General features: G+C 33.5%; 3 protein-coding genes across 5 annotated transcripts; 2 read left to right on the plus strand and 1 right to left on the minus strand.

The window, feature by feature from the left end:
- The first annotated feature begins 220 nt into the window (after positions 1-220).
- On the plus strand, positions 221-30105 carry LOC127719923 (endoglucanase 4-like). Its single transcript, XM_052226296.1, has 9 exons — positions 221-380; positions 2084-2271; positions 11656-11815; positions 12205-12316; positions 12725-12875; positions 22652-22796; positions 27125-27296; positions 29159-29331; positions 29923-30105. Exons 1-9 carry the CDS (start codon positions 221-223, stop codon positions 29979-29981), a joined length of 1320 nt encoding a protein of 439 aa, XP_052082256.1. The 3' UTR covers positions 29982-30105.
- A 1311-nt stretch (positions 30106-31416) lies between these two features.
- Positions 31417-50978, minus strand: LOC127719929 (urease accessory protein UreG-like). Of its 2 annotated transcripts, none has more exons than XM_052226303.1 (7): positions 50857-50978; positions 49086-49206; positions 48085-48236; positions 36762-36886; positions 35654-35750; positions 34400-34651; positions 31417-31920 (listed from the first exon to the last, which is right to left on the minus strand). In XM_052226303.1, the coding sequence occupies exons 2-7, from the start codon at positions 49117-49119 to the stop codon at positions 31783-31785; spliced, it is 798 nt and encodes a 265-aa protein (XP_052082263.1). In that variant the 5' UTR covers positions 49120-49206; positions 50857-50978; the 3' UTR covers positions 31417-31782. The 2 variants fall into 2 exon arrangements, with proteins under 2 accessions (XP_052082263.1, XP_052082264.1); XM_052226304.1 differs by having other exon boundaries at positions 50862-50938.
- Positions 50915-102080, plus strand: LOC127719909 (urease subunit alpha-like). 2 transcript variants are annotated; one of them, XM_052226275.1, is made up of 22 exons: positions 50915-50964; positions 64470-64599; positions 67017-67083; positions 68402-68484; positions 69040-69159; positions 74439-74570; positions 75897-75974; positions 77801-77880; positions 81241-81346; positions 83685-83768; positions 84328-84414; positions 84923-85117; positions 85539-85747; positions 87279-87401; positions 87585-87666; positions 91507-91751; positions 92131-92245; positions 94650-94739; positions 96300-96498; positions 96702-96808; positions 98156-98279; positions 99153-102080. In XM_052226275.1, the coding sequence occupies exons 2-22, from the start codon at positions 64474-64476 to the stop codon at positions 99269-99271; spliced, it is 2571 nt and encodes an 856-aa protein (XP_052082235.1). In that variant the 5' UTR covers positions 50915-50964; positions 64470-64473; the 3' UTR covers positions 99272-102080. The 2 variants fall into 2 exon arrangements, with proteins under 2 accessions (XP_052082235.1, XP_052082234.1); XM_052226274.1 differs by having other exon boundaries at positions 50932-51080.
- Positions 102081-109921: the final 7841 nt, after the last annotated feature.

Below are 109921 nucleotides of genomic sequence, written 5' to 3' on the forward strand. Positions count from 1 at the left end.
ATGGGTTTTGCTCATTGTTGACGGACGCGTATATATGATTTGAGGTAAGTTGGGGTGCGATCCTAACAGTTTTGTCGAGCAGAACGCAACGGATTGTTTTACTTGTTTTATGCCAAAAAGTGATAGTTTCCAAATATTTGCCGGGAAGGGACTAGGAGTATGCACCCCGCCTAAATCTCCCTCTACATTTAACGATATTTGTATATTAGATAGATCTAAGATGAAACATGATTATGGTAAAGCTATGGCACTTTCCATTCTGTTTTATGATGCCCAGAGATCCGGAAAACTTCCTTCTAATAATCCAATCTCATGGAGGAGTGATTCCGCAATGCAGGATAATGGTGATGGTCATGATCTCACGGGAGGATGGTATGATGGTAAATATTTTTTACATTGGAAAAGTAAATGGTTTTCATCCTCATATAAGGTATAAAACAAAGGTAAACAGTGACTCTTCCTTGTGAAATATGATATGATACAAATAGACTTGTTTGATACATTCAAAGTTTACGACTAAGAGTGCCCAAATAAGCTTATGGCATGATCAAACGTTGCAACGATAGGATAGTCCTAATAATTTCGTGTAGAGAACAGGCATGGGGTAATGCAAATTTGTAATTGTAATGCATGGTAATGCATTACATTTTTCCAAGTAATTGCATGTAATGTGTAATGCAGCAATTTGTGCATTACATGTAATTGTAATATAATGCATTACTTTAGCAAAGTTGTGTAATTTCATGCATTACATGGCATTACATGTCATTACTTTTTTCACATACTACATCTTTAACATATTGTTGGAGTTTTAACTAAACCAAATTTAAGATTTCTTGATTAACTAAGAATATATTAATCATTAGAATATATTCTTTATTTCATCTTATTTCATACATTTTCTTGCATAAAAAGATTGATATATGAAAAGCATAGCTGTATTGGTGTCATAAGATCAAAGAATATCTTTGTTTTGCTTAAATAAAAGATAATTAAACTTTGTTATAAAACACTAATTAGTTTGTTTAGACAATTGTTCATTAATTAAGGTCTATGTTTATTTTATAATTAGGGAAGTAATTCACAGTAATTAAATATTTCGTTTAAAATTAAAAAAAAAACATCAACAAATATATTTATAAAAGTAAAGTCAACATTAAGTTAAAATAATTAAAAATTGTAAAAGTCAAATTAAATAGACTTTTTACATGTATACTTATATTCAATTCATGGAACAGTTACTGCATATGCTAGAATCTTTTGTGACTTCTAGTTGTTTTTCAAAATGTTTAATTTTTCTATTCACTAATAAAATTTTCAAATGTAATGTGTAATTCAAGGCATTACTTTGCAAAAGTAATTGTAATATAATGCATTACTTTGATAAATGCATGTAATTGTAATTGTAATATAATGCATGGTTTGGTCAAAGTAATTGTAATATAATGCATTACATTGCAATGTAATTCGCCCCATGCCTGGTAGAGAAAGACGAGTCTAGTGGTTCTTACTAAGCCTTCCACTGTGTAGCTCACATAACATTTATATTTTGGTCTCGTATTCTTCCATACATCGCTTTTTCGATTTCAAATAGATGAATTAATTAAAACAATAATAGCACCTCCAAGTCCTACGTCTATATCGGATATCGTGCTTTTATGCAATAATCAGATTAGTTGATTCTTGTTGCAGCGAAAAGACTTTTAATTGAAAAAATGAACAGATAAATGTATCAACATGATTATGATACCGTTGTTTGAACACCTCAATGCAACACCACAACTACAAGGGTTTGTATTAAATATCTATTTTTACATAAAAAATATCAGTTTAAATGGTCGTTTATGTATCATAGTGTTTCTATTCTTACAATAATCCAGACGATAAATCCTTTCTTTTGTATTCCTCGTCAGTTAAAATCTTTTCTAATGAGAGACAGATCGTCTTTTTTCTTCGTGAATAAACATGTGTCCACTTTCTTATTTTGAACGGTAGCAGATTTACTATCGCCGATTACACTATAGTCATATCTAAAATTACTGATCACTGTAGTGTATAAGTTAATAGTATACATTTTCCACAGCTGCAGATCACGTAAAATTCAATCTTCCCATGGCCGAAGCAGCACATGTTCTCGGATGGGGATTAGAAAAATTCAAAGACGCTTATGAACACGATGGAAAACTGAACGATATGTACGATTGTCTGAGAACTCCACTCGACTATTTTCTCAAGTGTTGGGTTCCTGACCAAAAGACCTATTGGGTGCAGGTAATGAACATTATCCCTTTGTTTGTAGTTGATTTTATAAATAACACATGAGGCAAAGGAACATTTCCATATACCCAAAATAAAAGGCTCCCCAAAAAATAAAGTAAAGCCTCATGCAATATAACGCAAAAAGTCATAGACAGGTGGTAACAAACGTGTTATACCTAGACACATCTCAGTGGTTCGTGCAGTCGGTAGATTTCTGTCGTAATTATTTTAGGTTCATGTTACCAGCTTAATTTAGTCCGTTGATTTTCTCTCTTAAAATTCCGAACATTTTGCAATCATTTGACCTTGTATAGCTAACTATACCGCGAATATATACGGAATGAGGTTTGCTTTTTTTTGAAGGCCGAACGGTGATACGTAGTACACTGTTGTTTACATATTTATGTTTTGGTCTTTGTTGAAGGCCGTCTGGTGACCCGTAGTTGTTAACATCCATATGTTTTGGTCTTTGTCGAAGACCGTCCGGTGATCTGTAGTTGTTTACATCCATATGTTTTGGTCTTTGTCGAAGGCCGTCCGGTGACCCGTAGTTGTTGTCATCCATATGTTTTGGTCTTTGTCGAAGGCCGTCCGGACACTGTAGTTGTTTACGTCAATATGTTTTGGTCTTTATTGAAGGCCGTCCGGTGACCTGTAGTTGTTAACGACCATATGTTTTGGTCTTTGTTGAAGGCCGTCCGGTGACCCGTAGTTGTATACGTCCATATGTTTTGGTCTTTGTTGAAGGCCGTCCGGTGACCAGTAGTTGTTATCATCCTTATGTTTTGCTCTTTAAGGAAGGCCGTCCGGTGACCTGTAGTTGTTTACATCCGCATGTTTTGGTCTTTGTCGAAGGCCGTCCGGTGACTTGTAGTTGTTAACATCCTTATGTTTAGGTCATTGTCGAAGGCCGTCCGGTGACTTGTAGTTGTTAACATCCTTATGTTTTGTTCTTTGTTGAAGGCCGTCCGGTGACCTGTAGTTGTTTCCATCCTTATGTTTTGCTCTTTGTTGAAGGCCGTCCGGTGACTTGTAGTTGTTTCCATCCATATGTTTTGGTCTTTGTTGAAGACCGTATCCGGTGACCAGTAGTTGTTTACATCCTTATGTTTTGGTCTTTGTTAAAGGTCGTCCGGTGACCCGTAGATGTTTACATCCTTATGTTTTGCTCTTTGTTGAAGGCCGTCCGGTGACCCGTAGTTGTTATCATCCTTATGTTTTGGTCTTTGTTGAAGGCCGTCCGGTGACCTGTAGTTGTTAACATCCTTATGTTTAGGTCATTGTCGAAGGCCGTCCGGTGACCTGTAGTTGTTTACGTCCATATGTTTTGGTCTTTGTTGAAGGCCGTCCGGTAACCCGTAGTTGTTATCATCCTTATGTTTTGCTTTTTAATGAAGGACGTCCGGTGACCTGTAGTTGTCTACATCCACATGTTTTGGTCTTTGTCGAAGGCCGTCCGGTGACCCGTAATTGTTTACATCCATATGTTTTGGTCTTTGTCGAAGGCCGTCGGGTGACCCGTAGTTGTTTACATCTATATGTTTTGTTCTTTAATGAAGGACGTCCGGTGACCTGTAGCTGTTTACATCCTTATGTTTTGGTCTTTGTTGAAGGCCATTCGGTGACCCGCAGTTGTTAACATCCTTATACTTTGGTCTTTGTTGAAGGCCGTTCAGTGACCCGCAGTTGTAAACATCCTTATGCTTTGGTCTTTGTTGAAGGCCGTCCGGTGACCCGTAGTTATTAACATCCTTATGCTTTGGTCTTTGTTGAAGGCCATCCGGTGACCCGTAGTTGTTAACATCCTTATGTTTAGGTCTTTATCGAAGGCCGTCCGGTGACCCGTGGTTTTTAACATCCTTATGCTTTGGTCTTTGTTGAAGGCCATCCGGTGACCCGTAGTTGTTAACAGCCTTATGCTTTGGCCTTTGTTGAAAGCCATCCGATGACCCGTAGTTGTTAACATCCTTATATTTAGGTCTTTGTTGAAGGCCATCCGGTGACCTTTAGTTGTTTACATCCATATGTTTTGCTCTTTGTTGAAGGCCTTCCGGTGACCTGTGGTTATTTGCATCCTTATAATTTGGTCTTTGTTGAAGGCCATCCGGTGATCCGTAATTGTTATCATCCTTATGTTTTGGTCTTTGTTGAAGGTCGTCCGGTGACCTGTAGTTGTTAACATCCTTATGTTTAGGTCATTGTCGAAGGCCGTCCGGTGACTTGTAGTTGTTAACATCCTTATGTTTTGCTCTTTGTTGAAGGCCGTCAAGTGACCCGTAGTTGTTTACATCCTTATGTTTTGGTCTTTGTTGAAGGCCGTCCGGTGACCCGTAGTTGTTAACATCCTTATGTTTTGTTCTTTGTTGAAGGTCATCCGGTGACCTGTAATTGTTTACATCCTTATGTTTTGTTCTTTGTTGAAGTCCGTCCGGTGACCTGTAGATGTTTACATCCTTATGTTTTGGTCTTTGTCGAAGGCCGTCCGGTGACCCGTAGTTGTTGTCATCCTTATGTTTTGGTCTTTGTTGAAGGCCGTCCGGTGACCCGTAGTTGTTTACATCTATATGTTTTGGTCTTTAATGAAGCCGTCCGGTGACCCGTAGTTGTTTACATCCATATGTTTTGGCCTTTTATGAAGGCCGTCCGGTGACCCGTAGTTGTTGTCATCCTTATGTTTTGGTCTTTGTTGAAGGCCGTTCGCTGACCCGTAGTTGTTTACATCTATATGTTTTGTTCTTTTATGAAGGCCGTCCGGTGACCCGTAGTTGTTGTCATCCTTATGTTTTGGTCTTTGTCGAAGGCCGTCCGGTGATCCGTAGTTGTTAACATCCTTATGTTTTGGTCTTTGTTGAAGGCCGTCCGGTGACCCGTAGATGTTTACATCCTTATGTTTTGGTCTTTGTCGAAGGCCGTCCGGTGACCCGTAGTTGTTGTCATCCTTATGTTTTGGTCTTTGTTGAAGGCCGTTCGGTGACCCGTAGTTGTTAACATTCTTATGGTTTGTTCTTTGTTGAAGGCCGTCCGGTGACCCGTAGTTGTTTACCTCCATATGTTTTGGTCTTTGTTGAAGGCCGTTCGGTGACCCGTAGTTGTTAACATCCTTATGTTTTGCTGTTTGTTGAAGGCCGTCCGGTGACCCGTAGTTGTTTACATCCATATGTTTTGGTCTTTGTTGAAGGCCGTTCGGTGACCCGTAGTTGTTGTCATCCTTATGTTTTGGTCTTTGTTGAAGGCCGTTCGGTGACCCGTAGTTGTTTACATCCATATGTTTCGGTCTTTGTTGAAGGCCGTCCGGTGACCTGTAGTTGTTAACGACCATATGTTTTGGTCTTTGTTGAAGGCCGTCCGGTGACCCGTAGTTGTATACGTCCATATGTTTTGGTCTTTGTTGAAGGCCGTCCGGTGACCAGTAGTTGTTATCATCCTTATGTTTTGCTCTTTAAGGAAGGCCGTCCGGTGACCTGTAGTTGTTTACATCCGCATGTTTTGGTCTTTGTCGAAGGCCGTCCGGTGACTTGTAGTTGTTAACATCCTTATGTTTAGGTCATTGTCGAAGGCCGTCCGGTGACTTGTAGTTGTTAACATCCTTATGTTTTGTTCTTTGTTGAAGGCCGTCCGGTGACCTGTAGTTGTTTCCATCCTTATGTTTTGCTCTTTGTTGAAGGCCGTCCGGTGACTTGTAGTTGTTTCCATCCATATGTTTTGGTCTTTGTTGAAGACCGTATCCGGTGACCCGTAGTTGTTTACATCCTTATGTTTTGGTCTTTGTTAAAGGTCGTCCGGTGACCCGTAGATGTTTACATCCTTATGTTTTGCTCTTTGTTGAAGGCCGTCCGGTGACCCGTAGTTGTTATCATCCTTATGTTTTGGTCTTTGTTGAAGGCCGTCCGGTGACCTGTAGTTGTTAACATCCTTATGTTTAGGTCATTGTCGAAGGCCGTCCGGTGACCTGTAGTTGTTTACGTCCATATGTTTTGGTCTTTGTTGAAGGCCGTCCGGTAACCCGTAGTTGTTATCATCCTTATGTTTTGCTTTTTAATGAAGGACGTCCGGTGACCTGTAGTTGTCTACATCCACATGTTTTGGTCTTTGTCGAAGGCCGTCCGGTGACCCGTAATTGTTTACATCCATATGTTTTGGTCTTTGTCGAAGGCCGTCGGGTGACCCGTAGTTGTTTACATCTATATGTTTTGTTCTTTAATGAAGGACGTCCGGTGACCTGTAGCTGTTTACATCCTTATGTTTTGGTCTTTGTTGAAGGCCATTCGGTGACCCGCAGTTGTTAACATCCTTATACTTTGGTCTTTGTTGAAGGCCGTTCAGTGACCCGCAGTTGTAAACATCCTTATGCTTTGGTCTTTGTTGAAGGCCGTCCGGTGACCCGTAATTGTTATCATCCTTATGTTTTGGTCTTTGTTGAAGGTCGTCCGGTGACCTGTAGTTGTTAACATCCTTATGTTTAGGTCATTGTCGAAGGCCGTCCGGTGACTTGTAGTTGTTAACATCCTTATGTTTTGCTCTTTGTTGAAGGTCGTCAAGTGACCCGTAGTTGTTTACATCCTTATGTTTTGGTCTTTGTTGAAGGCCGTCCGGTGACCCGTAGTTGTTAACATCCTTATGTTTTGTTCTTTGTTGAAGGTCATCCGGTGACCTGTAATTGTTTACATCCTTATGTTTTGTTCTTTGTTGAAGTCCGTCCGGTGACCTGTAGATGTTTACATCCTTATGTTTTGGTCTTTGTCGAAGGCCGTCCGGTGACCCGTAGTTGTTGTCATCCTTATGCTTTGGTCTTTGTTGAAGGCCGTCCGGTGACCCGTAATTGTTATCATCCTTATGTTTTGGTCTTTGTTGAAGGTCGTCCGGTGACCTGTAGTTGTTAACATCCTTATGTTTAGGTCATTGTCGAAGGCCGTCCGGTGACTTGTAGTTGTTAACATCCTTATGTTTTGCTCTTTGTTGAAGGTCGTCAAGTGACCCGTAGTTGTTTACATCCTTATGTTTTGTTCTTTGTTGAAGGTCATCCGGTGACCTGTAATTGTTTACATCCTTATGTTTTGTTCTTTGTTGAAGTCCGTCCGGTGACCTGTAGATGTTTACATCCTTATGTTTTGGTCTTTGTCGAAGGCCGTCCGGTGACCCGTAGTTGTTGTCATCCTTATGTTTTGGTCTTTGTTGAAGGCCGTCCGGTGACCCGTAGTTGTTTACATCTATATGTTTTGGTCTTTAATGAAGCCGTCTGGTGACCCGTAGTTGTTTACATCCATATGTTTTGGCCTTTTATGAAGGCCGTCCGGTGACCCGTAGTTGTTGTCATCCTTATGTTTTGGTCTTTGTTGAAGGCCGTTCGCTGACCCGTAGTTGTTTACATCTATATGTTTTGGTCTTTTATGAAGGCCGTCCGGTGACCCGTAGTTGTTGTCATCCTTATGTTTTGGTCTTTGTCGAAGGCCGTCCGGTGATCCGTAGTTGTTAACATCCTTATGTTTTGGTCTTTGTTGAAGGCCGTCCGGTGACCCGTAGATGTTTACATCCTTATGTTTTGGTCTTTGTCGAAGGCCGTCCGGTGACCCGTAGTTGTTGTCATCCTTATGTTTTGGTCTTTGTTGAAGGCCGTTCGGTGACCCGTAGTTGTTAACATTCTTATGGTTTGTTCTTTGTTGAAGGCCGTCCGGTGACCCGTAGTTGTTGTCATCCTTATGTTTTGGTCTTTGTTGAAGGCCGTTCGGTGACCCGTAGTTGTTAACATCCTTATGTTTTGCTGTTTGTTGAAGGCCGTCCGGTGACCCGTAGTTGTTTACATCCATATGTTTTGGTCTTTGTTGAAGGCCGTTCGGTGACCCGTAGTTGTTGTCATCCTTATGTTTTGGTCTTTGTTGAAGGCCGTTCGGTGACCCGTAGTTGTTTACATCCATATGTTTTGGTCTTTGTTGAAGGCCGTCCGGTGACCCGTAGTTGTTTACGTCCATATGTTTTGGTCTTTGTTGAAGGACGTCCGCTGACCTGTAGTTGTTTACATCCTTATGTTTGCTCTTTGTTGAAGGCCGTCCGGTGACCTGTAGTTGTTAACATGCATATGTTTTGTTCTTTGTTGAAGGCCGTCCGGTGACCTGTAGTTGTTTCCATCCTTATGTTTTGCTCTTTGTTGAAGGCCGTCCGGTGACTTGTAGTTGTTTCCATCCATATGTTTTGGTCTTTGTTGAAGACCGTATCCGGTGACCCGTAGTTGTTTACATCCTTATGTTTTGGTCTTTGTTAAAGGTCGTCCGGTGACCCGTAGATGTTTACATCCTTATGTTTTGCTCTTTGTTGAAGGCCGTCCGGTGACCCGTAGTTGTTATCATCCTTATGTTTTGGTCTTTGTTGAAGGCCGTCCGGTGACCTGTAGTTGTTAACATCCTTATGTTTAGGTCATTGTCGAAGGCCGTCCGGTGACCTGTAGTTGTTTACGTCCATATGTTTTGGTCTTTGTTGAAGGCCGTCCGGTAACCCGTAGTTGTTATCATCCTTATGTTTTGCTTTTTAATGAAGGACGTCCGGTGACCTGTAGTTGTCTACATCCACATGTTTTGGTCTTTGTCGAAGGCCGTCCGGTGACCCGTAATTGTTTACATCCATATGTTTTGGTCTTTGTCGAAGGCCGTCGGGTGACCCGTAGTTGTTTACATCTATATGTTTTGTTCTTTAATGAAGGACGTCCGGTGACCTGTAGCTGTTTACATCCTTATGTTTTGGTCTTTGTTGAAGGCCATTCGGTGACCCGCAGTTGTTAACATCCTTATACTTTGGTCTTTGTTGAAGGCCGTTCAGTGACCCGCAGTTGTAAACATCCTTATGCTTTGGTCTTTGTTGAAGGCCGTCCGGTGACCCGTAATTGTTATCATCCTTATGTTTTGGTCTTTGTTGAAGGTCGTCCGGTGACCTGTAGTTGTTAACATCCTTATGTTTAGGTCATTGTCGAAGGCCGTCCGGTGACTTGTAGTTGTTAACATCCTTATGTTTTGCTCTTTGTTGAAGGTCGTCAAGTGACCCGTAGTTGTTTACATCCTTATGTTTTGGTCTTTGTTGAAGGCCGTCCGGTGACCCGTAGTTGTTAACATCCTTATGTTTTGTTCTTTGTTGAAGGTCATCCGGTGACCTGTAATTGTTTACATCCTTATGTTTTGTTCTTTGTTGAAGTCCGTCCGGTGACCTGTAGATGTTTACATCCTTATGTTTTGGTCTTTGTCGAAGGCCGTCCGGTGACCCGTAGTTGTTGTCATCCTTATGCTTTGGTCTTTGTTGAAGGCCGTCCGGTGACCCGTAATTGTTATCATCCTTATGTTTTGGTCTTTGTTGAAGGTCGTCCGGTGACCTGTAGTTGTTAACATCCTTATGTTTAGGTCATTGTCGAAGGCCGTCCGGTGACTTGTAGTTGTTAACATCCTTATGTTTTGCTCTTTGTTGAAGGTCGTCAAGTGACCCGTAGTTGTTTACATCCTTATGTTTTGTTCTTTGTTGAAGGTCATCCGGTGACCTGTAATTGTTTACATCCTTATGTTTTGTTCTTTGTTGAAGTCCGTCCGGTGACCTGTAGATGTTTACATCCTTATGTTTTGGTCTTTGTCGAAGGCCGTCCGGTGACCCGTAGTTGTTGTCATCCTTATGTTTTGGTCTTTGTTGAAGGCCGTCCGGTGACCCGTAGTTGTTTACATCTATATGTTTTGGTCTTTAATGAAGCCGTCTGGTGACCCGTAGTTGTTTACATCCATATGTTTTGGCCTTTTATGAAGGCCGTCCGGTGACCCGTAGTTGTTGTCATCCTTATGTTTTGGTCTTTGTTGAAGGCCGTTCGCTGACCCGTAGTTGTTTACATCTATATGTTTTGGTCTTTTATGAAGGCCGTCCGGTGACCCGTAGTTGTTGTCATCCTTATGTTTTGGTCTTTGTCGAAGGCCGTCCGGTGATCCGTAGTTGTTAACATCCTTATGTTTTGGTCTTTGTTGAAGGCCGTCCGGTGACCCGTAGATGTTTACATCCTTATGTTTTGGTCTTTGTCGAAGGCCGTCCGGTGACCCGTAGTTGTTGTCATCCTTATGTTTTGGTCTTTGTTGAAGGCCGTTCGGTGACCCGTAGTTGTTAACATTCTTATGGTTTGTTCTTTGTTGAAGGCCGTCCGGTGACCCGTAGTTGTTGTCATCCTTATGTTTTGGTCTTTGTTGAAGGCCGTTCGGTGACCCGTAGTTGTTAACATCCTTATGTTTTGCTGTTTGTTGAAGGCCGTCCGGTGACCCGTAGTTGTTTACATCCATATGTTTTGGTCTTTGTTGAAGGCCGTTCGGTGACCCGTAGTTGTTGTCATCCTTATGTTTTGGTCTTTGTTGAAGGCCGTTCGGTGACCCGTAGTTGTTTACATCCATATGTTTTGGTCTTTGTTGAAGGCCGTCCGGTGACCCGTAGTTGTTTACGTCCATATGTTTTGGTCTTTGTTGAAGGACGTCCGCTGACCTGTAGTTGTTTACATCCTTATGTTTGCTCTTTGTTGAAGGCCGTCCGGTGACCTGTAGTTGTTAACATGCATATGTTTTGTTCTTTGTTGAAGGCCGTCCGGTGACCCGTAGTTGTTTACATCCACATGTTTTGGTCTTTGTTGAAGGCCGTCCGGTGACCCGTAGTTGTTTACATCTGTATGTTTTGGTCTTTAATGAAGGCCGGCCGGTGAACCGTAGTTGTTAACATCCTTATGTTTTGGTCTCTGTCGAAGGCCGTCCGGTGACCTGTAGTTGTTAACATCCTTATGTTTTGTTCTTTGTTGAAGGCCGTCCGGTGACCCGTAGTTGTTTACATCCTTATGTTTTGGTCTTTGTTGAAGGCCGTCTGTTGACCCGTAGTTGTTTATATCCTTATGTTTTGGTCTTTGTTGAAGGCCGTCCGGTGACCTGTAGTTGTTAACATCCTTATATTTAGGTCATTGTCGAAGGCCGTCCGGTGACCCGTAGTTGTTTACATCCATATGTTTGGTCTTTGTCGAAGGCCGTCCTGTGACCTGAATTTTTTTTTACATCCATATGTTTTGGTCTTTGTTGAAGGCCGTCCGGTGACCCGTAGTTGTTTACATCCTAATGTTTAGATCATTGTTGAAGACCGTATGTGGTGACCTGTAGATGTTGACATCTTTATTTAGTCTTTAATGGATAGCTGTCTCAATAGCAATTATACACCATCTTTCTTTTTATATGTGGAGTGTCTTGTTTTGTATTTTTGCATCAGTTGCATAATGACTACGATTCTTAAAATAACCTCTACTTGATATGATGCAGAGCAAACAAGGAAAACACTCTTGCATTGCATATACTAAAATAAAACTATAATGATAAAATGTACATAATTACTATAGTATGCGTTATCCACTAACACAAGGTTGGTGATGTCGGTGCAGATCATAGTTACTGGGGAAGAGCAGAAGACATGCAGATGACAAGACCCGCATATAAGATTCGTCCTGGAGCACCAGGAAGTGACGTTGCAGGGAATACTGTCGCTGCTTTAGCAGTAGGATCGATTGTTTTCAGACAAAAAGGTATTGCTTTAAAGGTTCTTATTTGATGTTCTGCATATATAAGAATTTGAATTATTAAAAAATTTAAAATTTATAGTTTATTGATTTAAAAAAAAAAATACTATCCAAATAATAAGTCATTTTGTTAAGTTAATATTTGCTCAAATTTGAAAACTGGTTTATTTCGATTGTTATGTGTTCTGTTGTTGCATAGTGAACTGTATTACATCTTGTTTTATTTAATATCAATTTTCAGAATTGACGTATTTCAATCATCAAAGTTGGAGCACTTTTGTAACACCAATAGACCATAAATTTGGAAATTTTTAACAAACACTCCAATTTAAGTGCGTTGGATATTTTTTTTTTCAAGATAGTAATTGTTTTTAAGTTGCATGCGCTTATTTCAGATGGACAATACAGTACAAGGCTATTGGAAGCAGCAAAAACCTTATATGATTTTGCCAAAGCAAATCCTGGTTTATATTCAGATAGCGTACCCCAAGCAAAAGCATTTTACGGGTAATGTCCCCTTTATGAAATTTAAACATTATCTGATTGAATGAGCAACATGAAAAGACTTCATGACTCCACCACATCCTATATGTGCATGTCCAAAGTCAGGAGCCTGTAATTAAGTGCATGTCGTTTAATTGTATATAATACATTTTGTATTTGTTTTTCGTTAATTGTTTTATTCATGGATAAGGTCGTTAGTTTTCTCATTTTCAATTGTTTTACATTTGGGTTTTACTCCTTGGCGAAGGCCGTACGGTGACCTATATTTGCTAACTTCTACGTTCTCTCTAATGGAGAGTTGTCTCATTGGTAATCATTCCACATCTTCTTATTTTTACATAAGCTTGGTATTCTTTAGTATATCAGAATGGAAAGGCGAAATGTTATAATACATATGCTTATTTTCTTTAGTTCCTCAGGATGGAAAGACGAAATGTGTGAAGCAGCTGCTGAAATGTATAAGGCAACGACTGAAAACAAATACTTAGAAGACGCAAAAACATATTACGAGTCAGCAACAGCCTGGGGATATTCTTGGGATGTCAAACAACCAGGCTGCCAGGTAGTTATTCATCCTGTCTTTCGCTCTATACTATTTATGTACGTTTCCTTTGGAAGGAACATACGCATCGAGATAAAAGACACACGAATAGAGGGAGCAAAAACACAAATCCAATCTGGATAAAATTAGATATGTCACTTCGCCCTGTAAGATTTGTTCGTCGCGGCAAAAATTCTATTAAAAGACATCTAATAAGGGGTCATGTTCAATGATCTTTTACTATGCAATTGAATCATTACTATGGACTATCAAATTTTTTCGAGTTAACCTCGAAGTATTTCCAAATATAGTCCGGAAATTATATGTTCTTAGTTAAACCAGTCAAAACACCGTTCCGATAGTATGCAACCATTTGATTGTAAGCATTTCTCGATTCAGCTAAACAGTTGCATTATATTTAAATTAATTAAATTAATAGAACGTTGCAATTTTGATTGAATTTGTCAATTTATGTTTGAGGGAAATATTTTCTATCAAAGTGCAAACGTTTTGCCGGAAATAATTGGTTGATAGCAAATCATAAATGGTTACTACTAGTAGTATCTCAATTATTTGTTTTCAGATAGAAAGTTATATTTCTCTACAGTTAACTGAATGATGTTTATTTGTTGTTTTGTTGAAATTGGCATAGCACTTCGGTTTGCTCTATTTTGTCTGGGCGTATTGCATTTCCGCTAATTTTTCAAAGTTCCAATACTACGTTTCCGGAAACTTAAAGTATACGTTTCCAGAAATTGTATTTATTACTTTTCCGGAAATTTACCTGGTAGTAAATTATTAATATTTGAATATATGTTAGATAAATTATTTATTTCATATTTTTATACAAAAAAGGTTCTGATCTTATATCTACAATATGTGACAATATGATAGGCTTCAAAATATATATATTTATATATTCTTTTAATATGTTTAATAAAATTCATTGAATAAAATAACACAGGGAAATATCTATCAAGAAAATTATACAAATAAGTTTTAGACTCATTGTTTTAATTCAAGGTTAACATTACATGTAAATATAAGAACATGTACACATTTAGGCCATTTGCTGACAAGTTATAATAACAATTAGTTAATGAACTGGACATACGCAAGATTCACAACTATAAATTGTCCAGATTGGCAAAAACATGTCAATTAAAGTCAGCTTGATAGATATTCATCTGTGTATCCTTAGAATGAAAACTATTATTGTCAAAGTAATAGAAGGTTTGATAAACTGTTATATTCAAATGAAATGTATATAAACTATTTGCACGCACTGTTATGAGGAGACCGTCCGTTATGGACCTTGTCCGTTATGGACTCCGTTCCAGACCGGCTTAAATAAATTGTTGTTCCAAATAACCTTGTGTTGTGTTACACATATACTAGATATAAAAAAAATGAAAGTTTCACCTTAGTGAAAGATGATGATGTTGGAATTGTTATATTTTTATGTTTCACCAACTTAAAATGTCTATGATCGTCTATGCAATGAAATAACTAATATTTTCATAGATGGCAGAGTTAAATATTCAATACATGGGTGTAAAATGGTAACTACATTCCTCTTGTGTTTGCGTTACTTCCACTTTTATCAAAATTTGGGATCTGCTTATTGATGTGTGCATTTCCCGAAGACTAACTCTCCAGTCCGAGGTAGATCATATTGACTTTGAATGTGCAATGCATACTGCTGTTACAAAAATTTCATGCTGCTACAATCAGTTGTTGCAGGTTTCATTTAGGACAAAGTTCAAGGTACTCCTTTGATTGATACTTCGTTCGTTTGTGTAGATAAGATTGAAACAACAGCAGGGGTCCAGATAAGGTCCTCCTTAATTATTTTCTCGAAAAAGTAATAATTTATTTTTTCCGGTATCGTTACTATTTTCTCGGAAAAGTAAGGTATTTATTTCCGGAAACGTAGACTTTTTTGGCGGAAACGTCATCTTTTTTTCCCGGAAAAGTAATGCCAATATGCGGAAACGTAAAACGCCGGTCTGGCAAGTACATAAATGGTGAAGAAATTTCACGTTTTTGTATGAATTATTTGAACGGAAACAAATCTTATACGAACACCATTTCAACAAGTTTAAATAACATTTTATGAAAAAACAGTTTGTATTATATACGACTGAGACTACCATAACACATGTGTTATAATAGTATCAGTATAAGTTAAAGTACTATCTTTGAAATATGTGTTAAAATAAGCTGTTTGAGCTTATTCGGCGCCAATGAAATGTACATGTTCTTCATAAATTAATGCGTTCGTAAGTAAAAAAGTCGCTATTGCATACTCATTATGCCATAACACAAAAAGACCCATAACACTGTTATTTCAACAAATCTGTCAGAATGATTTACCAGTGTGATACCTTCATGTAAACATTAGATAAAAAGTCAAAAAACATATTTTATGCCAAGCATCCCCATCATGAAGCCTTGAACATTTCTTTGCTAGTCACATTTATTAATTTATTATAAATTATCACACAAAACTACTGGGTCTCGTTCTTTATTCCAGTTTACACACTGTGTACGTCTCTGGGTTTACTTACAAATTACATTTTAAACGCACCCCTACATGACATATGTTATAAGAAATTCAATTTCAAAATTCCTTTCATACATCAACGGTGTCTCAAATTTCCAAAGATTCTACAGTAAATGAATTTAAATTTACTCAGTATTAGCCTTAAGCATGTTAAGTTTTATCTGCTTTTATTTCTTACCAACTCATCAACTTACATTTGTATATGTATATGCATATTACTAAAGGACCAAATTACATACTAGTATATATACAAACACGTGTATATATCCGTTATTTTTATGATAGCTTGGACACCAGGGCGCAAAGGAATGGTAAACCTCGGTCTAAAAAAACTGCACTGAGTTTACCATCGTAAATAAATCAGACAAACATTGAAATTTACCTTTGTAGCAGCATCTATATATATAACTATATGCAAATATAATTATAAGGTTGAAAAATATTTGCAGTATCAATTAATGACTACAAAGAAAAGGTTTCTATTCACCAAAACATTGCACAGATTTGGTTTATATGCAAATTAAAACTATATTTGATATTTACACACGTATGTATGTAAACATATGAGGCAACAAAGGGCTTATTTTATCAAATATTTCAAAAAGTTTGCAAATAAATGAAAATTGGCCTTTTCAAGCAGTGTTTATGGATTTTTTTTTGCTCATAATTCTAAACCATTACACCTTAAACTACTTTTTGTTACTTTAAAAGATAGGAAAAAGTCATAAATACAAAACTATTGTGTGGGAAAATTTTTCGCTCATAGCTTTCTAACCTCTCTATATTACCCTCTAAAGAAACAAATATTATGCTTTTTATCTAATAAACTTAGCTCATTGATGCATATAAATGATCCTTATATAAATGTCATGATTTTTGCATAATTTGTTTTATCAGCATCCAATTGTAAAAACTGATAAAGCTATGTTAAAACAGAAAAAAACGATACTATTGTTGGTGGACTACAATATCCCGAGGGAATTATTAGATATGTAACCTGTGATTCGGTAGTGGCATGAAATCACTTCGATAACGATTCTTGCGGAAAAAGCACAGTTTTCTAAAAGATAAAATTGAGAATGGAAATGGGGAATGTGTCAAAGAGACAACAACCCGACCATAGAGAAGACAACAGCCGATATGTATACTTTGAATATTTGAATTCTATATGGTTTGTTTCCTCATTTTTCACATTTCCAACCCCCTTTGGCAAGTTTATCTAAGACAACCTTGAAAACTTTTTTAAGGGTTTTTCTGTTCTTTAGCTCTTTTTATATTTCAAAAAGTTTGTTTTGATCAATTTCCGAGGTTCCTAAATCCTTTTACAAAGTTGCTCTGAGATAGCTTTGCCAATTGTGTTGTGTTGTCTTTTTTTAAAAATTCTAAAATGATTAAAATAGTTAGCGTTCTTCATTGTCATTCAGCTTAAAACTCCTTTGTGCTTTTCTAGCATTGGCGCTGTTTAAGGTCCATTTTGGTTAACTAGATCTATTTATATTGAAAAAAGTTTGATTTTCTACGTTTTTCTAAATAGCAGAAAAAAAGAAGACAAAAGTTATCCAAACAGGACAAAATGTGTTCAAAACCGGCACTTGGATTAGAAATATAATACATGATGGCAATAGTTCTCTGTTTCTACAAATGAATTTTCCAAATTTGTTTCTTTAAGCAAACAATAATAATTTTCGTATCTTCATGCCAGAACGAAAGTGTAGAGTTACCTGCATGAATACTCATTGGGACAAACAATCTACCGACGGAAGTGACTATCAACAACTATCAGGACAAAAAATCTACCAACAGAAGTGACTATCAACAACTATCAGGACAAACAATCTATCGACAGAAGTGACTATCAACAACTATCAGGACAAACAATCTACCGACAGAAGTGACTATCAACAACTATCAGGACAAACAATCTACCAACAAAAGTGACTATCAACAACTATCAGGACAAACAATCTACCGACAGAAGTGACTATCAACAACTATCAGGACAAACAATCTACCGACAGAAGTGACTATCAACAACTATCAGGACAAACAATCTACCAACAGAAGTGACTATCAACAACTATCAGGACAAACAATCTACCGATAGAAGTGACTATCAACTACTATCAGGACAAACAATCTACCGACAGAAGTGACTATCAACAACTATCAGGACAAACAATCTACCAACAGAAGTGACTATCAACAACTATCAGGACAAACAATCTACCGATAGAAGTGACTATCAACAACTATCAACACAATCTACCGACAGAAGTGACTATAAACAACTATCAGGACAAACAATCTACCGACAGAAGTGACTATCAACAACTATCAGGACAAACAATCTACCGACAGAGGTGACTATCAACAACTATCAGCACAAACAATCTACCGACAGAAGTGACTATCAACAGCTATCAGGACAAACAATCTACCGACAGAAGTGACTATCAACAACTATCAACTATTTACAGTAATGACTCTTCAGTAATGCTCGAAAAGAAAAAAATAATTGAAATCCGGAATTCCGATTCATTTTCTGAATCGTGTGACTTGCTATTTCACAGCTATACCAAGTAGTACGTTTCGAGACCTGGAACATGACAAAACTGGGTCTTGTTATTTAGAGAATTGGTGTTGGTGACCGATCTTTAATAGTTTCTGTTTAGTTAATTCACAATTGTTTTTTCTTTAATCGGGAGGTTGACATATTGTTAGTTTTCTTCATTGCCCTTGTTTATTGTCCATTGTTTACACACCTGTCTATAATGTTTAAGACTATATGTTGACCTATAGATGGTTTTTATGTGTGTCGTTTGGTTGCTGTCTCATTGTTGTATACACAACTCTTTGTTTAATCATACCTTTAATACGCTTAGACACTAGAATATTGACACAATCCACCATCTCATGATGTCAATCAAAGACCTATCTGTGTGATGACTTCCACATATAAATAAATCTGATAGAGCAGTGTATGTGTTATAGCTACACCTTTGTTTATCATGCTTTGGTATGTGGTTTAAACTGAAAACGTTAAGGTTGGGGCTATTAGTATGTATTAAATCAAGAATGCAAAACTGACAAAAGCAAATATGAAATTCTGTTATCCACATATCTTTTTAGTTATCGGTCCTCAGGTTGTCAATTTATAGAAAGCGATCAATAATATTTGAAGAAATACACCTTTTCCTTTGCAACATTCTTAATTTCAAGCACTTGAAGATGAACGTGCATGATAAATGATATTTAAAGAGAGGCGAAAGATACCAAAGGGACATTCAAACTCATATGTAGAAAATAAACTGACAACGCCACGGCAAAAAAAGAAAGAGATCAAAAGACAAACAACATTATACAAAACACAACATAGAAAACTAAATACTTAGCAACACGAACCCCACCAAAACTGGGGGTGATCTCAGATGCTCCGCAAGGGTAAGCAGATACTGCTCCACGTGTGGTACCCGTCGTCTTGCTCATATAATTGCAAACCTGGTGATAAGTCAAATTCGGTAGGTCACATTCGGGGAAAAGGAGGTCGGGATAGTAATTACGACGATTGGAACATATCCGTTGTCATCTGTGAAAAAATGTATTCCATAACGGTCAACCAACTCGTGATTGCGTCTGTAACATATTCGAAGGGATGATTTCATCTTAACAGCTTGGAACTCTTGGTTTTATAGCTTCCTTGTGAGCAGCAATTTTCTATCAAGGAAATAATGATAGGAAACGAAAGCCCTGGAATATCGTATCATCTGGGAGATGTATACTACATATGCAGGCGCTGCTGGAATGTTGCTACATAGGAATGGAAAGTTCACAATTGGAAACTGAAGTCATCTCTTTTGGCGTAAAGCTTTGTTCTTAACAGACACTCGTTGTCAATTTCTAGATGCAAGTCATGATATGAGACATGCTGAAAATATCTGTTGTATCATTTATTTCAAGTTCTATGGAATAGATGCGTTCAACATAGTCACCAAACTTTGAATTATTTAGTGAGAGGACACCATCTTTATAGCGGAAAGTGAAGTTAAAGGATAATGCTAGTTTCTTTTCATTCTCCCTATGACGCTCCTGTATGAAGTCAGCCTCATATGAATAAAAGGACAAGAAGAGGAGCACAGTTGGTCCCCATGGGAATGCCAATTCTTTGTTGAAATAACACCACCTCCAAACGTAGCAAATATGTTGTCAATCAAGAAATCACGTGATAATGTCAGTTTCAGAGTGATTTTCTACAAAGTACGATTTATCCGTCACTTAGAAAAGATACTTGTATCTACGTTGGCCATTCTTTATTTATGAAACAAAGCAGGACCAACTCTTTCAATTTGTCTGGAAGTTTAGAAAGGGGAATACTTGTGCAAAGTTGTAGAAAAGTCAAATGTTTAATACTATTGCAAGATGAAAGACTCTTAGATTTTATGTACTCTAACAGATCTTTTGAATATTTTAGTATCCACATCTGATTCACGCCGCCTCTAGAACAGGTAGTTTCACAATAACTTTAAAGCCCGGTTTTCTAATAAATTGATGTTAATGATTTAGAAAGAGGTTTCGTGATTACTTGGAAGACCCAGCAAGCAATATAACGTTGTTTGTAAGGACACTTATGTAATTTAGGTATCCAATACAGTGAAGGGAGATCCAGTTTGAAATTCCAAAGGAACATAGAACAGACCTATGATTATCCAGGATTTCCTCCTTGGTAAGTGTCGTGGGGGTATATGTTGATTTTCCAAGTAAATTATCAATACCTAATTCATTTAACAAGCAGTTTATGTAATGTGATTTTAAACACAAAAAGATGTTGTTTGGGTATTTATATGGGGGGGGGGGGGGGGGGGGGGGAATGACATATTTGTCATGGAGGTAGGACAGGTGCTTTGCAACATTTGGGTCTTTGAAGATTGATGTAGCATGTGTTTTCATAGACCCATTCAGTTTTATTAATTCTGATCTGTATCAACGACCACACAGCTTTAATCCATTCGGAAAGAGTATCTACGTCTTCTTTCTCGCGTTTAACCCATTGCCTGGTATAATCCTCGACTGAATCCATCAGTATTTTGAAGTTGTGTAAGTAATCATACAGCATTTATCTTAATTTTACGTTAAAAAGTCTAGATATGCTCATACATTTGTTGAAAAATGACAAAAAGACTTTCTTAAAAGGATTCCTCATTTCGAGTTGATCGTTTGACAACCCGTGGAATATACATATACATGTATGGTTGAAGTTTGATAATCAAGGGAAAAAGACTAATTCGTTATAAATCAAAAATAGTTTTTCCTTTTTATTTTCCTTCATGTATTCCGACAAAATAATCATTCTCGCATATTTTATTATCATTTTTGTAAAAGATTGTAATTTGATTATAACAGAGCAAAAACTTGATAAACTGTTAGGATAAAATTGAGAATGGAAATGGGGAATATTTCAAAGAGACAACAACCCGATCAAAGAGCAGATAACAGCAGAAGGCCACCAATGGGTCTTCAACACAGCGAGAAAAACCCGCACCCGGAGGCGGGCCTCAGCTGGCCCCTAAATAAAAATGTGTACTAGTTCAGTGAAAATGGACGTCATACTAAACCCCAAAACATATAAATGAACTAAAATTAAAAAACATACAAGACTAACAAAGGCCAGAGGCTCCTGACTTGGGACAGGCGCAAAAATGCGGCGGGGTTAAACATGTTTTGTGAGATCTCAACCCTCCCCCTATACCTCTAGCCAATGTAGAATAAAGAAACACACAGCAATACGCACAGTAAAACTCAGTTTAAAAGAAGTCCGAGTCCGATGTCAGAATAGTTAACAAAAGAAACTAAGCAAAATGACAATGATACATAATATATATTTAAATGGTATGATTTGTTTGTCTTTTCGTCTATAAAGATAATCCTATGTTTTTAAAGAAAGAAATGAAGAACAATGACACTTATAAATACTATATATATATATAACTAGACTAATTTAAAATATGACCCTTTTTGAGATTTTATGGGAAGTCTTTCCATCTTACACGCTCCGACCACAAAATTTAATGGAGAAAAGACAAAGTTCTGAATTCAAACACATTTTTTGACTAGCTATAACAAGTAAACAAATTAAGATAACGAATTACCCAATCGAAATGACAAACTAGTAAAGCGTGCTAACAGACAAAAAGACAAAATGAAGCGTATCCTTCAGGGCTTCCGTATAAAAAAGAATAGGATCATTTTATTTCATTATTTTGTTTTATTATGTCGCTATGCTTAGTACCACGCGGATGAAGAATGTTCATTTTAATGCGGATGTTTTACGTTTTTGCTGAGCATTTACGTCCGTTTGATAACAAATTGATGCTTTTCATGTGTTTTACTTCTATAGTTTGTATAAGTTATATATATATATATATATATATATGTATTGATGTCAAATCGAGTGGATTGTCCGTAATCGACTATAATCGGGCATGTGTGGTGATTCCAGTGACTGTCTATCAAGAAAAGAAAATTTAACTGCTTCGTTGTTTTTTGTTTGTTTTCTTTTTCTTTTTGGTATTTATTACAATTTATTATATGTTACCTTTAACTGAATATACTGTTGGCACGTTATATTGTTTGTTAAATAAATGTATTTTTTTTTGGGAGACGGATTTATAAAAGTTTTTCCAATCTTGTTTCCGAATCCCATATCTGAATTTCATGTAAAATTGTACTACTTCATTGTTATAATTTTTCATTGATAAATAGTGTTTCAACTAACATATGCGTAGGAGGTGATGGGGTTAAGGGAATAAAGCGCAAAAGTTTTTTTAAAAAGTTGCAAAATAGGGGAAAATATAAAAAAATACTGAGAATAATGGAGTGCTTAAATATGAAGAATAGAGAAAATGACATAACAATAAAAGAATACCGAACTAAAGACCCTCAGCCATATATAGAAGGCTGCTCGTTATTGCGTAATATTTTGGATACTACAGCTTATATAAAGTATCAACTTCTTAAAAGAATTCAATGAAACAAAATGCATGCATAGACAAACCTCAAGAAACTATGGAAATGTATGTATTCGCACATATGACTGGGTGTTTTCGGATGTTCTCTAGATTAGAGCAACCAGTATTATGACATTTATAAGCAATGTTTCATTCAAATTATCATTTTATAAAAAAATCATCATATTGATTCTCTAATATTTTATGTAATTTACTCTTTTTACATGTAGCTTCTTCTATGGGAAATAACTAAAGATGATAAATATAAAGCAAATATAGAAGCCTTCATAGATTCCTATTTACCTGGTGGGTCTGTTCCAATTACACCTTGTGGACTGTCATGGAGAGACCAGTGGGGACCTAACAGATATGCTGGTGAGATGTTAAAAAAAGGATAGGTTTTTCCGATTATCTGCCTTAGTTTGTGACGCGACTCCTAGGCGTCGTCGTAGAAGCGGTTGCATTTACAACCGTGAAAAAAATATAAACAAGATATACATCTATTTACCAGACCGCATATGATTAACGTAAACAAGAATGTGAAGGCGTACTTGACCTCGGCAAAATTATAAATGCTGTAAATAATAAAGTAACAAGATAAGGACTGGACATTAAAATTATAAGTGTATTGCAGGCCAGCAGTCGTGTCCTTAAAGGCCGGATCTGAACTATAAAATTTACCAGGTGGTAAGCAATTAAGCATATTTGGAATGAGGGGTGGAGCTAAGTTATAAATATCACATACAGCATCTGTTGACAATAACAACACATGGCTAAACTCACGTTTATCAGTGGCAATAATACTGTATTTCATACGTTACACCCGGGGACATACTATATACGAATACTAATCCCAGGTTACATATCGATTATAATCATTTGGTAATCATAATATTGATTATTATAACACATACATAAATAAAAATAAATTGTCTCGCCGGATTGAATGTGATATATCAGAAAAACCAGGTGCAATTTTATCAAATTATAGAAATTTCTGTGATCAGACCTATAATGAGACAGTCCTTAAATTCAACAATCCTCTAATCCGACGGTCCAATAATTCGACAGCCCGTTTTCTCCGACGCGCGGTTACTTGTCTCTGCTGAAAAAATATACCTATAGACATGTACCGTTTGATGATAAACTTTTTCACAGAGACGAGAGTTTTGTGCTTGTGGTTCGACTCACGTAAACTGCTCAAAATTGAGTGACGTTTTCGTATTACTTTTGTCTCCGCATGAATTGCGCTATATGCTATCGATGCGTCGGGCCATATGAAGACTTAACTTTGCGATTAAAATGGGCTGAAGAAGTTTTGAACTTTCACGGCCAATGTAATCATATTTTTATTAGGTGTTCGATTCCAATTTCTTTTGCCGTGAGAAAATTACTCTACATAAAACTACTATTATGCATATTATAACATCATGCTACGGCCCATGCTTAAAATAAATGAATGTCATTTAACCACAAAAGACTCCAACGTGTAAATTCAAAGCGATGATTAGTTGTTTTACAATCGTCATTTAGTGTTTAGCCAACTCCCCTCCCCGCCACCCCAAAACAGTGGTCTCGTATATTTACTTCCTGAATCTGTATTAGACTCTCTTATCCGATGTACATGTATATAATACAGTAAAATACAGTGTTACAGTATTACATTAGGGATGTATATCGGACCGTCGGACTACTGAACTGTCGGAATTTCGGGTTGTCGAATTATAGCTACGCTTCCGTAGGTTCTAGTAAACTATATTTGATTACCAAGCCCTTTGAAAAATCCTTTCTAATGTGTAAAATTTCATAATTAATGCACAGAATAATCTACTGACAGAGGAAAGTTCAAATCAAGTTACTGTATACGTCGTATAAAGGAAAGTTCAAATCAAGTTACTGTATACGTCGTATAGAGGAAAGTTCAAATCAAGTTACTGTATACGTCGTATAGAGGAAAGTTCAAATCAAGTTACTGTATACGTCGTATAGAGGAAAGTTCAAATCAAGTTACTGTATACGTCGTATAGAAGAAAGTTCAAATCAAGTTACTGTATACGTCGTATAAAGGAAAGTTCAAATCAAGTTACTGTATACGTCGTATAGAGGAAAGTTCAAATCAAGTTACTGTATACGTCGTATAGAGGAAAGTTCAAATCAAGTTACTGTATACGTCGTATAGAGGAAAGTTCAAATCAAGTTACTGTATACGTCGTATAGAGGAAAGTTCAAATCAAGTTACTGTATACGTCGTATAGGGGAAAGTTCAAATCAAGTTACTGTATACGTCGTATAGAGGAAAGTTCAAATCAAGTTACTGTATACGTCGTATAGAGGAAAGTTCAAATCAAGTTACTGTATACGTCGTATAGAGGAAAGTTCAAATCAAGTTACTGTATACGTCGTATAAAGAAAGTAAAATGAATATATACTTTAAGCACACAGGGCTACATATATGGACCATTAAGACGAGACTTATAGGGAAGGGCCCTTAATAGTAAGTTTTGCTGGGATTTGTCTGTGGATGCAGCTGTTTGTAAAACCCTTAAGGTTTTCAGCAAGAACTGGGACCCAGGAATAAAATATTTTACAAGCCTTACTTTTCGAAATATGAAAGCGCCGTCCAAAATAACCAAATATCAAACTAGGTGTTAACCTCATCAGTACGATCGAGCAACAGCTGATCTGTAGTATCTGCTGATGGGCCCCCCTTATGGAGATTCATTTATGGTTAATCCAGACTTTTTACCGCTTCCATTACAAATTTTGTCTAGTTTGGGGGACCGCGCCCCCTCCCCCTTTTTTCAAAATCCTGGATCCGCATCTGATGTGTGGATCTTCTATACAAAAAGAGGCAGATGCACTGTAGTCATCGGATTAATTTTCATAGATTTATTCAAGTTTTTTCACAGTCGTTTCACTACGTGTCCACATTCGTCTGCCAGTGTAATTTTACTTTCATAACAAGTTTTATTTTAAAAAAAAACGGATTGTGTGCAGTCGACGTACCATCCAGAAAAAAAATATCCGGACCATACAAACACCTGTTTATTCAAAGTTTTTCTGTTTATAACTTTGATCCACTCAAGTTTTTTTTTTGGTTCGTCAGAAGGCATCAAACGTACGAAAGCCTATTAGGGTCACAAAAAAAAATATTTATTTATGAGAAAACTATCGCGTAATTACGAGATAATCATTTTTTATCTCGTAATTACGAGATAATTATCGCGTAATTACGAGATAATTATCGCGTAATTACGAGATAACTATCGCGTAATTACGAGAAAATTATCTCGTAATTACGAGATAAAATTACATACATATAAATATATATATATATAGATATACAGATCATGATAACCCTTCCGGGGCACATGATAAAACGCCCGTTTTTATTAGCTCAACTGACCCAAAGGGTCAAGTGATCTTTTCCCATCACATAGCGTCCGTCGTCCGTCGTCGTCCGTTAACTTTTACAAAAATCTTCTCTGAAACCACTTGGCCAAATTGAACCAAACTTGGCCTTAATCATCCTTAGGGTTTCTAGTTTTAAAAAATGTATCCAAAGACCCCGCCCACCAACCAAGATAGCCACCATGGCTAAAAATCGAACATGGGGGGGGGGGGGGGGGGGGGGGGGTAAAATGTAGTTTACGGTTTATATCTCTGAAACTAAAGCATTTAGAGCAAATACGACAGGGTAAAAATTTTCAGACGAACAAGACTTCCCGTTGTTGGGATGCTGCCCCTGAATTGGTAATTTTAATGATTATTTTTCAGTTTTTGGTTATTATTTTGAATATTATAATAGAAAGATATAAACTGTAGGAGCAAAACTGCTTAGCCAAATAAGATCTACAAATAAGTCAAATGACCAAAATTGTCAATTGACCCCTTAAGGAGTTATTGCCCTTTAAAGTCATTTCTGCAATTAAGTAAATTTTTTCAATCTTTTACAAAAATCTTTCTCCTCATAATCTTCTTGGCCAAATGAATTTTTATCTCGTAATTACGAGATAGTTTTCTCGTAGTTACGCGATAATTATCTCGTAATTACGCGATAGTTTTCTCGTAATTACGAGATAAAAATATTTTTTTTGTGACCCTAATAGGCTTTCGTATCAAACGAGACTTGTATGGAATTTAACCTGTGCAACTCATTGTGTAATCCACATATTGATTTTTTCCACATCTGAAGTTTTTTAAGATTATTCGTACAACTATTAACTACACATAAATGCCTCCACCTTTTTTTATAACTTTCGGCAGTATCCGTAGCAAAATAAATAAGAAAATGAAAGAAATACATTAGTTGTAATCTCGGTCCTGCCTTTTTATTTTTCACTTTATTCGGTCCTGCCTTTTTTTTTATTAGTTTATCCTGACTTTTTATACATAATTTGTCATCCTGCCTTTTTTTTTGCCAAGTTGCTCATCCTGCCTTTTTTTTACTCAAAACTTATGTCCTGCCTTTTTTTCAAATTTCATCCTAGCCCCCTCCCCCCCATAAAAATCAAATGGTAGCTCCCTTATTTGCTCCCGGTAAATAATGGTATGTATAAAATGATAAAAAGGGCATTGATCTCATATATCCTTGTTAGAGATGAATGTATTTCAAATGTACATGTATTATAATAAAACGTTAAATAATGATATTAACTTAAATGCAAGATTTTTAATTAATTATCAATTCTAACTTGTTTCAGGTAATGCTGCTTTTATTGCCGTTATTGCTGCTGCTGACGGGATTGGTGGCGATAAATTTAAGAATTTCGCCATGTCACAAATAAACTACATACTGGGTGATAACAATTATAACATGAGTTATGAGATAGGATTTGGAAATAATTATCCGATGAGACCTCATCACAGAGGAGCGTAAGTTTCATATATTAATTCTGTGCTCCCCGATCAATTGAAACATTTTGAAATATCTAAATATCAGATGCGAATCCTGGATTTTTAAAAGGGAGCGCAAACAAGGCAACGTTATGAGTAGCCCCATAAGACCCCAGAAATGCACCTCTATTAAAAATGTCATGAACAATGCCATTTTGGAAAATTTCTCTCCAAAACGCATTCCCCTAGCAAAAGAGTCGATGAACAGTTGTTTATCAAGTTATTCGTATAACCTTTTTTCGTGGAGAGGGATACAAGGTATCTTTTTGTCGAGCCTGCGACAAAAGTCGCAAAAGCGAGACATAGCGATCCTACATTCCGTCGGCGTCGTGGTCGTCGTGGTCGTCGTCCGGCGTCGTCGGCGGCGTCCACAAATATTCACTCTGGTTAAAGTTTTTGAAATTTTAATAACTTTCTTAAACTATCCTGCATTTCAACCAAACTTAGACAGAAGCTTGTTTATGATCATAATATATTATCCAGAAGTAAATTTTGTAAAAAAAAAATCCTGTTTATCAGTATTTTACTCATAAACGGACTTAGTATTTCTGCCAGTTAACATTACATTCACTCTGTGGATAAAGTTTTTCAAATTTTAATAACTTTCTTAAACTATCCTAGATTTATACCACACTTGGACTGAAGCTTGTTTGTGATCATAAGATAGTATTCAAAAGTAAATTTTGTTAAAAAAAATCCTGTTTATCCGTATTTTACTTATAAATGGACTTAGTTTTTCTGCCAGTTAACATTCACATTCACTCTGTGGTTAAAGCTTTCAAAATTTTAATAACTTTCTTAAACTATCCTGGATTTGTACCAAACTTGGACAGAAGCTTGTTTATGATCAAAAGCTAGTATCTAGAAGGAAATTTTGTAAAAAATTATTTCCTGTTTTTCGTATATTACTATTATTATAAATGGACTTAGTTTTATTCAAGTTAACATTATGTACAGTCTGCAGTTAAAGTTTTTAAAACGTTTATTAGATTCATAAACCTTCTTGGATTTTTAACCAAACTTGGACAGAAGCTTCTTACAATCAAAAGATAGTATCTAGAGGAAAATGTTTAATAATGTTTTCTCCATTTTTGTTGAGCTTTTGACTAACAGCAAAAATAGGCGAGACACTGGGTTCCGCGGAACCCTTACGAATTTTTTTAATACGTATACACTCTTTTCATATGGCAAGCCGTTGTGGAATTTATTCCCTATTTATTAATATTAAAAAATCATTTTTTAATATTAAATATTATTTTTTAATATTAATAAATCGATTTTTTAATATTAATAAATATTTTTTAATATTAATAAATAGGTAATTTTTAATATTAATAAATGGGTTTTATTTATTAATATTAAATATTCGATTTATTAATATTAAAAAATAATTTGTAATATTAAAAAATAGATCCTATTTATTAATATTAAAAAATCATTTCATGAAGAGAGTTTGTAAAGTGATTTGTTCTTTTTCTTTTACTTTTTTGTTAAGAATAATTATATACCCACTAGGAATATGTTATAAAGTTTATGCAAGATCGTTTATAATTTATACGAAAGCACGCGAAAATTCTGTTCGAATCAAGTGAAATCTGTCTTTATAATTATAAAATTTCCCAATTTATTCAAGAAATTTTAAAAGCTAATTAATTATAATGATTATTAGAATACATTTTACATCTTCCAACACCACAAACCAAATCAGAGATGCAAAAAAGGGAGATTTTGGATGAAGTTCAATAAAACAGCAAAACAAAAGACATCTTAATGACTCGTTTTAACTGTATAATTCAAGAGGAAAAAAATATATGAATTCAATTTTATTCTCTTTGATTTAGTTCATGTCAACAAAATAGATGTGTCAGCCATTCCGAAGACAATCCAAATACTTTACTTGGTGGACTTGTAGGTGGACCAGGGCGTAATGACGATTATCAGGACAGACGTGAAGAATTTGTCAAAAATGAAGTGGCATGTGATTACAATGCTGGTTTCCAAACTGCATGCGCAGGTAATTTATTTGTACATTTGCATGTACAATGATCATGTCTCACTATGTAGAAGTGTTTACTTATTACGTCGCTTATAACTGATTATAATGTTATATCGATGCAGAAAGAACCATTCCATATCTTGATATTGTAGGATTCGGATATATGTCCGTTTAAAAATCGATTTCCTTTTCTCAAATCTAGTTTGGTTTGACGATGAAAATAACCCTCTTTTTATGGCTTTTCCCTGATCGGCGATCGTCTTATCTGCTTTGGTCTAATTATATTCTTACTATAATGATAGGCGTTCAAAATGATACATCTTTCATGTCGTACATTTAAAGTTGATTTTTCGTTTTTTCAGACGGGATATAAAACAAATACCAAAATTGTAAACCCTACATGTAAATATACAGCAAAGTACAGGCATGAACAATTTGGTTGCATATTCAAAATTCGCCATAATGTTGTTAGAACCCAACACTTTAAACTGTAATACTATGTATTTGATTGGAGGACTTTTAAAAAAATTACCAGACAAATAAATGCAGGGGTAACTAGCCCTGCTTGTTTATGCTATCAAATAATAACATTATTTCTTTTCTATACAGGTCTTTACCATTTTGCAATCAGTAACCAGCTGCCTCCATCTCCACCTTCGAAATGTTGAGTTTTATTATTAATAAATATAGAAATACTGTCGACTCTCGATATCTCGAAGTCAGCCGGAACAGAGAAATATTTCGAAATACCCATAGTTCGACTCAAACGAATACCAGAAGTTTAACAGACCAAGGGAAACAACTCTTGATAAGCTTGGTAAAGGCTTGTTTTACCCTTGACATTAATTATAAAATAAAGTATCCTTAAATCGTCACTCAGTAATTGGGGGTGGCGACTCACTGGGTCAACCAACTCGATTTTTAAGGAGAACGAAAAGATCAGTTATAATTAAATTGTTTGTCGATTTCAAATTACAATGGAGTATAAAGTTCTCAACATCTTCGCCAGCCAAGGGTTACGATCATGATCACTCTTGGGCTATATTACTGTCTTAAATCGTAATGTATGTTTGGGCGAGTGGTATATGAGGTTTATTGTAAAGTTCTTTCATTTCAAAATATATATTGCATAGAATTATTATTGCCTGCAGAATGTTTCGTTATCCTTGAAGTATTAAAATCAACCAACGTTTGGCCGATCTCACTGTTGTTTAAGTGAAATGTCAATTACATTACGACCTTCGTCACACCATAGCCTTTCTGGTCTTTCCATGAATATTATGACATGGAAATTGTCCCAACTATATAAAAATAGAATATGAGTTACGATTGCCAATGAGTCAACTTTTCACCAGAGACAAAATGACATAGAAGTTAGCATCTATAGTTCCCCGAACGGCCTTCGTCAATTACCAAACCCTTTATTACATTTATACATTATTTCAAGCTACAAAAGCTATAAAAATCCCCGACATGACAAATGTTAAACAATTCAATAGTAGCCTGATTTATGTTTAAGAACAATAAACGGAAACCAAATAGGATATACAGCAACAAACGACAACCACTGAATTACAGGCTTCTGACTTGGGACAGGACTTAGTCTTTTTCAAATGGCTACAATACACACAATGCGGTCCAATCCCAAATGTGTGTTTTATCATTATTGATATAAAGCAGAGTGTTTTAGTCAATACTAGTTGTTGTCATGTTTCCTTATATATTGTATATTATTTAATTGTCGTTATGCTGGTCGTCACGGTCACTTGCTTCTAGGTATGACCTTGGAAAAGTAAAACGGGTGATACGATGCTATCTCAGTAAATGCACCTGATCTAACTCCATTGGATTTATGGCTATTGGAAATATTTCCAATCATGCTTTTTAATTTGCACCTCGACATTTGCGGTAATCTGTATTATTTGCACCTCGACATATGCGATAATCAGTATTATTTGCATCTCGACATATGCGATAATCGGTATATAACACGATCATGGGCAAAAGTATTATATCCCTACGCAAGTTCTGACTTCTAGGGGATGTTTTTCTACAAAAAGGATCCCAAACTGCGGTTAAAAATAGGCCGTCGAAAACAAAGGCTTTCAGTAAATATAGATTTAATTATATCTACATAACAGTGTATTAATACTGTAAGCCAACATTAACATAATAATAATATTATAGTGCAATGTCCTTTATAGATCAAGAAGACGTCATATACCACTTTATATAGTCCTTTACATTTTCTTTAATCTTCTTAAAGAAAAGCGTTAGCTTCTGGTGTTATCTTCATGAGAAATACATTCCATGCTGTTGACATTACTACATTTAATATTTGTTAAGCCCCGTTTTACGTCAAGGTTACTCTCAGTCAATTTCATTGTAACTGTCTTCTAAAATTACACTATCTGTACTTTTCCCATAAACAACTTCGTTAAAATGTATAAAGTAACATCGTATAATTATTTAAGTTGATTTCTTGGTACTTTGTTTATATGCTGTCATTATAAGGTCACATATCTCTGGAATTCCAACCATGTTTTTAGCCTGAGTAAATAGTGTTGGACCACTTTGTCTCATCATAGCTGCATCCCTTTCCATTACCTAAAAAATCCGTCAAAAAATTTAATAACGGCCTGTAATATATTGAACAAAATATAACTCTTCTTATATAATTTAGTTCTGTGTAAAAAGAGTTTTGACAACGACTTGCCAAATGTAGGAATATTTGGCGTTTGCCTAAGTGAACAGCAGTTGGATGTCCCAAGAGCCAACCAGTCTGAAAAGTATTGTACAGTTGCTGAAAAGCAAGACAATCAAAGTGCTGGATAGCACATGTGGAAAGTTTGCAACGGTAGATGTGTATTATTTCAAATAGGTTGTAGATGTGTATTATTTCAAATAGGTTGTAGATGTTTATTATTTCAAATAGGTTGTAGATGTGTATTATTTCAAATATGTATTTGGTGTTTTTCCCTAAACCATCGTCTCATCAGCAATTATCAAAAATCACTTTTTTCATATGTTTGTCATGTAAAATTTTGATAATTTCTATTGCAACCTTAATCTGTAGATTTAAAATAATCAAATATACAGAACGCTCTGTTAATTTCTTTCTGTGCCCATCCCATGTAAAGGGCCTGTGATTAAATATTTTTTTATTGATTAAGGTCCGTCATATTTGTTTTTAGAAAATTGTATTATTACTAATTAAGCAGTTAGTTTTCTTGTTTGAATTGTTATATATTGAACAAACTCGGACTAAGATTAGTAGATTGTGTGGTTAATGGCTTTTTCCGACTTTTTATTTTTTTTTACTTAATACAAGAAATAATTGTAACAGGATGCTGTTACGAAGTCTTTCAAACAAAGCTCCCATAATTAGTCATTCCCATGGTCGCCTGACATTGGGCAAAGTCCAGTTCAAATTGGTTTGGTCTAGTAAAGTGATATGCATAAGTGACGACTAGGGATTAACCCTGCATGTCATTCAAATCTTCTTAAAATCATTATCAGGAATATATATGGTTTAGGGATGGGGATCTCGACCGTTTACAAGTTCTCTAAAAGAAGTGGGGTGGGGGTAACCCCCGTTAACTTCCCCTATATTTCATTTGATTTGTGTTATTGTCCAATACAAGAATATATATGGTTTTGGGGTGGGGATCTCTACCGTTTACAAGTTTTCAAAAAGAAGTGGGGTGGGGGTGACCCCCGTTAACTTCCCCTATATTTCATTTAATTTGTGTTATTGTCCAATACAAGAATATATATGGTTTAGGGGTGGGGATCACGACCGTTTACAAGTTCTCAAACAGGGTGGGGTGGGGGTGACCCCCAGGGACTCCCCCTATATTTCATTTGATTTGTATTATTGTCCCATACAAGAATATATATGGTTTAGGGGTGGGGATCTCGACCGTTTACAAGTTCTCAAACAGGATGGGGTGGGGGTGACCCCAAGGACTCCCCCTATATTTCATTTGATTTGTTTTATTGTCCCATACAAGAATATATATGGTTTCAAGATGGGGATCTCGACCGTTTTCAAGTTCTCAAACAGGAGGGGTGGGGGGGACCCAGAGGGACTCCCGCTATATTTCATTTGATTTGTTTTATTATCCCATACATGAATATATATGGTTTAGGTGTGGGGATCTCGACCGTTTACAAGATAAAAGCCCATTCTCAAATTGAAAGGGGGTGACCTCAGGGACTCAAACTATATTTCATTTTATTTGTTTTATTGTCCTGTGATCATGACTGAAGACCGCGTGTGTCTATCACTTACTGTTTTCAAGTTAAAGTCATTTGAAAATTAAAAAAAATAAAATCCCATAGGGTTCTTTAGTAAATCCCTCCCTTCTGTAGGCCCCTCAAAATACCCATAAATAGATCCCAAGAAGAAAAATAATAAGAACTGAGCAAAAACAATAGGCCGAGTTTGTTATAGTCAGAGTCTGTATGGGCCGAGATGAGATACCAGGTTACTTTCGATACACTCGGGCTTTTACGTCTTAAAGTTTAATAAACATTTGTAAAAATCGTAGTAAAAATAGCGTCGAAAAATGTTCATTCATGAAATATTTTAAACACGGTATTTATTTTCTCTTCAACCGGAGAACGGGAGGAAACTCTTGAAACCGTGATTATTGTACTCCCGTCGGAAGGTAAACATATATGGATTTCACGCATGTCTTGGGAATACCGATAAAAGCATAACGTAGAAACTGCTGTGTCGTGTAGATGTGTATGGATTTTAATTTCCGCGCAGCGCAGATCCGCGAAGTAGTGTTTGTGAGCCGTTTGAGGCCGATGCCTTAGGAAAGTATATTGCTATAGCAAGCTATAGCAAACTTTCCAAAAAAAAAACCGATTAAATAAGAGTTACGGTATAGTTTTGGAATCATTTTTAAAAGGCAATACATGTAGGCTTCATTTTTCTTAATCAAACCATGAGAGAAATATCAACACAGATGCACTATTTCCAAGTATGACTCATTTTCAGTTTCATAATAAAAAAAATTTTTTTTTTTTTTTTTTTATTTTTTATAAATTTCATATTTTTATCTTTGGAACTTACTTTTAGATCAGCTCCGACGGCCTCTGCGAGATCTGTTTTATTTATCACTAACAAATCACTCTGTGTAATGCCTGGGCCACCTTTTCTAGGAATCTTGTCACCCCCTGCTACATCGATTATATAAATAATATAATCGGCTAATTCTCTGCTAAAATTCGCTGCCAAATTATCACCCCCAGATTCTATTATAACTACTTCCGGGTCAAACTTTCTTGTGAGATCCCTGACTTCCTCCATATTCAAAGAATAGTCCTACAAGTATATATAACGAAAATAATATTTTGTTCATACATATACGTTTGAATTACTAAAACACATGAAATCACAAAGCTCATATAAAGCTTATTCCTCAAGTTGACTCCAATAAATTAAAAAAAATCGATTATAGGAAAGTACTGTCTTGGTGAGCTACAAGTCATTATGATAATTAGTGAAAAAGCATCATGTAATAGTGTATCGGTGGGTGACGCTTGTTTAATCTTATTCATTACCAAAATTCATAAAGGAGCACATGTAAATAGTATAACTCTAACAAAGATCGGTTCTAAAAGATTGAAAAGGAAACCAAGTTTGTTTTCTTTCAGAACAGAGGATAGACAAGACCGCATCTAATACCAATAACAGAGACATCGGAAAGAAAATATCACAAAATATAACGCAGAAAACTATAGTAAATGCAACACAAACCTCACTTAAAAATTATTATACGATTCTAATATTTGGAATCAATAGGTCACAACTAAGTGTGAATACAGGTGCTTCTAAATACCAAACAGTTCTTGTTCCACTGGTAGTCCCAGTCGTGGTGATCAATACATGTACGAATCGGAGAGGAACAGTACACGATGATAGTAATACACGAGGATGGTTGATTATTGTTTGCTGAACGTCCAGTGGCAAATATTTCATTATCAAAGAAAGCAGGACGCTATTGTAGTTAAGACAAATGAAACCCATCTAATGTCATCTTATACATCACATAGAAGGAAACCAACGTTAAAAGTAACAAAGACGTGCTCATCAGCATTGACTAATTGGCACTTCAACTGCTTTTAATAGTAGAAACATTGTAAAAGCATAAAACATCGCACTATGTTACAGAAACAACCTTGAAGAAGAGACGAAGAACAGCAATAAAAGCGCTGTTCCTATGCTTTATAAGTTTTTTTGGTGTACATGTTCTGATTTTGTATCATGGATGGATAACCAATATCCTTTCTGTTCTATTATACCAATTCTACAGCTATTTAATACCTCTCTAATGGCAGCATGGGGACACCCACCAGTTTCTACTGCTGTCATTCTTTCCTCAGGTAAGGCTTTATTTCTGACTAAAAATTCCCAGTCTTCCCTGAAAGTATTTATAGATCTTTAACACGTTTTTTTTGTTTTTTCAGAAAATCAACATCCCTCACAGTGTTGTAAAGACCTATTATTATTAGAGGGTCTGGATGGGGTGTCCTTCATTTCTGTATTCTTTAATTTTGTAGGCCATTTTTCTCTATTCTTTATATTTTAGCACCACATTATTCTCTATTTTTTTATATTTTTTGCCCATTATTCTCTATTCTGTAAACCCCATTCACACCCTCTTATAATGTAAGACTTTTATTGGTATTTCAATATCATGTGCCACACGTGTCTCAGAATGATTAAAATTAACAACTGTTCTTGCAGTTATTTTCCCTTTTACGAGAACACATTCAGAAAACACATATTATTTATTGCGTACGTACTTGTTTAAAATTTAGAAAACTTAGTATCGTTTGCAATATCTGCCACACAATTTGAGTGTGATAGAAATATAAACAAACAGAATGCTGCCTCCTTTGTTATTGTCGCTTGATTAAATTTGAACCTAGTCACGATTTACATTGCGACATTTTTATTCTTCTCGACCGATTTCCATTTTGTTTTTCGGTGATGTTTTAATTTTCGGAAACCGTTATAGTATTTCATACCTACAGGGGCATAATTATAATACATGTATTATATGTCTCTGATACGTACTGAGAAGAAAAAATGTATAACAATGATAAGAATTCAATTCAGACAGTATTCACGTAAGAATATAAGCTACGTTCTTCTTAATAATGTTCTTGTTCAATGTCATAAACTGGAAAATAAAACTCCAGAAATCGCAGTTATCCTACCAACAGGTCAACTGTCATACAAGTGAGAGGTTTAACCGTTTAATCCTCCATTTTCTACATAAGGAAATGCCTGTGCCAAGTCAGGAATATGACAGTTGTTTTCCAATCGTTTGATGTGTTGAGATTTTGACTTTTCCATATGATAAGGTACTTTCCGTTTTGAATTTTCCTTGGAGTTCGGTATTTTTGTTATTTTACTTTCTACTTACCTTGTAAAGATATCATTAGTAACAACACATATACTGTGTTTATCTCTAAGATGTTTACATATGGCAAGGACCGTGGCAGTCTTTCCCGACCCCACTGGGCCACCTATTCCTACTGTAAAGGCTCTCTGTAACAGAAGAACTTGTTTATAGAAGTACGTCTCATCTGAGGTAACGAGAATAAGGAATGTAAACATGCCTTCAGTTTTTTCCAATTCACCTTTTCATAATCTAAAGTACTATGGGTAATCTCATTGTTCGTACACCAAAATAAAAATAACGTTACGTCATTGGTTGAATTGCCATTGTTTAGTACGTTTTAATTTGGCGATTCTTTTAACCATGCAATGGTCATATAGCTCATCAAGTATTCAATTATTTATATATCAGGAATGTGGCCGTTGTTTTCCATTCGTTTATGGTGTTTGAGTTTTTGATTTTGCCATTTGTTAAGAGACTTTCCGTTTTGAATTTTCTTTGGAGTTCGGTTTTTTTGTTATTTTACTTTTTATATATATATATCATTGGCTTTCAATTTTTTTTAGCGTTCCTGATGTATAGAAATTCAGAAAAGCGCTTTGGACGCGCACTATTTATAAAGTTTCCTTTTCATTTTAATGCAGTCAAACTGGTATAAACCTAACCCCATCGGGACTGATTCATAGTTTGAGAAGAATATTCATTGTTTGGCCTTTGCACAAGATTTTAGTTTAAATTCTATACAGGTTTTCGGTGTAAGGTTCGGTTTAGAACGTCTTCTTGAATAACTTTTTGACTGCAAGCCCAGGCCGAAACTCGTTCTCTTTTGAGGATTTTTTTTCTAGACAACTGTTTTACTGGCCTTGACCGTTGAGTTTGTGGTTAATCCGGGAGAACTTGTGTCTTATACTTGCGAACAATGTGTGTCTATATATTACATGTATTCTTAGTTAAGAAACATGTTTTAGGTATGTGAAGAACATTTATCTTCATAAACATGTTACAAAAAATTGTATCTATTTTAATTTGTTATGACGAATGATAAACACCATGACTAAAATAAAAACTCAAACCATGAAAAGATAAAATCCGATTAATTAAAATAGAAAAACAGCTATCACCGTAAAACTTTCTACAAAATAAGTATTTGTAAAAAGTTGATGTAAAATTGTCATAAAAATACAATTCTAAAAACTAATAGAAAATGAAAATACCCCTTTATAAATTATGCGCGTCCGAAGCGTTTTTCTGGATTTAGAATCATGTGCAAAACAGTGTAGACGAGACCATTGATTTTCGCGCTAAAATACCCCCATTGACTGGTCAGATTAGGTGAACGTTCGTCTGTAACGCCCACAACTCACGACGTATTTATTATAAACATTCAAACTGTGGGGTTGCCACAGTATATTATATACATAATTTATTTGCGATCATAAAATGTACGAAGTCGTCCATTTATACTATGTAAATTGGGTCGATTAAAAAAAAAATGAATAGGTTTCTGTTGCCAAGGGTTTTTTCACAAGTATAGTAGTTAGCAGAAAAGTTCACCAAACTATACATTTTACCTATTCAAAAACGTAAATACAAATTTCACAAGGCTTGATCCAAATAGCCCTATTACTGGCTAATAACTTGCAAGTACGAAAAAGACAGGAAAGAAGTATATTTTGTCTATATGTTTTGTGTTTGCACACTTTTCAAAGTTGATCATGCATTCGTTCTAAAATAAAATTTTGACCAGATAAAAGTTAAAAGATGACATAATTAGACAACCGCAATTGTTAAATCGCTTTGACGTCCGAAAAAAAGATAATAATCAACACATGCATTGTAACTTTTAAAGCCAGTTAAATCCTTTTTTGCTGAAAGAACGTGCGATATCATAAAAATTGATTATCAAAACATAACAAAAACACAAGTAAAGAACGTTTAAGTATTCAATATAAATCAAAACACAAAGGTTATTCCTGATTAGTTTTTTCGAATTATTTTATTTAGGCACTGAGACCCTTTGGCAACCCCACAGTTTTAAATGTCTGTAATAAATACGTCGTGAGTTGTGGGCGTTAGAGACGAACGTTCACCTAATCTGACCCAGTCAATGGGATATTTTAGCGCGCCAATCAATGGTCTCGTCTACACTGTTTTGCACATGATTCTACTTTCACAGGAACGCTCAAAGTCGAGCATTTGTAAGCTTTTAAGTTAGTGCGCAAGACGAGTGCTTCGTCTACATAAGACTCATATATCTCCAAGTTGATACAATATTCCAGGGCATCTGGTTTTCCTGATAGAGCTTTTTTGCTTACAATGACCCATTGAACCGAAAGTTCAAAATGCTTTTTAAACAGTTGAAGTAACATTTTCGAATATACATTACTGACGCCTTCTTGATATTGTTGACGTTATTCGATATCTTTCTCATAGATATGATTCATATGTAATAGCCTCAATCCTATCCCGGTTATGACATCACAGTCATGGTTAACACAACGGATGTCATTCCTGGAACAGGACCTACTTTACCCTTCCGGATCACATGAGTTCTTTAATGGGTTTATGTTGCTTTTGCTATAGTATTATTTGTTGGTTTTTGCACACGACTCCTGGTTATTGGCTCCTTCCTATTTTTCATGTTCTGCGTTAATACATATTTTAATAAATATCTTCATTATTGCAGCTAATTTGACATAAGAGAACATGTTTTTGCTCATATAGCAAAAACTTATTTTAGTGAAGAAAAAAAATTATTCGTGCCCTCTACTCGTAGTTTTCACATACAAAACATAGTTCATGTTCATGTTCATATATATATACTAGTAGGAGTCAAAACAATTTCTAAGTTCGTCAGTAATTTATTCAAAAATCATATTTGTGATCAATATTATGTATAATAATTACTCATTGTAAAAAACATATATTGTAGAATAAAGAAACCAGAATGTACCAAAATATTATAGAAATAATCCAAACTATGTCAAAATGGAAGGGTCTTGTCATTTTGCATACTGAACTATATAAGAAATTGCCAATATATATTCGAAAACTATATTCTCTCCTTAGATAATAATTTTATTTTAGGTGTAACACGTCTTCTCATTAGTTGAAAGTTTTTTGTCTATCAGCTCATAGACATAATTTTGTAATGTGACCGTGACGTCATGAACGTTTTTTATGATTTACTCCTTAAAATTGGAATTTAGAATTAAATTTTAAGGACTGACTGTAAAAATTTTCTGTCTATTCGAAATAGCCTAAAATAAAGATGCTGCCCCCGCTTGCATATAACGTTATAAAGGGATATAACTCAAGAACTGTAAAAGTGAGGCTACCCAAATTCATACTTGATCTGAATTTTGTGTTAATAAGCATTGCGCATAAGTTTCATAACATTTGGTTGAGGCAAACTAAAGTTAGAGAACAGAAATAAATATTTCAGGAATTTTTCCATTTGTAAAGGGGCATAACTCTAGAACGGGAAAAGTGACGCCTTCAAAACTCAAACTTGATCTGTGTGTTGTGGTAATAAGCATTGTGTATAAGTTTCAAAACATTTAGTTGAGGCAAACTAAAGTTAGAGAACGGAAACCAATTTTGGGACGTACGTACAGACGGACAGTGGTACATACTTTTGAATAACCCACTACGCGGGTTATTCAGTGTGCACCATATTTTTTGTGTTATTTCTCCATAGACAGAACAAATATTACAGTCATTCCTTAAACATGTTAAATATATCAAAGTTATATTATACGTTATTACTAGCTACCTCTTGTTACATTCTGAACAGGTGTCAAATTAATCTTGAGATCTTCACAATAAAAAGTATGAAATCAGACCATCTCATTGCACAATATTACATAACAAATTTCAATTGCGATTAAACCGAGGGGTTTCTGTTTTAATGATGTATATTATTAAGTTTAGTTAAAAATAATGACATGGGAAAATTTTGGCAAATATCTTCTTTAAATTAAATGTAATTAGTCCTGTTCTATATATAAAATAAGGAGATGTGGTATAATTGACAATTAGACAACTATCCAACAGAGTCCAAATGATGCGAATTTAATCAGTTATAGGTCACCGTTCGGCTTTCAACTATGAGGCAAGCCCATACCGTATAGTCAGTTATAAATCGACATGGCATGAAATAAAAGAAGAATGTGTCCATGCCAGGTCAATGATCTAATTCATACCTACTGACGTTTTGTTTTCATTGAAACTTAATGACGTTTGTTTCTGTTTGTTTTCATTAGAGATTGCTTGAGTGTTTAAGGGATCTCATTGTTCAATAACAAACAGTAATGGGGTAACTCGAGAACCGACTAAATTCGAACTTCATCTGTTTTGGTGGTAGTAAGCTTTGTATATAAGAATCAGAACATTTGGTTGTGGCAAAGTAAAGTTAAAGAGCGGATACGACAAATTTGCCAAATTTGCTATTTATAAAGGAACGATGAAAGTGACGCCTATGGAACGCCACAGCTGTCTTATGTGGAACTCTGATGTTACTTTATGTTGTTTTATTATTACTTGATGATATTTTGTCTTTACTTAATATGGTTTTGACATTATGTAATGATGTTTTGATATAACTCAATATGGAATAGTCATTACTTACTGATATTTCGATATTACACGATATGGTTTCGTATTGACTTGATATAGTTTTGTCATTCCTCAATATGATTTTGTCATTACTCGATGTGGTTTCACCATTATTTAATGTGGTTGTGTCATTAGTCAATGTGGTTTTAACATTACTTGATGTGAATGTGACTTAACGTTATGTAGTAGTTTCATTACATGATGTGGTTTTGTTATTTTGTAATGATAATTTGCCTATTCTTTATATGGTTTTAACATTACGTAATGATGTTTCAAAATTTGACGATTTTACACTACATGATGTGTTTGTTTCATTATTTGATGTGATCCTGTCATTCTTTGATGTGGTTATCCCATTACTTGATGAGGTAAAATCACGTGACCAATTCGGAAAAACCTGTTCTATTTTTAGATAGATTTCCAGGTTGTATGTGCCTTGGATGAGTGTGGCCATCCATCGAATTAGAGTTCAAATTAAAGTTCGGGTTACTGTTTGAGTTAAACTTTGAGTTAGTCTTCGATTTCGAATTCAAGTCATTAGAATTAAAGTTTAAGTTAGCATTGAGTTTCGAGTTTGAGTCACATTTAAAGGTATAGAGTTCTAGTTACAACATTAAATTTGAGTCACTTTTTGAGGTAGAGTTTGAGTAAGATTCGAATTTAAGTCTCATTTAGATTAATTAAGATTTTGAGTTGAAATTCGAGCTATCTTATATGAGTTCGTAATTAAATTTTCTATCGCGGAACAAGGACTTTTGCTCGGGCTTCCGAAAAGAGGGCTCCGGGGTATGCGTACAAAAGATAAACAATGTTACAGTATACAAAACGCAACATAGAAGTTGAAATAAAGTTAGATGTGGTGTGATTGACAATGAGACAACTATCCACCAGAGTTTATATGCAGTGGATGCAAGAAATCATATATAGGCAACCGTACAGCCTTCAACACACCGTATAGTCAGCTACAAAAGGCCACCATGCACCATGTGAAAAAATTTAAACGAAAAATCAAACGGTCTTATTTATAAATAAACAATCTACAAAAATAAATTACACACATTTATACAACGACAACAATTGAACTTCATGCTCCTGACATGGGGCAGGTACATAAAAAAAGTGCACGTGGCGGAGTTTAACATGTATGTGAGCGCTAAATCCTAACCTTACATCGGACTGTTACAATTTTGTAACAGCACAACACGAGAAAAAAATGTAAACTAGACAAAGTGATGCTCCCGCACTCAACTCATTTAACCGCTTATACCCCCAAAATGACAAAAAAAGTTCAATTATCTCCCAAAAGAGCAAAAGATAATAAAAATAAAAACCCTGACCACATGCACACCTTCAATATATGTACAAACAGACAGTAAAGAGAAAACTTCCTAGGATTCAAACTGTAGGAGGAGTTATGCGGAATAACTATATACCCATAATGGGACGAACAGACGGACGGACGGGCAGACGGACGGACGGACAGGGGTAAAACAATATGCCCCCAACTTTCAGTTGCGGTGGCATACAAAACAGTTTCATTTGACTGATTAAATAGATCGGTATGACTGGGTAATATAAATCCATCGGGGTGATCTCGGATGCTCCAGAAACGCACCCGTCGTGTTATTCGAGAAAGTACAAACCCAGTGATTTGGTTTTATTTGGTAGTTTAAATTCAAGGAAAAGATGACGGTATTATGGTTACGACCACTGGAACATGTCCGTCGTCACACGTGAAACAGATATTCCAAAAAGTTTATTTTTCAATCAGTGCGAGGTAGATCAGTGAATTCAATTGATTACAAATAAAAGATTGATATTCGTATAAGTTCAAATGATCATTTACGCTAAAAAAGAATCGGAGAATTCTTATTTTATAGTATTGATGCTTTATCGCTTAGTCCGAGCCCCCCTCCTCCCGTTTCCCTGTAACTTTAGTGTGAGTTGATTTGAAGTGTTTCATTTGTTAACAATAAAGTTCAAGTCTTTTGATTTGTGTCGAGCCTGCGACATCAATGTAGCGGCAGTGAGAAACAACAAACCTATATTTCGTCGTCGATAGTGGCGTCGGCGTCTCCATCTCCATTTTTTTAATTTCTATTGAGTTTAACCTTTCATTATACATGTTACTAAACATGTATGCCATCATAATTTTGTACTTTTAGAATATCACACTGTATTTGTTTACCTCGACTATTGTATCTGTATTTATATTGTATGTTTCTCTGTAAACTTGTATTTAGTTTTTAGAGAATAAAGTATCTATCTATCTATAGATCGTTAGGTTTCAAGTTTTTTACTTTTTTCATTTCGGGACCTTTTATAGCTTACTATAGGGTATGGGTTTTGCTCATTGTTGAAAACCATACAGTTTTGTTTTAGTTAAATAAAACCGAATTAAACTGTTTTGACATGATACATTTGTAAACCTCCATGAAGTGTTTTAAAACTTGTATAGGAGTTATTCCTCAATTTCAAGAAAAAGCATCTACAGAAAAACATTTTAAATTTTTTTTTTTTTTTACCGATTAATGTATTATAGATAAATGTACAGCCGATCAACATGACGCTTTTACACTTACAGCAGCAATATCAGGCGAGTCACAGGGTTTCGTGGAATATTTTACAAATTTATTACAAAAATACTGCTTCCGTTTGAGAACTTAGGATAAAAACAACAGGACCAAGTGGTTTGGGGATATCCCAATTATGTCCGAAATACTGTAAACTTTTTAATACTTTTTTTCTTATTATTGTCTGCCGTTCCCCTTTTTCATACCAAATAACTCTGAACAACCACTCGAACTTTAATTTGAACTTTAACTCAATGGATAGCGATACATGTCCATCCAAAGCACATTAAACAAACGATATATTGAAATCTGTTTAAAAATAGAACATATTTTTTCCGAATTGGTCACGTGGTTTTACCTCATCAAGTAATGGGATAACCACATCAAAGAATGACAGGACCACATCAAATAATGAAACAAACACATCATGTAGTGTAAAATCGTCAAATTTTGAAACATCATTACGTAATGTTAAAACCATATAAAGAATAGGCAAATCATCATTACAAAATAACAAAACCACATCATGTAATGAAACAACTACATAACGTTAAGTCACATTCACATCAAGTAATGTTAAAACCACATTGACTAATGACACAACCACATTAAATAATGGTGAAACCACATCGAGTAATGACAAAACCATATTGAGGAATGACAAAACTATATCAAGTCAATACGAAACCATATCGTGTAATATCGAAATATCATTAAATAATGACTATTCCATATTGAGTTATATCAAAACATCATTACGTAATGTCAAAACCATATTAAGTAAAGACAAAATATCATCAAGTAATAATAAAACAACATAAAGTAACATCAGAGTTCCACAGAAGACAGCTGTGGCGTTCAATAGACGCCACCCAAATTCGATCTTTTGGTGGTAATAAGCATTATTATAAGTTTCAGAACATATGGTTGAAGCAAACTATAGTTAGCGAACAGAAACCAATTTCGGGACGTACGGACGGACGGATGGACAAGGCTAACCCCTACTGCTCGCGCACCACTCGGCGGGGGCATAAAAATGTGAAACAATTCAAACGGGAAAAAAAACCACCGACCTGATTTATATAAAAAGCCATTAACAAAACAACAACAAAAAAAAATAAATATCTATGACAGACAGCACCAATGACAACCACTGAATTACAGGCTCCTAACTTGGGACAGGCACATACAGAAGGTCGCATATTCTAATCTGTTTTTGTAGATGTTTTTAAGTTACAGCAGCCTGTACCGATCTAAGAATTATTATACTGGCTGTGTTCTCTGAAAGCTAGTTCAAAACCAATTTTAAATACAATGTAATACATAAATCATGTTTTCCCAGACTTAAATAACAATCATGCAGGACACATCTAACGGTTTTGTGTAAAGACATCATATACAGTCTGCAGGGGCGGATCCAGCCATTTTAAAAGGGGGGAGGGGGGGTCCCAACCCAGGATAAAGGGGGGGGGGGGGGTTCCAACTATATGTCCCCATTCAAATGCATTGATCGTCCAAAAAAAAGGGGGGTTCCAACTCCCGGAACCCCCCTCTGGATCCGCCACTGGTCTGAAAAAAGCATGGTCATGTACAATGCCAAAATATAAGTATCGACAGGATGTAGAACAATAAGTGTTTATAATTGTTACACAATACATATTTAGTTATGTTTAATCTAAGAAATCAAAATAAATATTGGTGTTGGTACCGACAAAACAATATTCAAGATTTAACTATAGTGTTAAAAATTGATAACCTTAAAGTATAAGTTACATGTATCATAAATTAGTTTACTAGCTCTATAAACAACATCCCCTTCTTCCTTTGTAATCAGGTTTATACAGGTAAAGCTTGGTTTTCAAACTTAATCTTTGTATCCATGAAATATCTTAGTAAAGGGTTTTTAAGATTATTTGCGGTTACAAAATCCCCGATTCAATGATTTTCCAGTTATTCATGGATTACGTTCATTGAAATCTAAAACGTCACTACAGACACGGGCACGAGTTGGGACATATACACACAGTAAGAAGGGACCAAAGTTACATTGCAGTCAAAACAAGAGGCTGTCAGAGATACAGCAAACCGGATTTTCCTGCAGAGGTCGAACCCTGAACAGTTGAGCAAGTATGGGCACAATATTTAAACTTAAAACAGCTCTGAATTTGGATTGTGATTGAATATTTGATACAACATAGGTTTGTGACACAAAATAAATGTGGTCAAAGAACTGAAAAATTATTATGGTCCAATATCCAATATCTATGTACATTGCTAGAATCAGCATATCAAGGAACCCCAAGAATTCAATTTTTGATGAAATACTTCTTAGTAAAACCATTTCTGTTCAAAGGGAAATAACTTTATTTCCATGAACCAATAATGTAAATCTAAAATTAGATATGATTTAACTATAGTTCTCTAAAATTAGATATGATGTTATAGTTATTTTCAAATTATAATCTAATATGATTAATAGTTTTCAAATAAATCTGTCACTACAATTATAATTGGGTGATTGACAATTACCAGATGGTGTGTTATCTTGATAAGAGGTGAAAATCATTTAAAAACACTTAGTGTAATCAAACTTTATATATATAGTTAATAGTTCCCAATATTTTTTTTCCATTTGTAACAAACTAATAAAGATCTGCAACTTATCTATGAAATTCTACAACTTTATCTACACAATGTAATGTAATGAAATATATCATTTAATACAAATAGATTATTATCTAATGAATTTGCAAGTCTGAAAATGGATCAAGTAAAAATTAAAATTATCACACACTCAGACAATTACTAGTAGTTTCTACAGAATAACAAACGAACCTACCACAAAATTGTTCAAACAATTTACCAAAGAAAAGCAAAAAAAATCCAAAATGTCATTTATCATACAATGTCTTTTAAAAATCTTTTTAAAAATGAGTTATTTCCCTTCGTACAGAAATGGATTAATTCATCAAAAATTGAATTCTTGGAAAAGGGCTATTATAACTGACTAACGAAAAAAGCTAAAATCGTGAAAACTGAACTTGACCTTCATTTAGTCACAGGGAACAACATATCTAAATTTGAAAGCGTTTTCATGTGAATGAACGGACACTGTTTGGCAGCCGCCCGCCCACCCGCCATACATCGCCAAATCAATAACCGATTTTTACTTTGAAAATCCGGTTAAAAAGGAAAATTATCATTATAAGGAACAAAAAAATCTACTTTTTTGTCGTAGCTTTGGGTTATATACACATTTGATTGTTTAAAATAAAAAAAAAATGAATCAGGCACAATTAAGTTTTTTTAAAACTTAGTAATGTCTTCTCTAAAACATACATATATATATATATATACATTAAAGAACACAACACAACATATATATCTTACATTAACGACATATCTCTCTGTATATCTGTCTCTGTCAAATTACGTTGTATGTCCAAGTATCGGGGAAACAGGGGAAATCATAGATATAAGGTAGCTTTACTGTTTTTGAAAAAGTAATCTTTCATAAATACCCTTGTTACTGTTTGATAAATATTCCGCAATTACTGACATTGAATATAACATCACTATTGGTCAAAAGGTATAACCACTGTTCTTACATACCCCATAGCCAATAAAAGGGAAATATTGTTGAAGGTTCCCATTTCCCCATCCCCCCCCCCCCCCCCCAAATAAAAAAAACAAAAAAACAAAGAACAAAATAAAGCGGGAACGGTATCTTGAGTGTGAAAACACAGGATGGTTCCGATGTAAGCGTCAGTGACATAGGTAGCTTTTAACATTTAAAGAATTTGGGATACGTTCATAAACTGTTTTTTCATTTGGAATCATCTACGAGAAATACACGTTGTACATTTTATCTTTCTTCCCCCTCTCTCTCTGTTTTCTTGACGGAAGCTACGCCGCTGGTATACGCAAATAAGACTGTTCAAAATCATATTCCACAAATAACCAAAATCATGCCTAAGAGTCGGAGAGACCAGAAACATATATTGTATTATACATGTATGTCTCTGGAGGGAACACATGCACGCCACAAATAACCGAAAACATGCCTACAGTCTGAGGGGCCAGATACATATATTGTATTAAATTATACATGTATGTCTTTGAAGGGACCACGTACAAATTAATAATTGAAAAATCACCTGCTTCCAGTCAGTACGATATAAAGGTTGGTCCCGACTCGAAAACGTTCCTGGATTTTCCATTATCTCATGAGTGTGTCCGTGTTCGTGGTGGTCCCCGTGTTGATGACCGTGAGTGTGCAAGTTCACATTTGCGTCACTGATTGGACCAGCTGTGAATAAGGTTACATATTACACTATAAGAAGTAAGATATAGTTTCAGCCGTCAGTAAGCAATTTTAAGATGATATATATATAGATATATAGACATTTACTATATATAGTTTTGCTGTTTACAGTTTCTATCTGTCTTTTGTAGTTTTCGATATAAAAGGCTTATAACACCATAAATGTGGATACAAAGTGTTATTAAAGGGCACTAACTTCTTTAAGAAGTCGACTGGTTGTTTCAGTCATCGTCTCAAATTGTAGATCATAAACTAGTGATTTTTTTTTGACTGTTGATACTTTCTATATCTATGATATTTATCACTTTCAAGCAAAAACGCTAAAATTTATCAAAAATCGTCATTTTAGAGAAATAAAATCCTCTAAAGAGAGAGAAAAATACCAATCGGGAATAAGTAAAAATAAAAGACAACACCAACCCCAAAACGACAATCTGTAATTTGTGATAAAAAATTTACCTGATATAATTGTATCAAATGTTTGTAAAACATTCATTTCTTTTAAATCCCAAAAGAGACTGAACAATATATTTTTACAAGCACATTTTTAATATTTTTTTTTATGGTTGGCTGTATTTTTGTAAGACTTTATCAGGACAACCATTTGATATTCTGGGGAAGGGCACAGGAATTGATCATTTATTTTCATCTGTTAATGAGCAGACTTTTTTTGTAAAATTTATTTTCATTTTTTGGGGGGTGGGGATCCAGTCTCATGTGGTAAACCCTGAAACTGGTTATTTTAAATGTTTTACTAAAACGTTTGTATTGAAAAACATAAATGAGTAAAAATATCCTCTGTATGAAACATAATACTAATTTGTTTATACAAACCTTTGAGAAAGTTGACTCTTTCGTTTGACTCCATGACAACTGTCTATACAGACTTATAATGGCAATGAAACTTGTGTATTATCTTTATCTTGGTTTTTATCTTGGCCTTTGTTCAGCAATCCTAAGCACAGAGATAGCAGTACATCAATTATTAAAGGGGCATTAGCTATCAAATTCATGTTCACCGATTAGACTCAAATTCCCATATTTGATTTATAACATACTAAAACCTATATCCAAATTACAAAAAGTCTAAAATAAACAATTAACAATGTATGGACTCGATAATACGTTTCGTGTGTATTTTTGTCTAGACGTCGTCTAATTAACCTTCGAGGTGGCCTCCGAAGACTGCCGACGGTCATATAACCCGATATAAATATATTCATTTGCAAGTGAAAAATTCATCAGCGATGTTTCTTATTTTATTTTGACAATTGGCTGCTAAAAGCGAATTATTATTTCACTATATCACTTCCATTAATGATCGAACAAAAAAATATTTGTCTATATCTCGTAGCTAATGCCCCTTTAAGTAAAATCAATTATCATAAAATCGAAACTATAACTTCTTCTTTATATTCGTCCTCTTCTAACCAGAGAACCGCTACTTTTGTAGAATAGTGTGTGTAACACAATCTGGACAATTGGTAACAGTATTTTATTTCATTACAGACAAATGTGTATTTCATTAAAAATAATAGACTATACATCTTGTTATACAATCATATTTGACATTCATACATGTATTACTTCGAATACACTGATACATTTACCCTGCAGCAAAGTAATAACTTTGTAGAGACTATCACCTTAAGTTCACTCCTATGACTTTTACTATTAAAGGTTATGTAAAATTAGAAAACTAAAGCATACCTTTATAATCTACTGTCAACAGGAGGAATTTTTGAGGATTTACCATTCATTTTAATCTGTCGCTAAGCATGCATTTTCCCCCCTTATTTAACACGAGTTTAAATTGATTGGTTGTTGGTGGGTTATTTTTAACGTCCAGTGACAAATATTTCATGCATATTCAGGAAAACATTAGTTTAAAAGTCCGGTATATAATATGAAAATAAGGAGATGTGGTATGATTTGCCAATGAGGCAACTATCCACAGGAGTTCAAATGAAGTGGACTTTTTGTAGATAATAAACGCTAGCACATCATGGAAAAACAAGTGAGTAATCTATGTTTAAATTTTATAACGAAAATCTCTGTAATAAAGTCTGTCGTTTTTTTGACAAAAATCTTGGCTTTATTTGCCACCAAATCCCCATTTCCTATTAAATGCAATAAAACATTTAACAACATTGCTTTGAACAACGTTTCTTTCCCTTTTGTATGTGTACAAAATAGCGCGTCACTTTTGTTCTGTATTCTTACTGTTTTGATAGTGTGGCACTTTGAAAATTACGTAATACACACGCCTACAGAAAGGGTCATTGACCTTAAAACAAGTAACATTCAATAAAATCAAGTGATATAGAAATTTCTTGCGCGTAAATAATATCTTTTTAAATACTTTCTACAACATTACATGTTGAACGATTTCTTTGCAACATGTATGATATAAATTAAATACTACGCCGCATTTTTAGCACAGTTCTATTTTCAAACCAAGTGGCATATATCAAGATCATAACATTATAAAACAATGGGATATAAATAGATCAATATTGATTAATATTACGAAGCCTACATTTCTTGTTATTTCTTGTCTTGAGTATTGAATAAATTTAACAAATAAATGTAAAATGTATCTTACCTTACACGATAAAAAATTGAATAACTTTCTCTCTACAGCTCACATGAGATTACGGTTCGATGATTCCAGGTGAACTCCAGCCTTCTCCTCTAGTTGGACACATCGCAAGTAATTGATTATACACTGTAAAAATATTGTAAAACGACAAATTTATGTGAATAAAATATCAATCGATTGCATCGTACAAAGCGGAAATATTAAATACTCAAAGATTCAGCGATAAGGTAAGGTTGCAATCTGTTTTCTTGTCGTTTGACTCTGAATTTATATGTTAAGGGGGGATAATTGCAAATAATAATAATAATAAATTCTTTATTTTCAGAAGGTAACACAGATAACAAAACGGTTAATCCACCCCATTGCCTTCTACATCTACATGCTATATTTATACATACACAAAGATAAACAAAACAAAATGCTATTACACTACATGTGTACAAGATAGTACAGAATAGACCAATACTGCTGACATGTAAAAAGTATGACTACAGTAAAGTTATAGCATTTTAACTACAAAAAGTTCTCTTCTTGTATCTTTCATAGATACGATTGACAGGTTGCTTTAAAAATATTTACACTTTTATACTTTCTTTCAAATTTAAAGGCAAAGAATTCCACAACAAGGTTCTAGAATACTTAAAAGTTCTTTTACCATAAATAGTTCCATATCGTTGAATGAATATATTATTTTGGGTAGATGATCTTAATGCATATTTATTAACAGTTGAACAGCTTGAAAATAGTTCAGATAAATATTCAGGTGCTAGATTATTCATACACTTATATATCATCACTGCATAAAATATTGAATTCTATCATAAATGGTAAGGTATCCTCAAAAAGTATTTAAGGTTCATCAAAAGGAATTGAAAAATATGGCCGTGTTTACACAACAAAATCTTCTATGAGTACAGACAAACTGATGCCTCTAGGAAAGTTTTAAGGCATGGCAGGACCTAGATATATAACAGTTATATGTAGTCTATGTTTCAGAAAATTAAAAACTTACCTGGATTTTGATGTGCATTTTTTCCAGTCTGCAGAAGATAGCAAAATAAACAAACACAGTTACACAGTTTAAATCACCTATAATACTACTAACAACATTTATTATATGAGGGGTATGGCATGGTATTGGTTGCAAAAATTTGATATTTTTCATTTAAATGCAATATTTCTTATTTAATTGGTATATTTCTTCATTTAAATGCAATATTTTTTTATTTGAATGGGTATATTTTTTCATTTAAATGCAATATTTTTTATTCAGATGGTATAATTTTTCATTCAAATGGTATAATTTTTCATTCAAATGGTATAATTTTCGTACAAATGCAATATTTTTTATTCAGATGGTATAATTTTTCATTCAAATGGTATAATTTTTCATTCAAATGGTATAATTTTGCATTCAATTGGTATATTTTTCGTTCAAATGCAATATTTCTTATTCAGATGGTATAATTTTTCATTCAAATGGTATAATTTTTCATTCAAATGGTATACTTTTCGTTCAAATGCAATATTTTTTATTCAGATGGTATAATTTTTCATTCAAATGGTATAATTTTTCATTTAGATGGTATAATTTTTCATTCAAATGGTATAATTTTTCATTCAAATGGTATAATTTTCGTTCAAATGCAATATTTTTTATTCAATTGGTATAAAATGTCATTTGAATGCAATATTTTTTATTCAATTGGTATAGTAGTTTTTTATTTATATGCAATAATTGCATTATGGGAAATTCTTTGACGTCATAAGGTCAAATTTGCAACAACGTTTGTGATTGGTCGGTAATTGTTCGGATTTCTCCGCTTTCTTTCTAAACTTGAGTGACCAAGAATTAAAAAAAACGCGTCAGAATATCGCCCCTCTAACTAAATTTGACGTTCGTGCGAGTTCGTGCACTGGCTGTTAATGCCATTAATGGCCAGGACGAGCAAAAAATGCGAGTGACAAGTAATAATAATTAATTTGACACACAACTTGTTCATGGATAGAAACAGATGCCTGCGTGCATGGCAAAAACACCTCCAATGAAAACCTTTTCTGAAGAAACTCTCCTACAGTCTACACATTGAAATAAAAAAAGAATACATAGCTAGCCCCCCCCTCCCCCTTCCAAGTCCAGATACATGTAATCATGACGTTCTTTAGTGCTATATCATTTTTTACTTTTCTTGATCCTCAGAGACGTTGCAGGAAGGCACACATGAAAAAAGAACAAAAAGCATCCAGGACGTTACAATTATTTGGACTAAGCCCCCTCTTTTTTTACTACATGTAGAACAAAAATCACCTAATTACGACAGCAGAACCAGAAACCCACAAGTAGAGACATAAGCTGTCAAATTTAGATATTTGTATAGAGATGTATATATGCGAGTATTGGCAGTAATGGTTATGGTGTGTGTGTGAGGGTAGGGGTTTCAGATCAAAGATCGTTTCTATAATTCTATATCTTTTAGTTTTTACCATTTCACTCTATTCTCTATCCTTTGATGTCTATTATATTTGTCCTAAACATGCGTGACATATTTGCCACTGGACATAAGGCAACCAAAAGTCAATCAACGTATTCTGTATATTTCATCATTTCTTTATTATGTTATCTATAGGTTTGGTCCCGCCCCTTATCTATTTTTTTGCACTTTAGGGACGACATCAAAAGTTCAATGTAGGATTAAAAAAAACTTATTTCATATAGTTTTTTTCACTGACACCCTACCCCCCCCCCCTCTTAACTTAATTTGGGAAAAATTGATTGACCAATAAGGATATATATAAAATCGATGTTAATTAAACAAAACTTGCAGCAATTTTGACCCCCCCCCCCCCCAAAAAAAAAAAAAAAAAAACTATTTGAATTAAGTTTTTTTATCCTTCATTGATTTTCTGATGTCGTCCCTTATCCTCTCTATGTAAACCCAATTCATGTCCTGATAAATGGTGACTCATGCATAGCATCATATGTGGTTATTAAAACAAGAAACATATTCATATTATAATAATTAATGTATGCTATGACTTATAGATAGATGTCATTAGTCCCAGGTCATGTAATAAAGTAGGTCTTATAAAAATACAATAGCATTTTAATTTTGATGATTATATATATGTTTATATATTTAATAATGCCATTTTTTTGGAAAAAAGGGTAGTCGCAAGGCATTTTTAAAACATATCAATGGGGCGCGTTTTTATTTGTTCTTCGGAAGTGAGCCAGAAGAAGTCCATTTCTGTTTTTTTTTTGCATTGGGAAGATCTTCTGGCTCTCTTCCACCTCTTCTTTTTTGATAGGTTGACGGCAGAGGCACATAACAAACATGGCGTCGTTTAGTCTAAATGAAATTAATAAATTTAGAAAGGCATATATATTAGAATGTGAGCTGTTTTATAAACGTTTTTATGGTATGACAGCCTTAGTAGGACATCCCTGTAGGACGATAAGCTGGATAAATATAAGAACTACACGGACAATAACAGTTAAGGGACGATTATTTGATATTCTAGGGAAGGGATTTTGATTGATTGGTGTTTAACGCTACTTTCAACACTATTGGGCTATTCCGTGGTGGTCAGTTTAAATTTATAGATGAAGGATGGGGAAGGGAAGAGAGGGCATTATTATTCATTTCAATCTGTCGCTAATCATGCCTATTTTTCAGCTCTTACCAGGCAACCATATTCATATATGAAATCCTTCTGTCCCCCACTCCAACAAATAAATAAATATCAAATGGTTTTCCTCTTATTTAACACAAGTTTAAATTGATTGATTGTTTGTTGCTAATTTTAACGCCCAGTGAAAATTGTTTCATGCTTGTTCAGGAAAACACGAGTTTAGAAGTCACGTATATAATATAAAAATGAAGAGATGGAATATGATTGCTAATAAGACAACTATCCACCGGAGTTCAAATATGAAGTGGATGTAAGCAATTATAGATAAGATAAGATAAGATAAGAAAAAATTATTTTAAGTCGGGTTACATGAAATACTACAAACATAAGCTCTGTAGAGCTTTTTGCCGTCATGTAGACAAATGCTTTTTGTAGACAATCGTAAGGCCTTCAACAATGACAAAAACCTGATACTGTAAAGTCGTCTATAAAAGGCCCGACATGAAAAGTGTGAACAATTCAAACGAAAAAACTAACAGCCTAATTATACATAACAAAACAATTTACAAAATATCAAATATGAGTCGAGACAGGAACCAACGACAACCACTAAACTACAGGCTCCATCCCTGGGACAGGCAAATAAAGAATATGGCAGGGTGGATATAAAAACGAAGATGTGGTATGATTGCAAATGAGACAACTCTCCACAAGAGATCAAATTACACAGAAATCAACAGCTATAAGTCACCGTACGGCCTTCAACAATAAGCAAAGCCTACACCGCATAGTCAGCTATAAAAGGCCCCGAAATCAAAACTGTAAAACAAATCAATCGAGAAAACTAACGGCCGAATTAATGTACAAAAAAATGAACGAAACACAAATATGTATAACAAAGCAACCACTGAATTACAGGCACCAGACTTGGGACAAGCACATACATACAGAATGTGGCGGGGTTAAACATGTTAACGGGATCCCTATCCTCTCCTAATCTAGAACAGCGGTGTAACAGTACAACAACATGTTTGTGAGCAACCCATCCCGAAGCTGGGACAGTGCATGGTTTAACAGTACAATAAAATAACAACCTGCACAAATCAGCAATTAACTCAAAAGATCGGTACGAGACACACAAAAAAACCAACATTAAAACAATAGACACAAAGCACCGACATAAGAGTATTTGCAATTACTGGAAGTTTGCTCAAACCTAATTACAACTGGTACTGAAATAAATCTTGTTCTCCCAGACTGAGTTATCAATCAGTACACAACGCGCGGCAAAGGATTTATTAAAAAAAGAAAACAGTCTGAGAAACGTCTGGTTTACGTTGTATATTGATATGTGGTATGAGTGCCGATGAGACAACTCTCCATCCAAGTCATAATTTGTAAATGTAAACCATTGAAGGTCAACGTACGGTCTTCAACACGGAGCCTTGGCTCAAACCGAACAGCAAGCTATAAAGGGCCCCCAAAAATTAGTAGTGTAAAACCATTCAAATTGGAAAACCAACGGTGTCTAATCTATAAAAAAAACCCGATATATTTGCATATAAATCCATATACAATGAAACGGTTTTTGAAAAGTGGACCGAACGTTTTGACCATCGAAATTTTGCAGTAGAAATACTAGTTATGACCACAAGATTTTAACAGCCAGTGCAGGACTTGCACGAACGTTAGATTTAGTTAGAGGGGCGATATTCTGACGCGTTTTTTAATTCTTGGTCACCCATGTTTAGAAAGAAAGGGTAGAAATCAAAACAATTTCCGACCAATCACAAACGTTGTTGCAAATTTGACCTTATGACGTCAAAGAATTTCCCATAATGCAATTATTGCATATAAATAAAAAACTACTATACCAATTGAATAAAAAATATTGCATTCAAATGACATTTTATACCAATTGAATAAAAACTATTGCAGTTGAATGAAAATTATACTATTTGAATGAAAAATTATACCATTTGAATGAAAAATTATACCATTTGAATGAAAAATTATACCATTTGAATAAAAAATATTGCATTTAAATGAAAAAATATACCATTCAAATAAAAACATATTGCATTTAAATGAAGAAATATACCAATTAAATAAGAAATATTGCATTTAAATGAAAAATATCAAATTTTGCAACCAATACCATGCCATAGAGGGGAGCTTCTCAAACCTCTTTCCCAACTTAGTTTATTTTGGCACCTTCTGCATGAATAAAAATAAAATGAATAGCAAAATCCACAAAAGTTTATAATTTTCTGGAACATAAAATGCATTTAAAATTTAATTATCTAGTTCCTGCCATGCCTTTAAACTTTTCCAGGTGCACAGGGTTGTCTGTACTTGTAAGCGTACTTTCATTCCGTCGTGTATTTATTCCGGGTAACTGTTTTTCATTAGAGAATATTGGATGTAAATAGTGTGAAAGCGTCGATCTTGATATCGTTGTTTTGTTTATTATATTAGACCGGTTTATTGTTTACATAAAAAAATGGCATGGTTAAAATTAAAATGATTTTCAAGGAACCAGTTTAATTAATCTGAGTCAATCTAGTAAATAATATTGATGATGATGAGGAGGATATTTTTATAACTCAAAATACTTTATCAATGATCCGGACATTGAACTTGATACAAACCAAATTTAAAGAGCAGATTTGTTCTTACATAAAGTTTCAATTACAGAAGCATCCTTTGATATTGACATAGAAGATATGATTTAATATCCAAGTCGACCGAAAAGCAAATACATAGAAAAACTTCGGCAATCCAATAAATATAAATATTACAATTAGTGACAATTTAAAAGCATATGATTTTATAGATTTGCATAGAAAAATTATTTAAATCTCATTCGTTAATAAGCATTATGTATATGTAAGAGAATGATAATCCCTTTCTTCTTAGCACATACTTACAACTTCTCGTCCAATCAAATTGCTTATATTTGCCTTCTAATTTTCATAGTACATACTTTTCCTGTGTACTAAGTAACTACGCATGAATGACCACAAGGGTAAGATTTCATTGTATCGAAATCAAGGTCTAGGTTAGTCTATGGAAAGGTATATACTATGAAATTTAGAGCGAGGGGCTTGCCCCGAGCTCTTAATTTCATAGTATATACCTTTCCATAGACTATCCAATTTAGCACATACTTACAACTCGAGTAATCTTTTAATTGGTCTATTGATAGTTTATTTTGGCTGACTACTTGTATCACAGGTGTTTGTAAAACGGAGCTCATTAACGAATTTTGTAAATCTACTCACTAGTATCATTGTAAAATATGTGATTTCAAAAGGCCCTTCACTCCAGAATGAAAAGATGGTAGCTGCTGGTGTGAGTATGTATACTGATATAAAGCGGTGTTTTACTATACATGTTCTTCTTACAAGGTAAGATGACAAAATAAATTGACCAAAAGCAGGCCATTATTAAATTGCAGTGGAAGCTTTACATGTTTTGAAAACATTTTTTTAATTTCACAGTAAACCTAAAGCTATAATAAATTTGAAACATATAGATAGTTTGTCCCCAAAGATATAGTCTAGCAGATAGGCATTAAAAAGCAACTATAAATAGATCAGAGATTATAGGTTTTGTGTTTTTTTTTTATTAGTTCAAAGTAAAAACAAAGATTTATCAGAATATGTTTATATATATAAATAATATAGGTGGCACATTATCTTCAGACATAATCACAGTTTTTCAATTCATGACATCGTCCTGAACATGCATGAAATATTTGCCACTGGACATTAAGCAACCAATAATCAATAAATCAATCAATTCATGACGAAATAGATCACTTTCCTTAAGAAAGTTTAAAAAATTATCACCAAGGTGCTTTAATTTGCCTTCACAAGGTTTCATAGTACACACTTTTCTGTGTACAAAGTAATTGCATGGATGATACATTATCATAATTTTAGGATATCGTTGTACTCTAATCAAGGTATAAAGAACCATATGTATTACCCTTTATTTAAATGATAAAATTTGCAATTGTCAAAAACATTTTTTAAGATCCAAAGATTTTAATAGCAGGATATTTAAAAATCAATGTGAAAACTAATTACAAACTATTTAATTTAATTTGGAACACAGCATTTTATTTCAAAATAGCCAATGGCAATTTTTGTTTTAAATATCTTGATTACGATACAATGAAATCTACCCTTGTGGTCATTCATGCGTAGTTACTTAGTACACAGGAAAAGTATGTACTATGAAAATTAGAAGGCAAATATAAGCAATTTGATTGGACGAGAAGTTGTAAGTATGTGCTAAATATATTTAAAACAAAAAATTGCCACTGGCTATTTTGAAATAAAATGCTGTGTTCCAAATTAAATTAAATAGTTTGTAATTAGTTTTCACGTCGATTTTTAAATATCCTGCTATTAAAATCTTTGGATCTAAAAAATGTTTTTGACAATTGCAAATTTTATCATTTGAATAAAGGGTAATACATATGGTTCTTTATACCTTGATTAGAGTACAACGATATCTTAAAATTATGATAATGTATCATCCATGCAATTACTTTGTACACAGAAAAGTGTGTACTATGAAACCTTGTGAAGGAAAATTAAAGCAACTTGGTGATAATTTTTTAAACTTTCTTAAGGAAGGCGATCTATTCGTCATGATTGATTTATTGATTATTGGTTGCTTAATATCCAGTAGCAAATATTTCATGCATGTTCAGGACGATGTCATGAGTTGAAAAACTGTGATTATGTCTGAAGATAATGTGCCACCTATATATATATATATATATATATATAAACATATTCTGATAAATCTTTTAGTTTTTACTTTGAAATAATAAAAAAAAAAACACAAAACACAAAACCTAAAATCTCTGATCTATTGGTAGTTGCTTTTAATGCCTTTCTGCTAGACTATATCTATGGGGACAAACTATCTATATGTTTCAAATTTATTATAGCTTTAGGTTTACTGTGAAATTAAAAAATGTTTTCAAAACATGTAAAGCTTCCACTGCAATTTAATTATTGCCTGCTTTTGGTCAATTTATTTTGTCATCTTACCATGTAAGAAAAACATGTATAGTAAAACAACGCTTTATATCAGTATAGTACATACTTACACCAGCAGCTACCATCTTTTCATTCTGGAGTGAAGGGCCTTTTGAAATCACATATTTTACAATGATACTAGTGAGTAGATTTACAAAACTTCGTTAATGAGCTCCGTTTTACAAACACCTGTGATACAAGTAGTCAGCCAAAATAAACTATCAATAGACCAATTAAAAGATTTCTCGAGGTGTAAATATGTGCTAAATTGGATAGTCTATGAAAAGGTATATACTATGAAATTAAGAGCTCGGGGCAAGCACCTCGCTCTAAATTTCATAGTATATACCTTTCCATAGACTAACCTAGACATGTAAGGGATTATCATTCTCTTACAAACTTAGAATATTGTAAAGTGCCCAAGGCTCAAATGATCTATTCAAGAATTAGTTTCATTGTCAGTGCAATGTTTATAATTGATGCATGACTTCCTTTTTCGGCATGTCATTTATGGATATGTTTTAGTGATGTGAGGACTTTCTTATCATTTGGGAAATATTTAAAAAAAAAATGCGTTATAGATATTAGGTGACACAACAGTAGATTGATTGATTGATTGTTGGTTGCTTAACGTCCAGTGGCAAATATTTCATGCATATTCAGGACGAGAACAAGTTCACAATAAATATAATAGGTAGGTTCTGTAATAGATTAAGGGATTAAGGTCGGAGAAATTTAGGCTGCCACGGGAAATGAGGGTATATTGGATAGGGACAGAAATTTAGCCTTGCAACAGGTCACCTACGGACCCCTCAAAGAGTTGTTGCAAGGGTTCTTAACGTGCAAAGAGCGTGGCACTCTCTTTACACGAGGCATCGGATTTAACGTCCCCATTCTGACCGGACGTGGCTACGAATTTGTACATCCCGCACAGCCAAACGGACGCCCCACTTTAGCACGGGTTTTACTGCCGGTCGGAGGAAGACCAATGGTGACCATACTTCTATTCCCCAGTCACCCTTGGGGGGCACAACAGTAGAAAGAAAAGGTATGAATTGTATGTTTCCTGATTGTGAGTATGAATGTAAATCATGTAATATTTTAGTGAGGAATTATCCAGTTTTATTTACAGTTTAAATAAATTAATACATTAGAGTTACAACTAAATTTTATTTCACAGCCAATAATTTGGTCCGGCTTTTTACATCAAATACTGTTTCATTATGTCAGGGAAATGCTCAAAAATAATGCCCTTAAAAGTTTTTAATATGTTTAAAATTTAATTCCTGTTTTTTATCGGAATAATTGTATTGGAAATAACTATTCTCCCCAACCTCTGATCAAGTAATCAAAGTTTTGGAAAGCTAAAGGTTATTTTTTTATCTGAAAGATTTTTTTTTTTTTTTTTTTGCATTGCTTTGGTAATGTTTAATTTTATAGTAATTTGAAGTTATTAATATTTTCATAATAAAATTCACGGTACCAATTTTACTGCACCAGTAAACTTCAACTTATTTTGAGATTTTTGTTTGTTTCACAATTCAACTTTTAGTCAGTTTCAATCACTTTGTGATAAAACCTTTCAATCTGATAAATGTGCTTCGGGGCAGTTGTAACTCCTTTATAGAAACTCTTTGTTTTGAACTGAAAATAAACCCAAATAATAGGATAATCCCTTACTAAGAACATGATTTACATTCATTCTTCACAATTAAGAGGCATCCAATTCTACAATTTCATTGGTCGAGAGTACTTTGCTATATTCTAATGTGTTATCGTGTGTTCAAAATGAGTACTAATCACTTCATCAATGAATGGACCTAAAGCACTAGTGTAATTAATCCCGCCGGGTATAAAATAACTAGTGCAATCAATCCGGTACAAAATCACTAGTGTAATCATTCCTGGTTCAAAAACACTAGTGTGAACATTCCTTGGATGAAAACTCTCCACTTTTTACATAAATCAACTATTCAATTTTCAAATACACTAAAAACTATTAAGCCACATTTTATATATATTTCCCCTTCAAAAAAACCTTTTTAGAACCTTATATAATGACTGGTGGATGTTTTACACTGGACCCGGACAGAAAACCCTAGTGATTTTTTGTTGGTGGATAAAAATCACTGCGGATTTTTGCCTCTGGATAAAGTACACTGGCGGAATCAAACCACTGGTACATACTCAGAGTAAAATTCGTGGTGTAAATACGGCCACATTAGCGCCATATATATTAGTCAAAAGGTTATGATGAACCTTAATGGCCTTTGCGAGGCAAGAATACTTAGGGTCGTCAAGTTGGTTACTTATTCCTTATTCGTTACTTATTCATTACTTATTCTTTATTCCTTATTCGTTACTTATTCGCTACTTATTCCTTATTCCTTATTTGTTACCTATTCGTTACTTATATATAATTGACTGATACCCTGTTACTTATTCGCTACTTATTCGTTCCTTATTCACTTTTTACACGTTGCACCTTTTCAATGCTTTCATTTCTTTTATTTGTTTGTCTCTGGTGTTAGCTTTGGGTTCGTAGAAGTAAAATAACCCTATTAGCGCGTATGTACCCGTTTCAGCGCTCGACTGATACCTTGTTATTTATTCGCTTTTTATACGTTGCACCTTTTTAATGCTTTCTTTTCATTTATTCTTTTTGGTCTCTGGTATTAACTCTGGGCTGGTAAAGGTGAAATAACTCTTTAAGCGCATATGTACCCGTTTCCGCGCTCGACTGCTACCCTGTTACATATTCGCTACTTATTCGTTCCTTATTCGCTTTTTAAAACGTTGCACCTTTTTAATGCTTTCTTTTCTTTTCTTTGATGTTAACTCAGGGTTCGTAGTCGTGATTTAACCCTATTAGCGCGTATGTACCCGTTTTAGCGCTCGACTGATACCTTGTTATTTATTCGCTTTTTATACGTTGCACCTTTTTAATGCTTTCTTTTCATTTATTCTTTTTGGTCTCTGGTATTAACTCTGGGCTGGTAAAGGTGAAATAACTCTTTAAGCGCATATGTACCCGTTTCCGCGCTCGACTGCTACCCTGTTACATATTCGCTACTTATTCGTTCCTTATTCGCTTTTTAAAACGTTGCACCTTTTTAATGCTTTCTTTTCTTTTCTTTGATGTTAACTCAGGGTTCGTAGTCGTGATTTAACCCTATTAGCGCGTATGTACCCGTTTTAGTGCTCGACTGATACCCTGTTACTTATTCGCTACTTGTTCGTTCCTTATTTTATTGTATGTTGCACCTTTTCGATGCCTTTATTTCTTTTATTTTTTTATTTAACTTTGGGTTCGTAGAAGTGAAATAACCCTATTAGCGCGTATGTACCCGTTTCAGCGCTCGACTGACACCCTATCACTTATTTGTTCCTTATTCGCTTTTTATACGTTTCCCCTTCTTTATGTTTCCCCTTTTTCCCTTTTTAGTCTGTGGTCTTAGTCCTGGGTACATTGCTCTTTTTAATAATTTTTGTTCATGTGTTTGGTGTTATTTCCCATGGTTTGTAGAGTGAAATAACTACTTATTCGTTCCTAATTAGTTTTTTAAACATTGCCCCTTTTTATTTATTTTTTTCCCATTTCATGTCTCTGGTGTTACTACTGGATTAGTGGTGTTGAAATAACCCAGTTAGCGCATTTTTACCAGTTTTTACGCTCCAATGATACCCTGTTACTTATCTGTTCCCTATTTGCTTTTTATACGCTGCCTCTTTTAAATGATTTCCTTTCTATTGTTTTCTTGTCACTGGTGTAAGTTATTGGTTCGTGGAGGTGAAATTACACTGTTGGCACGTATTTCCCCGTCTCCGCGCTTGAGTGATACACTTTTACTTATTTGCAACCTGTTTATTCTTTATTTGCGCTAGACTCAAGCTAGCAGGCACTCGCTAGCAGCCACTCCGCTAGCAGCCAGTTTTCAGATATGTCTATAAACCCAAAAGTTGCATAAGATTCAAACTCACTAAAACTTTTTTGTTTTATATAACCACAACAATACATGTTTTAACTTGAATTTAGCAGTCGAAAACATAATTCAATGAATTTTGAAATTTAAAAGTTGCCATTTTTTAAAACCATATGATATGACATGCACACAATAAGCTTAAATAATTCAGACGACCTGGTTTTGTACAAAGTACTTATATTGCTTTGCAGTACCTGTTCTTTTACGCTTTTTATACTTTGCGGTAGAATTATGTTATGGTGTTGTCTGCGTCAGCGTCTGAAGACATTTTGGTTCGCAGACAATAACTTGAGTATAAGTTCATGGATCTCTATGAAATGTTTGCACAAGGTTCTATACCACTAAAGGATAGTTTGGGATTGTTATTGGGGGCTATTTTCCTTGCGGTTTTGTAATTAGGGGCCAAAAAAAGGTCAGTTTTACTGGTTCATGGAAAATAAATTGGTTCGCAGACAATAACTTTAGTGTAAGTGTATGAATGTGCAGTGTAAGAAATTTTAGTACAAGGTTTCATTCCACAATAGGAGGGTTGGGATTGATTTTGGGGGTTATTGTCTTAGCGGTTTTGTAATTAGGAGACAGAAAGGGGCCAAAACAGTTATTTGTCTGGTTTTAAGACAATAACTTGAGTATAAGAGAAATGTATTTGGTCAATATTTTAGCACAAGGTTCCACACTACAATAGGAAGGTTGGGATTAAGTTTGGGGGTTATTGTCATTGTCAAACTTTGATCGCTACAACAGGAAACTATAGCTGAACTCGCGCCAGTTGTTGGTCAGACGTTTTCGCTTAAGAAAAAAGTCCGAAACAGCCCTTCATACAGGTTTCATGAATCCTTGTCGGACAATATATTTAGTTTAAATGAGTGATTTATTTAAAACTAGATCAAATGAATAAGTAAAAAACAAGTTAGTTGATAGAATGTTAAATTATTTACAGAAATATGAAGTTAGCACCGCGAGAGTTGGAGAGCTTATTGGTCCATCAAGCAGGATGTGTGGCACAGAGACGGCTTGCTCGTGGTCTTCGCCTGAATCACCCCGAAACCATAGCTATAATTGCATCACAGGTACGTTATCAGAAAAACAAATTAGTTGAAAATAAGGAGATGTGGTATGATTGCCAAGGAGACAACTATCCACCCAAGTGGCTGGTATTCTTTAAAAAATTAAACTAGACTTACTTTAAACATATTTTATTTTAAAAATTCATGTACATGACATATACTTTTAAATGCAGTACTAGTACTATATATATACAAAGGGATTTCAAAACAAGTTTTCCCTTATGTTAAAACCTAGACTTAAGTTTATGAATTATTAAACCTCAGATTAAGGCTAGCGAACAATCAACACTCAGTGTCGTCTGATGATACAGGAAATATTTGCCACTGAACGATAAGCAAACAACAACTTACATCAATATTCAGAGAAAACTATATCTCTAATTTCATAGACCTAATTATTCAGCTCTCAATGTATTCATAATTATATATAGCAATACATGATCATACTCATAGAATCACATATATACGAGGGAATCATTCGGAAACCCTTTGATATCATTTCTGATTGACAGAACTTTCGTCATTGCTATAATAGCATCGCAAATATTAATGGAATAGGCATTTATAACATTAAACTAATCTCCAAAAATGACCATGAAAAATGATATATATTAAATTATACACCACTTTAGATCAGATTACAATCGTGACTCAAAACAGCATATTTTTTGCACTTTATAATAATGGGAGATAAATCTGGGACTATTATATTACAATATATTGTGGACTGTAAGAATTCGATAATGTAGTCCTTTTATGTCATCAACCTTGAATTTTTCAGACTTACTTAAACGTTTTGTTTATTTGAAAAGAGACGATTTTTTAAAACTGGCACAGATCTAGAGCAACAAGATTTTTTTACCTGATTAATATATTTTATATTCACCTAAGGTTTATCTTTTTAGGTCACTAGTCTTATAAACAACTCTCTGAAATTTGATCAGTTACGTGATAAAAGTATAACGAGACACCCAATTATTATAGTTCAAATCCATGATTTTGAAAAAAAAGGGAGGAAAAGAAGTGTGTGTGGGGGGGGGGGGGGGGTACCACTAATAAGTCAACGTTAGGAGTGGTGATTGTATAAAAAGTCTATGCAAAAACCATATGTAGATCCATAAAGTGGGATGGGCAATCACACTGTCCCCCTAAATACACCTCTGAATATATATATATATATATATATATATATGTGAACAGTAATAATACACTTAGGAACAACACAGTAAATCGTTCAATAAAATGTGGAACTTTTGATATCTACATTTAAGGAATTCGAGAAGTAAGTCTTTTAACGGACAACTGATATTCCAATAGCACTCATAATGCACAAGTTCTTGAACATGTTGAAGATACATTGATAAAGTTTTTCTTATAAAGCAGAGTGCATGTAATGCTATTGCAGAAAATAGGAAATTGTTTTTATCATAATGCTAGGGTTGAGTTTTTGCTGCAGAAGTATTGTACTACTCCTGAATAACCATCGGTGTATTTTTTTCCACCGTGTGTATTTCATGGTGTTAATTCTAAATATGACTGAGAGTTTAAATTTAAAATTTTCAGTTTCAAGCATGCACTCGACTACAAATGAGGTCGAATTATTGTCTCGCATGACATTAAGGCATCAGCAAAAAAATTGAGCTTTTTTCTACAAATTTGAACCAAAATTACATCTAATAGATAAATATTATCCGATATTCTTGCAAATGATTAAAAGAGAAAAAAAAACCAATATTTTTTTTTCAACTTATATTGTCAAAATCGTAGCTAATACCGCTTTAACAAACTATTAGGTCAGGGATTAGAACAATGTTTGTATCAGAGTATCTTCTAGATAACAGGAGACACATATTTCTAAACACTCCTGACTTTATACTGTATTTTGCTTATTATCAGGTATAATTCATATACCACACACACTCCGTTATGAAAATCAATCTACATGTATCATCCAAGACTCTTTGATAATGTCCGAAAGATGTACAAAGTAACATTAATTTTGTATATAAAAATTATTTGTTTGTCGAATTCAATAAAAAATAATCTCACTCTTTTGTAATATTTTTGATGATTCTATTATATAAACATTTTCTTTTAATTACTTTTGGGCGTCTTTTATCCGCAACTTCTCTTAGTTTTCACTTTTCAGCTGTCTTTATTTCTTTCTTACACACCTATATATATATATGATGCCTTTATTCGCTTTCGTTTTAATTTTGTGATACTTTTTATTATGACGAAGACGTTATTTTCAACAGCAACACGTACATAGTGCTATTACATTTGTGAAAGTAGGGTTGATTGTGTGCTTATATATATATTATATGTTTTCTTACTTCAATCAAATATTCTTATTAAGATTCTAAAAAATCAGTCACTTCTCTCCCATTTAATTTTACAATCTTCTTAAAAAATTACAGATACAAGAGCTGATCAGGGAGGGATATACAGTTTCAGAACTGATGTCAAAAGGAAGAGAGATGATTGGTATGTTCCCATTCCTTCAGAAGTATAAGCTAAATGCGTAAACAAATAATCTGGCAATTCTATGTTTACAGATCCTCTGAGGCAATAGATTGTTTGTTCAATCAGTTGACTGTATTTAGCTTCATTCCAGAAGATTCAATTGAACCCTTGCAAACATCGTCATTCATTTTTCGCAATATTTACTTTATAAGGTCTTATATTTATCATTTGAGACATCCTGTCCATTATTTGTCTTATAAGTACTAAAAGACCTGGTTGTTCCATGCAAATAAAGCTTATAACTTCTGTAAACATCGTATCATAACATCGGAAACACTATTCACCTGCTTTCTACTTAGTAAAATTGCATTTATCAAAATAAAGGGTTTTTTTTCTTCCAAAAGGTATAAATTTTTGACCGACATGTTACATTTTGATTTCGTCTTGCCCCTACCTGGTCTCTCTGTTGATATTGAGCATACTAGTGCACATATTTATTGGAATAGAAATGAAATCGCACGAGGACAGAACCATTCAAGTGAACCTGGTAATACACCCGGTCTTTTTTTAGTTTTAATTGCTTAGACTTTAAGTGATGTCTGTTGTTTATATAATCATATGTCTTTGTTATGCATTGTGTGTTGGTCTTTTGTGGTCTTGGAACGGTCTTAGTTTTGAGTTTTTCAAAGAGCGTTTTGACAGTTAGATTTACCTTCTGATAAGGTTGTGTTTGTGCTATTCTAGACTCCGTGGGAAGAATATTTTCTTACTTTATGGAAACAAAAAAGACCTTGAACACTCATTTTACACTTTATATGATACCTTTCCATCTTATCGATTATATCGGTAACTCTGACGATTTACTGGTTAAATTGATTGATTTAATCAATCTGAGCAGGGAGCTTGCGTTACTCCAATATTTAAAGCAGTATACCAAAGTCTACACCATATTTTCTACTCTTCACTTCTATCAAACTTTTATAGTTGTATCATAAATTATTTTTCAATGTACATATGTTTTTTGGGTTTTGTTTGTAAATTACAAATCAAATTTCTTAGTGGACGCCCTGCGAATAATCGGCTTTAATTAATCATAATTTTACGAAAGATTGGTAGAAACTGAGAGAAAAAGAGTCCATTTTTGCAAAGATTTATTTGTTAGTGTCATGTAACTGTTGCTTTGATATTTTTTATTGTCCTGGTCTGGTTTCTTGCCCTCTGGATTTTTCAATTTCTAACTTCTAGCACCTTTTATTTGTCGATTTTGTATTCTACATTTTTATTGTATATATGTACAGTGTAAATGTAATCTTGATCATGCATTAATTATTTTCGGAAGGGTTTAACCAAGTGATGCCCGGTGTTGCCGACATGATTCATGAAGTACAAGTAGAAGGAACATTTCCGGATGGGACTAAACTCGTAATTATTAATTGACACGTACTTAATTAGTAATCAAAATCTGCAACTTCCGTGAAACTTTCATTTATTTTAGCCAGTGACAATATTAATGTGATACAAAAATGAGCCAAAACCTGCAACCTTGTTTTAGACCGTAGCGGAAGACTTTTATTATACCGATAATAGATGTAGATATGTTTTATGATCTAACTTTTTTTATAATTATCTTTTTGAGAATGTGTAAATATACTAGTTCCTTCTTAATCCGTCTCTCATAATTCTGTTTAGAATGGCATTAATAATTTTGAAAAGTTTACTTTTACATTGTGAAATGTGTATATTATTGATGGTGAGACGTTAATAAATTATTATTGTATTGTATTGAAAAGGAAATGTCACATTAGAATAACATATAATTATCTTAGTACGCTAATGTAAATAAAAAATAAAAATAAATGTTACATCAATATATAGATATACATCCTTTTTGGGGTTTTCAATTCATAGTTTTAAATTTGCTTACTTATATATAATATAAACATCTAAATGTTTTCATGCAGTACTTTTATTTTATAGGTGACAGTTCACAAACCAATATGTCGAAAAGATGGCGATCTTGAAATTGCTCTTTATGGAAGCTTTCTACCTATTCCCAAGCTAGAAAAATTCAATGAGGCCAAAGGACATCCAATTCAGGCAAGGGAATTAAATATTTCTTAATATTTTGTTTTTCCGTGACATACTTGTCAGCAGACAGCTGTTTCTAATTAAAGCCTAGTTCTTTTGGATTTGAAAAGTTTCTGAGCATGACATGTTTTATTGTAGTCGCACAAAAATATGATTAAAAAATTGAATCAATATAGACCGCGTAATTATAATCTCATGAATTTTGATTCAAAGTTTAATCAATACCGACTTCGGAATTAGAATCTCCTAAATTTTGGTTCAAAGTTTAATCAAATGAATATAGACAATTAGAATCTCCTGTCCATGTTAGATATCAAATAGAGGTTCTGTATTCGTTTCAATTACAGATTCAAAATCTTGATGGCGATAAACCTAGTAGAATCAGTGATGTAATACATGTTCTAATTAAACAGTCTGAATTTCATGCAATTTCCCCTTTATTATAAATATTAGAATAAATGCAAGTATAATGAATATTGTAGTGCAGCTGCCTTTACAGGGGGTCTCATTGGGGGGGTTATGATCCCGGATCCCGCATATTGTTTTGTCAGAATCCCGTATTCCGCTTATCTTTGCAATAATAGCGCTTGTAATTTCACGTGTCCCTCCCGACTTCATTTCCCGTTTTCACGCAAAATAATTTGACTTTCACGTGTCACGCTTAAGAAAAATCGGTCGATATCGCGTAACGCTTAATCCCCAATGAGACCCACTTTACATTTTAGCCGAAAGAACTGTTTTGTAGGTAAACGTTTGGTTTTTACAAACTTATTTTCTATGAATATGTTAAGTCGTATTTCATTGGTAAGCATTATAAAAACCAAAAAGTATATAGTGTACAAGTTCGTTTCATAGTGTAACGAGACATCCCTAACAGACGAAATAATATTGTAACTGTTATCCGACATAATTTATAGTGCATTTTATCGGAATTGGAAGAAATGAATTTAATTTTTACGAAGATTATTGAATCAGATGTTTAAACTCGACCTTTCACTGTACGTACATCCTTAACTATACAGTTTGACAGAGAGTGAGAGTCGACCTTGTTTATAAATAAACGAACTATTTCAAAATAAATTTTATCATATTTGTTTTTTCGTTTATTGTTTTGTTCATAAATCAGCCGTTGGTATTTTCGTTTTAATTGTTAACATTTTGTCATATCAAAGCCTTTTATAGATAACTATACGTTATTTGTTTTGCTTATTGTTGAAGGGTGTACAGTTGCTTACATCTACATCATTTGGTCTCTGGTGGATAGTTTATACTTACTGACTGGGTATGAGTGGAATAGAAAGTTAATTGTCCCCCGAGGTGCAACTATTGCCCTGAGGCGTAGCCGAGGGCAATAGTTGTACCCAAGGGGACAATAAACTTACTATTCCACGAATATCCAGTCAGTAAGTGTTTTATTATACCGAAAGAGACAACAGACAATACATTTCGGGGCTAAATCAACTATCGTAATATAAAAAGCAGAAACACAACCATACTGTTTAACGTTTACTTCATATATATTCTGAATGCTATAAGTCTACGTACTGCATTGACGTCAACCCTAGATACAATAGATAAAACGCGACGTCGTAATTCCCGCGGTATTCTCGACATCCTCCAATCCCGTGGCTGCATTTGAAATTCCGCAAAATATAATGACGCTCGCGGTCAAATAGTTTCACCGAGGTGCAATAGTTAGAAACTATTGACCGGTCGAATAGTTAAACGCTTGCAATTTAAAAATATTGTCAAAATATTGTGTACTTATTTTATATAGAAAATGACAACTGAGGTATAATAATTGTATTCATTTTATAAGTGGTACTATAATCTTACCATGGGATGGACGTTATAGGCAAAACCAACCACCCTAATACATCATTCTTTATAGTTTAGCGGATAATAGAAATATGCATACCCCACTTTCAGAATAGGGTTATTTGTGTCAGAACGGATATGCGGATTAGAACCCTGCCCACGCATATAGTTACAATTTCTAAAACCTATTCATATACTAGCTGATTGCTTGAAATTTGATTTAAGTCAATGATTCTTTATTCTGAAACTAAATCGAAGTCATTAAAACTGTGGTTACTCGGGATTCACTGCGCATTTTGTAGAAACATGGAAACATTTACACTCTGATTTATATCCAAATACATTTCCATCTTATCCCTTCTTTCTCATTTTAAAAGCAATTCAGCACACCATCAACATAATGCGGATAACGTGCCGGGCGCTGGTGTCACTTGATGATGCCGTACACATTTAAACATAAATTCCTGTCATATTCTTGATAGCCCAGTCCATTTGAATGTCTCTTTAGACATCAATATACATACGAAGTGGAAATATTTATTTACTTTAGCTTCACATTCACGGTCGTAGCGCACCCCTAAAGGAATTGAGGCAAAGTGGGTCTTGGGGATGTGGCCCCAGGGGGACGAACATTTTTTGTTATATTGAACTGTTAACTTGCTTTTTCCTGACAGGACACTAAGGAAATGGTTGGAGCATTTATAACAAAAAATAACATGAAACAACAGAAATTATGCTTTTATTTCTAACTCTTAGTTTCAACAATACCAGTAGTTATAACCAACTGTCAAGTGTCAGTCTGGAAATTAATATCTATTCATTCAAAAACCTCCCGATTGCACGGTAGCTAGAACTATAAAATTTCAAATGCTCGTTTCCATATCAATTTCATATTTCGTACTAATTTCTATGGACATTGGAGCATAGCAAGCCTACAAAGTCAATCACCAGCCATTGCATTTCATTAAAAGGTTTTTAGACGCCTTAAACATAATAAGATTTCTCACAAGAGAGTTGGTCAACAACAGAGAAAAAAGAAGTTTTAATACAGTAAAAACGTTGTATATAAGTCTCTGTCAGCAAGAGTAATTGTTTCTTGAAGACTTCCTACATCTCACATGGGTAATATATTTATTTCACTTGTGACTAATCAATTGTATCCAGTTTTTGTCGAGCCTTCGACTTTTGTCGAAAAAGCGAGACATAGCGATCCTACATTCCGTCGGCGTCGGCGGCGTCCACAAATATTCACTCTGTGGTTAAAGTTTTTGAAATTTTAATAACTTTCTTAAACTATCCTGGATTTCTACCAAACTTGGACAGAAGCTTGTTTATGATCATAAGATAGTATCCAGAATTAAATTTTGTAAACAAAAAAATCCAGTTTTTCCGTATTTTACTTATAAATGGACTTAGTTTTTCTGCCAGGAAACATTACATTCACTCTGTGGTTAAAGTTTTTAAAATTTTAATAACTTTCTTAAACTATCCTGGATTTCTACCAAACTTGGACAGAAGCTTGTTTATGATCATAAGATAGTATCCAGAATTAAATTTTGTAAAAAACAAAATCCTGTTTTTCCGTATTTTACTTATAAATGGACTTAGTTTTTCTGCCAGTTAACATGACATTCACTCTGTGGTTAAAGTTTTTAAAATTTTAATAACTTTCTTAAACTATATCCTCGATTTCTACCAAACTTGGACAGAAGCTTGTTTATGATCATAAGATAGTATCTAGAAGTAAATTTGTAAAAAACAAAATTCCATTTTTTCCGTATTTAACTTATAAATGGACTTAGTTTTTCTGCCAGTTAACATTACATTCACTCTGTGGTTAAAGTTTTTAAAATTTTAATAACTTTCTTAAACTATCCTGGATTTGTACCAAACTTGGTTAGAAGCTTGTTTATGATCAAAAAATCTTGAAGGAAATTTTTAAAAATTTTGTACCTGTTTATCAGTATTTTACTTATAAATGGACTTAGTTTTTCTTCCAGTTAACATTACATACAGTCTGCAGTTAAAGATTTAAAACATTTATTAGATTCATAAACTATCCTGGATTTTTACCAAATTGGGACAGAAGCTTCTTACAATCAAAAGATTGTATCGAAAGTAATATTGTTATTATTTTTTTTCCTCATTTTTGTTGAGCCTGCGATTAACAGCAAAAGTAGGCGAGACACTGGGTTCCGCGGAACCCTTACGAATTTTTTATCCATCTTACAAGAAAATAAAGTTATGAAACATACTGAATCAGATAAATCTTTTAAATAATCTCAGTTAATTCTGGAAATTCGAATTTCTTAGGCAACCTTGATGAATGTAAAATGCAAGAATGAGATTTTATCGAAACTGTTGATGCATGAATATGCATTTGAGTTCTAAAAGGGCCAGAGATACATGTATGAAAGAATTCGCAGAGACTGATTGGTATTCTATAGCGTTGGGGCAATGACTTTCTATTAATTTTAAAAACCTTCTGGTCAATGTGATCTAAATTCTTTGAACTAAATGTGTATTAATTACAACCAGTATGTGGTTTGCAAGAATAAATTAGCAATTGTCTAATTAATTAATTTAGAAATGATTGAATTTTCTGGAAAAAATATGTGAGTCTTCCAAGGAGCATGTATGTCGCCTGCCTTCTCATTTTTTGGAGGACTGGCACAGCCCATGCATTTGGTTATGGTATGGTAACCATAAAAATCACTCCGATCAAAAGTTACAATAGCAAGTGCACAACTTCATGTCCTTTAGCAGATGCTGTTCAGTTATTTTGGTTTTAAAGAATAATTTTCAAACTGCCGAACAAAAAGAATTCTTTAATGTCTTTATTTCACACAACGAATTCGTCAAATGTATGTCAACGTTTTTAAAACAACTAATCAGTTCACGTATTGTACACCTCTTTAATGAGAGCAAGTTGTTAATGTAAAGCGTCTTCAATGTTTCTCTTCAATGAATCCTTCTTTAGCAAGTTATATATGATTTGTTTTCCACAGGAACGGTATTCGAAACACAATGTTTACCGGTGACCGGTGTGGGTAAATACCAATCGTTGATGCCGAACGAAAAAGCACTGTGATTAATATTAATGAAGTTTTGCTTGAATCTCGCATATTAATAATTTAAAATACCAAATTTCGCAGAAAATATATGTTTCTCAAGTATGATCGTAGTTTCGAAAGTGAGGCATTTGCCTCATTACGCTACAGTCTTGCATAATTAACTTCATATGATACATGTAGAATAGAAAATGGAAACGGAGAACATGTCAAAGATACGACAACTCGACTAAAGAGTAGAAAAAAGCCCAAAGCCACCAATAGGACATCAGTGTAGCGAGAAAATCCCGTACCTGGAAGGCGGGCTTCAGCTGGCCCCTTTACAATAATGTATACTAGTTCTAGAATCCGTTTAAGGTTTGACAGTTTGAATTCATTATAAAATAAACACTTTTGCAGGAGGGAGTATGCGATGCTCAATTGGATGTCAAGCCAGGAGAGTTAATACCTATCAGCGGTGATATTGAACTTAACAAAGGACGTAAGACAATATCACTAAGTGTTACCAGCCTTTGTGACAGACCCATTCAGGTATAATATCATTAAATGTGAACAGCCTTTGCGACAGACCCATTCAGGTATCATATTATTTATCAGTAATCTCCAGTATTTAAAATCAACACACCCAGTTACCGGCTAACACTACAAGAGATACAATAGGATCTGTGCTATCAATTGTCATTCTAAACAATTGTTTTTGCTATCGTGTACAACATAAGTATTTTGTCTGTAAATCCAATTACCATTGAAATACAATTGATTTTGTTGTACGCTCTCGTGTATAGCAGATTTTTATCTGTGCTATTTATTGCATCTGCAACACTGATAGCACGTTATAGGGGGTCACACAGTGATCACAGATGTTAAATTTCTTATCTAAAATCAAATTTGTTATATGCTTTACTCTCTGTCAATTTAAACTTTAGGGCATTGACCAGTATTAACTTTTCGACCGCAGTACTGATATGGCACCGGTCAGAAATGCGTTTTTATGTAATTACAAAAATGTTTGAAATTCTAATTATATAAAAAATGAATTTGATATTTTTTTTACATAAAATAATGTTGAAAACTAGAAAATAAGAACGATTTGTATAATTTGATAAACATTTTCTTTTATTTTCAAATACATCAACTTTTTAATAGCTATTCACTATATTTTAAAGATAGGGTTGTTACAAAAAAAGTCTTTCGGGGTTAATGATTAGATCACAATCAAATGACCTAAGTGTTTGATAACATCTGCTCCATCCTTACCCACATTTTTTTTTTATCAAAGATGGCAATTTTGAACATACTCTTTATGGAAGATGTCTACCTATTTCAAAGTTAATATAAGCATATTAGTTGCCTATTTTACTTAACACCTGAGATTAAACTTAATACATGTAACACTAGATTTTTATTGTATATCTTTTACGAATTTTGTATAATTTAATATAAAAATGGTCATAAAGAATTTGTTTTCAGAATAATGTATATGATTAGAATGATAAACAGGAAAACAATCGTACATCGCAAATTATTTATTCGTTTTAATAGTATAAATGTCAGACAAATTGTCATTGAAGATGTAATATGTAACTTTAATAATAATAAAAAAGCATGTCTCTCATATACATTATATTTCTAAATATATAAAACATTGATTTAAATTTCAATGTCTCTTTTACAAAAAAATAGATTAAACTCATATTTCAGTTTTAACGTCTCCGAAATTTGACAATTTAGATTGAATAGATTTCTACAAAATAAATATTAAAATTATTCTCAGGTATTTTATTTAAGTTCTTGTAGCATCATAAATAAAACTCACAAAACAGTATAGTAATAAACATTTTAAGATATATTTTTCAGGTTGGGAGTCATTATCATTTTATCGAGACAAACAAATATCTACAGTTTGACAGAAAAGCATCATATGGTATGAGACTGGTGAGTTTAAACAAACTATTACGGTCTCATCGACGTACCCCTCTTATCCTTTTATTCATTCTTGAAAATTGCTATTGAGAAAAGATACTAATGACGTTGATGACATTACGCTTGTATAACCTACTAAGCATCACTTACGAATGATCAGTAGGTGTTTGTAGAAAGAATCTTACAACTGAAACTATCGTAAAGTATATATTTTGAACTGTTCATGACTTTGGAGATTCTCCTCTAGGATTTTGGGGGATCGGCACAATCCGGAATTTGCTGATGAAGTTACATTGTCTTGTCTAAATTGAGGTCATCAATAAATTAATACATATCTTGAGGTTCATGCTTACTATCTGTAAATCCATAATTGTTGATCACATCATGGTTCGTTCTATCGACTCTTTTTTATTTATAGATATAAGAAGATGTGGTATGAGGGCCAATGAGACAACTCTCCATCCAAGTCACAATTTATAAAAGTAAACCATTATAGGTCAAAGTACGGTCTTCAACACGGAGCCTTGGCTCACATCGAACAGCAAGCTATTAAGAGCCCCAAAAAATAACTAGTGTAAAACCGTTCAAACGGGAAAACCAACGGTCTTAGCCCACTTAGATTACATAATGGCCATACCTTTGCTTTACCTTGCCTCACATACATTAATGAGTGCAAGCTGAATCTATGGTTCATGGATTGCAGTTAGAGCCGCATTGAATAGCCAATTTATTTTGCACATTCAGAAATCACATTTACTGCGTTTTAATTAGGACTTTTCTTTCAATAAGCCTTTTCAGAGATATCAAAAAGAAAAGTTCTAAATGCAAAAAAATGTTTGAATACGTTCGCATATGATAAGAAGTGTATGAGACAGATTTGGCGATTAATTTATTCTAATTCACTTTTTATCATATGCGAACGTATTCAAACATTTTTTTTGCATTCAGAACTTTTCTTTTTAATATCTCTGAAAAGGCTTATTGAAAGAAAAGTCATAATTAAAACGCAGTTAACGTGATTTCTGAATGTACATAATAAATTGGCAGATGACAAATCCTGTCTCATAGCCGGAGACGCTTACCCTGTCGACGAATCCTGTCTCATAGCCGGAGACGCTTACCCTGTCGACGAATCATGTCTCATAGCCGGGATGCTTACCCTGTCGACGAATCCTGTCTCAGCAGGAGATGCTTACCCTGTCGACGAATCATGTCTCAAAGCAGGAGATGCTTACCCTTTCGACCTGTCTACGAATCATGTCTCATAGCAGGAGATGCTTACCCTGTTGGCGAATCATCCTGTCTCATAGCCGGAGATGCTTACCCTGTTGACGAATCCTGTGTTATAGTCGGAGATGCTTACCCTGTCGATGAATCCTGTCTCATAGCAGGAGATGCTTACCCTGTCGACGAATCATTTCTCGTTCCTTTCAGAGTTTACCGAACAATTTATTTTTTAATTAAATCTAATTTAAATCAGAATGTTCAATATGCTCAGTTAAATTTGTTCGTCGCTCGTGTTAGATCTAAAGATGTATAAGGCAAACAGCTTTGACACTTGGAATCAACGCTGGAATTAATAGCATATACCTATAGACATATTTTCGTAGAAAATCTTAGACAAAAAGATGTTTCGCAAACGTTGTGATTTTTCAATAAAAACTATAATAATAATAATAATAAAAAATTCTTTATTTGTAGATTAAATTAAGTGTTTATCAATTTTGTTTGGTTAAAAATTCACAAATGGCAAACATGTTTCCTTTATTTCTAAAATTCAACTTATTAATCATTTTCTGTTTTGAGAAGAAAATTTCATTTGTATTGGTGTTTTACAGAATATTCCTGCAGGAACAGCAATCAGATTTGAACCCGGAGAAACAAAAGCAGTAGACCTTGTTGAAATAAGCGGAAATAAGTACATACATCAATTAATTTATTTACTAGTATTCAAAACGTATCTTTTTTGTTAGATTTGTGTGGTCCTATAGCGGTAACTGATATCGCGATAACTTTTTATGTATTTCATCATTATTGTTTTGTGGTTTCTCTTGTTTATTTTTTCATGCACAGACAATAAACCCTAGAGATCAACTGTTTATGGCAACTGATAACTGTGGATATCTTTCACGGTCATCATTTCTTTTTTTTTAATTCAAGAACTGAATGATTCTTTTTCGATTGTTATCTATAAGCGCGGAAGCTTCATTCTAAACATGTGCGCCTGGCTAATGCATTTTCAATCCTATTAAAGTACAAAAAAGAAGCAAACAATTCTTATAACTATGTTTTATTTGGAGAAAATTACACTTTAAACTAAACCGTGATTTTTGTCTGCCAATCACAACCATTGAATTGTTATAAAACATCTGTGTGATGTAATAATTCTATAACCAATACTTTTCTATATTAATTTATGATATTTTATTGTATACAGAAGAAAATGACATACCTGGTATTCTCCTCCTTATTGATTTTGAAAAGGCGTTTGACTCATTTTCTTGGGAGTTTTATTAAAAAGCGTATTGGACCTCTTCAATTTTGGACCATCTTTTAAACATTGGATCGTTACATTTTATACTAAAATTCAATCTGCAGTAACTCAAAATTGCCATCTCTAAGAATGTTTTGAGATTCAGAGAGGCTGTCGACAAGGGGATCCCCTGTCACTCTATATATTTTTACTGTGTGCAGAGATACTTGGTATACTTATACGAAACAATGACCAAATTAAAGGAATTACTATAGATGACTCAGAGTATATCATCTCACAATATGCAGATGATACTTCTCTTATACTTGATGGATCACCAGAATCTTTGGATGCATCTCTCCGTACTCTAGATAAATATGCAGATTTATCAGGCCTTAATATAAATTTAGACAAGACAAAGGTTGTTTGGATTGGGAAGAAAAAGTTTAGCCAAGAAACTATGTGTGTTTAGTGGGTTATTAGAATGGGGTTCCAGCAGATTTAAACTTCTTGGGATAAATTTCTCCGTGGATCTTAATGAAATTGAAAATTTAAACTATGACCCCAGGATGAAAGAAATCGAAAATACTATAAAAACTTGGACAAACCAAATACTCTCCCCAATTGGAAAAATAACAGTGATAAAAACACTTATAATATCAAAATTAAACCATTTATTCCTATCCATATCGAGTCCAAATAGTACAAAGCTTAAACATTTTACTGACAAAATATTCTCCTTTATCTGGGATAACAAACCAGATAAAGTTAAAAGAGAAACTTTATCCAAACCACACTGTTCAGGAGGTCTAAAAATGATAAATATTGAAAACTACATAAAAGGTTTAAAATTGACCTGGATAAGAAGAACTAATAGAAACAATTCAAAACTTGTGAAACTATTCCTCTTTTCAGAAAATTTGAATTTTTTGGAAATGCAATTTCTGGGCCCATATAAAAAGCTGAAAAATCCATTTTGGAAAGAAGTATTAGATGCTTGGAATGATCTTCAAAATATTTAAGATAAATCTCAAATTAACACATGCAATATATGGAAGAATGATGAAATAAAGATTAGTAATCAATCAGTTTTATATCAAGAATGGACTAAAAAAGGGATTTGGCTGATTAATGGCTTGTTAGATGAATGTGGAAATTTCATGACTTTTGATACCTTTAAAAATGTATACAATATCAAAACTAATTTCCTTACATATCAAGTCTTAATATCTGCAATAAAAAAGTATTTTAAAGAATATAATATATGTCCCAATGACTTAGTGAGAGAAAATGGTCCCATTCTGCCCTCTGTTATTAAAATATTTTTTGAAATCCCCGAGAGGTTCAAAAGATATGTATAATATTTTAAATAGTAAAAAGTCAAACCTTTAACAGAAGTGTTAACAAAAATGGTCTTTAATTCTCAATACAAACTACAATTGGAAAAATATCTATAAATTGCCCTTTTATATTACCAAGAATTCTAAATTGCAGTGGTTTCAATACAGAATAATACATCGAATTTTAGGCACGAATGAACTTCTCTTTAAAATAAAAGTGAATGATACAAATAAGTGTAGTTTTGGGTGTGGAGAGGTAGAAACAATAGAACATATATTCTGGACTTGTCGGTATATATCAAAATTATGGGAGGACCTTAATTCCTGGATATTTGAGAAGATAGAAATAGAACTAACTTTAAACATAGATTTGGTTTTATTTGGTATTCTAACGAAAACCGATAAAAATGATATAAGAAATTTAATAATTCTGTTATCAAAATTCCATATTTATAGAAGCAAATTATCATTGGAACAAACCAATATAATAGCACTAAAAAATTATTTAAAAGAAAACTTATTAATAGAAAAAAATATATTTTATAAAAATATATATATATATAAAAAAATTAAGTCTGGGGAGGGCAGAGAACTGCTGGAACCCCTGGACTCCTTTATGGTCATAAAAACAAAGATAAACAACAGACACCATATGTTGTATAAATTAAAAATATGTATTCTTTGTCCAAGCAGCCTCTGTCTTTCAATCATATTCTGCAATGTATTAAACTATTTTAGCTGTGTCTATTAATTTAAAATATGTTGTATATCTTCTGTCTATATATTATATTGTGCATAAAATGTGTATAACTTACTATTATGTTCATTTGCAAATAAAAAGAAATTCATTATAAAAAAAATAAAACACCGAATAATAGACAAAAGTATGTAGAAAATGAAGACTTGGAATAAAACACCAAACAATAGACAAAAGTATGTAGAAAATGAAGACCTGGAATAAAACACCAAATAATAGACAAAAGTATGTAGAAAATGAAAACCTGGAATTTCATAAATTTCTAATAACTCAGTTAGATAAAGAATTAAAATGAGTGAACGCGAAAAATTGTGTAATAAAGGAAAAGAGAGGCAAAAGATACCAAAGGGACATTCAAGCTCTTGAAGTCGAAAATTTACTAACCACACCATGGCAAAAAAAGAATAAGACCAATAAACAAACAACAATACACAAAACACATAAAAAACTAAAGACTGATCAACACGAACCCCACAAAAAGCCGGGGATGATCTCAGGTGCTCTGGAAGGGTAAACATATCCTGCTCCACATGTGGCACCCGTCGTGTTGCTCTGCACAGCACGTCCCTATGTCACGTTAACAATACTGTGATCACATTTTCTTTTTGTACTCATTCTTGTCAACATGATGCTTCTCTCACTTATGTTTAGGATAAAAAACGCGAAAGAAAAAGTCATTTTGATAACAATTTTCTATTGCTTTAATAGAATTATAAGAGGAGGCAACTTCCTATGTGATGGTCCAGTTGATGACAGAGCTTTAGTTAAGGTGATGGAAACGGTAGAAAGTAGGAAATTTGGAAACAAAAAACAAGTAAGTATCTTTTTCTTTTGTTTTTTCTTTAATGCATCAACATCCGCCGTGGTCGGCAATACAACGTTTGAAGGTTTGGGTAATGTTTAAGGGCAATATCAAACGTAATGCTGTCCTGATGTTTCAATACGGGTCCGTTTTGAATATTTTTTTTTCATTTCTGGTATTAATGAATAATGTAATTGTAAAAATACTACAATTGTTTATCTTTAAAAAAATGACCTTAAAAGAATTATTCAGCATAAGATCAGTTTTGAATTGTTTTGATTGTAAGTATTTTTAGCAAATAGCTTTTTAAACGCTGGTCTCTGCCGAGCATACTTTCAATTCAGAAACATGTGTTTTTTACACTAAAATATTTGTCATATTGTTGCATAGTTTACCATGAGTGTCGGAGCACATGAGATTATCCCTATTTTTAGTGGGGTTTTGTTTCTCAGTCTTTAGTTTTCTATGTAGTGTTTTGTAGACTTTTGTTTGTTTGTTTGGTTTTTTTATCTGTTTTTTTCCCCATGGTTTAATAGATTTCTCTTCAACTAACGAGTTCTGAAGCGCTCAAATCAAAGACGTACAATGAGCACACTAGTTTCTAACGCTTTCAAGTAGCCCGCGGTTGTTGATGCTTTATTCTCTTCACAACAACCATTTTGTTGTTCCATCAGTAAATTCTTCTAACAGTATTGTTTTTGTATGCAAAAGTCATTATTTGGTATGTCTATACTAAACTACTTGGAATTCACAGTAATACTGGAAATCTAACATATACCCGGAAAGGATTCGCGAAAGAGGAAATTTTAGAGGAAATTTTAGAAAATCACACACCTGTGTTTCTCTCCTTTGGTATTGACATAAGCAGGACGATAAACATCTTTATCCTGGATATCTAAACATCTTTATCCTGGATATCTAAACATCTTTATCCTGGATATCAAAACCTCACAAAATCCTTTATAAAAGCTCAATTGAAAGATGGAATACTAGTACATCGTCTCAAACATGGGAATCGAAGGTACACATTCCTTTCTTAAGGTTTTAACTTTGTGAAAAAAACAACAACAAATACACCGAAGATGATATCATCAAATCGCCGTACTTTTTCGATCAACAACATAGTTTGGAAGTAAAATATTTCATTTGACAGTCGGTATTCCCATGGGTACTAATTGTGCACCACTACTGGCCGACTTGCTTTTCTTCTTCTATGAAGCAGAATTTATAACAAACCCTTCTCGAAGACAAACAAGAAGAAAACATCTTGCTTAGGTCTATGATTATTTTACACTTTCAGATATATTGATCAGTGATGTCCTGTAACTCAATAACTCACATTTTAGTGCGTGCTTACATCTCATATATCCCAGTGAATTTGATATAAAGGGTAATACCAAAAGAAGAAGTTCTGCTTCATATCTTGATCTTGTCCTCGATATTGACACACTGATGATTTCAAACTAGAATCCTGGACAAACGTAATGACTCTAACTTTCCAATTGTCAATTTCCTTTTCTCAGTAGGAACACACCCTCTACCACATGGTATGGCGTTTACATATCTCAATTATTACGATACGCTCGTGCATATTCACACTTATAGGGACTTCGTTACAAGTGGTGTTCTCCTTACACAAAAACTGCTGCAACAGAAGTATGAGGAAGAACGCGGATTGAAATTTACACTAAGCAAGTATTACGGTCACCTTCCCGATTTGGTTGACAGATACAATATGCCTGTGTCTAAACGCAACAGCGATATGTTTTGAATGGACTTAGATACGTATAAACAAGAAAAGTCGTCTGATCTGTAATTTTGATACCGTGAAAGTAATTTTTATCGATTGTGATCTATTCAAGATTGTCATATTTGACCACGCGTGGATTTGCATGTCGAATGATGCATGCATAGTAGGAGACACTAACCCTATCGACGCAACTGGTTTATTTTATTTGGAGTTCATGCTTTTCTCTCAGTTTATAATTTTCGTTTGTTGCCTTGGTTTGTAAATTTGTAAGTGATTTGGACATCGGTAAACAACTGTTGACTAAATTTGATTTTCGACTTTAGTATCTTTCGCCTCTTTTTTGAACCTAATGGTGTGTCGTTGGATTTGTATTTTACATTGATCTTGTTCGCTGTTACTACGTTGTTTACGTACATGTCCTTAATGTCCTTCAGCTTTCTCTTTCTGTGATATGTTACGGTGATAAGCATAGTTTCTTAGATAAGTTTTTTCCCTACCACCTTGGTATGTATCTCGCCTCATTATTGTAATCATTCCTGTCATAACATGAGTTTCATAAATATATTGAATAAGCAGCGTAAAATTTTATTTTTTTGACAGGAGGAAATAAAATCTGCTTTAAAGAAATGTATAATTCCAAGACCACAATATGCGTTGATGTTTGGACCCACTGTACGAGACAAGGTAAATAAACATCTTATAATATTTTCATGAAGACTGCTTTCATGCTTTGCATGATAATTGTATAAATGAAATGTTGTAATTGACTACGTGGTTGCTAAAAGGTCCAGCATATAAATTCGAGTCTGTAACTCGAGGCTTCGGTTTTTTTAAATGGCACTTTATAAATTTGGTGCTTTCAAAAAACTTTCCTAGATTTACCTTCATCAGGAACGCTTAATTCTAAAAAACAAAATGTTAGCTAGGGATTTGTTAATACTTAACAAGCTATTTGACCCAAAAGGGACTTAAAAAGAATAACCAAAATGGAAACGTAAAGAAACAATATATTTAGTTAGAATGATTATGCATGCTACATGTTGATATTTATTTCCTACATTCCAAGTATTCTCGAATTTACACACGAATTTCATTATTGTTGTAATACCTTACTCAAAAGAATTATGCGATTTTATTACCAATAGATACTTTTATATTATTTGTTGATGCAAAAATTAATATTTCAAACAAGGAATAAAAATTAAAAAATCAAGTCAGAACTTCAATATTTTCTCATTAACAGTTGCGATTAGGAGACACTAGTCTCGTCATAGAAGTGGAAAAAGATTTTACTGTGTATGGAGATGAGATCAAATTTGGTGGTGGAAAGGTAAGTTTCTTATTTTTCTTCAACAATCACATGCTGAATTACTAGGTTATTAAAACACTGTTACGCGAAAAAAATCGTACAGTTAGTGATTTTTTATAAGAATACTAGGCTATTATGTTTTCTCGCTGTGTTGAAGACCCATTGGTGGCCTTGGGGTGTTTTCTGCTCTTTGGTCGGGTTGTTGTCTCTTTGACACATTCCCCGTTTCCATTCTGAATTTTAGGATATATATATAATAGATACATTAAAAGGAAACAACCATTAATAGGCAGCTGCCTTAAATTTGTAAAAATGTTCTTTATTTATAAATTTTATACATAATATAAAGTAGTCAACATATATAAGAAGATAAGGCCATATGGAGACCATATATTGAACACGGATTTACCTTTTTAATAATGCTGCTTAATGCTGTCTCACTTAAAACTGAAGTTAACAAAATAAATAGTTGAAGTTGAACAGCAATAAGTGTTGGGTTGTAATATTTTGGCCTCCTATATATCCTCAGGTAATACGTGAAGGTATGGGACAAGCCTCGAACAGAATGAACGTGAATTGGGATATACTTGACACAGTTATTACAAACGCTTTGGTGGTAGATGCTGTTGCTGGTGTAGTCAAAGCAGATATTGGTATAAAAGATGGTAAAATTGCAGGAATAGGAAAAGCTGGAAATCCAGATTGCATGGAAGGTGTCACACCTGTAAGTAACTTGGAACAAAAATAACAATTAATAACTTCTGAGGTTTTCAATACCATGAAACTAACATTTCAGAGGTCACGCCCCCGCCTGTCCTCATTTGAGACCTACAATTTGTCAGGTTTGTTTTCATCATAGATAATTTTATTCCATTACAATAACAGAACCAAATTACTCAATGTTTGGTTATTTTCTTACGGGGAAGGGAATTGCTTTTCAAGTTGGGATAATGAGATACTTCAAATATGTATTGTTATTATTGTATGGTACGGAAAACATTTTGAAATCATAACCCATCATAATGAGAATGATTATTGCACAACATAGATTATTTTAGACTGTTTTAGAAATAAATTCACATATAACATAGCCCTGTTTTTGTTCCGAATGGAATATGTATAAAACAATATCCTATATTCTTCAGGGAATGGTTGTTGCAGCAGGAACAGAAGCAATAGCAGGAGAAGGTCTTATTATTACAGCTGGTGCTCTAGATGGCCACGTTCATTTCATTTGTCCTCAACTAGCGCGAGAAGCTATTGCATCAGGCATTACAACTATGTTTGGAGGCGGGACAGGTCCTGCTACAGGCACCAATGCCACTACGTGTTCGCCTGGTCCAAACCATATAAGGTGACTTGGCTTTATTGAAAAAAAACTTATGCAATCGCAGGTTCAATTTCCGACACCAACTTACTACAAATTCTTTTAAAATATATAATTGTTGCTTATAAAGGTGGGTGCATTTACAAATATTTCTCCTTTTTGATATTAATTCTATTATTAAATATGTCACACACGGAGTTTTATGTGGAATATTTAACATGCACCCCGTGTAAGTGTGGGGTTAAAATAAAAATAATGATAGAAGACTTTATTTGTTTTAATAAAACGATGAAATAGATCATACCCCATTTACAAAGCGTTATGCAATTCAAATAATTTTTCTGATTGCCTGCATTCATTAGAAAAAAGTTTAATACCGACGAGTATTGAAGGCACGAAATTAATAAAAATTATTTTCATATGTATATGGATGTACATGTACGTTATATAACTGAAGTCGCTTTCAATAAAATAATAATATCGTCTCCTGATTAACCGCTCTAGTATATATTGACCGGACTTCAACACCGAAATTGTGTTAAATAAAATTCATAAACATGTTAAAAAACTATTTCATATGAGGCTGACTTCATACAGGACCTTCTTAGGAAGAAAGAAAAGAAGTAAGAATTATCCTTTAACTTCACTTTCCGCTATATAGATAATGTCCTCTCACTAAATAATTTAAAGTTTGGTGACTATGTTAAACGCATATATCCCATCGAACACGAAATAAAGGATACAACAGACACTGTTAATTCTGCCTCATATCTTGACTGACATCTATAAATTGACAATTGAAAACAAAACTTTACGACAAAAGAGATTATTTCAGCTTTGCAACTGTGAACTTTCCATTTCTATGTAGCAACATTCCAGCAGCGCATGCATATGGAGTATATATCTCCCAATTGATACGATATTCCAAAGCTTGTTTTTCCTATCATGATTTCCTTGATAGAGGATTGATGTTCACAAGGAAGCTTTAAACTAAGAGATCCAAGTGGTGAAGTTGAAGTCATCCCTTCTTTAAATTTTATGGTCGCCACCACGAGTTGGTTGACCGTTATGGAATATCTGTTTCACAGATGACGACGGATATGTTCCAATTGTTGTAACTACAATCCAGTCCCCAATTAAATTATCACCGGGTTTGTACTTGCATGAGCAACACGACGGGTGCCACATGTGGAGCAGGATCTGCTTACCCTTCTGGAGCACCTGAGATCACCCCCAATTTTGGTGGGGTTTGTGTTGATCAGTATTTAGTTTTCAATGTGTTTTGTGTGCTGTTGGTTGTCTTTTTCTTTGTTTGCCATGGCGTTGTCAGATTATTTTCGACTAATGAATTTGAATGTCCCTTTAGTATCTTTCGACTCCCTTTCATAAGATGATACTAAAAAATCTAAAGCTTTGAACAGAACAAACTTGCACTACATCTGATATCCGGTTGTTTTGAAGGGCAGATATATATTTTTGATTTTACCAGTCTAACTTCCCTCTAATCATACTAAACTTAAAACTTGAGGAGAAAACTATTTTTAATTGTTTTTTTTAGGGATATGTTGCAAAGTACTGATGCATTTCCTCTGAACTTTGGATTCACAGGAAAAGGAAATTCCTCAAGGTCGTTTGAACTAGCGGCTGATTTAAGTGAACAGATTTTAGCTGGAGCGATAGGGTATGTAGTTTTTAATAAAATATAAATAGAATCATATGATGATTGTCTTTAAAGTTATAATCAATTTTTAATTCAGACTGAAAGAAAAAAATCAGTTGAATCGAGTATCATACAAATTATTGTGAAACAAACCAGTTAGAAAGAAAAAATAGAAACATCATGCTGAATTTGTATTCATTGTAGACTGAAGTTGCATGAAGATTGGGGGACTACTCCAGCCGCCATTGACACCTGTCTGAATGTTGCAGAAAAATACGATGTGCAGGTGAGTAAAATTTCAGAAGTCAAATATTCAGATAGATGCTTTCCAACTTCAGAAAACTTGACAATAAGACATTGCAAAGTTGAGAGTCCTTTAGATCCAATGAGGTCCTTGTCATCAAAGAGGTTCCGAAAATTGATTCACTGTCACATCACTGTTCATTTCATCATAGCATTTTAATATTTCTTATTTATTGATAAGAGTACTAGTAATATCAAAACTTTTGATTTTTCTACGCTCTACACTAGTATTCCTCATACTCAATTAAAAGATCGAATACATCGTCTCGTTAAACAATGCTGTTTCTATAAAAATGGGAATCGTAGACACAAATTCCTTGTTTCAGGTATTAAATGAAAAGTGCTACTTTGTTAAGAACTACACTGAATCAAACAACATATACACTGAAGATGATATCATATAAATGGTGGACTTTTTCATCGACAACATATTTGTTGTGTTAGGTTGATTGATATACTAGTATATATTTACGGCAGGCAGTCGGTATTCCAATAGGTGCTTATTGTGCACTCCTAGTCGACTTGTTTCTGTACTTATTTGAAACAGAATTTATACAGAAGAACGGAACCTTCTCAAAGACAAAAACAAAATCCTCTTGCAAAGTTTTTTTCGGGTATTTTGAAGATGTCATATCACTTAATTAACCCACATCAGTGAATAAACTCATCATAGATACCAGGATTAAATTTTTGTACTCCAGACGCGCGTTTCGTCTACAAAAGACTCATCAGTGACGCTTGAATAAAAAAATCAAAATTCAAAATAAAGTACGAACTTGAAAAGCATTTAAGATCCAAAATTCCTTAAAGTTTTGCCAAATACAGCTAAGGTAATCTATACCTGAGGTAGAAAATCCTCAGTATTTCAAAAATTCAAAGTTTTGAAAACAGGTAAATTATAATCATAACCATATTAATGATAATTCATGTCAACACAGAAGTGATGACTACTGGGCTGGTGATACCCTCCAGGAGAAAACTCTTGCATCTGATATATCGTACTGAACTTGAATAGAAGGATATTATCGATACTAGAACATCTGCTAAAATATCTTGATTTTTCCTCGATATTAACACAGACGAACGACTTCAAACTAGAATCTTTAATATCATGATTAATTCAACTTTCCAATTGTCAACTACCCATTTATTAGCAGTAAGTTAACATACCCTGCCCCCATCGTCTAGTGTATACATATCTCATTTAATATGTTACACCCGTACATGTTCATACTATACGGACTACCTTAACATTGGTATGCTCTTGACTCAAAAAGAACCCAACAGATTTATGATAAGAAACGACTGAAATCGACACTACATAAGATTTAAGATTTAAGGTTGACGGATGTGATGTTTCTGTGTGACAACTTACTAGCGATCTTAGATCTTTAGATACCTAAATAGAATCCTATTCCCGATTGTGACATTTTAAATGAGTATGGATTCGAATGTGATGCTTACATAACAGTAGACCCTTACCCTGCCGACGCATCTTGTCTCGCTCCTTTTGGAGTTCATGCAATTAACTCAGAGTTTATTTAAAGCGATACCTGTCAGTTGGCATATTGTTTTACACACGCCGTGTGTCCAGTGACGCTTGAATAAAAAAAATCAAAATTCAAAATAAAGTACGAACTTGAAGAGCATTTAGGACCCAAAATTCCTGAAGTTTTGCCAAATACAGCTAAGGTAATCTATACCTGAGGTACAAAATCCTCAGTATTTCAAAAATTCAAAGTTTTGCAAACAGTTAAATTATAATCATAACCATATTAATGATAATTCATGTCAACACAGAAGTGATGACTACTGGGCTGGTGATACCTTCGGGGAGAAAAACTCTTGCATCTGATATATCGTACTGAACTTGAGTAGAAGGATATTATCGATACTAGAACATTTGCTAAAATATCTTGATTTTTCCTCGATATTAACACAGACGGACGACTTCATACTAGAATCTTTAATATCATGATTAATTCAACTTTCCAATTGTCAACTACCCATTTATTAGCAGTAAGTTAACATACCCTGCCCCCATCGTCTAGTGTATACATATCTCATTTAATATGTTACGTCAGTACATGTTCATACTATACGGACTACCTTAACATTGGTATGCTCTTGACTCAAAAGGAACCCAACAGATTTATGATAAGAAACGACTGAAATCGACACTACATAAAATTTAAGATTTAAGGTTGACGGATGTGATGTTTCTGTGTGACAACTTACTAGCGATCTTAGATCTTCAGATACCTAAATAGAATCCTTTTCCCGATTGTGACATTTTAACTGAGTATGGATTCGAATGTGATGCTTACATTACAGGAAACCCTTACCCTGCCGACGCATCTTGTCTCGCTTCTTTTGGAGTTCATGTAATTACCTCAGAGTTTGTTTAATGCGACACCTGTCAGTTGGCATATTGTTTTACACCTGTCCATGTGTCCATCCATCCTACATATGGTACATGGTTTGTCCGGTAGACTCCTCGTACAGTTTTCAAGCTTTAACTTTTATATTAACTAGGGTGTAAGTACATGTAGTAAAGGTGTGCCTGTTGTCAGCATTTTGATTTTCCGAAAATGCTCCTCAAATGTTGAGCTTTGTCATTTGTTTGGTAATAATAGACATGCTGGATACATGGTAACGGCTAATTCCGCCTTCAGTTTTCATGCTAGAACTTTTATATTTTGCTGAATGGTTGTTCATACTATATAAGAGGTTGGATGTCGGATTTCTAAAACAATTTCTACAAATGACAGAATGTTGAACATTGTTATTTTTAGTGAAATAATATGTAAAGGATGCATGGTTTGTCATGCTTACTCCTACTACAGTTCTCATGCAGCGGGAGGCATCATAGTTGTCTGGTTTTACCTTGGTTTGCATCTTTAAATAAGATTTGAACATGGTCAAACTACTTTTGGCACTGATTTATTTATCTTAATTCTCGATGTAAATGATTGCTACTTTGAAACATTATTGAAAGTGTGAAATATCCTACGCTGTTATTGCTGTAATAAATACTTTTTGTCTATATATTGTGTTTGTGAGCAATATTTCCAATTTGATATTTTTCAAATCCTTATTTTTTATCCATGAAACCATTTCAAACATTTAGAAATGTGAAGAAAGAATGATAAAAGTATGAATTATGGAGGATGACAGAAATGAATCTAGCTGTGCAGTTCACGCAGAAATTATTCAGGTTTTCACTGTCTACACCTACACACAAACAAGAACACAAACACGAGTATCAAGCACCTTATATGCATTTATATGGAGTGCATATCCCCAGTTGAAACACTATTCAAGATTTGCATTTGCTCTCACAATTTTCTTAATAGAGGTTTGCAGCTTACAAAGAATCTTTTGAACCTACTAACAAAGTTGTTGTCACTCATTCGAAAGTTTTACGGACGCCATCATGACTGGTTTCACTATTATGGAATATCTGTTTCACAGTTGACCATAGAATACTTAGTTATACTAATCGTAGCTATAATTCTGTCCTCTTGTCCTCGATATTGATTTAACAGAATGTGACTTATCAGCGAATTATTAACTTTAATGATCAACATGATGGGTGCCACTTTTGTAGTAGAAACATTTCTTTATGTAACACCTTATTTCACCCTTGGAAGTTGGTCGAGTTCGTGCTGCTCAATCTTTAGTATTTTAATTGTGTTGGGAACTATAAATTGTCGTTTTCGTTTTATTTTGGTTCCTTAATTTATGTATTTTTGATTAGTATCTTTTCCCTCTTTTAGGTTTAGTTATTCATGCTTCTTGTATTTCTTTTTCTGCATTTAAGGTTACAATTCACACAGACACACTGAATGAATCGGCTTGTGTAGAACAAACAATTGAAGCATTTAAAGGAAGATGTATTCACACGTACCATTCAGAAGGTGCAGGCGGAGGTCATGCTCCAGACATTATCAAAGTCGTTGGGGAGAAGTCTGTGCTTCCATCATCAACAAATCCTACTAGACCATACACTGCTAATACTATTGATGAACACTTAGACATGTTGATGGTGTGTCATCATTTAGATAAGTATGTTAGTTTTGAAAATTGTTTGGTTCCATCACTTTTTAGATTTGCCTGAAATGTTCAGAATGACCACGTTATCTTATATGTTGAATTATACAAAAGAAGTATAGTTAATTGTGCAGACTGTTTATCTTTATTTGATTTTTAGCGGATACAAAACAAGGTTTAATTTTGTCTTAAAATATACTTCTAGGTTTCAGGATACAGAAAAAGGCACCAAATGTGTTTCGTGATCAAATTTGACATTTGAAGGTGAATGTTCAATCATGAAAATAAAAAAGATCGACAAGAAAATTTTAGATCGGTTCATTTACAACAAGTTGTAATGATAAAAGTATGGTGATAGTAAAACTTAATTGACGTTGTATTTTTGTGTTTTTAGGAATCTCAAAGAAGATGTTGCCTTTGCCGAGTCAAGAATTCGGGCAGAAACAATCGCTGCAGAAGATATTTTACATGATGTTGGTGCAATCAGCATAATGGCATCAGATTCACAGGTTGGTAATATGATTTCAGCATAATGGCATCAGATTCACAGGTTGGTTATATGATTTGACCATAATGGCATCAGATTCACAGGTTGATTATATGATTTCACCATAATGGCATCAGATTCACAGGTTGATTATAGGATATCACCATAATGGCATCAGATTCACAGGTTAGTTATATGATATCAGCATAATGGCATCAGACTCACAGGTTGGTTATATGATATCAGAATAATGGCATCAGATTCACAGATTGGTTATATGATATCAGCATAATGGCATCAAATTCATAGGTTGGTTATATGATATCAGCATAATGACATCAGATTCACAGGTGGGTAATATTATATCAGCATAGTGCCATCAGATTCATACGTTAATTACATGATATCAGCAAATTGACATCAGATTCACAGGTGGGTTATATGATATCAGCATAGTGCCATCAGATTCATAGATTAATTAAATGATATCAGCATAATGGCATCAGATTCACATGTTGGTTATATGATATCAGCATAATGGTATCAGATTCACATGTTGGTTATATGATATCAGCATAATGGTATCAGATTCACAGGTTGGTTATATGATATCAGCAAAGTGCCATCAGATACACAGGTGGGTTATATGATATCAGCATAATTGCATCAGATTCACAGGTTGGTTTTATGATATCAGCATAATGGCATCAGATTCACAGGTTGGTTATATGATATCAGCATAATGGCATCAGATTCACAGGTTGGTTATATGATATCAGCATAATGGCATCAGATTCACAGGTAAGTTATATGATATCAGCATAAGAATTGTGGTAAAATGCAAATTAGACGGATAAAAGAAAGTGAATATTTATCAGTACAGCGTTAAACAATATGCAAATTCTAATTACGGAATCAAATGTTACCTATTGTTAACCACTGTTGTAATAGACAGTGAAGTTATCGTTATCTATTTGATATATTATGTGTCTACTTATTGACTATATAAGCATGCTATTCACAGGTATATGAGATTATGAAGTTGGGGTCGTAGTATACGATTAATGATTTCTGAGATTTTTAAACCAGTATTGTAACTGGATTTTTATGTAAAACAGTCTTGATTTTTATAAGGATCAGATTCAAAGAGAGGTCAAACTTGCATGATTTTGCACAATATGGATTATTTTACACTGTTTGGAAACAAATTTACATGTAAATTAGATTTAAACATGTTCTTTTAGATATATACTTCCGGTATGTAATCTTACAATATTTTGTTTGATTGTTCAAAGACAGTATTTTCAATTATTAATATGTGTTGTCATGTTTGTTTTCCTTAGTTATCACTGTAATCAGAGCCATATTATACAATTTGCTTATAAGACTATGGTATTCCTTTTGCCTACTGCATACACTGTCTAGTGTGTGATAACTTTATCATTTTAAAATGGTCATGACCTCAGCTCTCATTGTGTATTTAAGTCTAATGAATGTTTGGAATTTTACATTATCTGTTCTGATTATCACTTGTTTTACATTTCATGCCTTTTTGTTTTTTCTTTATTGACATATTTGTTTGTTTTATAGTGATTAAGATTATAACACAATGGTGACTGCTGTACCCCTATTTTTTACATTTTTACCTATTATGTCTGTTTGTTTTGTTCACACATTATTGTCAATATAATGGAATTTTATGCGACTGTCATACAAGTGAGAGGTTTAGCTACATGTAGCTATAAAACTAGGTTTAATCCACCATTTTCTACATAAGAAAATGCCTGTTCCGAGTCAGGATTATGACAGTTGTTATCCATTCGTTTGATGTGTTTGAGCTTTTGATTTTGCATTTGATTAGGGACTTACCGTTTTTAATATTCCTCGGAGTTCGGTATTTTTGTTATTTAACTTTTTTGTATATTTAAAAGTTAAGATATGAGTTATCTTGCATTTGTTTCCTGTATGAATTTTGCAAACGTTTCTTAAAACTTGTACAATGCAGGGGATTACAAATTTAAAACATCACCTCTATAATTCTTTTTTTCCTGCAAATTTCGTTTGGTTCATGCCTCATAAACGCTTATCTTATATTTCCTTTTATATAAATAACTTACAAAAGCCTTTATTGTTTTAATTTATGGAAATTAGTACTATCACACTTAAATGTGCATACACGATAGAGGTGAATAAATAAATGAATGAATATAATGCAATTTCTCTGTTATTAACGTCTCAAATTTTCAACTTTTCTACTTCATGTGTCCTAAAACAGATTTTGTTTCTTATATCTGAATGAATTAATAAAATTAAATTTTGAAATAAATGATCTTGAAATCTTACAGTTCGAGTTGTCAGAGGTAACATAATTGTCGTTTTGCTTATTGTGTTACAAATTTAAGCACATATGTTATTCCTCTTTTTAGGCTATGGGAAGAATAGGAGAAGTCATATGTAGAACTTGGCAAACAGCTGACAAGATGAAACTCTTCAGAGGTCAGCTGGGAGATGAAAAGGTATGCCAAAGTATTGTAAATTATGTAAAAATATTTTTAGTTATGAAATAAACAAAATGTTTACAGCATATTGATTCACATAATTATTGGAATTGTTTTTATATATTTCATTATCGTTTAAGCTATAAGTCGAAAAGTGTAGTTATAAGTCGAAAAAGAATAGACGCTACAATGACCAAAAGCGAAAAGACTTTTAAGACAAACAAAAGTCCAAAAACACCAAACAAAAACCTTAGGAACTCTACCAAAAATAATACGGAACTCAAGTATATGGAAGTGTAACCAGTTCCCTTTCCACTTGACATACTCTATCATATAACTTAATTATGTTGAAGCAAGATGTAACATAATTATGTTTAGTAAAGCATCATAGAATTGTTGATTATTGAAACATATTAAACCACAAACCAAATTCCGAAAATGCTACTATAACCCGTTATTCTTTTTTACTCTCAACATCTATCAGATAGTTAATAATGATATATTAAGGGATACTATTTTTGATATAAAGTTCATATTTATAGTTATAATAGTAAAATAATAAAGAAATAATGTATTAATTGTATTAATGACAAATGATATATATACTAACAAAATTATAAACAAGTTTAAATTGAAAACAACGTTCAAACCTATGATTGCGTTGGATAAAAACTGCAATTTTTATACGTGTGCATGCAAAAAAAATTTCTTGGTAGAGGGGTCTAAATACAGCACAAACAACATTTTCCAAAAGACCAAATGAGTGAAAAAGTATATTTTAACAAAACGCATTGAACTAGCAGGTCGAACAGCTAATGTTCTTAAACCCTGCTGACTGCCATTGGCGATTGCCAAATAAACGGATCACAAGATATATACCTGAAGATACCCTGGTCTTTAGGTACTTATATACAGGGATCTCCACTGAAATAGCTGTACCAGTGAAGAAATCTATTAACAGCATGTGCAATATTTTTGATGAATGAAAAAAAAAAAGAATTGTTGATTGGAAGAGGTCTCTGTTTTTTCTCTAAAAAAGAATTGTTGATTGGAAGAGGTCTCTGTTTTTTCTTTAAGTCATTTCCAGATTAATTCTGTAATCTTGATACAAACAGAATGTTAAAGTTTGAAATGATAATACAGTTGTATAGGAAAAGAAGAAAAATGCGGTTACCAATAGATATAGCACAAACATTGAAAAATGAAATATGACTATATACCATAATTCAAAACTTAAACAAAAGCAATACTAGCCATATGAAACAGAAAGGAAATCGAGTGGCATATCAAAATGGGGCGTAGAGGGCGTATCCCTTCTTTGATTGACGAAAAAATTATTATATCATGCTATTCACGATTTATATGATTTCTTAGCATAAATTCGTCCAAAAAATAATAGGCGGTATATAATCCACTTTAGGGAATTAAGCCCCCTTCAAAAATCATGGCTTCGCCTTTGAACTCGGGTGCTCCGGAAAGGTCACGAAAAATATGTCAACAAAAGTTGATAAATCCAAAGTATCTTGTTTCAGGGAGTGATCTGTTAATATGAATTCCTATTTTTGCTTATCATTCAAGGGTGAAAATGACAATTTGAGAGTGAAAAGATATGTAGCTAAGTACACAATCAATCCTGCAATTGCTCATGGAATGAGCCATATGATTGGGTCAGTTGAAGTTGGAAAAATGGCAGACCTTGTTTTATGGAATCCAGCATTTTTCGGAGCAAAGCCGGAAATAATCATTAAAGGAGGACAAATAGCGTGGGCTCAAATGGGTGAGTAACGACCGAGAGATATCTACATATGAAAAAGTTTATTTGGGACTGTTTGTTTTAGTATTTATTTTGGAACCGTTACTCTTACTTTGCCTTCGGAATCCACAATACAAGCTATTTTGTTCGTTTCATCTTCACGCACAACGTCACGCCCTCCTATGTTTTCTTATGAATTTTTATTACATCTAAATTTTATTTTAAAGGAATGCCAAATGCATCTATTCCGACTCCTGAACCAGTTAAACAGAGAAAAATGTTTGGTGCTTATGGAAGATCTGTTGGAACACATTCGGTGGCCTTTGTATCTGCGGTAAATAGTTACTTTCAAATCAATGACTATTTGAGCTCAATTGAAGAATAAAATATATCGTATATTACATTTTGTTTTAATGTTAGTTTTAATTATAGTGTCATTTTAAGAGTGAACATCATTGAAATCATGACAAATTAAAGTAAAAACAAGATATGGATAGCAATTCAGCTGCAAGTGTGAATGTTTGAATAACACTATTAGGAGTTGTGTCCACTTGCAACAGTATTGATATAAATAAAGTTAAAATCAAATAAACTCGCTCAATATAGTGTATTATTATACTTCATGTCAAAATGCCAGATTTTGATTGGTTAATACGAGGGAGACAATTTATTCTATCCTATGGCAAATACTCTATTACCCTTCACGGAGACACTTGATCAAGTGTGCGCTTTATTAAATACGGATGGTTGTTATGTACAAGACGTCATAGTTTATTATTATGAATTTGAAATTTAGTAGACAGTAATAACAGAACATTCAGTATAATAAATATAATAACACATATCTGTATCAATAACAGGCTTCGCCTTAGTTGACAATGTTTTCTCGGGGTAACAATCTGCTCTATTACCCTCCCAGCTATGTGTTATTTGTACAATAGCATCTTGTTTTGTGTTTGTGAATTTTTGTTGTTGTAACCAAGGTCAAAGTTAGTTCAAGCATTCTACTCTAAAACACAAGATCTATTGAAAATATTTCGAAAACAGTGCAGTTATAATAATCATAAAAAAATAGATAGGTAACTTTTAGTTTTGTTTTTTTAAATTTTTTTTCAGAATAAAAGTATATTGTTGAATTTGGGTTTTAAGTATTATACAATGAGGAGGTATACAATTAAACAAAACAACTGTTGTTCTGTCAACTAATTCAAACAGGGAATAAGATATTAATTAAAGAAATTTGTCAGATTTGTTCATCCTTTTAACCCCTCCTATGCTTTTTTATTTTTATGTCGTGTTGTATTATCTGATAGGAGTTATACCACCATTGATCACCTGATAGTCTTTGTTAAACCAATCAATTTTTCACCCCTTTTTTTCCTGTAAACAAGCTGTAGTAACCATGTAACCTGAAGTTTCCAAAATATTTTATAGGAACAGCAAATAAAAAAAATGGTGCTTTGAAACACCAAAAATATATGTTTATGACTCAAAATTTTTTTTCAGCAATGAAATGCAGGGTTAATTTTCTACAACTGTCAAAATCAAGGGACTAATTTTCAACCATTTTTCGTATAGAACCGGATGTGACGTACTTTGATTTGGGGGTATTACACCTGTTATTCGACATAAACATATGTCTCTTATAAAATGTGTATAATATTCTTAATATGATTTGTAGGCATCAATTCAAAAAGGAGTGGTACAAGGTTATGATTTGAAAAAGAGATGTGAGGCTGTCAAGAATATAAGAAATGTTACTAAGGAGGACATGGTTTTGAATAATTACTTGCCGAACATTTCAGGTGTGTTTTATGTATTTGAATTTATACGAATAATTGCCTCCCCAGTGTATCACATGAAAATTGCGATTTATAAGGGCTAAACGATTAACGTATTAAAGTCAACTAAAGGTGTGTTTATAATTAATTCGACTACAATGATTTTACCTTTTCCCTTTTTTTATTATAAAAACCTGGACATTTATAGTACATATCCTATTACAATTTAGTTGTTGGTTCAATTGGTGGCATAGACATTGGTCTGTAGAGCGCTGATAATTGTAATGACCAGACAGATATCCAGCTAGATGGGTTATTAAAATTTTAACTACCACAACTAAGAAAGTTTTTATAGCAATTTAATTGTATGTCCTTTAAATGTTGTGAAGATATTCTTAAATATTGTAATAAAGGCAACAGTAGTATACCGCTGTTCAAAAGTCATCATAAATCGATTGAGAGAACAACAAATCCAGGTTACAAACTAAAACCGAGGGAAATACATCAACTATAAGATGAAAACAACGGAACAACATTTTAAGAAAAAATGGTGGGTTGAACCTGGTTTTATGGCTAGCCAAACCTCCCGCTTATATGGCAATGTTAAAAAATATCGCTAAAATGACAACACTACGTGACAGAAATACAGCACAAACACGTTGTATTCTTAAAAGCATCTTCCATCTCTGTAAAAGAAAAAATATCATGACAAAAAAAGGTCTGAACAAATTCTTTAAACAATATATTGTTTTTATATAAATTAAAATATATTGTTCATCAAGTCGTATTTATATGTCAAAAAGTGAAAAGTAAATCTTTTTTTATATCAATCAAAAAAGATAATTCTAGGTCTGGAATAGAAATGTGTTATAATTTTTAATTTTTTACTTTTTACAGTGGATCCATACTCCTACAAAGTTCACATAACGGATGAGAAAGATAAGAAAAAACAAATTCATCTGACCTGTCCACCAGCACAAAGACTTGCTCTAGCTCAAAGATATTTTATGTTTTGAGTGCTATGAATAGCTCCTTCTAAGATACATTTCCCTGAAAAACTTATATTTGTTCAGAGACATATACATTTGTATATATATATATATGTCTCTGTATTTGTCGGAAACAGAAACAATGAAATATATGTTGAAGTACATTGTACATGTATAAATAACCTTAAAAGTTCTGTTTGGAGAAAAAATCAGCCGCATTTAGCCATTTTCGTGACAACAGACTTTTTTTATGTTTCACAAATATCGCATTTATATAAAGAATATAACTTATGCCATGGGAACGTATGTTAACACCATGATTATGTTAAATGATATACTTTGCACACTTTCCGTTTTTTTGAATTACATATAAAATATATGCATATATAAACTATATACATCATCTGACAGCTTATTATACAGATCTGATTAAATTGCAATTATTTTCCTATTAATATCATTATATGCTTGGTGCTATTATTCAGTTTTACCATATTTCTCGTCTTTTCTAGTTTAATTGAATGTGTATGTTTTGATTCTCTGAATCATAGACTTTTTCCAATGATATAAAATCCTTTTCATTTTAAAATTATCATTTTCCAGTGATACAAAAGCATTTTCTTTTATATTTATTTTCATGAAAGATAGAAATTGGTTCACTTTTATCTATGATGAGCATATTTGTTACCTTTGTTTCCTTTTATCATCGGCAAATAAAGTGACCTACTTCTCTTAACTACTCTTCAGTAATAAATAAATATATTTAATGGAAACGTGAACTGTTTGCAAACTGTGCAGCATAACTTGAGTTAAATTCATTCTAAATTATTATAACTCTAAATAATTGTTGTTGATCACTGGATTGAACAATGATGAAGGATCAAAACAAGTGTAATTAACTGTTTAGTATTTAATGCATACTATATGTATTTGCTATGAAAGAGTTGGATGCTCGTTCTATTTTTTTTTAGGATTAATTAATATCTACCCTTTGAGAATATAGCTGTACAGATAATAAATGGTGGTTACGTCCTGTGAAAATGTAATACGTTTTTTCAATAAGTCAATATCCGTCGTTTTTTTTATTGGAAACTAATTCTGTGCAATCTTTGTTTATCTGGGGTTGATTTGCAAGTATAGTGGAATGTGTATCGTCTTCACTCAAGGATCGCCGTTAAGAAGCGCCATCTGATTGTAGGTCATGGGGTTATAATGAAACGTTTCAACTGTGTGTGGGGGTAAATCCAGACAAGCAATTTGAACGCACAAAATTATATAAAGTGTTATTTTTATTAAATCATTTCAAATTCTAAATTCAATAGGATTTTAACAATGTTACAAATGTATCAACAAAGAAGTGACAAGCAAGTAAACGATATGAGTTTAAAATGTTTTCTGTTCATTACAATGTGTCTGATTTTAAAAGATTGTCTGTTTTGATGGTATGATGTCTTTATATGATAAAATTGTCGTATGAAAAGCGCAATAGTTTCACTTTACATTGAATGCTTGAAAATGTGTATGTCAGCAAATAACTTACAAATGATAATACAAATCTAATATTATAGCAACTTCCCTGACCTAGTAATTGGAAACTAGATGATATTCATCAATGGTTACCATATATGAGAGTGTGGATGGGGATAAACATAATAGGGAATAATGGGAAAAAAATATATAGAACAGAGAAAAACGGACCAAAAAAATAAAGAATAGAGAATAATGAGGTGCTACAATATAAAGAATAGAGAATAATTGGCAAAAGTATAAAGAATAGAGAAAAAAAATGGCCTATTAAAATAAAGAATGCAGAAATGAAGAACCCCCAATCCAGACCCTCAAATATCTCGTCATTTCCAGTTTGAGTGTTTGAACTTGGGCTTGAGTGTTTGAACGGGCTTTATCTAGCACTGTTCTTCGTAAATCTGTGACCGACGTAATTTTATAATTATAATTTGCACTTTAAATGAAAATAGGAATAAATAAGAATAAATTGATTCTTTATTTCAAATTGATAAAGATTCAATAAAATGAAAAATTTTGTATCCCATGTTTTAAAATCGAATATAAAGTAAAATCACAAAAATACTGAACTCCGACGAAAATTCAAAAAGGAAAGTCCCCAATCAAATGGCAAAATCAAAAGTTCAAACACATCAAAAGAATGGATAACAACTGTCATATTTCTGACTTGGTACAGGCATTTTCTTAAGTAGAAAATGGTGGATTGAACCTGGTTTTATAGCTAGCTAAACCTCTCACTTGTATGACAGTCGCATCAAATTCCATTATATTGACAATGATGCGTGAACAAAACAAACAGACACAATAGGTAAACATGTCAAAAATAGGGGTACAGCAGTCAACATTGTGTTATCATCTTAATCACTATAAGTGTCGCCGATTTCCATTTCATTTCGCTAATTTTATTGTCTTTTTCTTTAATATTGGTTGTTAATTTTGAATTTTGTTGCAAAAATTAATTAGTAAAAATGCTCTTTATGTTAAATTGACATTTTAACATACAGACAGAACAAGATAACAAGATCTTACATGCAAAAGTACTTTTCCAAATTTCATAATTTTGTTTTTAGGGTATCTTTTTTTGGTGGCAAACACTTCAGCGACTTAAGTTCCGAAATCATCAGATATACGCGATAATGCATTTGAATTTATCTTTAAGCAGTACATTAAATGAACCAACAGATCATGTAATTTCTACTTTGTTATATTCCATCTTCAATTATTTGTATGTTGATTTAACATAATATCTTCATTTAGACAAGAAATTAACTTTGTAATTGTACACTGATATTAAACTAGATCTGTTTGCTGAGTTAGTTTTATTTTTTTAGCCAAATAAAAACAAGTTGTTTCCACTGGGCTATACATTTACAATGATTTTTTGACTTCACATGTACACTTACATTATGTAATATACAATTGAAAAGTGTGATTTGTTTAAAGCACTTTTACCTTTCAGAGTTGACACTTTAGCTTCAATATATAACTAAATATGTGTGTCTTTTAAAAAGTGTGGTAATTAATCATAACATATTCATGTCGGTTTTTTATATTTGGGTAAAGGTTAAGGTCATTCAATCTGATTAAAATCAGATCTTTTACTAAGATATGAATACTAGTACATCACACAAGTGGATGCTTTATTCAATCTCAAATGGATGATGGACATACCACCACTTGACCTCAGTTTCAATGTTTTTATGTATGAATCATACACATTTTCCAGTGGTACAAAATCCTTTTCATTTAACTATTCATGCAGGAAAAAAATTGGTTCGCTGTTGTTATCTTTGTTTTCTTTATATCATCGCTAAATGAAGTGACCTACCTCTCTAACTACTCTTCATCAATAATTGAATATATTTCATGGAAACTTGTACTGTTTGCAAACTGTGCTGTATAACTTTAATGCATTCTACATTATTATAATTTTAATAGTTCTTTCTCCATTCCAAACTAAAACTAAAAGTCAAACTGAAAGAATTGGTCCTGCTTTGATTCATAAAAAAAGAATGACCAACATAGATACAAGCGTCTTGTCTTATTGACTAATCGCTCGAACTTTGTGAAAAACACTCAGATTAAAAAAAAAATTATCTGAAACTGACATTATCAAGACGCTTTTTTCTTCATGACAACATATGTATTACGTTTGGAGGACGTGTTTTTCAACATTCAAATGCATTCCCATTGGAACCAATTGTGCTCCTCTTCTAGTCAACTAGTTCCGTTATTTATATGAGGCTGACTTCATACAGGACCTTCTAAGGAAGAATGAAAAGAAGCTAGCATTATCATTTAACTTCACGTTCCGCTATATAGATTCCTCTCACTAAATAACTCAAAGTTTGGTGATGATGTTATACGCATCTATACCATCAGACTTGAAATAAAGGATACAACAGTCACAGTTAATTCTGCTTCATATCTTGACTTACATTTAACAATGAAATTGAAAATGAAGTCGTTTGAGAAGAAAACCTTACGAAAAAGGAGATGATTTCAGCTTCCCAATTGTGAACTTTCCATTCCTGTAGCAACGCTCCAGAAGCACTTGCATACGGAGTAAATATCTCCCAATACGATATTCCAGAGCTTGTATTTCCTATCATGATTCCCTTGACAGAGGTTTGATACTTACAAGCGTAAGGAATCAATTGAACCAAGCGTTCCAACTAGTTAAGTCGAAATCATCCCTTCGACAATTTTATTGACGCCATCGTGAGTTGGTTTATCGTTATTGGATGATGACAGATATGTTCCAATTGTTTTAACAACAATCCCGTCTTATTACTCTCGAATATGATGTACTGAATTAGACATATCATCGGGTTTGTACTTACATGCGCAACACGACATGTGCCACATGTGGAGAAGGATCTGCTTTCCCTTCCAGAGCACCTGGGATCAACCCCGGTGTTTTTGAAGGGTTCGTGTTGCTCAATCTTTAGTTTTCTATGTTGTGTTTTGTGTACTGTTGTTTTTCTTGATGTTTGCCAAGTAATTTTTATTTTGTTTTTCGACTTACGAGTTTGAATATCCCTTTAGTATCTTTCGCTTCTCTTTTCTAAAACTAAATAATACAGTAGTGCAATCATTGTAATACCTTTTGTGTCCAGGTATTTATTATAAAAGTTACATATTCAGACAATATTAGTATTGTTTCCCGACGGATTAAAAAATGAAAACAACACGTTATGAAATTCATGCGTCCGAAGCGCTTTTCTGGATTAACCTTCATCAGGAACGCACAAAGCCGAATATTGGAAAGCCAAGGATGTATAAGAAGCAAAACAGTTGAAGAGCTTTATTACCAATAAGGACTTACAAAAACAGTCAAATCAATCTAAGGTCATCTTTGCCTGAGGGAGTTGAAACCTTAGTTTCTAATAACTAAAAAAATTATTAACGGACAAGTTTAGAAAGGTTTGTTATAAATCATGTCAGTACCAAAGTACTGTCTACTTAGCTGAAGATACCCTCGGAGACTGATAGTCCACCAGCAGAGGTATCGAACCAGTGCTGTAAAAAATGAAAACAACCGGTTATAAATTGCATGCATCCGAAGCGCTTTTCTGGATTTACCTTCATCAGGAACGCTCAACGCCGAATATTTGAAAGCCAATTAAAATGTACATAAGAGGTCGTATTAAACTCTTACAGGAAGTTTTCAGATTTAACTAGCGACAAATGGAGAAAAGCTAAAGATCTGAATATAATCTAATTACATATTCAATCTGGTTATGTATGTATGGTATACTAACCCTAAACATAAGTTCTTGCACACAGACTTTCAATGTGTGTTTCCTAATATACAGTTTGGTGCAGACCAAGCATTACATGTAGACGGGTTAAAAAAGTTAACGCAGCGTTTACTCGCGTGCACTTCATGTAAACGCAGCGTTTACTCTGCGTTAACTCCAAAATTTCTGTAGACATTAAAAGTAAACGGGTGTTTACTTTCACGTTTACCTCCACGTGAACGCTAAAAAGGCGCGTCTTCTAATTTTATAAAGAGTAAACGGGTGTTAACATCCGCGTTAACTTTCGCGTTAACATGAAAAAGTTGACTCATTCTATTTTTGTAAAAAGTTAATGCACGTCTCCTGGTTGTAGAAAACGCGATTTAACGCAGATTGGCAGATTGGCATCGTATCCTGGATACACTGACCTATCATATCACATAACTAGCGTATAAATGTCTAACTGCACATTTTCAACAAATATATAGATTAACGATTACAACGCATGATATTACACGAATTAAATTAATTGAAAATTCAAAATTAATAATAATAATAATAATAATAATAATAATAATTAAAAACCAATTGTTCAGAGAACAATTGAAGGTCTTTCCACCCATGCAGATCAATTTTGAAATAGAACTATGAAAATTCAGTTTGAAATATCATATCCAGCGTCAAATGATAGCTTATTGTAAACTGATTCCAAAAATATACATTTTTTTCTAAATAAAGGAGATAAATTGTTACTTCCAGTTTGAAATATGTCACTTCCCCTTTTATTTGATAGTTTACTTGATACTGATTCCAAAAATATATTGTTCAATACACTTTACATCAAATAAGTACAAAACAAAGCTATTTCCGGTTTACACAAGGTCACTTCCGGTTGGCTTTTCAAGGTCATGTAAATTGCAACCTAATAAAAAAAGTCCCATGGCTTTATCGTGTTTAAATATGAAGTTAAAGCAAAGGTAAAAATCTAGAACATCAAATTTAACTTTGACCTTGAGCTCAATTTCAAGGTCATACACCAAGGACCTTTATTCATATTACCCTAGGTCTTTATTATACTTGGTAAATGAGTTATACCACCATACATGTAATTTTATATATAAAAAGGGAGAAAACTCTCTTTTACGGTCAACTTATCCTTTCAACCAAAATTCATGTGTTACGACATGTCGCAACTTACAATTTAGTAAAAATATTTTGTCGATATCTTGTACGGTTTTTGGAAGTAAGTGAAAATAGGCCAAAATCAAAATTTAGAATGTGACCTTGACCTTTGACCTTGACCTAATTTTTATTTTTTTGGACCAAGGACCTCAAATCAAAAGACCCTAGGTCTCTATCACTTATGGTTTACCAGTTAGAAATGCATATTACTTATATCACATGCATAAGGGGAAATAACTCTCATATGGAGTGTTCATATCGCTTCGGTCAAAATAGGACAAATCATGCGAAGGATATAACGAGCAATTTTATAAAATAAATTTTTCGCTTTCTTTTGCCGTTACCGAGTAGATGTAGTCACAAGGAAAACAGTGTTTGGGGAGATAACTCTTACAAAGAAAATTGTTTGGCTTAGAATGGGTGAAAATAAAAAGCGCATAAACTGTATGATACTATATAAGAAATATCTTAGCGACATATTGCGAAACAAAAATGTTACGCGAGAATAAAATTTGGCGGAAGAAAATAATAATAATAATCAGAACAAAAACAATAGGTCTTTCCACAGAAAAGTGGAAAGACCTAATAATAATAATTCTTTATTTAAAGAGAGTTATCTATACAGTTAGCTAAAAACACTAATCTTCCCGGAGGTCCTCATGAAACACATTGAAATATAACAAACAAAGAATTACAAAATAATCAAACAAACACACACATAAGAAAAATGAGAAATTGTTATGAACTATACAATTTTCAAAACAGGTAAAAATAGCGAACTCATATAGTTTTGGCATCATTTAAATAACCACAGGAATATTTAAAATTTAAGTAAGTGTGTGCTCCTCGAATACAAGAAATAGAAAATATATTACAAAAATGGTCAAAACAGTCACTTACCCCATTTGGTAAAATAACAATTATAAAGTCTCTAATTATATCAAAATTTAATAATCTGTTCCTGTCTATCCCAGGTCCAGATGATAATATGATACGCCTACTTAATAGTAAAATTTATTCATTCATTTGGGATGATAAGCCTGACAAGATAAAGCGGGATCTTCTATGTCAAGAATACTATAGAGGGGGCCTTAAAATGATTAATTTGAGAAATTTTGTACAAGGGTTAAAACTTACATTGGTAAGAAGATTATTTAAGTCAAAATCTAAATAGTTACAATTATTTACCTCCACGCAAAATATATATTTTACATAGTTGGCTTATTTTCGAACCATTAAAATATAAAAAAAATTGGAAGGAAGTTTTTAATTCCTGGAAAAAATAAAACTCAGACGTCCTTGTCATTTTGAGGAAGTTATTCGGCATTTATATGGAATAATGAACATATTAAAATTGATAATGTCAGCGTTTACTACAAAAAATAGGCACATCATGGGGTATGGACCGTAAATGACCTGTTAGATGAACATGGAAATGTATTAACATATGAAAATTTGAAAGAATGTATAATTTCAAACCCACGTTCTTACAGTTTTATGGGCTTGTACTTGCACTAAAAAAGTGGTTGCAAGCCATTGGAGTCAACACTGAAAGAGAGAAAAAACAACAAGCTATTATGCCTTTTAATATTAATATTTTCTTCTAGTCAGAAAAGGGTTCAAAGGACATTTATATTATTTTAAACCAAGGTACTATAGATTTTGCATCAGAAAAAAATGGGAAGGTATTCTAATAAGGTTGTAGAAAATTGGAAAAAAATACACTTTTGTGTTACCAAGGTTTCAAAAAACACTAAGCTATGTTGGTTTCAATGTAGGATTATTCATTATATTTTGGGTACAAACGATCTACTCGTTAAAATGAACAAATGAACCTTATAAACTGTAATTTATGTACATTTTGCAAGAAGAGCCAGAATCTATAGAATATTTACTTTGGGGTTGTCATATTGTAGCCGACATTTGGCACAATTTGAATTCTTGGATTTTTGATATAGTACATATCGAAATTCCACTAAATTTGGATATTGTTATTTGTGGTCTCTATAAAAATTATAAATTGAATTTTATCAAAAATAAAGTTATTTTACTGACAAAGTACAAGTACTTCATTAACACATCTAAGATGCATGATGTAAAACCTCATATAAAAGGACTTCAAAATTACATTAAAAAAAACTTGATTTTAGAAAAACATATTTCTTCAAGGGCATTTTGACATGAATGGATAGGTCTAACACCAGACTGGGAAGGGTCTAAAATTTGAAACTTAGTCAAATAATCATACAGATGTTTAGATACATGTCTCTCTATTAATTATGATAATATTGGCAGAACAGATATTGGTCTGTAATTGCCAGCTATAATGTTTTCCCCTGATTTGAAAATATGAGCCAACTTAGCATTTTTAAAAACACACGAATAAACACCAGTATCAATCATTCGATTAAAAATATATGTAAAGGAAGATGCTATGTAAGGCGCACTCAGTTTTAAAATATTTTGACCTATGTTGTCAGAAGCAGAAGATGTCATAACATCTAATTTTATTATTTCATTAAATAGTTCTGTAACTTTCACTGATGAATTTATTGTGCCACTTTTGCGAAAATTTTATTTGTACATAATTTGTCAGAGTATTGAAACTTAAGTTGCGTAATTTTCCAACACATGAGGTGAAATAATTATTAAATGTATTAGCAATTTCTGTATGATGTATAGTTTTATGGTCACCAATTCATGAAGCGAAAGCCATTCATTTATTATTTGCAACACATAAAAATTTGCAATTGAAGATAAAACTTTTTTTTAATATTCTTGTACTGGCCTGATAATTGAATACTTTATAGGCACTGCAGCTACGATTACCCGCAAAAAATAACAATAAGAACTGATTATTGTTACTTCCTACATTAATTGCCGAAATGTGTCTCCGGACAGGAACCCGAAATCATACGGAAATTGCAGGTAACAATAATTTCATTTTTTATTGTTATACCTGCAAAATTTAACATTTCAAATTATGTCTTTTCTGAGTGTAGCATCGGGATACTATGTATTGTCTTCTTGACATTTTCCCGTAAACGTTTTTTTACATATTTGAACAAAAAGTAAAATATAAAAAATACCGAGCTCCAGGCATTTCCTTATGTAGAAAATGGTGGATTAAAGCTGGTTTTATAGCTAGCTAAACCTCTCACTTGTATGACAGTCGCATAAAATTCCATTTTATTGACAACAATGTGTGAACAAAACAAACAGACACAACAGGTAAAAATGACAAAAATAGGGGTACAGCAGTCAACATTGTGTTATAATCTTAATCACTATAAAAACAAACAAATATGTCAACGAAGAAAAGCAAAATGGCAAATAGACAAAACACATAAGCAAAAATGAAAGACAAGAATACAAAAATGACCACAGCACAACAAAACATTTTCGGGATGCATAAGTACCCATCCACGCCAAAAGGATATTACCAATAATGGACTAAACAGTTAAGGTTGATAATTTACAAAGACAAATAAAAGAACACTATAACACGTAATTAAGATGATAAATAACGTCAGTACCTAGAATCTATACTTCAATACCATCATATACTATTTGTGAAGTTGATACGGAATATTTATCAACAAGGTCTTGGTACTTTCCGGTGAACTTTTTTTAGACAAAGGACGAGACGTTCTTTGCCATAACCCTGGCTCATCAACTTTCTGCTCAAACTCTGGTGACGTTTTATAAAGTCTGGGTAGCAGCTGCAAGCTCTTGAATACCGAATAAGTTGGGAAATGTATATCCCATATGCAGGTGAAGTTGATATGTTACTACTAAGATGGGGAAAATCGACAATTTCAAATTTAAAATCGTCTCGTTTGTCATAGATTCTGGTACTAAGATGACCACTTATGTCAAATTGATATGGCTGAATAGAAAATCATTTATTGAACAAAGTAATGATAAATTGAAAGCACATTTATACATCTTTACAATTCTTTTAGCTATTTATTTTGGTGGCACTTCCTGCTCACCAAGTATGTAGCCTTAGGTGGCATTTTGAGAACAACCCACTTCAGGTGGTACCACTCCAGACACCCGTCGCAAACTATAGATCCATATATAGTCACGTCTATATTGCACAATAAGCAGTTCCATTCTGAATACGCCAATATTGAGGTTTTTTTAATGAATGAAGAAGATTTTTTATTTCCATTAAATGGGCTAACAAAGAGCGTGTCAATTGAGTTACACCAATTTATCCTAG

This window comes from Mytilus californianus, unplaced genomic scaffold, assembly GCF_021869535.1.
Source record: "Mytilus californianus isolate M0D057914Y unplaced genomic scaffold, xbMytCali1.0.p SCAF_11, whole genome shotgun sequence".
Lineage (NCBI taxonomy): Eukaryota > Metazoa > Mollusca > Bivalvia > Mytilida > Mytilidae > Mytilus > Mytilus californianus.

Coding starts and splice junctions, on each gene's coding strand:
- LOC127719923 (XM_052226296.1), top strand. CDS start 221: ATGAAACATGATTATGGTAAAGCTATGGCACTTTCCATTCTGTTTTAT. Junction 11,816..12,204: donor GATTGTTTTCAGACAAAAAG/GTATTGCTTTAA, acceptor CGCTTATTTCAG/ATGGACAATACAGTACAAGG. Junction 12,317..12,724: donor CAAGCAAAAGCATTTTACGG/GTAATGTCCCCT, acceptor TATTTTCTTTAG/TTCCTCAGGATGGAAAGACG.
- LOC127719929 (XM_052226303.1), bottom strand. CDS start 49,119: ATGGAGTCAAACGAAAGAGTCAACTTTCTCAAAG. Junction 34,652..35,653: donor CCCATGCTGCCATTAGAGAG/GTATTAAATAGC, acceptor ATATACTTGTAG/GACTATTCTTTGAATATGGA. Junction 31,921..34,399: donor CCGTCGGAGCTGATCTAAAA/GTAAGTTCCAAA, acceptor CGGATTTTTTAG/GTAATGGAAAGGGATGCAGC.
- LOC127719909 (XM_052226275.1), top strand. CDS start 64,474: ATGAAGTTAGCACCGCGAGAGTTGGAGAGCTTATTGGTCCATCAAGCA. Junction 67,084..68,401: donor AAAAGGAAGAGAGATGATTG/GTATGTTCCCAT, acceptor TATTTTCGGAAG/GGTTTAACCAAGTGATGCCC. Junction 96,809..98,155: donor CGGTGGCCTTTGTATCTGCG/GTAAATAGTTAC, acceptor TATGATTTGTAG/GCATCAATTCAAAAAGGAGT.